Below are 141,405 nucleotides of genomic sequence, written 5' to 3' on the forward strand. Positions count from 1 at the left end.
CCTCTGCCTCTTCTCCTCCAGTTGTCAACCAAAACATCTGAGACCTCTGCCTCTTCTCCTCCAGTTGTCAACCAAAACAGCTGAGACCTCTGCCTCTTCTCCTCCAGTTGTCAACCAAAACAGCTGAGACCTCTGCCTCTTCTCCTCCAGTTGTCAACCAAAACAGCTGAGACCTCTGCCTCTTCTCCTCCAGTTGTCAACCAAAACAGCTGAGACCTCTACCTCTTCTCTTCCAGTTGTCAACCAAAACAGCTGAGATCTTTACCTGTGTAACACAATAATAACAACGCTACATTGGTAGTGGACCTTACATCTTCTATGATAAACAGGCAGCGATGGCATGCCATTATGCAGGGAATTGATAACATTGGTGGTAGATGAGCTGGTACCAACACAGAGAGATGTTGTAAGAAGTGGCGGTACATGAAAAACAGATATGAGGTCTTATTAGTGAATCTTAACATCTCAACGTGGGAATAATCCAATATTGTGGCATGACGTACCAGTTACATAATGTATTTCAGAACGGGCACACAAGTTCTCACAAGTTCTTACAAGTTCTTACAAGTTCTTACAAGTTCTCACAAGTTCTTACAAGTTCTCACAAGTTCTTACAAGTTCTCACAAGTTCTCACAAGTTCTCACAAGTTCTCACAAGTTCTTACAAGTTCTCACAAGTTCTTACAAGTTCTCACAAGTTCTTACAAGTTCTCACAAGTTCTCACAAGCATGCACGAGTGCACTCCTTCACACAATCACACACACACAATACTTCATGGATGAGTTTTGGACCACCATCCACTGATCAACAAGAAGAACAGATCAATAAATGGTGCCTCAGCTCTAAAGCTGATCACGGTGCCCTCAGCTTTAAAGATGATCATGGTGCCCTCAGCTCTAAAGATGATCACGGTGCCCTCAGCTCTAAAGCTGATCACGGTGCCCTCAGCTTTAAAGATGATCACGGTGCCCTCAGCTCTAAAGATGATCACGGTGCCCTCAGCTCTAAAGATGATCACGGTGCCCTCAGCTCTAAAGATGATCACGGTGCCCTCAGCTCTAAAGATGATCACGGTGCCCTCAGCTCTAAAGATGATCATGGTGCCTCAGCTCTAAAGATGATCACGGTGCCCTCAGCTCTAAAGATGATCACGGTGCCCTCAGCTCTAAAGATGATCACGGTGCCCTCAGCTCTAAAGATGATCACGGTGCCCTCAGCTCTAAAGATGATCATGGTGCCCTCAGCTCTAAAGCTGATCACGGTGCCCTCAGCTCTAAAGATGATCACGGTGCCCTCAGCTCTAAAGCTGATCACGGTGCCCTCAGCTCTAAAGATGATCACGGTGCCCTCAGCTCTAAAGATGATCATGGTGCCCTCAGCTCTAAAGCTGATCACGGTGCCCTCAGCTCTAAAGATGATCACGGTGCCCTCAGCTCTAAAGCTGATCATGGTGCCCTCAGCTCTAAAGATGATCACGGTGCCCTCAGCTCTAAAGATGATCACGGTGCCCTCAGCTTTAAAGATGATCACGGTGCCCTCAGCTCTAAAGCTGATCACGGTGCCCTCAGCTCTAAAGATGATCACGGTGCCCTCAGCTCTAAAGATGATCACGGTGCCCTCAGCTCTAAAGATGATCACGGTGCCCTCAGCTCTAAAGATGATCACGGTGCCCTCAGCTCTAAAGATGATCACGGTGCCCTCAGCTCTAAAGATGATCACGGTGCCCTCAGCTCTAAAGATGATCACGGTGCCCTCAGCTCTAAAGATGATCACGGTGCCCTCAGCTCTAAAGATGATCACGGTGCCCTCAGCTCTAAAGATGATCACGGTGCCCTCAGCTCTAAAGATGATCACGGTGCCCTCAGCTCTAAAGATGATCACGGTGCCCTCAGCTCTAAAGATGATCACGGTGCCCTCAGCTCTAAAGATGATCACGGTGCCCTCAGCTCTAAAGATGATCACGGTGCCCTCAGCTCTAAAGATGATCACGGTGCCCTCAGCTCTAAAGATGATCACGGTGCCCTCAGCTCTAAAGCTGATCACGGTGCCCTCACCTCTAAAGATGATCACGGTGCCCTCAGCTCTAAAGATGATCACGGTGCCCTCAGCTCTAAAGATGATCACGGTGCCCTCAGCTCTAAAGATGATCACGGTGCCCTCAGCTCTAAAGATGAGCATGGTGCTCTCAGCTCTAAAGATGATCACGGTGCCCTCAGCTCTAAAGATGATCATGTGAGTAGACACCCTCAGAGTTGGGTGTGAACCTGCCATCCAGGGACCGATGAAGAGTAGCCTTATTGTGCTTCAGGGACCAATGAGGAGTAGCCTTATTGTTATTCAATAGCCAATGGACCAACGACAAGAACCCGTATTGTGCCGAGGGCCACTGGAGAGACGCCGCATTGAGCCGCATTGTGATTCCTGGCCATACTGGGACGACCTGCTTTCTGAACACAATGTTCCAACCGCTTGTCCCCTGGCCTGCCAAAGATCTCCTGACTCACAAGGTACAGTCAGTTATGTAACAGAAGAGAGGGGAGGGGTGAGAGAGGGGAGGGGTGAGAGAGAGGAGGGGTGAGAGAGAGGAGGGGTGCGGGTGGAGAGGGGTGAGAGAGGTAAGGGGGAGGGGCGAGGGGGAGTAAAGGGAGAGGGGGCGAGAGAGGGGAGGCGGCAGGGGGGAGAGAATGGATAGAGGAAGGAGTGAGAGAGGGGAGGGGTGAGAGACTGGAGGGGTGAGAGAACGGGGGAGGCAGAAGGGTTGACGAGAGGTGATCCCTCTTTGATGGTGGATGTCTTGTGGGTGTCTAGCTGCGTGAGAATGTTTCTTTAAGCACAAGGTTGGCCAGGGGTCAACTATGTTGTAACAGGACCAAGCCACATGACTGACTGACATACAGAGAGGGGGGGGGGGGGCCTGGTGAAAGACGAGAAGGAGCCTCTCCATCGTGGAGGTGTCTGTGGAGATACCAGGTGACTATGAGAAGGAGCCTCTCCATTGTGGAGGTGTCTGTGGAGATACCAGGTGACTATGAGAAGGAGCCTCTCCATTGTGGAGGTGTCTGTGGAGATACCAGGTGACTATGAGAAGGAGCCTCTCCATTGTGGAGGTGTCTGTGGAGATACCAGGTGACTATGAGAAGGAGCCTGTCCATTGTGGAGGTGTCTGTGGAGATACCAGGTGACTATGAGAAGGAGCCTCTCCATTGTGGAGGTGTCTGTGGAGATACCAGGTGACTATGAGAAGGAGCCTCTCCATTGTGGAGGTGTCTGTGGAGATACCAGGTGACTATGAGAAGGAGCCTCTCCATTGTGGAGGTGTCTGTGGAGATACCAGGTGACTATGAGAAGGAGCCTTTCCATTGTGGAGGTGTCTGTGGAGATACCAGGTGACTATGAGAAGGAGCCTCTCCATTGTGGAGGTGTCTGTGGAGATACCAGGTGACTATGAGAAGGAGCCTGTCCATTGTGGAGGTGTCTGTGGAGATACCAGGTGACTATGAGAAGGAGCCTCTCCATTGTGGAGGTGTCTGTGGAGATACCAGGTGACTATGAGAAGGAGCCTCTACATTGTGGAGGTGTCTGTGGAGATACCAGGTGACTATGAGAGCAAAGCGTCATTAACAGGAAGATCGTTGTTTTCAGTTTCTGGAGTCATGAAGTTCAGGGAGTCAATTAAACTAGCAGAACAACTCCTCCTAGTAACGTACCGCCACACACACACACACACACACACACACACACACACACACACACACACACACACACACACACACACACACACACACACACACACACACACACACACGCCCAGTTAATGTTTTTGAGACCGACGGCCAACTAACGTCATTCAAATAGATTAGGGTAATTAACAGATTAATTGTAATAATAGTTACCTTAACATGTCTTAACATGTTTTTAGGGTTGAAAGTAGACATGTTCTAAGTTGTCACATTGGTTATGTCATAGACAAACAGAGAGAGGGGTGGTGACAGAGGGGAGAGGAGAGAGAAGGGAGAGGGAGAGAGGGGAGGACAGGGAGGAGAGGAGAGAGAAGAGAGAGGGGTGATGACAGAGAGGAGAGGAGAGAGAAGGGAGAGGGAGAGAGGGGAGGACAGGGAGGAGAGGAGAGAGAAGGGAGAGGGGTGATGACAGAGAGGAGAGGAGAGAGAAGAGAGAGGGGAGGACAGGGAGGAGAGGAGAGAGAAGAGAGAGGGGTGATAGAGAGGAGAGGAGAGAGAAGGGAGAGGGGTGATGACAGAGAGGAGAGGAGAGAGAAGGGAGAGGGGTGGTGACAGAGAGGAGAGGAGAGGAGAGGAGAGGAGAGGAGAGGAGAGAAGGAGAGTGAGAGGGGTGAGGACAGGGAGGAGAGGAGAGAGAGAGAGAGAGAGAGAGAGAGAGAGAGAGAGAGAGAGAGAGAGAGAGAGAGAGAGAGAGAGAGAGAGAGAGAGGTGATGACAGGGAGGAGAGGAGAGAGAAGAGACAGGGATGAGGACAGGGAGGAGAGAGAGGGAGAGAGAGGGGTGATGACAGGGAGGAGAGGAGAGAGAAGAGACAGGGATGAGGACAGGGAGGAGAGAGAGGGAGAGAGAGGGGTGAGGACAGGGAGGAGAGGAGAGAGAAGAGAGAGAGAGGGGTGAGGACAGGGAGGAGAGAGAGAAGAGAATGAGAGAGAGAGAAAGAAGAGAGTGGGATGAGGACAGGGGGAGGAGAGAGAGAGAGAGAGAGAGAGAGAGAGAGAGAGAGAGAGAGAGAGAGAGAGAGAGAGAGAGAGAGAGAGAGAGAGAGAGAAGGTGCACAACACACTAACAAGATGGCCTCTCTGATGGAGGCAATATACACTCCAAAATCATGGGTATTAATATGGAGTTGGTCCCCCCTTTGCTGCTATAACAGCCTCCACTCTTCTGGGAAGGCTTTCCACTAGATGTTGGAACATTGCTGCAGGGACTTGCTTCCATTCAGCCACAAAGCATTAGTGGGGTCGGGCACTAATTTTGAGCGATTAGGCTTGGCTCGCAGTCGGCATCCAAAAGGTGTTTGTTGGGGTTGAGGTAAGACCACTGTGCAGGCCAGTCGAGTTCTTCCACACCGATCTCGACAAAACATTTCTGTATGGGCACTTCACAATAACAGCACTTACAGTTGACCAGGGCAGCTCTAGCAGGACAGAAATGTGTCGAACTGACTTGTTGGAAAGGTGGCATACTATGTCAAAGCCACATTGAAAGTCACTGAGCTCTTCAGTACAGGCCATTCTACTGCCAGTGTTTGTCTATGGAGATTGCATGGCTGTGTGCTCAATTTTATACACCTGTCAGCAACAGGTGTCGCTGGGGCGGCAGCGTAGCCTAGTGGTTAGAGCGTTGGACTAATAACCGGAAGGTTGCGAGTTCAAACCCCCGAGCTGACAGGGTACAAATCTGTCGTTCTGCCCCTGAACAGGCAGTTCACTGTTCCCACTGTTCCCAGGCCGTCATTGAAAATAAGAATGTGTTCTTAACTGACTTGCCTGGTTAAATAAAGGTAAAATTAAAAAAATTAATATAGCCGACGCCACTAATTTGAAGGGGTGTCCACATACTTTTGTATATATAGTGTACTTCTATCATATCATATTTGCGACAGTTTTAGTTCAATAAAATTCAAGCCCAATCCATGAACTGAAGGACATTTAAGGATTTGTCTTTTCATTCACGCACGCACACACACACACAAACACACACTACACAGGGACCCCTCAGACAGCTTGGTCGGCCTGGGCCCCAGCTGCCCCCAGACAGCCCATCTCTGGGTTCACTTACCACTCGCTGCCACCCTCAGCTGGATCTAAATGAAATCTGGCAGAGCCATGATCAGTGGACTTCTCCCTCCAAGGAGACGTCAGAGAGACTTCATACGAGGGAGATTTTACTTCAAAGTCCCAAAGGAGGAGTCTCACATTAATCACTATTTAACCAATCACAGTAGGGCTACAATACCAGATGTGTTGTATTGGTGAAAACCATTGACATACACAGTGGTGGAAAAAAGTACAGGATTGTTATACTTGAGTAAAAGTAAAGATACCATAATAGAAAATGACTCAAGTAAAAGTGAAAGTCAACCAGTAAAATGCTCCTTGAGTAAAAGTCTAGTAGTATTTGTTTTAAGTATACATAAATATAAAAAGTTAATGTAATTGCTCAAATAAACTTAAGTATAAAAAGTAAAAGTATAAATAATTTCAAATTCCTTATATTAAGCTAAACAGATGGCAACATTTTCTTGTTTTTTAAAATGTATTTACGGATAGCCAGGGGTACACTCCAACACTCAGTTATCTTTACAAACAGCCAGGGGCAAACTCCAACACTCAGTTATCTTTACAAACAGCCAGGGGCAAACTCCAACACTCAGTTATCTTTACAAATAAAGCATTTGTGTTTAGTCTCTGTCTCTCTCTGTGTGTCTCTCTCTCTCTCTCTGTATCAGTCTCTCTCTCTCTGTCTCTCTCTCTCTCTCTCTCTCTCTGTATCTCTCTCTCTCTCTCTCTCTCTCTCTCTCTCTCTGTGTCTCTCTCTCTCTCTCTCTCTCTGTCTCAGTCTCGGTCTCTCTCTCTGTCTTTCTCTGTATCGGTCTCTCTCTCTCTCTCTCAATTCAATTCAATTCAAGGGCTTTATTGGCATGGGAAACATGTGTTAACATTGCCAAAGCAAGTGAGGTAGATAATATATAAAGTGAAATAAACAATAAAAATTAACAGTAAACATTACACATACAGAAGTTTCAAAACAATAAAGACATTACAAATGTCAAATTATATACATACAGTGTTTTAACAATGTACAAATGGTAAAGGACACAAGATAAAATAAATAAGCATAAATATGGGTTGTATTTACAATGGTGTGTGTTCTTCACTGGTTGCCCTTTTCTCGTGGCAACAGGTCACAAATCTTGCTGCTGTGATGGCACACTGTGGAATTTCACCCAGTAAATATGGGAGTTTATCAAAATTGGATTTGTTTTCGGTCGCTCTCTCTCTGTCTCTCTCTGTCTATATCTGTCTTTCTCTGTATCGGTCTCTCTCTCTCTCTCTCTCTGTCTCTCTCTGTCTCGGTCTCTCTCTCGGTCTCTCTTTCTTCTCTCTCTCTCTCTCTCTCTCTCTCTCTCTCTCTCTCTCTCTCTCTCTCTCTCTCTCTCTCTCTCTCTCTCTCTCTGTCTCTCTCTGTCTCTGTCTCTCTCTCTCTCTCTCTCTCTCTCTCTCTCTCTCTCTCTCTCTCTCTCTCTCTCTCTCTCTCTCTGTCTCGGTCTCTGTCTCTGTCTCTCTCTCTGTCTCCCTCTCTCTCTCTCTCTCTCTCTCTCTCTCTCTCTCTCTCTCTGTCTCTTCTCTCTCTCTCTGTCTTTCTCTGTCTTTCTCTGTCTCTCTCTGGCTGTCTCTGTCTCTCTCTCTCTGTCTCTCTGTCTCTCTGTCTGTCTCTGTCTCTCTGTCTCTCTGTCTCTGTGTCTGTCTCTGTGTCTGTCTCTGTGTCTGTCTTTGTCTCGGTCTCTCTGTCTCTGTCTCTCTCTCTCTGTCCCTCTATCTGTCTCTCTCTGTCTCTCTCTCTCTGTCTCTCTCTCTCTGTCTCTCTCTGTCTCTGTCTCTCTGTCTCTGTCTCTCTGTCTCTCTGTCTCTCTGTCTCTCTCTCTCATTCACGCTCATTCATTGACACCCTCTGTAATTTAGAGGCAGCAGGAGCTGGTTACAACAACATGTAATAAAACTGTGAACGGCACCAAAGGGACCATTCTTCTGCTTGCTCACCAAAGCCATTGCTCATTGGATAGTTATTAGAGTTGAGATGAGTTACTGCTCACTGAGGAGAGTAAGGCGGAGATAGATATCCCAGATCAATGACCAGAAATGCAGTTACGTAATAGACGGTGTTGGATGATCTTCAATTAACACAGTGTTTTTGCTTGTTGCACAGAACAACCTACACCCACATATAGCTGCAGGGCCAATCAGGAGGTGAAGATTAAACGACTTCAAACAGAAACAAGACAGCTTTAAAAGGGTGGATTTTTCTGCCTGCTTGTTTTGTTCAGGGAAACAACCCTGACCACAAAATGTGCAGCTATAAAACACGTGAATCAGTCCACACCTGACAAACGCCTTAAATAAAGACCAGGGCCATGAATTAAACACCCAGCACCTGATATTTAAGAACTAGCAGGAGGTAGCTGGCAGGAGACCCGACATTAACTCTGATGTATTCTCTTTCTCTGGCTAACTGTTTTCCACACAGCATGGTTAGTATGTACCAGACCTGGGATCAAATACCATTAGCTTTCCCTTCAAATACTTTTGTTGCCTGTAATTGAGCTTGGCTGTCACAATGGCGCTAACAGAATAGTCCCAAAGTGCCAACCCGGCCTATCTGATCTGGCACGCTAGGCAGGCTCAAATCAAATCAAAGTTTATTTGTCACGTGCGCCGAACACAGTGAAATGCTAGCTTGCTCTAACCAATAGTGTGTGTGTAGGTAAGTAAAGAAATAAAACAAGGCTATATACAGACACCTTTTAGTCAGGCTTATTGAGGTAGTATGTACATGTAGATATGGTTAAAGTGACTATGCATATATGATGAACAGAGAGTAGCAGTAGCGTAAAAGAGGGGTTGGTGGGTGGTGGGACACAATACAGACAGCCCGGGTAGCCAATGTGCGGGAGCACTGATTGGTCGGGCCAACTGAGGTAGTATGTACATGAATGTATAGTTAAAGTGACTATGCATATATGATAAACAGAGAGTAGCAGCAGCATAAAAAGAGGTGTTGAGGGGGGGGAGGGGGGGACACAATGCAAATAGTCCGGGTAGCCATTAGATTACCTGTTCAGGAGTCTTATGGCTTGGGGTTAAAAACTGTTGAAAATCCTTTTTGTCCTAGACTTGGCACTCCGGTACCACTTGCCATGCGGTAGTAAAGAGAACAGTCTATGATTTTCAGGGCCTTCCTCTGACACCGCCTGGTGTAGAGGTCCTGGATGGCAGGCAGCTTTGCCCCAGTGATGTACTGGGCCATGTGCACTACCCTCTGAAGTGCCTTGCGGTCGGAGGCCGAGCAATTGCCGTACCAGGCAGTGATGCAACCGGTCAGGATGCTCTTGATGTTGCAGCTGTATAACCTTTTGAGGATCTCAGAACCCATGCCAAATCTTTTTCGTTTCCTGAGGGGGAATAGGCTTTGTCGTGCCCTGTTCATGACTGTCTTGGTGTGTTTGGACCGTTCTAGTTTGTTGTTGATGTGGACACCATGGAATTTGAAGCTCTCAACCTGCTCCCCTACAGCCCCGTCGATGAGAATGGGGACGTGCTCCGTGCTCCTTTTCCTGTAGTTATGTAATAATCTCAATCAGATGCTCAAAGTATTTGAAATGAAAATGAATACTAGTTGAACCCAGATGTGTAGGTTACACGTCCAGGCTTGTAACTGAGGCGACAGGAACCCTTAGCCTTATCATTTATCCTGGCTGAATAACTATTGTAACACGACTGAGTGAATGTCATGTATAATCACCTGGATCCGATAGATGTTGACTGAAAGGATTCCCACAAGTTACCACAACACTGGACCGTCTCAGTGTGCTAGTGTGTCAACAACAACAGTGTGCTAGTGTGTCAACAACAACAGTGTGATAGTGTGTCAACAACAACAGTGTGCTAGTGTGTCAACAACAACAGTGTGCTAGTGTGTCAACAACAACAGTGTGATAGTGTGTCAACAACAACAGTGTGATAGTGTGTCAACAACAACAGTGTGCTAGTGTGTCAACAACAGCAGTGTGATAGTGTGTCAACAACAGCAGTGTGATAGTGTGTCAACAACAACAGTGTGATAGTGTGTCAACAACAACAGTGTGATAGTGTGTCAACAACAACAGTGTGCTAGTGTGTCAACAACAACAGTGTGATAGTGTGTCAACAACAACAGTGTGATAGTGTGTCAACAACAACAGTGTGATAGTGTGTCAACAACAACAGTGTGCTAGTGTGTCAACAACAACAGTGTGCTAGTGTGTCAACAACAACAGTGTGATTCTGTGTCAACAACAACAGTGTGCTAGTGTGTCAACAACATCAGCGTGATAGTGTGTCAACAATAACAGCGTGATTCTGTGTCAACAACAACAGTGTGCTAGTGTGTCAACAACAGCAGTGTGATAGTGTGTCAACAACACCAGTGTGATAGTGTGTCAACAACAACAGTGTGATAGTGTGTCAACAACAGCAGTGTGATAGTGTGTCAACAACAACAGTGTGCTAGTGTGTCAACAACAACAGTGTGCTAGTGTGTCAACAACAACAGTGTGATAGTGTGTCAACAACAACTCAGAGACGTATGAGTAACGGGGAAGACCCCAACCTAACCCCACTATATTAAACAGAGACGTATGAGTAACGGGGAAGACCCCAACCTACCCCCACTATATTAAACAGAGATGTATGAGTAACAGGGAAGACCCCAACCTACCCCCACTATATTAAACAGAGACGTATGAGTAACGGGGAAGACCCCAACCTACCCCACTATATTAAACAGAGATGTATGAGTAACGGGGAAGACCCCAACCTAACCCCACTATATTAAACAGAGACGTATGAGTAACGGGGAAGACCCCAACCTAACCCCACTATATTAAACAGAGACGTATGAGTAACGGGGGAGACCCCAACCTACCCCCACTATATTAAACAGAGATGTATGAGTAACGGGGAAGACCCCAACCTACCCCCACTATATTAAACAGAGACGTATGAGTAACGGGGGAAGACCCCAACCTACCCCCACTATATTAAACAGAGATGTATGAGTAACGGGGAAGACCCCGTTCTAAGCCATTGCATCTTAGTGCTAGAGGCGTCACTACAGACCCTGGTTCGATTTCAGGCTGTATCACAACTGGATGTGATTGGGAGTCCCATAGAGCGGTGCACAATTAGCCCAGTGTCGTCTGGATTAGGATTTGGCTGGGGTAGGCCGTCATTGTAAATAAGAATTTGTACTTAACTGACTTGCCTAGATAAATAAAATAATATATTAAATGGGGATGTATGAGTAATGGGGAAGATCCCAATGTAACCCCACTATATTAAACAGAGATGTATGAGTAATGGGGAAGATCCCAATGTAACCCAAATACATTGAACATCATGAGCTGTGCAGATATGTGTGCCAGTATCTGAAACTGGACCATCTAAAACAATTGTGCTGAGACTCTGGTCACCCATGAGATAAGATGGCAGAACACTGTTGTCCAATAGGCCTAACTATAAAGCACAACCACATCCCCAAACAGGAAACACCTCTATCGTTACAGAACAAAACATTATTGAGCTCGGGATTGTATGGCTGCATTTACACAGGCAGCCCAATTCTGATCTTTAGCCCATTTATAGGCAAAAGATCTGATCTGGTAAAAGACCAATAATTGGGCAAAAGATCAGAATTGGCCTGTCTGTTTAAATGTAGCCTATTAGGGACACAACCCAGCCTGAGAGAGTTTAGTGAATGGGTGATAGTTCTGGTAACCCATGAGATGAGCTGTCAGAACACCGTGGTGTGGTCCAGTAATGATGGCTCAAGAACATGGCTGAGACATCACCACTCTTTCCGAGGGTCACCGAGCAGATTATGGGATTATTGAGCGGGTGACCCTCGTCTTTTTACTATTTGTATAGAACATTATTGGGGACACAGCCCAGACTGAGTGAATCGGTAGGTGATAGTTTTGGTCACACATGAGATGGCAGAACTAAATGCTGTGGCCTAGTAATTAAAAAACACAACACCCCAAATATAATCACTACGGGCACAGGACTATGGGTCCTTTATTGAGGACAGTCCAGATTGAGTAAACCTAATGTGAATGGGTGATATTTCTGTTCACTCATGAGATAGCAAAACAATCTGGCCTAGTAATTAAAAAATACCCCAAACCTCATACATCACCACTGGGTAGTGTTCCTTAGGCACCAAATGTAAGAATGGACTGAAACAGGGAGGGATGATCTGAACATGTCCGTTAAGAAGTGCTTGTTTACCTTTGCAACATGTTTTGCTACAGTGTGCCCTGATAAATACAACCCTGTTCTAATGGGTACAAGATTGTGTATGCTTCCCAAATGTCACCCTATTCCCTGTATAGTGCACTGCTTTTCACCACAGCTCTATGGGGTCCTGGTCAGAAGTAGTGCACTATATAGGGAACAGGGTGTCATTTGGGCCTCTATCAGGGTCCCAGCACAGATAGTTAGTGTTTGAGTGGGTGACCCTCTTTTTAATCACATTTCCTAAAATAGCCTGGCCTGCTGTGTCTATTCTCTGTGGGAAACTGAGCCATTGAGATGGGCGAAAGAATGAAAGCAGAGCTTGTTTTGGTGAATCTGCCCAGCAGTGAACCTTGGGGTTGAGGAGATGTGGAGGTGTGTGTGTGTGTGTGTGTGTGTGTGTGTGTGTGTGTGTGTGTGTGTGCGTGCGTGTGTGTGTGTGTGTGTGTGTGTGTGTGTGTGCGTGCGTGCGTGCGTGCGTGCGTGCGTGCGTGCGTGCGTGCGTGTGTGTGTGTGTCCACCCTGATGGGCCTGAACAAAGATAAAAACATGTCAGATAGAATTGCTGCAGACACTGCCCATTACCCATGACATCATTCCCCGGCCCTAGCTGCGTTAGGTGATGACTAACCAGCACAACAGAGCCGAGGGGAAAAAGAGGGATGGAGGGAGGGGTGTGGAATTTAAAAAAGGGGGGACAAACACACAAACTGGATGCGGCTATGCATGCTCTGAGAACACAGAGAGGACTAGAGAGGACCAGACATGACCAATGGTGTCGGCCCTGTTTCCATAGAGCAGCTCTGAGAACACAGAGAGGACTAGAGAGGACCAGACATGACCAATGGTGTCGGCCCTGTTCCCATAGAGCAGCTCTGAGAACACAGAGAGGACTAGAGAGGACCAGACATGACCAATGGTGTCGGCCCAGTTCCCATAGAGCAGCTCTGAGAACACAGAGAGGACTAGAGAGGACCAGACATGACCAATGGTGTCGGCCCTGTTCCCATAGAGCAGCTCTGAGAACACAGAGAGGACTAGAGAGGACCAGACATGACCAATGGTGTCGGCCCTGTTCCCATAGAGCAGCTCTGAGAACACAGAGAGGACTAGAGAGGACCAGACATGACCAATGGTGTCGGCCCTGTTCCCATAGAGCAGCTCTGAGAACACAGAGAGGACTAGAGAGGACCAGACATGACCAATGGTGTCGGCCCTGTTCCCATAGAGCAGCTCTGAGAACACAGAGAGGACTAGAGAGGACCAGACATGACCAATGGTGTCGGCCCTGTTCCCATAGAGCAGCTCTGGGAAGAAAGGGCGGTGCAGAGTCCCCCTTTCCAACGTCTTCAAGCAGGGAAGAATGTAGAATGGGAAGTCAATCTCTCAAATCAGGTCTCAACGTCCTTCAGGATCTCTCTAGACATGTCAGTCAGCTGGAGAGGCTAGAGGAAAGGGGAGGGGCTTTTCATCTCCATGGTAAAGAGGATGATGGAGAGTGGGGATACAGGAAAGGGCTATTCATCTCCATGGTAAAGAGAATGATGGAGAGTGGGGATACAGGAAAGGGCTTTTCATCTCCATGGTAAAGAGAATGATGGAGAGTGGGGATACAGGAAAGGGCTTTTCATCTCCATGGTAAAGAGAATGATGGAGAGTGGGGATACAGGAAAGGGCTTTTCATCTCCATGGTAAAGAGAATGATGGAGAGTGGGGATACAGGAAAGGGCTTTTCATCTCCATGGTAAAGAGAATGATGGAGAGTGGGGATACAGGAAAGGGCTTTTCATCTCCATGGTAAAGAAAATGATGGAGAGTGGGGATACAGGAAAGGGCTTTTCATCTCCATGGTAAAGAGAATGATGGAGAGTGGGGATACAGGAAAGGGCTTTTCATCTCCATGGTAAAGAGAATGATGGAGAGTGGGGATACAGGAAAGGGCTTTTCATCTCCATGGTAAAGAGAATGATGGAGAGTGGGGATACAGGAAAGGGCTTTTCATCTCCATGGTAAAGAGAATGATGGAGAGTGGGGATACAGGAAAGGGCTTTTCATCTCCATGGTAAAGAGAATGATGGAGAGTGGGGATACAGGAAAGGGCTTTTCATCTCCATGGTAAAGAGGATGATGGAGAGTGGGGATACAGGAAAGGGCTTTTCATCTCCATGGTAAAGAGGATGATGGAGAGTGGGGATACAGGAAAGGGCTTTTCATCTCCATGGTAAAGAGGATGATGGAGAGTGGGGATACAGGAAAGGGCTTTTCATCTCCATGGTAAAGAGGATGATGGAGAGTGGGGATACAGGAAAGGGCTTTTCATCTCCATGGTAAAGAGGATGATGGAGGGTGGGGATACAGGAAAGGGCACAGGTTTAAGACAGAGAAATAGAAAGGAAGAGAGGGAGTGAGATGACATGTTACAGGCCCTCTCGTACAAAAAATTAAGTATTTACAAAAGTTATAGCCTTGTTAAACTGGTTATTTTTGTCAGTAACTTAATCACATGTCACTTTCCCCAAATATATTTGACTCTGTACAAATGTTTTATTTTAAAAAAATCTTTAATTAACTAGGCAAGTCAGTTAAGAACAAATTCTTATTTACAATGACGGCCTACACCGCCCAAACCCTAACCCGCCCAAACCCTAACCCGGACGACGCCTGAGTGGTGCAGCGGTCTTTTTATTTATTACAGAATAGAACGTTTGAAAAACAAAGATGACATGGTTATGCATGTCTGGTTATACATAGCTGTGTGTGATTGGATAATAATAAACATCTAAGGTATAATAATAATAATAAAAGTAATAATAATAACAGGCTGTGCATTACAATCTTGCAGAGTTTACATCAGAGGTGTCAATCTCATTCCATGGAGGGCCTGCAGGTTTTTGTTTTTTCTTTTCAATTAAGACCTAGACAACCATGTGTGGGGAGTTCCTTATTATTAGTGACCTTCATTCATCAATTAAGTAAAACGGAGGAGTAAACGCCTGCACACTCGGCCTTCCGTGAAATGAGTTTGACACCTGTCCTTTACCTTCTCCAAATGTCTGTACAACGAATCAAAGATATGTGGCGACTGCCCCCTGTTGGTCGTGGTTCAAAAATGAAAGGTGCCTAAAAGTCGGCGGTTCTAGTTTTACCAAGGTGTGCACTGTCACTGCACATTACGTACTATTTAGTTAGTTGTACATGGACACAACAATTATCAAACAGGGGGTATAGGAAAATAATGGATATGCATCCATTGTTTAATCATTGTGCAACGAGAAAGATGTTGACCACAGGTGTGAATGGCCGTGCCCCGCCTTCCTACCCAGACAAGTGTAAATGATTTCTAAGTTAGCCATCAAACACTCTTGTCATATGTATTTTTCTGTCTTTCAATCAATGTCATAACAACTCAGCCTTTCCATCGGCTAACTGCTTCGGTTTATCTTCACTACCCTCTATTTTCAACCTTCAGAACATTCGTGTCACTCTTCGACTTGCCGCAGTGCACATGTGGGGAATGATGCACCACCAAAACTCTGTATCTATCCGCGCAAAAATAATTATTTACAAAATGTTTGCATATACTCGATTTTAAAACGTTGGGTGTGTTCCCTTTGAATAATTAATTAATATGAATTACGCTCATTGGACCACACACCACCACGCTCATTTTCCGTACAGTTTGTGGATTTATTATTTTTCGTTGGATCTATATTCTGGCAACAAACAAAAAAATCCCTGGCTGAGGCTCATTCGCCATTTTATGATTTGGGAGTCGCTTTGTTGAATTCGAACCAGCGCTTCATGATTGTGAATTTGAAGTAAAGTTAGAGCTAGGCTGATTGCGAGAAGTTATATCGGCAAGGACGGCAAATAGCATAGGAACTTGCCATCTGAAAATAGTGACATTCTTCTTGACTAGCTAGCGTTGACTCTGTGGTTAGCATAGCTAGGCTAACAGCTTTAGCAAGCAACGGCTCAAGAAACTTCGATCAATCGACGAAATAAAATTCTCTTTAATTTGATATTATCAAACTACAACACTGACGACCACCGTGCAAGACTCGAAGACCGAGGAGATGGCGAGCTCCGTGGGAAATGTGGCTGACAGCACAGGTAAAGCTCGCCCCAGTTAGCATTAGCTCTCTAGTTAGCTTCCTCGCTAGCATGACACGAGCCTATGCTAACATCTTGCAGAACCATTTTTTTGTGCCAGCGTGTAACTAATCCAAATGTTGCGCCATCTTCAATTATAGCGTCAACTCAAATTGTATTGGTCACATACACATATTTATCAGATGGTATTGCGGGTGTAGTGAAGTGCTTGTGTTCCTAGCTCCAACAGTGCAGTAAGTTATCTAACAAGTCACAACAAGGCACACATCTAAAATAATGGAATTAAGAAATGTATAAATATTAGGACGAGCAATGTCGGATTGGCTACAGTAGAATATAATACAGTATAAATGAGAGGAGTAAAGCTATTTGTAAACATTATTAAAGTGACTAGTGTTCCATTATTAAAGTGGCCAGTGATTCCATGTCTATAGGGGAACAGCCTCTTAAGGTGCAGGGTTGAGTAGCCGGCTAGTGATGACTATTTAAGTCTGATGGCCTTGAGGTAGAAGCTGTTTTTCAGTCCCAGCTTTGACGCACCTATACTGGCCTCTCCTTCTGGATGATAGCGGGGAGAACAGGCAGTGGCTCGGGTGGTTTTTGGCCTTAGCGTGACATCGGGTGCTGTAGGTGTCCAGGGGGCAGGCAGTGTGCCCCCGATGATTCGTTGGGCAGACCGTACCACCCTCTGGAGAGCCCTGCTGTTGCGCGCGGCGATACAGCCCGAAAGGGTACCCTCAATTTTGCATCTGTAAACGTTTGGGGGTCTTAGGGACCAAGTTGAATTTCTTCAGCCTCTTGGTGTTGAATAGATGCTTTTGCGCCTATTTCACCTCACTGTCTGTGGGTGGACAATTTCTGATTGTCAGTGACCCAGAGGAACTTAAAGCTTAACATCTCCACTGTGGTCCGGTAGATGTGGATAGGGGTGTGCTCCCTCTGCGGTTTCCTGGTGTCAGCCAGGTGTGGCTATGTAGCGATCTGTTGTGTAAACACACTAAATGGATCAGCTATGTAAACCCGCCAGACATGAAGACGGAAGGAAGTATGTTATTTTATTGGCCAACTTGAACATAGTCCCGCAAGACAACATTCGTTTTATTTTCTTGATGTCTTCCCTAACGTTTGATACAATACAATTTAGCTAGCTTGTTGATCCTGTGTGTATTGACTGTGATCGTGCTGGGTCTGTTTTCCTTTTAGGCATGCATCAAACGTTAGTTACCCAGATGTTGATGGGGTTGTATTTGTCCGCCATCTAGCGTCCATTTGTAAACCGTCACCTTACGTTTCATCCAGCTATGTACTTTGGTCCGTTTTCATTTCATCGCACAACATTGCGTTTTCATACCATTTCATGTCAGCCAGTTCTAACTAGCCAGTGTTAATACTTATCTCTTCATGATAAGGGCGCTGATGACTAGCTAACGTTAGTTAAAATCTTAATAATTCACTTACTATGTTTCTTCAGCTCCTGTTATGCAGCTAACAGCAGCTAATCATCTAGCTGGTTGTCTTTCAAAGGAAGAATGACAGTTGAATTCTTGAGCTCATAAAACAGAGAATAACAGTAGAAACCTGGCCTATAGTCACACATTTTGTCTCTAAAACGTGACTCATACCCTGTGATTGACAGTTAATCCCTACACAACTTTTTTTTAATTCAACTATTGATTAATATACTTTAGTGCAATTATGTATCAACCAAAGGCATTTATCAATTTCTAAATAGTCTGATTTTTGAATTCTCCAGTACTTTTATCTGGTTTATTATTTTGTCTCTGTCCTCGTGTTCCATCTCTTCTAACGTGTTGTTTCCCCCCTCCTCGGGTTGTTGGGTGTTGGTGATACAGAACCGACAAAACAACGTATGCTTTCCTTCCAAGGGTTGGCCGAGCTGGCGCACAGGGAGTACCAGTCGGGTGACTTTGAGGCTGCCGAGCGCCACTGTATGCAGCTGTGGAGGCAGGAGCCCGACAACACGGGCGTGCTACTGCTGCTCTCCTCCATCCACTTCCAGTGTCGCAGGCTCGACAGGTGAGGTGGGGGGAGAGTGAAAGACCTGGAGGTCAGGGGTCGGCTCACTGAAGTCAGTCTACATGGTCTGGAGAGAATACTGGGCCCGCTGGGACTGTAATACACTGGCTGCCGACAGTTCATACTACTACGACACATCTGTGGTGGTGTTGGGGAGTAACGAATGGCTTGTCTGTCAGTGATCTCCCTACGTGTTCTATTGACCTCTATTCCCACTCTGACACAACTCTTTTTACAGTGGTGGTGGTGGTGGCTGTTTTCTCTTACAGGTGTTAGGTTTGATCTGTCTGTTTTTCCCAGGTGTCTTGGGTTGTTCCTCTGTCACCATGTATAATAAGCACAAGGAAGTTATTTGTTGTGAAATTTGAATTAAATTTAAGTTGACGTTTAAAGTTGAACCCCCCACACACACACACAACTATTCTAGTTGTCCCACTATCTCACAGAACACAACACACTAGCTAGTGTGCTAAATGAGATCTCCCATTGACTGACTTAAGTACCACTATTGGACCACACAGCACCACATCTCTCCAACCCAGTACTACCACACACCCTACCAGCCTCGTGACCCTCTCCTCTGTCCCTCCAGGTCTGCCCACTTTAGCACCTTGGCCATCAAGCAGAACCCTATGCTTGCTGAGGCCTACTCCAACCTGGGCAACGTGTACAAGGAGCGCGGCCAGTTGCAGGAGGCTATAGAGCACTACCGCCACGCCCTGCGGCTGAAACCAGACTTCATCGACGGGTACATCAACCTGGCAGCAGCCCTGGTGGCAGCGGGGGACATGGAGGGAGCCGTCCAGGCCTACGTCTCAGCCCTACAGTACAACCCTGTGAGTAGACCTCGGGCCCAATTCATGTACCCCATCATAAGCCAGCAGCCCAGCACAATCTGATATCTATTCTAGTATCCTACCCAGACATTTGATGATCACTTGTAGATCTCAGACTGTAACATGTTAGTCAGTCTAGTAGTCCATTTCTGGTTTGGAGCTCTAATCTCTTGTTTGTTTCCTGTCCCTCAGGATCTGTACTGTGTCCGTAGCGACCTGGGGAACTTGCTCAAAGCCCTCGGGCGTTTGGAAGAGGCTAAGGTATGTTCGAGGGGCTTGACACCAGCACAGCTTTTTGCTTATCTTTTTGTTTGTTTAAAAATTTACTTTGTACTTTGATTTCTTTGTAAGATGTTTTGTTTGTCGGTGATATCCCCCCGCCCCCCTTTGAGCCCGATGGCCAAAGTTGTCCCTGTCTCTTCCCCCTCACTCAGACTTTTCACTCAATCACTTGAGTGTGATTTTTCTCTATCCCTGATGCCATATCCCTGATGCCATATAAGGCCCTTCTCTACCCCCCACTGGCTCTGGGCGGGCCCCCTTACTGGCTCTGGGCAGCCCCCCCCACTATGCCCTGGCTCTGGGCAGCCCCCCCCCACTGGTTCTGGGAAGGCCCCACGCTCTGGCAAGCCCCCCGCTAAACTACACCCGGTCTCTGGGCAGGCCCCATACCCCCGTTACACCCTGTCTCTGTGCAGGCCCCGTTACACCCTGGCTCTGTGCAGGCCCCATACCCCCGTTACACCCTGGCTCTGTGCAGGCCCCATACCCCTGTTACACCCTGTCTCTGTGCAGGCCCCATACCCCTGTTACACCCTGTCTCTGTGCAGGTCCCATACCCCCACTACACCCTGTCTCTGGGCAGACCCCATACCCCCGTTACACCCTGTCTCTGTGCAGGCCCCTTACACCCGGTCTCTGTGCAGGCCCCATACCCCCGTTACACCCGGTCTCTGTGCAGGCCCCATACCCCCGTTACACCCTGGCTCTGGGCAGGCCCCATACCCCCGTTACACCCTGGCTCTGGGCAGGCCCCATACCCCCGTTACACCCTGGCTCTGGGCAGGCCCCATACCCCCGTTACACCCTGGCTCTGGGCAGGCCCCATACCCCTGTTACACCCTGTCTCTGTGCAGTCCCTATACCCCCGTTACACCCTGGCTCTGTGCAGGCCCCATACCCCTGTTACACCCTGTCTCTGTGCAGGCCCCATACCCCTGTTACACCCTGTCTCTGTGCAGGCCCCATACCCCTGTTACACCCTGTCTCTGTGCAGGCCCTATACCCCCGTTACACCCTGGCTCTGTGCAGGCCCCATACCCCCGTTACACCCTGGCTCTGTGCAGGCCCCATACCCCCGTTACACCCGGTCTCTGTGCAGGCCCCATACCCCCGTTACACCCTGGCTTTGTGCAGGCCCCATACCCCCGTTACACCCTGGCTCTGTGCAGGCCCCATACCCCCGTTACACCCTGGCTCTGTGCAGGCCCCATACCCCGTTACACCCTGGCTCTGTGCAGGCCCCATACCCCGTTACACCCTGGCTCTGGGCAGGCCCCATACCCCGTTACACCCTGGCTCTGGGCAGGCCCCATACCCCCTTACACCCGGTCTCTGTGCAGGCCTCATACCCCCGTTACACCCTGGCTCTGTGCAGGCCCCATACCCCCGTTACACCCTGGCTCTGGGCAGGCCCCATACCCCCTTACACCCGGTCTCTGTGCAGGCCTCATACCCCCGTTACACCCTGGCTCTGGGCAGGCCCCATACCCCCCTTACACCCGGTCTCTGTGCAGGCCTCATACCCCCGTTACACCCTGGCTCTGTGCAGGCCCCATACCCCCGTTACACCCTGGCTCTGGGCAGGCCCCATACCCCCCTTACGCCCGGTCTCTGTGCAGGCCCCATACCCCCACGTTACACCCTGGCTCTGGGCAGGCCCCATTCCCCCTCCCTCTTATGAGGCTAATAATGTTGCTTTATTTTGAAGGGAGAGGGGGTATTTTCTACACCCCCAACCCATTAAACCCTTTTCTTTCTATTACTGATTTGAGACGGCTTTATACTTTTTTCTTTGAGCCCAGGTAGAATAGTCATCTTCATTCTCACTCCACCTGCACACAATCCCCCTGCTCTCTCTCTTTAGTCCCGCAATGCTCTTCTCGCTGACCTCTCTACCTCCGGTCAGCCCCCCCTCCCCTCACAGGAAGAAAGGCTGGGCTTTACAAATTGGTAGCAGTAATTATGGTTCTGATATGGATATTTTATAAATACATAGAAGGATAAAAAAGTAAACAAAGGTGGTTTTGGAGGGATAATGCTGGCTCGGTCTTGGAAGGATAAATGAACTGATTAAGTTAGTTAATCTCTTTGCAATGCAAAAGATAAGATGGCCTCTAACCAAACCACATCACTCCAGTTATTTAACAAAAATGGACCACCCCACCACCCAATCCAGTTGTACCACTACCCCCTACCCATGCAGATTTGCTAGTCTTCTTGTATCTTATGGCGTGCCCTCTGACCCATTTATCTACTCTTAAGCCATTTTATGTCTGTCCCATCTCCCTGATATGATATCTGTACCTTCCCTGGGTTGGGTGAAAGCTGGAGTTGACATCTTGCTAGGTGACCTGGTGCCAGGCCATCTTATTTTGTGCCAGAAGGGGGAGGAGCTCCAGGGAGCTGCCAGCTCATCGCCGGGCCAGCCCCCCTGCACTGTTGCTCCTTCCCCCCACGCGCTCGCTAGGGCCGGTGGAGTGTGCGCGCTAAGAGCTGCCTTCCTGACGCCCCCAAGCTGACAGCTCCCTGCTGTCTTAGAGTGGGTAAATAGAAGAGTCAGGACTGTACCACGTTTTCATACTGTCACACACACCCCTCCTTACAAGAGCCTAGTACGTTCCGATGCTGCGTCAGGCAGACAGCTCACAAACTGCACTCCGCCGCCCGCGTTCAGTCGGCTTGGGTAGAGAGAAACACGCATGCGCAGCAGCCAGCGCTGACCTCTTTATTTCAGAGCTACCTATGGAGGCTTCTAGATGCCCAAACATTACACACTGAGGCTTTTCTTCTCACTCCCCATTGGCCAGGATTCAAGCACAACAGGACAAAGAAAAAGCCAACCATTCAAACAAAACAACCTTTTTGAAGAAGAGGTTGAAGGAAAAGCGTATGCTATGACATATTATTCCCAAAGAAATGTCATCAGCTCATTTGATGAAGATCAAGCTAGTTATCCTCCCTCCTTTCTCCTAGCTTGGCCAAACTATTAATATTATGAAACACATTATCAAAGCCTTTCTTCCCTCCTGCCCCCCCCCCCCCCCCACCCCCCCTCCTGAAACATCCATTATCTTTCTTAGAAAATACAGTAAACGTTGCATGAGTGTAAACAGCAGGTTGTCTTTTGTAGTGCTTTTTTTTAAGGACGTTTGAATTACTTTCCATATGAGAATTAAAATAATTGTGTATTGTTTTGCGGAACTTTTACTAACGCTCTTGTTTTATTTTGTCTCTTGGTTTTTTTTTTTCCACGACTGATGATGTTATTTAGAAGGTTGTTTCAGGTGGGTGATGACATTACTCCTGCTACCGTACCCTAGGTGCCCTGGCTGAAACATGGATCACTAGGGCAGCATCAGTCCTCAACCACCAGCTGCTGAGGTTGCCGCCCGCCCCTCTGACAAACAATATGGTAACGGGTTTGTAACTGCCAGCGAGAGAGAAACCATGAACTACTACGTTATGCCTGAGCAAGAAGCTCCTCTGTCTTGTGGCAGAGACTCTGAAGAGCAGAGAAACAAAACAAGAAAAGTTAAACAAACAAAAACACACAAAAAAAGAAGTACAGTAAGCATTCCTTTTTTAAATGTCTTAAATTACCATAACGGCCAAAACGTATATATCAGTAAATAAAATAAAAACATGGCAAAAATGGAAGCAATTAGCGGGGAAAAGATAAAATCCTGAGTAAGAACCTCTAACTTGTTGTCCTGTTGATGTAGTTTTTTTCCTTCTTGGTTTTGGAGCTGCAGCGTTCTGCAGATGATGCAGACTGCGCTGTGAGTGTGCAGTAACGCAGGGGCTGCGCAGCGAACAAGGCAACCAAGGCCAAGAAAGCAACAGGCACAAAGCTCCCCTCCCCTCCTCCCCCCCCGGCCTGCTGGGTACAGACCCCCCCTCCCCCCGATGCCCTCTGTCAGCCTGGCACCCAGCGTACCCCCAGCCTCCCAAGAGGACACCATTGGCTTGCTTATACAACACCTCTTATTTCCCCATTGCCCTGCAGAACAGCCCCTGGGCTCTGGTGGTAGATCAGCTCTCCTATCCTTCTCTTAGGGCATCAGACAATTGGCCGTCTTGATGCCCCATAACTTCCAAAACTCCCCTTCTCTATATTCCCCCTCTTATCTAACCATCCAACCAGCCGCTTGGCTGTGGTCTCCAGGTCCTCTAACCCCAACCCCGTCCCCTGCCACTCGTTGGTCCTGAAAGGCATTGTGGGTACAGAGAGTGTGGCAGTCTAGGTAAGCAGGGCGTCTCCCGGGGCTCCGGGTCTGCAGCCAGTCCGCAACGCGGCCGGGTTCAGCGAGCGCAGCGGCGGCAAACATCGACCTCTTGTTGCTAAGCAGCAGCAAGGTCGGCAGTGGCGGTGTGCGTGGTGATGTGATTGTAGCCAAACACACACCTAGGACATGCCCCACCCACGTAGCTTTTTGTGCGCAAGCATTACAGGGACCTCCACCTGCACGCAGCGCCCGCCATTCAAGGTTGTGAGATACCACTAGTTACTATAGTCAGCTGTCAAATAGACTGCAACCAACAGAAGTTACTGGTTGTGTTATGAATTTGAATATCATTTAGGTATTTCCCTTCACATTAGCATCTTACTATCGGCTGTACATTACATAGTAAAGCAGAGACGGCTCGTCAACGTTTCTGTTTCTCGTCTTGTGAGAAAGAGGCCATGATAACTGCAGAATGTCGGTCTGCGTGTGGGTGCTGGTTGGATCTGCGCAGCGTAGGAATAAGCAAGGCAGCTTAGCGCCGCAGATTTCAGCGCAGGCGAGTCCATGCTGCACACTCACTTTTTGCTTTAGTTGAGAACGGTCACTAATTCTGTTTCCTCTACCCCTTTTTGTTTTTCTTCCTGTTATTCTCTTCGTATCTTTATTTGACAACCTTTCCCTCCTACCTCTACCACTGCTCCCGCTCTTCTTTTCCTCTACCACTGCTCTTCCTCTCCTCCTCTTCCTCTGGTTTTGATTGTTAACCCATTTTGAAGGCGTGTTACCTGAAGGCTATTGAGACTCAGCCCAACTTTGCGGTGGCGTGGAGCAACCTGGGCTGTGTGTTCAACGCCCAGGGAGAGATATGGTTGGCCATACACCACTTTGAGAAGGTGAGACTTTTCTACACAGCCGATGATGTAAAAACAAGACAGACCAGGATCGTCTGACTACGGGTTCATGTCTGGGTTGAAACATTTGATAATTCACAAACAGTCATATTCATGTCTGCACTTTTTAAGTACAGTCCTAGTAGAGGGTATACCAGTGAACAGGGAAACAACAGTACACAGTAAAGGGGATTTCTTTTGGCTGAACAAAATTAAAGACCAATGCTGGATCTATTCAATCGCAAATCTGGTTTAATACAAGTTACAACAGGAGCAGAGGAAATGTCTAACTCGGCCTTCGACCAGAGATGCCCCTTATGACGTTGTTTTGCCCATTTAAGCCAAAACAACGTCAGCTGTTAGCTACACAATCAGTGTTCCACAGAATATAACAACAATCAGTGTCCTTGGACCTGCAGTCTGGCGTCAGGCCCTATCAACAGGTATGAGTAACACCCAGAATCGCATCTAGTGACCGACCCGTGACCTCAATGGAACGCTTAAAATCATGTCGATTACATAATGAAAACATATATAAATATGCAAAGCATTGTGTTAATTACACTTAACTTGAGTATTAACTTAAATAGTCCACATTACAACTGGTGTTTGGAAGAAATGTTTAACACACTTCTACTACAGTATATCCTGTTCGTTGTGTATGATGTATGGATTTATGGGTATTTGTCAGGCTGTGACTCTGGATCCCAACTTCCTGGATGCCTACATCAACTTGGGCAACGTTCTGAAAGAGGCTCGCATCTTTGACAGGTCAGTGACTGTTTCCGTGGTATAACCAGTTAAACCTGAAGACACTCCCTTGTTCATGTCATTTTATCATTCTAATGATCTAATCATTCCAAACACCACCCTATTCCCTGTGTAGTGCACTACTCTTGACCAGGGCCCATAGGGCTCCAGTCAAAAATGGCACTATATAAGTAATAGGGTGGTGTTTTGGCCGTAGCCTAGGTATGACGCTTTGACACCTTGTAATTACATTTGAAGAAAGTCAAACACAGAGAATCATGCACATGAAAGTAGTAGTAGCTGCAGTACGCAAACCCAATGTTTTTGCTGCGAGTAGAGCGTATGTCGAGCCTTGGTGCTGGTTTGTATGGGAAGTTTAGTATCTTGTCGGTAAGTAAAATTAAATAAAAAAATGTTTTTATGTAGATTGATGGGTAGTATAAATTGTACATAATCTGACGTTGTGTGGTATTTATTTAACCTTTTTATTGAAAGCTGCGATATGTAACTCTGGGCGACCTGACCATGTTCACACAGAAATGTGAGTTATAGATCTGTCGTTCTCATTGAAAGCAAGTCTAAGAAGCAGTAGATCTACATTTTGTGAAAGTATTTATTCCCACTGTGGCATTTTTCCTATTTTGTTGCCTTACAACTTGGAATTAAAAACAGGGGTGGTTTGTATCATTTTATTTACTCAACATGCCTACCACTTTGAAAATGCAATACATTTTTTATTGTAAAACAAAGAAGACAAAACAGAACTTGACCTTGCATAACTACCCCCCCCAAAGTCACTCTTCCGTAAAGCCCAGCTCGTGTAGTGTGTGGCTTAAAGTGGTCCTATGGACAGATACTCCAATCTCCGCTGTAGAGCTTTGCAGCTCCTTCAGGGTTATCTTTGGTCTCTTTGTTGCCTCTGATTAATGCCCTCCTTGCCTGATCTGTGAGTTTGTGGGCGGCCCTCTTTTGGCAGGTTTGTGGTGCCGTATTCTTTCCATTTTTAAATAATGGATTTAATGGTGCTTGTGAGATGTTCAGTTTCTGATTTTTAAATTTTTTTTATAACCCAACATGATCTGTACTTCTCCACAACTTTGTCCCTGACCTGTTTGGAGAGCTCCTTGATCTTTATGGTGCTGCTTGCTTGGTTGTGCTCCTTGCTGAGTCGTGTTGCAGACTCTGGGGCCTTTCAGAACAGGTGTATAAACTTAGCAAAACAAAAATGAACGTCCCTTTTTCAGGACCCTGTCTTTCAAAGATCATTTGTAAAAATCCAAATAACTTCACAGATCTTTATTGTAAAGGGTTTGAACACTGTTTCCAATGCTTGTTCAATGAACCATAAACAATTATGAACATGCACCTGTGGAACGGTCGTTAAGACACTAACAGCTTATAGACGGTAGGCAATTAAGGTCACAGTTATGAAAACTTAGGACACTGAAGAGGCCTTTCTACTGACTCTGGAAAAAGACCAAAAGAAAGATGTCCCGGGTCCCTGCACATCTGCGTGAACGTGCCTTAGGCATGCTGCAAGGAGGCATGGGGACTGCAGATGTGGCCAGGGCAATTTATTGCAATGTCCGTACTGTGAGACGCCTAAGACAGCGCTGCAGGGAGACAGGACGTACAGCTGATTGTCCTCGCAGGTACAGACCACGTGTAACAACACCTGCACATGATCGATACATCCGAACATCACACCTGCGGTAAGGTACAGGATGGCAACAACTGCCTGAGTCAGTGCTCAGACTGTCAGCAACAGGCTGAGAGAGGCTGGACTGAGGGATTGTAGGCCTGTTGTATAAGGCAGGTCCTCACCAGAGGACCGGCAACAACGTCACCTATGGGCACAAACCCACCATCGCTGGACCAGACAGAACTGGTACGTCTGGGACCTGTTGGATCGGAGGGTGAGGGCTAGGGCCATTCCCCACAGAAATGTTTGGGAACTTGCAGGTGCCTTGGTGGAAGAGTGGGGTAACATCTCACAATAAGAACTGGCAAATCTGGTGCAGTCTGAGGAGATGTGCTGTAGTACTTAATGCAGCTGGTGGCCACACCATATACTGACTGTTGCTTTTGATTTTTTTCACTTCACCAATTTGAACAATAGAGTCTCTGTCCATTTACATGAAATCCAAATAAAAATCAATTTCAATTACAGGTTGTAATGCAACAAAATAGGAAGGCGCTGTATGTGTGCTATTTTTATACTTCTCGTGCTTATGGTTTTGTACACCAGCTGAAAATAGTATTTTTGGTTATGGAAAATACATTTCACAGCGGTTTAGATGGTGTACTGATTCTCTGGCTTGTTTTGTCACAAACTGAAATTAGGGGTGCTATTATCATTTCAGCAACCAGGACATGGCAGAGTGATATCTGCATATTGTACCTTTATCTTCTGAACTCAATGGGACTTTTTGGTTACGTTTTTAATGTCACATGCATAAGTACAGTGAAAGGCATTTCTTGCAAGCTCTAACCCCAACTATGCCGTAATCAATAGCAATGTCATACTAAAAATACCAAGGTAGAACAGAACAAAAACCCACAAGATGTAAAATAAGAATTAACATGATGAAGTACGCATACTATACACAAGGTCCGTTCCAGTACCATATTTACAATGTGCAGGGATACTGGATCGATACTATATGTACAGTGGGGAGAACAAGTATTTGATACACTGCTGATTTGGCAGGGTCTGTTATTTTTATCATAGGTACACTTACACTGTGAGAGATTGCATCTAAAACAAAAATCAGAAAATCACATTGTATGATTTTTAAGTAATTAATTAGCATTTTATTGTATTTTGTTTGTCTTAATCTTAAGGCTACAACATCCGCTGAAATGGCAGAGCAAAATTAAAAAATATTTTTTAGAAACATTTACCTTTCATACAATCACAAGTGCAATACACCAAAAGCAACACACCAAAACATACAGCCATTTTCCAGCCAAAGAGAGGAGTCACAAAAAGCACAAATAGAGAGAAAATTAATCACTAACCTTTGATCTTCATCAGATGACACTCATAGGACTTCATGGTACACAATACATGTATGTTTTGTTCAGTAAAGTTCATATTTATATCCAAAAATCTGTTTACATTGGCGCATTAGGTTTAGTAATGATTTGCAGAGAGCCACATGAATTTACAGAAATACTCATCTCCTCTACACATCACCAGTACCACTCTCTACTCTCCTCTACACATCACTAGTACCACTCTACTCTCCTCTACACATCACTAGTACCACTCTCTACTCTCCTCTACACATCACCAGTACCACTCTCTACTCTCCTCTACACATCACTAGTACCACTCTACTCTCCTCTACACATCACCAGTACCACTCTCTACTCTCCTCTACACATCACTAGTACCACTCTACTCTCCTCTACACATCACCAGTACCACTCTACTCTCCTCTACACATCACCAGTACCACTCTCTACTCTCCTCTACACATCACCAGTACCACTCTCTACTCTCCTCTACACATCACTAGTACCACTCTACTCTCCTCTACACATCACTAGTACCACTCTCTACTCTCCTCTACACATCACCAGTACCACTCTCTACTCTCCTCTACACATCACCAGTACCACTCTCTACTCTCCTCTACACATCACCAGTACCACACTCTACTCTCCTCTACACATCACCAGTACCACTCTACTCTCCTCTACACATCACCAGTACCACACTACTCTCCTCTACACATCACCAGTACCACACTACTCTCCTCTACACATCACTAGTACCACTCTCCTCTCCTCTACACATCACTAGTACCACTCTCTACTCTCCTACACATCACCAGTACCTCTCTACTCTCCTCTACACATCACCAGTACCACACTACTCTCCTCTACACATCACCAGTACCACTACACATCACCAGTACTACTCTCCTCTACACATCACCAGTACCACTCTACATCACCTCCTCTACACATCACCAGTACCACTACACTACTCTCCTCTACACATCACCAGTACCACTCTCCTCTACTCACCTCTCCTCTACACATCACCAGTACCACTCTCTACTCTCCTCTACACATCACCAGTACCACTCTCTACTCTCCTCTACACATCACCAGTACCACACTCTACTCTCCTCTACCCATCACTAGTACCACTCTCTACTCTCCTCTACACATCACTAGTACCACTCTCTACTCTCCTCTACACATCACTTGTACCACTCTCTACTCTCCTCTACACATCACTAGTACCACTCTCTACTCTCCTCTACACATCACTAGTACCACTCTCTACTCTCCTCTACACATCACCAGTACCACTCTCTACACATCACCAGTACCACTCTCTACTCTCCTCTACACATCACCAGTACCACTCTCTACTCTCCTCTACACATCACCAGTACCACTCTCTACTCTCCTCTACACATCACCAGTACCACTCTCTACTCTCCTCTACACATCACCAGTACCACACTCTACTCTCCTCTACACATCACCAGTACCACTCTCTACTCTCCTCTACACATCACCAGTACCACTCTCTACTCTCCTCTACACATCACTAGTACCACTCTCTACTCTCCTCTACACATCACTAGTACCACTACTCTCCTCTACACATCACCAGTACCACTCTCCTCTACACATCACCAGTACTACTCTCCTCTACACATCACCAGTACTACTCTCCTCTACACATCACCAGTACCACTCTACACTCACCTCTCCTCTACACATCACTAGTACCACTCTCTACTCTCCTCTACACATCACTAGTACCACTCTCTACTCTCCTCTACACATCACCAGTACCACTCTCTACTCTCCTCTACACATCACCAGTACCACACTCTACTCTCTCCTCTGTATCCATGCATGGCTAGCTACCTGAGTCCTCAGCCTTTAGTACCTACTATTACTACTAGCGTTTACCCACCCTTCTCTCTTTTTCCAACCATTCAGAGCGGTGGCTGGCTACCTGCGTGCCCTCAGCCTGAGCCCCAACCACGCCGTCGTCCATGGCAACCTGGCGTGCGTCTACTACGAGCAGGGTCTTATCGACCTGGCTATCGACACGTACCGCCGCGCCATCGAGCTACAGCCCCATTTCCCTGACGCCTACTGTAACCTGGCCAACGCCCTCAAGGAGAAGGGCAATGTAAGGAAGAACACGGTGTGTGTGTCCAAGCAGTGAGAGACTGCTCCGTTATTCTGCATCCCAACTGCCAGTGTGAGAGGCATGACGGTCCCACCAGGCTGTGCCCAGTGCATGCCATGTCTGTCGTGCCTTCCTTGACCTAATTTAGGAGATAAGGGGGGTGTTTTCTCCACATATACAGAGAGATCAGATCAGACTGGGTGTGGTTAGATAGATATGCATGACATCCTGGTCTTCCAGCTGGTCTGTTTCATGATTGTTGATCGGTCATCCCTTTCAACACTGTTCCAGACAAAGATTATTTTGGGAAGTGCAAGCATCCCCTGTTCAGCTACAAACAGGGTTGCAGCTTTCAGTTAGCCGTGTTTGTGTAGCTGTTGTCTCTGTTGGGGTCTCCCTTTTCTATTGGCCCTGTCTGGGCCTTGGTGTATGTCTGTACGAAAATGTATGTTTTTCTGTGAGAGGGGGGTGTCTGTCTGTATCTGAGTGTTTTGTCTTTAACTGTGAATGTGTGTGTGTGGTTTAACCCTGTGTGGTGTAACCCCGTCTCTCCCAGGTATCCGAGGCTGAGGAGTGTTACAACACGGCCCTGCGTCTGTGTCCCACCCACGCAGACTCTCTCAACAACCTGGCCAACATCAAGAGGGAGCAGGGCAACATCGAGGACGCCGTCCAGCTCTACAGGAAGGCCCTGGAGGTGAGATGGATAACCATAACTATGGCAGAATGCTCATAAAAAGCTTTGAAAAGTATCTCTTCCTCCCCTTCTCTTACCTGGCATAATGGGTTTAAGGAATGCTGATTTACGGGCCCTTGTTTTTTTCCCCACCACAATCTTAATCACGTCACCTCAGTGTTCTCTTTAAGTGTAATTTCATGATTTGGTGGTGACTGAACAATTGTTTGTTTTTGTAGGTGTTTACAGCGGCCCACTCTAACCTGGCCAGTGTCCTGTTATATGTATTCTAACCTGTAGGGGGTCCACTCACTGCCCAGAGTGGGTGAAAAACGTGCTTTCGTGATGAAATGTCACTTCCTTATGTTATAAAATACATTTTACCAAGACAAATGATTATTAGTGTTCTGGATCGTTCAGCGAGGTCTTTCTCGAACATAGTGCCTTCGGAAAGTATTCAGACCCCTTTTTCCACATGTTGTTACGTTACAGCCTTATTCTAAAATGTTTCCTCAACCATCTATACATAATATCCCATAATGATAAAGCAAAAACAGGTTTTTAGACATTTTTGCACATTTGTTACAAATATAAAACGCGTACCTTATTTACAGGCTCCCGAGTGGTGCAGCGGTCTAAGGCACTGCGTCTCAGTGCTAGAGGTGTCACTACAGACACCCTGGTTCGATTCCAGACTGCATCACAACCAGACGTGATTGGGAGTCCCATTGGGCGGCGCACAATTGGCCCAGCGTCGTCCGCGTTTTAGCGGGTGTAGGCCGTCATTGTAAATAAGAATTTGTTCTTAACTGACTTACCTAGTTAAAGGTTAAATAGTTTACTTTAAAAAATAAAAATAAATGTACATAAGTATTCAGATCCTTTGCTATGAAACTCTAAATAGAGCTCAGGTGCATCCTGTTTCCATTGATCATCCTTGATGTTTCTACAACTTGATTGGAGTCCAACCTGTGGTAAATTCAATTGATTTGGACAGTTATTTGGAAAGGCACACACCTGCCAATATCAGGTCCAACAGTTGACAGTCAGAGAAAAAACCAAGCCACGAGATCAAAGGAATTGTCCATAGAGCTCCGAGACAGGATTGTGTCAAGGCACAGATCTGGGGAAGGGTACCAACAAATTTCTGCAGCATTGATGGTCCCCAAGAACAGTGGACTGTGAAGCCACTCTTCAGTAAAATGCACATGACAGCCCGCTTGGAGTTTGCCAAAAGGCACCTAAAGACTCGGACCATGAGAAACAAGGTTCTCTGGTCTGATGAAACCAAGATTGAACTCTTTGGCCTGAATGTCAAGCGTCACCTCTGGAGGCAACCTGGCACCATCCTTATGGTGAAGCAGGGTGGTGGCGGCATCATGCTTGGAGATGTTTTCCAGTGGCAGGGACTGGGAGACTAGTCAGGATCGAGGCAAAGATGAGAGGAGTGAAGTACAGAGAGATCCTTGATGAAAACCTGCTCCAGAGCACTCAGGACCTCAGACTGGGGTGAAGGTTCACCTTCCAACAGGACAAAGACCCTAAGCACACAGCTAAGACAACACAGGCGTGGCTTCGGGACAATTCTCATGTCCTTAATTGGCCCAGCCAGAGCCCGGACTTGACCCCGATCGAACATCTCTGGAGAGACCTGAAAATAGCTGTGCAGCAACGCTCCCCATCCAATCTGACAGAACTTGAGTCTGCAGAGAAGAATGGGAGAAACTCCTCAAATACAGGTGTGCCAATCTTGTAGCGCTCGTACCCAAGAAGATTCAAGGCTGTAATCGCTGCCAAATGTGCTTCAACCAAGTACTGAGTAAAGGGTCTGAATACTTATGTTAATGTGATATTTATGTTTTTTATTTTGAATGAATTTGCTAAAATAAGTTTTCTTTGTCATTATGGGTTGTAGATTGATGAGGGGGGCGGGGACCATTTTAATCTAATTTGGCTTGTTTTACACCCTGTGAGAATGTGCCTGAGGTTGGCTGGCATGGAACAGAGGGCATGACAGGCGCAGGTTTCTCACCGCAACTTTTGAGAATTTTACATTTTCTGGTCGTCTTCAGTTGTTTCCGCAGGTCACAAAAAAGCTACATTTATGACACGGGCCGAGTTGAATTTGAAAGCCTTTTGTTAATCCAAATATCGGTTTATGCTCAGGGCTCCATTCACATCTCACATCCTCAGATGCTTGTTTATGTGAGAAATCTACTGAAAATAACAGGAATTTCACATCACTATGAAAACATATACTAAAATATGGAAATACCTGTCTCAATATGGACCGTCTTGCCTCATTTTATGTCCTGCAGATTTGATTAAAAAGGATGACCAGTTCAACAGTGAGCTGGCAGGTAGCCTTTATTCCGGACAGAATCCAGACTAGCTGATGCCCTTTCCCAGATAAAATGATAGAGACATGACGTTTCGACCATAAGCTTTCATTGAGAAATATCTACACAATTAACATATTGGTCAAATTGTGTATTTGATTGGGCACCCTATAACCTGTGTGGTTGGTGTCTTCAGGTGTTTCCAGAGTTTGCTGCGGCCCACTCTAACCTGGCCAGCGTTCTGCAGCAGCAGGGGAAACTCCAGGAGGCCCTCATGCACTACAAAGAGGCCATCAGGTCAGCAGACACACACCCTCTCTCTGTCTCGCTCTCTCTTTCATCTCCTTGGTTTGACAGTCCATAGATGCACTTTTAGGGGCGGTGTTTCAAGGTACTGAATGGAGTTGATTGGCGTCCTACTGAATTGTTTGTGTGTCTGTAGAATCAGCCCTACGTTTGCTGATGCCTACTCCAACATGGGCAACACTCTGAAGGAGATGCAGGATATCCAGGGAGCTCTACAGTGTTACACCAGAGCCATCCAGATCAACCCTGCCTTCGCTGACGCTCACTCTAACCTGGCCTCCATACACAAGGTGACTTTCATCTGCCATGTTTGTTATAACCCACAATCCTAAATCAACTCCTATCAGACCTACAAAGTGCAGTGAAGTTGATTTGGGATTGGTATTACTCTTTTTTCTGTCACTAATATTCCGCAGGGCCAAATTCACCTATGCTCTGCAATTTAGTTATTTAATTCATGAAAATATTGAAATACTTGTATTTATAAAGCAAATTGTCTTATGATTCCATTATTATAATATGTTAATCTCCCTCCCCCCCAGGACTCTGGTAACATCCCAGAAGCCATTGCGTCTTACCGTACTGCCCTGAAACTGAAGCCTGACTTCCCTGATGCCTATTGCAACCTGGCACACTGCCTGCAGGTACACACACACACACACACACACACACGCACATACACACTCACACTCACACGTCTCCTATGCCAAGTTACTGCAGATGCACTTGAAGCCAAATCCTGATTTGAGACTCAACTGTAACTTGAGTATAATGAATGTATTGATGTGAGACATTACCAGAGAGTAGCCAAGTGAGTCCCAAGAGTTACTGCTCCTGTATTACGTTTCTCTGATTTACATTTCAAACTGCCTCACAAACATCTCTCTCACAAACACACTCAACACAACTGTCTCCTCTCTCACAAACACACTCGACACAACTGTCTCCTCTCTCACAAACACACTCGACACAACTGTCTCCTCTCTCACAAACACCTTCGACACAACTGTCTCCTCTCTCACAAACACCTTCGACACAACTGTCTCCTCTCTCACAAACACCTTCGACACAACTGTCTCCTCTCTCACAAACACCTTCGACACAACTGTCTCCTCTCTCACAAACACACTCGACACAACTGTCTCCTCTCTCACAAACACACTCGACACAACTGTCTCCTCTCTCACAAACACACTCGACACAACTGTCTCCTCTCTCACAAACACACTCGACACAACTGTCTCCTCTCTCACAAACACACTCGACACAACTGTCTCCTCTCTCACAAACACACTCGACACAACTGTCTCCTCTCTCACAAACACACTCGACACAACTGTCTCCTCTCTCACAAACACACTCGACACAACTGTCTCCTCTCTCACAAACACACTCGACACAACTGTCTCCTCTCTCACAAACACACTCGACACAACTGTCTCCTCTCTCACAAACACACTCGACACAACTGTCTCCTCTCTCACAAACACACTCGACACAACTGTCTCCTCTCTCACAAACACACTCGACACAACTGTCTCCTCTCTCTCAAACACACTCGACACAACTGTCTCCCTCTCTCAAACACACTCGACACAACTGTCTCCTCTCTCACAAACACACTCGACACAACTGTCTCCTCTCTCACAAACACACTCGACACAACTGTCTCCTCTCTCACAAACACACTCGACACAACTGTCTCCTCTCTCACAAACACACTCGACACAACTGTCTCCTCTCTCACAAACACACTCGACACAACTGTCTCCTCTCTCACAAACACACTCGACACAACTGTCTCCTCTCTCACAAACACACTCGACACAACTGTCTCCTCTCTCACCAGATTGTGTGTGACTGGACAGACTATGACGATCGTATGAAGAAGCTGGTGAGCATCGTGGCTGACCAGTTGGATAAGAACCGTCTGCCCTCGGTGCACCCCCACCACAGCATGCTGTACCCCCTCTCTCACGGCTTCCGCAAGGCCATTGCTGAGAGGCATGGCAACCTCTGTCTGGACAAGGTACAGGCCCTCATCAAAGCAAGTACAGTATTGACCTTCTATTCAGGTGAAAGTTGGGCTGGGGTGCTTGCATGGTAACGGGGTAAACGGTAAGACGGGATGGCTTGGAAGTTACTCGTCTGGTACATTTGAAGGAAACTTATTAGGCTCGTAGTCTTTTGTTTGGTTAAACATTAACAGTAAACAGCAGCCTTGGGTTGCAGAAGGTTGGGTTGCTTACAGGGTAAAGAGGTTGGTTCAGTCATAGATGGGTTAAGAGGAGTTAGGTTTGTGTGGTTAGTTGGCTGTTAGTTAGGACAGGTTCAGGCTAGTTGTAACTGTCTTATGGACGAGTGATCTGGTTTCGATCTCTTGTCTAGTTGGACCACCTGAAAGTAGCTAGGTGAAAGATTAGTGGAATCTGTCAGGGTAGCTGGACAGGTAGGATGACTGACAGTGAAGGTGAACAGGTGGTCACGTGTCAGGTGACAGAGGAATGGATGAGACTGAGGCAGGAATTCCTTTAACCATAAAGTGGTATATTTACTGAGTAGTCTGTGCTGCATCACAAAGGAAACAGAATAACATGTATCCAATCAAATTCATAATCAAAGATCAAATCATATCATTCATTATTAACATAATTTAGGGAGTTCAACAGTCCAGTTCATTAAGAAGTCAATAGTAATCATCCGCGAGTAATTTAGGCTCGTAACTATTTATCATAAATCATGAAAGAAAACACAGTGAATGTTTATACAATCTATAATCCCCATTATCAAAGTCGATCAGTTAGCAAACAATGACGTTTCTCATTTCACTCTTTCAATTGTCTTCATGTGTACATATAATTCATTTCAATACATATTAACCATGTCGATTGCATAATTGGCCTATGAGGATCCGTAGGGCCGTGATCATTGACAATTCACATTACACAATATGTTTGAAGCGTGCGCTCCAAGCCGTGCTCCACGGTAATAACTATAAACAATAACTGATGGCCCATCTCCGGATCGCAACAGATAGTTCAGATGAAAGGTAACTGAGTCGGTGGACTTACGTGGATTCATGGATGCACAGAACTTCTGGATCAGATGGAGTTAAGGAAGAGAAAGCAGAGAGATCAGGCGATGGCAATTTCCTCCTTTTATGGAGTTGAGATCTGTCGGACATTTCCACCTGACCTAATTAAAGCGCCCCTGGCCCAGCTGAGTAAATGGCAATGAATTAAAGGATTATTCCACCAACTCCATGGGCCTTTTCTACACTAGGTTTCAGGTCATCATCTGACAGGCCATGATGTTCCCATGTCCATACTAGCAATCATTCAAAGTAGGATGCTAGTGTAGATTTCTTTGGAAGAGAGCCTTGGGTTATGTCTCAGATGGCACCCTTGTCATTACATTACATAGTGCACTACATTTGGTTAAAAGTAGTGCACTATATAGGGAATAGGGTGCAATTTTTGGGACACAGATAGTTTATCAGCTGTGGTATAGTCTAACGCCCCCCTCTCCTGTACCACCACAGATCAATGCGCTCCACAAGCCGGCCTTTGAGTACCCCAAGGACCTGAAGGCCAGTGCAGGGCGTCTGAGGGTAGGATATGTCAGCTCTGACTTCGGGAACCACCCCACCTCCCACCTCATGCAGTCCATCCCCGGCATGCACAGCTCAGAGAAGTTTGAGGTGAGCGGTTTCTTATTGTTGTCTCATTACCACTAGAGATGTTGTCAGGCAGATTGGCAACAACCAGTGATTTCACACCCGGATTTGATGTTTTATTCTCAATGAGACTTAACTGAATAAATAATGGATTAACAAATTAATTTTAGTGGCCAAACGGTACATTTGAATTGTTTTATTTTTTTAATCTTAAATTGAGATATAACAGCCATACTATACTGGCCGTGCATCTGTTCTAACAGTTGGTCGTAACATGGTTATAACATGTCTGGTTGTTTCCCTCCCCAGGTGTTCTGCTATGCACTGAGCCCAGATGACAACACCAACTTTAGGGTTAAAGTGGTGGCCGAGGCCAATCACTTTACTGATCTGTCACAGGTGAGTTAGATTCAGTTCTCCCATCTGCTTTAAGTACTTTAGAAGCAGCTTCATTTTCTCTTAAACCTTTCCTCTATACTGTAGAACATAGAGCCACTCTGAGGCCACATTCAACATCTGAGAGAGTACTGATTTTTAAATCCTGTCCCTCTACGTCCACTCCTCCTGTCTGTCCTCTCAGCTCCCGTGTAACGGTAAGGCAGCAGACAGGATCCATCAGGATGGACTCCACATCCTGGTCAATATGAACGGCTATACCAAAGGAGCCCGCAACGAGCTGTTTGCCCTGCGCCCCGCTCCCATCCAGGTGAGATACAGGCTTTATTCGGTCATGTTAGTTTCTTATACATTTTACCCCCCCTAGAATATTGGAGGAGGCATCCAGAGGTTTGTATCCAGAGGCACAGGACTGATGGTGACTGGCCACTGGTTTGTCATAAAGTCAGTGCTAAGTGATACTCCTGTGTCCCCTGTTTAGTGGCTGGGCTACCAGACAGGGATGTAGTGCTGCAGAGTGGGGGAGTGACGCTCCCTCATCTTTTTTCTTTTTCAATTTGAGAATGCTTGGTGCTGTTAAAATATTTCAGAAAAAGTATATTTAATTACCAGCAAAATTTCATGAGAATTTATGAAATGACCATTGCAATACATATGTAGGCTATAACGGCTTATAGGTAGTAAAATGGTGGTTTCTTCTGTCTGGCGGTGGTGCGAGTGATGTGTGTGCAGAGGCACGTCAGTCACAGGCTTGACCTCTTTGAGTGGCCCATATCTGACAAGACCAGCCATAGACAGAACTCTGCCAGAGGTTGCTAAAACGTCTGTCCTCGGTGTCATGGACTTGGGGCTCGTGTCCAACGCACTTTAACTCGCCATACTGTCCCGAGTCCTTAGCTTACAAAAAACACACAACTTCTATTGCGTATGCAGGTAAACTGATCCACTGCATGAATCTTGTCATCCCACCAACGTGATATAGGATCCGAATTGACTGCGCGTCTGCGTTGCTGTTCATACGCCAGGGATCCCCTTCTCTACTGTGGAACCCTTTCAATCCTTTCAGCACCTGACTCGAAGGCTCAAATCGCTTACTAGTCCTGTTATCACTTATTATTATTTTAGCCTAACCGATATGGGTGTTATGGGTTTGATACAGATTTCAATTTTTTTTTTGTGGGGGGGGGGGGCAACTTACCAAAAGGATAGTGCCTTCGGAAAGTATTCAGACCCCTTAACTTTTTCCACATTTTGTTACATTACAGCCTTATTCTACAATGGATAGTTTTTTTTCTGCTATCTACACACAATAACCCATAATGACAGTGAAAATAGGTTTTTAGACATTTTAGCAAATGTATTAATGTAAAACAGATGCCTTATTTCCATAAGTATTTACACCCTTTGCCATTAGACTTTAAATTGTTCTCTGATGCATCCTGTTTCCATTGATCATCCTTGATCTTTCCAGAAATTGGAGTCCACCTGTGGTAAATTCAATTGATTGGTCATGATTTGGAAAGGCACACGCCTGTCTAAATAACGTCCCACAGTTGACAGTGCATGTCAGAGCAGATGAGGTCTAATTGTCCACAGAGCTCCGAGACAGGATTGTGTCAAGGCACAGATCTGGGGAAGGGTACCAACAAATTTCTGCAGCCCTCCACCAATCAGACCTTTATGGTAGATGGGCCAGACGGAAGCCACTCTTCAGTAAAAGGCACATGACAGCCCACTTGGAGTTGGCCAAAAGGCACCTAAAGACTCAGACCATGAGAAACAAGATTCTCTGGTCTGATGAAACCAAGATTGAACTCTTTGGCCTGAATGCGTCACGTCTGGAGGCAACCTGGCACCATCCCTACGGTGAAGCATGGTGGTGGCAGCATCATGCTGTGGGGATGTTTTTCAGCGGCGGGGACTGGGAGACTAGTCAGGATCGAGGGAAAGATGAACGTAGCAAAGTACAGAGAGATCCTTGATTAAAAACCTGCGCAGGACCTCAAACTGGGGCAAAGGTTCACCTTCAAAAAGGACCACTCCCATACGCACACACCCAAGACAACGCAGAAGTGGCTCCGGGACAAATCTCTGAATGTCCTTGAGTGGCCCAGCCAGAGCCCAGACTTGAATCTGATCGAACATCTCTGGAGAGACCTGAAAATAGCTGTGCAGTGACGCTCCCCATCCAACCTGACAGAACTTGAGAGGATCTGCAGAGAGGAATCGGGAGAAACTCCCCAAATACAGGTGTGCCAAGCTTGTAGCGGCATACCCAAGAAGACTCAAGGCTGAAATCCCTGCCAAAGGTGCTTCAACAAAGTACTAGGGTCTGAATAATCATTTGAAATTTTTATCTAAAAAAAAAAAAATCTCAACCTGTTTTTGCTTTGTCTATTATGGGTTATTGTTTGTAGATTGAAGGGGGAGAAACAATTTAATACATTTTTACTGTAACCAAATGTGGAAAAGGTCAAGCAGTCTGAATATTTTCTGAAGGCACTTTACAGCGTGGAAATGAAAGTGATATTTTTCCACATCGTTCTCATAAATTACCATCCAATTGTCAAAAACACGCTTCAAATAGTGAATTCTTACAATGTGACAATTTATTTAATATCTGTTATCTGTTGAATTATCAGCCGATGTCGGGAAAAGGCCAATGTCTTCCGCCGACAATATCGGTGGAACTATCTACCAGTCAGGCTCTGCTTTGTTATGATGATTACAAATAGAAAATGATCACTTCTCACGATGGTGCTCGTTTAGTAGGCCTAACGTCACATCAAAGCTGAATCGATGTCTCTCAAAGATCACCGAATGATTAGTTTGTATGTTACGTAGCCTAACAGAACAGAATATAATGGCATACGCTGTTATGTCATAAACACCACTGTCATTTCTTATCCGAAGCTGAAGAGTCAAACAATCCTCACGCAGCCAAAACTCAACAGTGTGCCCCACAGAACAGTGAGCTAGATGTTTCGCTGGATGTTTACGTCTGAAGCAACCGGTTGGCATTTCCACTCACCACCAAACAAACACGGCAATGAGGAAGCCCAGTGGCCGGCAGTGGGAGGAGATGATTTTTGGCCTACATTCTGCAAATGTCCCATTTTAATTACATTTGTTTTTCTGTTTTTCTGCTTCCAAATCTAGAATCTTTAAGAGTGGAGTAAGTTTTGTAGACTGCCAAACTCCACTCTTAAAGATTCAGCTGCCAAACTTTGGCAGTCTACAAAACTTACTCCACTCTTAAAGATTCAAGATTTGGAAGCAGAAAAACAGAGACAAACAAATGTAATTAAAATGGGACATTTGCAGAATGTAGGCCAAAAATCATCTCCTCCCACTCCTCTCTATGTTTAGGAGTGTCAGGGCAAATTGAGATATTGCACATGCACACTTCACAGATTAGGTGTTCCTTAACAGCAATATGCTACAACGCGCCAATAGGATCTTGCTAACGCGTGCTTGATTCTGCCCACCTCGTTGCTTGTTCTGCCCACTGATTCATTTGCTCCTGTTGGAAATGTCAGGCCACAACCTCTCTCTTGGGTTAGTTATAAACAAATCTTTCATGTTCCTGTAGGCAGGATATACTGAGCGTACAAAACATTTAGAACGCCTTAATATTGAGTTACACCCCCTTTTGCCCTCATAACTGCCTCAGTTTGTCAGGGCATGGACTCTACAAGGTGTCTAGCATCCACAGGTATACTGGTCCATGTTGATTCTGCAAGGGGTCAAGCATCCACAGGTATACTGGTCCATGTTGATTCTGCAAGGGGTCAAGCATCCACAGGTATACTGGTCCATGTTGACTCTGCAAGGTGTCAAGCATCCACAGGTATACTGGTCCATGTTGATCAAGCATCCACAGGTATACTGGTCCATGTTGATTCTGCAAGGGGTCAAGCATCCACAGGTATACTGGTCCATGTTGATTCTGCAAGGGGTCAAGCATCCACAGGTATACTGGTCCATGTTGATTCTGCAAGGGGTCAAGCATCCACAGGTATACTGGTCCATGTTGATTCTGCAAGGTGTCAAGCATCCACAGGTATACTGGTCCATGTTGATTCTGCAAGGTGTCAAGCATCCACAGGTATACTGGTCCATGTTGACTCCAATGCTTCCCACAGTTGTCAAGTTGGCTGGATGTACTTTGGGGCTTGGACCACTCTTGACACACACAGGAAACTGTTGAGCGTGGAATACCCAGCAGCGTTGCAGTTCTTGACACAAACCGGTACGTCTGGCACTACCATACCCCGTTCAAAGGAACTTAAATCTTTTGTCTTGCCCCTTCACCCGCTGAATGTCACACACACACAATTAAGGTCTCAATTGTCTCAAGGCTTAAAAATCCTTCTTTAACATGTCTCCCTGCCTTAAACTACACCCAAGTAAATTTAACAAGTGACATCAAGGGATCATAGCTTTCACCTGGTCAGTCTCATGGAGGCGTTCGTAATGTTTTGTACACTGTATGCTTTGAAACAAAATAGGCCTATAAGTGTAATAGTTAACACCATCTGCTTTAATTTGCTCATGAAACAGTAATTCAACAACATCTAACTGCATATCCCCATGAAAGTGATTGAGATCAAATGATTGGCAGATATGCAGTTAGAATGTGATGAAGGATCATTCCTGTTAGAATGTGATGAAGGATCATTCCTGTTAGAATGTGATGAAGGATCATTCCTGTTAGAATGTGATGAAGGATCATTCCTGTTAGAATGTGATGAAGGATCATTCCTGTTAGAATGTGATGAAGGATCATTCCTGTTAGAATGTGATGAAGGATCATTCCTGTTAGAATGTGATGAAGGATCATTCCTGTTAGAATGTGATGAAGGATCATTCCTGTTAGAATGTGATGAAGGATCATTCCTGTTAGAATGTGATGAAGGATCCGTAGCACGCGCTCCAGCAGGTGTATCTCACTGATCATCCCTAAAGCCAACACCTCATTTGGCCGCCTTTCGTTCCAGTACTCTGCTGCCTGTGACTGGAACGAATTGCAAAAATCGCTGAAGTTGGAGACTTTTATCTCCCTCACCAACTTCAAACATCAGCTATCCGAGCAGCTAACCGATCGCTGCAGCTGTACATAGTCTATTGGTAAATAGCCCACCCATTTCCACCTACCTCATTCCCATACTATTTTTATACTGTTTTTATTTATTTACTTCTCTGCTCTTTTGCACACCAATATCTCTACCTGTACATGACCATCTGATCATTTATCACTCCAGTGTTAATCTTTATGACATGGTATTGGTCACATACCAGGCGGGGATACAGTCCCGACAGGATGCTCTCAATTGTGCATCTGAATGTTTGTGAGGCGTCTTAGGGACCAAGTCAGATTTCTTCGGCCTCCTGAGGTTGAAGAGGTGCTGTTATGCCTTCAACACACTGTCTGTCTGGATGGTTCAGATCGTCAGTGATGTGAATGTTTGGTCAGAGGTCTATTCTACAGGGATGTGAATGTTTGGTCAGAGGTCTATTCTACAGGGATGTCAATGTTTGGTCAGAGGTCTATTCTACAGGGATGTGAATGTTTGGTCAGAGGTCTATTCTACAGGGATGTGAATGTTTGGTCAGAGGTCTATTCTACAGGGATGTGAATGTTTGGTCAGAGGTCTATTCTACAGGGATGTGAATGTTTGGTCAGAGGTCTATTCTACAGGGATGTGAATGTTTGGTCAGAGGTCTATTCTACAGGGATGTGAATGTTTGGTCAGAGGTCTATTCTACAGGGATGTGAATGTTTGGTCAGAGGTCTATTCTACAGGGATGTCAATGTTTGGTCAGAGGTCTATTCTACAGGGATGTCAATGTTTGGTCAGAGGTCTATTCTACAGGGATGTCAATGTTTGGTCAGAGGTCTATTCTACAGGGATGTCAATGTTTGGTCAGAGGTCTATTCTACAGGGATGTCAATGTTTGGTCAGAGGTCTATTCTACAGGGATGTCAATGTTTGGTCAGAGGTCTATTCTACAGGGATGTCAATGTTTGGTCAGAGGTCTATTCTCAGGGATGTGAATGTTTGGTCAGAGGTATTTTCTACAGGGATGTGAATGTTTGGTCAGAGGTCTATTCTCATGGATGTGAATGTTTGGTCAGGGTCTATTCTACAGGGATGTGAATGTTTGGTCAGAGGTCTATTCTACAGGGATGTCAATGTTTGGTCAGAGGTCTATTCTACAGGGATGTCAATGTTTGGTCAGAGGTCTATTCTACAGGGATGTCAATGTTTGGTCAGAGGTCTATTCTACAGGGATGTCAATGTTTGGTCAGAGGTCTATTCTACAGGGATGTCAATGTTTGGTCAGAGGTCTATTCTACAGGGATGTCAATGTTTGGTCAGAGGTCTATTCTACAGTGATATTCAATAGGCTACATCTGTCGGTACAGTCTTTGATTGAGAAATGATGACCTCATAAATAGTGTACGCTCCTCACCCCCCACACAGAAAATGTGCAGTACACCAGTGCCCAGGGTAAATAAATGTCCAAATAAAGCTCACACTGCCAACTGCTCTCTCCCCTTCTCAGTGTATGTGGCTGGGCTACCCGGGAACCAGCGGAGCTCCCTTCATGGACTACATTGTGTCAGACAAGGAGACGTCCCCCTTCGAGGTGGCAGAGCAGTACTCTGAGAAACTAGCCTACATGCCACACACCTTCTTCATCGGAGACCACGCTAACATGTTCCCCCACCTCAAGGTGAGATTCCTGTTTATCCAGTAACCGAAGGTTTGTTGACGTGTGGCTTGATTGAACCATATTGTGCGGCTAATGTACAGTGATTGGTTGAAATTGCAAGCCCGCTTCTTGTTCTGCTGTAATGGATCAGTTTTATGTGTTTAATTTTGCGTTTTGAATGTTTTGTTCGGAAATCTTTTTCGCGTAATATAACATCCCAAAAAGCGTCCAAATGTTTACCTTTATTTAACTAGGCAGGTCAGTTCAGAACAAATTCTTATTTTCAATGACAGCCTAGGAACAGTGGGTTAACTGCCTTGTTCAGGGGCAGAACGACAGATTTGTACCTTGTCAGCTCAGGGGTTTGAACTTGAACCTTCCGGTTACTAGTCCAACGCTCTAACCACTAGGCTACCCTGCCGCCCCAATAGTTTGGGCTACACACTCTGTGGTGACACTCATGATTCTAACTTACACAGATTCTAACTCGATGTTGAACTGAAAAACAACTATTTCCATTGATCGTTAATTCCCTAATTAACCTCAATACTCAACGCAGAGGACTAATCTTAAAATATTCTTACTCTCAAGACTTGCTGGTTCTAGAGGTTCCTCTGGTCTCAAGAGTCTGGGAAGATTGTTTCGTTATTGTGACCCTAGCGCATGGAATGACCTGCAGGCCACTGGGTCTTGACTGTCTGGTCTCGAAAGAGTCAGTTCGGTACTTTAATGAGGAATGTGGTGGAGAATTGCACTAGTTTTGATTGATGTGAAATGTTATGCCTCTTTTGAATTAGATTTTTTGAGGTGTGAAAAAGTAAATTGATGGTGTTTTGATACCGATCCTGTTGATTAATTGTTCCCAGGGCACTCTTGAAAATGAGACCCTGGAGTATGTATGTATGTATGTATGTATGTATGTATGTATGTATGTATGTATGTATGTATGTATGTATGTATGTATTTTTTTAAATGCCTTGATCTGAAAGAAAAAAGACCAGCTTTGATGAATGAAAATGTCTGCTTTTTAGATCTGTAATGACACTTGACAAGGCAGTTCACCTCTTCACCTCCAGTAATCTTGTGGTGTTTTCTTCAACAGAAAAAGGCGGTGATTGACTTCAAGTCAAACGGCCACATCTTTGACAACCGCATCGTTCTGAATGGCATCGACCTCAAGGCCTTCCTGGACAGCCTGCCTGACGTCAAGGTGGTCAAGGTGAGATGGTGAATAGCCCTAACCCTTCCTGGACAGCCTGCCTGACGTCAAGGTGAGATGGTGAATAGCCCTAACCCTTCCTGGACAGCCTGCCTGACGTCAAGGTGGTCAAGGTGAGATGGTGAATAGCCCTAACCCTTCCTGGACAGCCTGTCTGACGTCAAGGTGAGATGGTGAATAGCCCTAACCCTTCCTGGACAGCCTGCCTGACGTCAAGGTGGTCAAGGTGAGATGGTGAATAGCCCTAACCCTTCCTGGACAGCCTGTCTGACGTCAAGGTGAGATGGTGAATAGCCCTAACCCTTCCTGGACAGCCTGCCTGACGTCAAGGTGAGATGGTGAATAGCCCTAACCCTTCCTGGACAGCCTGTCTGACGTCAAGGTGAGATGGTGAATAGCCCTAACCCTTCCTGGACAGCCTGCCTGACGTCAAGGTGGTCAAGGTGAGATGGTGAATAGCCCTAACCCTTCCTGGACAGCCTGCCTGACGTCAAGGTGGTCAAGGTGAGATGGTGAATAGCCCTAACCCTTCCTGGACAGCCTGTCTGACGTCAAGATGGGACTGTGGGAATGTTCTTTGACCATATTTCCATTTGACCCACCAACTATTGGAGAGCCCCATGGTCTGTTCCTGTTCTTCAATTTGAACTGTGAAGAGTTTTTTCAAAATTGTTATTTATTTTTTTTGCCCCCTTTTATCCTCCTGAAAATGCTTTGTAAATCCTTCCTTCCTTCCTTCCTTCCTTCCTTCCTTCCTGTGGTCTCCTCTCCAGATGAGGTGTGCCAGTGGGGACAGTGGAGTAGCAGAAACCAACGGGGCTCTGTCCATGCCTGTCATCCCCATGAACACAGCAGCTGAGGCCATCATCAACATGATCAATCAGGGACAGATACAGGTCACCATCAACGGATTCACTGTCTAACCCTTCCTGGACAGCCTGAGGTGAGATGGTGAATAGCCCTAACCCTTCCTGGAGCAGGTGAGATGGGACTGGCCACCACACAGGTACTGGAGGGACGGGGGGCCTGGGCTTCCTGGACAGCCTGCCACAGGTACAAGGTGAGATGGGGCCCTAACCCTTCCTGGGCCCACCAGATGGGACTGGAGGAATGGGACTGGCCATTTGACACACAGGTACTGGAGGGATGGTCTGTTCCACTTCACACAGGAACTGGAAGAGTTTTTTAAAAATTGTTATTTATTTTTTGGCCACCTTTTTATCCACAGGAAAATACTTTGTAAAGGGGGGCTTGGCCTTCCACACTTCCTTCCTTCCTTCCTTGGCCACCACACAGGTACTTCCTTCCTGGGGACTGGCCACCACATGAGGTGTGCCAGTGGGGGGGACTGCAGAAACCACACAGGTCTGGGGGGACTGGTCACCCCAGGTACAGCAGGGGAGGCCATCATCAACATGGTCAATCAGGGACAGGGACAGGTCACCATCACAGGATTCACTGTCAGGGGACTGGCCACCACACAGGTACTGGGGGGGACTGGCCACCACACAGGTACTGGGGGACTGGCCACCACACAGGTACTGGGGGGGGGACTGGCCACCACACAGGTACTGGGGGGACTGGCCACCACACAGGTACTGGGGGACTGGCCACCACACAGGTACTGGGGGGGGGACTGGCCACCACACAGGTACTGGGGGGGACTGGCCACCACACAGGTACTGGGGGACTGGCCACTACACAGGTACTGGGTGGGGGGCACTGACACCACCACACAGGTACTGGGGGGGGTGGGGACACACACTGATACCACTACACACAGGAAATGGATAAGAATGAATATCAGCTTATTTTGTTGGTTGGATGAAGCACCTTTGTGGTTGACCTTTGATCCCAGCCATATGACATGACGAGAGTCTAGTGTTACATCTCCTGTATACTGTGTGTTTTCAGATACTTCCATTGGAGGTGGTTGTAGTATCAGGGTCTGTCTCCCTCCAGGTATGACACACACACGGTAGTACTGGAGAAGGACATTGGGTCACTTGCATGTCTACTTTTGGGTTAGGACACCTGGGGAAATGGTTCCATTACTGTTGTCTGTTTTCTCAGCTCTGAGACCGAACAGGGGTGTAAGGGAAACACTGTCACTACGCACTGGCCTCTCCTCATCCCCCTCTCTTCCTTTCTCTGCCCCCCTCCTCGTTTCTCTCTGGTCATAAATCTCTCCATCGTAACCACCGCCTTGTCCTCCATCTCAGATCAACAACAAGGCGGCTACAGGAGAAGAGGTGCCTCGTACCATCGTGGTGACAACCCGCTCCCAGTACGGCCTGCCTGAAGACTCCATCGTCTACTGCAACTTCAACCAGCTCTACAAGATCGACCCTCCCACCCTGCAGATGTGGGCCAATGTAAGCATCAAGCTAGAAAACAGTGTTCCAATCATCCTGTTGTCTGAGGTCTTCATGTTTCTTCAGGAATTCCTCTTGTCCCGGACTCTCTGGGTGAAATGGGAGTCCCTATGTGATAGTCTATTAGCTTTGACCAGGCCCTATGCTCTGGTCAACAGTAGTACACTATATAGGGGCTCTGGTCAACAGTAGTACACTATATAGGGGCTCTGGTCAACAGTAGTACACTATATAGGGGCTCTGGTCAACAGTAGTACACTATATAGGGGCTCTGGTCAACAGTAGTACACTATATAGGGGCTCTGGTCAACAGTAGTACACTATATAGGGGCTCTGGTCAACAGTAGTACACTATATAGGGGCTCTGGTCAACAGTAGTACACTATATAGGGGGACTCTGGTCAACAGTAGTACACTATATAGGGGCTCTGGTCAACAGTAGTACACTATATAGGGGCTCTGGTCAACAGTAGTACACTATATAGGGGCTCTGGTCAACAGTAGTACACTATATAGTAGTACACTATATAGGGGGGCTACACTGGTCAACAGTAGTACACTATATAGGGGCTCTGGTCAACAGTAGTACACTATATAGGGGCTCTGGTCAACAGTAGTGCCATTTCAGACACACAGCAACTTACTCACCATCTCTCCTGTAGATCCTGAAGCGTGTTCCCAACAGTGTTCTGTGGTTGCTGCGTTTCCCTGCGGTGGGCGAGCCCAACATCCAGCAGTACGCCCAGAACTTCGGCCTGCCCGGCTCCCGCATCATCTTCTCTCCTGTGGCGCCCAAGGAGGAGCACGTGAGACGGGGCCAGCTGGCCGACGTGTGTCTGGACACGCCCCTCTGTAACGGACACACCACCGGCATGGACGTCCTCTGGGCCGGGACACCCATGGTTACCATGCCAGGTGAGACTGAGCTTTGCACTCGTTCACTAGCCTCCACAAATCAAAGCGTTGGATTGGTGTTGACATGAGCTGGAGGGAGTTTCTGCGTCCCAGTCATTTCCTTTCTAATCTGTGATGGGAACAAATACACACTACAGAGAAAGGAGAGATAATTGGGGTGAACGGTTCTGTGTGCTGTTGTAACGGTGGTGGGTGAATGGTTCTCTGTGCTGTTGTAATGGTGGTGGGTGAATGGTTCTGTGTGCTGTTGTAATGGTGGTGGGTGAATGGTACTGTGTGCTGTTGTAATGGTGGTGGGTGAATGGTTCTGTGTGCTGTTGTAATGGTGGTGGGTGAATGGTTCTGTGTGCTGTTGTAACGGTGGTGGGTGAATGGTTCTGTGTGCTTTTGTAACGGTGGTGGGTGAATGGTTCTGTGTGCTGTTGTAACTGGTGGGTGAAGGGTTCTGTGTGCAGTACTGGTATCATTTTAATCTTTTAGTGGGTGAATGGTTCTTGCTACGTGGTGGGTGAACTTTCTGAACATTCGTAACGGTGGTGGGTGAAGGGTTCTGTGTGCTTGTCATTCCAATTTGGGTGCATTCTGCGTGCTGTTTCTGTAGCCTGTCAACTGGTTCTGTCTGCTGTTCTCGGTGGTGGGTGAAGACCTGTGTGCTGCTCCACACGGTGGTGGGACCACCCTAACCTGGTGGTCCCAGTGCTGTTGTACCCACGTGGAGTTCCAGGTTCTGTGTAGCCTCTGGAACTGGTCTGCGGCCAACAAGGCAGAGTTCATCTCAGCGGTGCCTCCCTCCAGTCCCTGTGACTGTTGTGGCACGGTGGTGGGAAACATGGATCTGTGTGCAGATAACACTGGTGGGTGAATGGTTCTGTGTGCTGTCCGCCCACGTGGTGGGTGCACAAGAGCTTGCTGGTCAGCGGTGGTGGTGGCACCGGGATCCTCATCTCTCCCAAGTGGTCTGGTTCTGTCTGCTGTTGTAACCCTGGTACCCATCTGTCTATTGCTCCTTTGAATTCCATGGTGGGTGAAGGGTTCAGCCCTTTGTAACGGTGGTGGGTATCATTTATCTGCCCTGCTGTTCCTCGGTGGTGGGTCAATGAGCTTGTGCTGTTGTAAGCTGGTGGGTGAATGGACTGTGCTCTGTTCTCACAGTTCTGGGTGAATGGTTAACCTGTCTACCTTTGACTCATTGGTCTCTGAATGGTTCTTTGCTGTTGTCGGTTTGGGTGAATGGTTCTGTGTCCCCCCTTGTCACGGTGGTGGGTGAATACTGTTGCTGGGTGACCTCATCTTTACGGTGGTGGGTGGTGGATGCTGTTCTTCCACTAACCTGGTTGCAACTCCCCTCCAAGTGCTCCGACCACTGGTTGTATCCTTTTCCCTCTCGTGCTCATCCAACACTTCCCGGTGGTGGGTGAATGGTTCTGTGTGCTGTTGTAACGGTGGTGGGTGAATGGTTCTGTGTGCTGTTCCCCGTACGGTCTCCTCTTCCATGGTTCTTCTCTTCCCTCTGCTCAAACTTTGCTCCAACCTATCTCCTGATTCTGCCTCCTCAACCCTCCTCTGGTCCCTTAATGGTCCTTTGACTCCCTATGTCCCCTATCCTCCAGGGTTCGGTCCTCCCCTTGCTCGGTGGTGGCTGAATGGTTCTGTGTGCTCACAGAACAGGTGGTGGGTGCAGCCGGTTCGGAAATGGAGGAAAACGGTGGTGGGGACCTGGCATCCTTTGTAACGGTCCCTGGGTGACATTTTCTCCTCTGTCTCTGCTGGTAATGGCCACTTTGTACCATTCTGAATGGTTCTGCATCTGCCTGTAACGGTGGTGAATGGTTCTGTTGCCACCTTCTCCTCCCTGGGTGAATGGTTCTGTGTGCCCTCCTAACGGTGGTCTGAGATGACTGTGTCAACCATTTTGAAAAGGTGGTGGGTGACATCTGTGTGCTGTTGTAACGGTGGTGGGTGAATGGTTCTGCTGCTGTTGTACCCGGTGGTGGGTGACCTGGTTCTGTGTGCTGTCGGTCCAGATGAAATCTGCGTCTTGTGACGGCTGGTGCCCAACAACCTGGTGGGTGAATGGTTCTCCTGTGCTTCTCCAGACCATGGTGGGTGAATGGTTCTGTGTGCTGTTGTACGGTGGTGGGTCAACTGGTCCCTGTGTGCTGTTGTAACGGTGGTGGGTGAATCTTCTGTGTGCTGTTGCACGGTTCTGAAAAATGGTTCTGTGTGCTGATGTCAACAACGGTACAGGTGGGTGAATGGTTCTCTGCTTTCTCTGGTGGGTGAATGGTTCTTGTGCTGTTGCCGGTCCTTGGTGAATGGCTCTACCGCTATCTCGGTGGTCAGAATGGTTCTGTGATCCAAATCAGTAACGGTTTGAAGACTAGTCATTCAACTGTGAATGGTTCTTCTGCTGTGTCACGGTGGTGGCTCCGAACTGCTAAAGCTAACTCTCTCTCCTCTGCTCTCATCCTTCTAGACCTGGTGGCTGAATGGTTCTGATGCTGTGAACCATCAGGTCCTCCTCTCCACCCTCTCCGGTGGTGGGTGAATGGTTCTGGTGCTGTTGCCCACGGTGGTGGGTGAATGGTTCTACCTGACAGGTGGTCCTGACCAGGTGGCGTGGCTGTTGTAATCTGTGGGTGAATGGCTCTGTGCTGGTGTAACGGTGGTGGGTGAATGGTTCTGGCCCTCTCTTAACGGTGGTACACCAAGTCACTTGGCTCTGTCATAACCTGACATGGTCTCTGTGCTCATTGTAACGGTGGTGGGTGAATGGTTCTGTGCTGTTTCCCCTTCTGATGACCAGGTGGTTGTAATCGGTGGTCTGAATGTCTGGCAGACATATCAGTGTGGTGAACGGATCACCACCTCTGCTGAACCTCAGCAATGGACGGTGCTCCTCTTGTCCCGGGGTGGGTGACTGGTTCCATGATCTGCCATCACGGTGGTGGGTGAATGGTTCTTGTGCTGTCCTCCCAGTGGTGGCTGAAGTTCTGTGTGCTGTTGACGGTGGTGGGTGAATGGTTCTGTGTGCTGTTCTCAACTAACATGAATGGTTCTGTGTCCTGTTTCCTGGTGGGTGAATGGTTCTACAACATGTGCTGTTCACACAGGAAGCGGTGAAGGTTCTAATCCAGGCACGGTGGTGTCATGGTTCTGTCTTGATTACTGTAACGGTGGTGGGTGGGTTCTGTGTGCTGTTGTAACGGTGGTACAATGGTTCTGTGTGCCAGAACGTGGCAGTGAATGGTTCTGTGCTGTTCAACGGTGGTTGAATGGTTCTGCTCACGTAACGGTGGTCCTGAATGGTTCTCCACTGGCTTCCAGTGGTGGGTGAATCCGGTTCAAGACCATGGTGTGCTGTTGTAACGGTGGTGGGTGAATGGTTCTGTCAATGCTGTTGTAACCTCCAGGCTGAATGGTTCAGGTGCTACACCCAAACGGTGGTGGGTGAATGTTCTGTTCATCCACGGTCTGGCCTGAATGGTTCTCCCTACCACTGAGGAAGTACAGTGCTGTTGTCAGGTGGTCAAAATGGTTCTGTGTGCTGTTGTAACGGTGGTGGGTGAATGGTTCTGTGTGCTGTTGCCAGGTGGTGGGTGAATGGTTCTGTGTGCTTCCGGAGGTGGTGGGTGAAACCTGTGCTCTTCAAGGAATGGTTCTAGGCTGTTGTAACGGTGGTGGGTGAATGGTTCTGTGTGCACCCCCCCCAACAAGATTTAGATGCAAGTGGCTGTTCCACTGGTTGTGTGGTGTATGTAATTTGTGGGTGAATGGTTCTCTGGCTAAGAGGTCTGGGTAAATGACTTAAATGTAAATGTAAATGTAAATGTAACGGTGGTGGGTGAATGGTTCTGTGTGCTGTTGTAACGGTGGTGGGTGAATGGTTCTGTGTGCTGTTGTAACGGTGGTGGGTGAATGGTTCTGTGTGCTGTTGTAATGGTGGTGGGTGAATGGTTCTGTGTGCTGTTGTAACGGTGGTGGGTGAATGGTTCTGTGTGCTGTTGTAACGGTGGTGGGTGAATGGTTCTGTGTGCTGTTGTAACGGTGGTGGGTGAATGGTTCTGTGTGCTGTTGTAACGGTGGTGGGTGAATGGTTCTGTGTGCTGTTGTAATGGTGGTGGGTGAATGGTTCTGTGTGCTGTTGTAACGGTGGTGGGTGAATGGTTCTGTGTGCTGTTGTAACGGTGGTGGGTGAATGGTTCTGTGTGCTGTTGTAACGGTGGTGGGTGAATGGTTCTGTGTGCTGTTGTAACGGTGGTGGGTGAATGGTTCTGTGTGCTGTTGTAATGGTGGTGGGTGAATGGTTCTGTGTGCTGTTGTAATGGTGGTGGGTGAATGGTTCTGTGTGCTGTTGTAACGGTGGTGGGTGAATGGTTCTGTGTGCTGTTGTAACGGTGGTGGGTGAATGGTTCTGTGTGCTGTTGTAATGGTGGTGGGTGAATGGTTCTGTGTGCTGTTGTAATGGTGGTGGGTGAATGGTTCTGTGTGCTGTTGTAATGGTGGTGGGTGAATGGTTCTGTGTGCTGTTGTAACGGTGGTGGGTGAATGGTTCTGTGTGCTGTTGTAACGGTGGTGGGTGAATGGTTCTGTGTGCTGTTGTAACGGTGGTGGGTGAATGGTTCTGTGTGCTGTTGTAACGGTGGTGGGTGAATGGTTCTGTGCTGTTGTAACGGTGGTGGGTGAATGGTTCTGTGTGCTGTTGTAACGGTGGTGGGTGAATGGTTCTGTGTGCTGTTGTAACGGTGGTGGGTGAATGGTTCTGTGTGCTGTTGTAATGGTGGTGGGTGAATGGTTCTGTGTGCTGTTGTAACGGTGGTGGGTGAATGGTTCTGTGTGCTGTTGTAATGGTGGTGGGTGAATGGTTCTGTGTGCTGTTGTAACGGTGGTGGGTGAATGGTTCTGTGTGCTGTTGTAATGGTGGTGGGTGAATGGTTCTGTGTGCTGTTGTAATGGTGGTGGGTGAATGGTTCTGTGTGCTGTTGTAACGGTGGTGGGTGAATGGTTCTGTGTGCTGTTGTAATGGTGGTGGGTGAATGGTTCTGTGTGCTGTTGTAACGGTGGTGGGTGAATGGTTCTGTGTGCTGTTGTAACGGTGGTGGGTGAATGGTTCTGTGTGCTGTTGTAACGGTGGTGGGTGAATGGTTCTGTGCTGTTGTAATGGTGGTGGGTGAATGGTACTGTGTGCTGTTGTAACGGTGGTGGGTGAATGGTTCTGTGTGCTGTTGTAATGGTGGTGGGTGAATGGTTCTGTGTGCTGTTGTAATGGTGGTGGGTGAATGGTTCTGTGTGCTGTTGTAATGGTGGTGGGTGAATGGTTCTGTGTGCTGTTGTAATGGTGGTGGGTGAATGGTTCTGTGTGCTGTTGTAATGGTGGTGGGTGAATGGTTCTGTGTGCTGTTGTAATGGTGGTGGGTGAATGGTACTGTGTGCTGTTGTAATGGTGGTGGGTGAATGGTTCTGTGTGCTGTTGTAATGGTTCTGTGTGCTGGTGGTGGGTGAATGGTTCTGTGTGCTGTTGTAATGGTGGTGGGTGAATGGTTCTGTGTGCTGTTGTAACGGTGGTGGGTGAATGGTTCTGTGTGCTGTTGTAATGGTGGTGGGTGAATGGTTCTGTGTGCTGTTGTAATGGTGGTGGGTGAATGGTACTGTGTGCTGTTGTAATGGTGGTGGGTGAATGGTTCTGTGTGCTGTTGTAATGGTGGTGGGTGAATGGTTCTGTGTGCTGTTGTAACGGTGGTGGGTGAATGGTTCTGTGTGCTGTTGTAACGGTGGTGGGTGAATGGTTCTGTGTGCTGTTGTAACGGTGGTGGGTGAATGGTTCTGTGTGCTGTTGTAACGGTGGTGGGTGAATGGTTCTGTGTGCTGTTGTAACGGTGGTGGGTGAATGGTTCTGTGTGCTGTTGTAACGGTGGTGGGTGAATGGTACTGTGTGCTGTTGTAACGGTGGTGGGTGAATGGTTCTGTGTGCTGTTGTAACGGTGGTGGGTGAATGGTTCTGTGTGCTGTTGTAACGGTGGTGGGTGAATGGTTCTGTGTGCTGTTGTAACGGTGGTGGGTGAATGGTTCTGTGTGCTGTTGTAACGGTGGTGGGTGAATGGTTCTGTGTGCTGTTGTAACGGTGGTGGGTGAATGGTTCTGTGTGCTGTTGTAACGGTGGTGGGTGAATGGTTCTGTGTGCTGTTGTAACGGTGGTGGGTGAATGGTTCTGCTGTGCTGTTGTAACGGTGGTGGGTGAATGGTTCTGTGTGCTGTTGTAACGGTGGTGGGTGAATGGTTCTGTGTGCTGTTGTAACGGTGGTGGGTGAATGGTTCTGTGCTGTTGTAACGGTGGTGGGTGAATGGTTCTGTGTGGTTCTGTGTGCTGTTGTAACGGTGGTGGGTGAATGGTTCTGTGTGCTGTTGTAACGGTGGTGGGTGAATGGTTCTGTGTGCTGTTGTAACGGTGGTGGGTGAATGGTTCTGTGTGCTGTTGTAACGGTGGTGGGTGAATGGTTCTGTGTGCTGTTGTAACGGTGGTGGGTGAATGGTTCTGTGTGCTGTTGTAACGGTGGTGGGTGAATGGTTCTGTGTGCTGTTGTAATGGTGGTGGGTGAATGGTTCTGTGTGCTGTTGTAATGGTGGTGGGTGAATGGTTCTGTGTGCTGTTGTAATGGTGGTGGGTGAATGGTTCTGTGTGCTGTTGTAATGGTGGTGGGTGAATGGTTCTGTGTGCTGTTGTAATGGTGGTGGGTGAATGGTTCTGTGTGCTGTTGTAACGGTGGTGGGTGAATGGTTCTGTGTGCTGTTGTAATGGTGGTGGGTGAATGGTTCTGTGTGCTGTTGTAACGGTGGTGGGTGAATGGTTCTGTGTGCTGTTGTAATGGTGGTGGGTGAATGGTTCTGTGTGCTGTTGTAACGGTGGTGGGTGAATGGTTCTGTGTGCTGTTGTAACGGTGGTGGGTGAATGGTTCTGTGTGCTGTTGTAATGGTGGTGGGTGAATGGTACTGTGTGCTGTTGTAACGGTGGTGGGTGTGTGCTGTTGTGGTTCTGTGTGCTGTTGTAACGGTGGTGGGTGAATGGTTCTGTGTGCTGTTGTAACGGTGGTGGGTGAATGGTTCTGTGTGCTGTTGTAACGGTGGTGGGTGAATGGTTCTGTGTGCTGTTGTAACGGTGGTGGGTGAATGGTTCTGTGTGCTGTACTGTGTGCTGTTGTAACGGTGGTGGGTGAATGGTTCTGTGTGCTGTTGTAACGGTGGTGGGTGAATGGTTCTGTGTGCTGTTGTAACGGTGGTGGGTGAATGGTTCTGTGTGCTGTTAACTGGTGGGTGAATGTTCTGTGTGCTGTTGTAACGGTGGTGGGTGAATGGTTCTGTGTGCTGTTGTAACGGTGGTGGGTGAACGGTTCTGTGTGCTGTTGTAACGGTGGTGGGTGAATGGTTCTGTGTGCTGTTGTAACGGTGGTGGGTGAATGGTTCTGTGTGCTGTTGTAACGGTGGTGGGTGAATGGTTCTGTGTGCTGTTGTAATGGTGGTGGGTGAATGGTTCTGTGTGCTGTTGTAACGGTGGTGGGTGAATGGTTCTGTGTGCTGTTGTAACGGTGGTGGGTGAATGGTTCTGTGTGCTGTTGTAACGGTGGTGGGTGAATGGTTCTGTGTGCTGTTGTAATGGTGGTGGGTGAATGGTACTGTGTGCTGTTGTAATGGTGGTGGGTGAATGGTTCTGTGTGCTGTTGTAATGGTGGTGGGTGAATGGTTCTGTGTGCTGTTGTAACGGTGGTGGGTGAATGGTTCTGTGTGCTGTTGTAATGGTGGTGGGTGAACGACAGGTTGGTGTTTAAATGTGCCGTGTGCCCGTACAGGTGAGACCCTGGCGTCGCGCGTGGCAGCCTCTCAGCTACAGTGTCTGGGCTGTCCTGAGCTCATCGCCCACACCAGACAGGAATATGAGGACGTGGCTGTCAAACTGGGCTGTGACATGGAATAGTAAGGACCTCTGACCAACACACACACTCCAGCTCGTTCTGTCTCTCAATCCTCCTCCGTCTCTTCTCACACTCAATCTGCCTCCGTCTCTTCTCTCTCTCAATCTGCCTCCCTCTCTTCTCTCTCTCAATCTGCCTCCCTCTCTTCTCTCTCTCAATCTGCCTCCCTCTCTTCTCACTCTCAATCCTCCTCCCTCTCTTCTGACTCTCAATCTGCCTCCCTCTCTTCTCACACTCAATCTGCCTCAATCTCTCTCTCTCTCAATCTGCCTCCCTCTTCTCTCTCTCAATCTGCCTCCCTCTCTCTCTCCCTCTTCGCTCTCTCTCAATCTGCCTCCCTCTCTTCTCCCTCTCAATCTGCCTCCTCTCTCTCTCTCTCAATCTGCCTCCCTCCCTCTCTTCTCTCTTCTCTCTCAATCTGCCTCTCTTCTCTCTCCCTCTCTCTCTCTCAATCTGCCTCCCTCTCTTCTCTCTCAATCTGCCTCCTCTCTTCTCTCTCTCAATCTGCCTCCCTCTCCTCTCTCTCAATCTGCCTCTCTCTCTCTCTCAATCTGCCTCCCTCTCTTCTCTCTCTCAATCTGCCTCCCTCTCTTCTCTCTCTCAATCCTCCTCCCTCTCTTCTTTCTCTCAATCTGCCTCCCTCTCTTCTCTCCCTCTCAATGTGCCTCCCTCTCTTCCCTCTCTCTCTCTCAATCTGCCTCTCTCTCTTCTCTCTCTCTCTCAATCTGCCTCTTCTCTCTCTCAATCTCTCTCTCTCTCAATGTGCCTCTGCCTCACTCTCTCAATGTGCCTCCCTCTCTTCTCTCCCTCTCAATCTGCCTCCCTCTCTTCTCTCTCTCTCTCAATCTGCCTCACTCTCTTCTCTCTCTCTCTCAATCTGCCTCTCTCTCTCTCTCAATCTGCCTCACTCTCTTCTCTCTCTCTCTCAATCTGCCTCACTCTCTTCTCTCTCTCTCTCAATCTGCCTCCTCTCTTCTCTCTCTCTCAATCTGCCTCACACTCAATCTGCCTCACTCTCTTCTCACCATTGCTGTAACTGACCCACTCTCTTCTCACCATTGCTGTAACTGACCCGGTTCTCACCATTGCTGTAACTGACCCGGTTCTCCCCCCCAGTCTGAAGATGATCCGGTCCCGTGTGTGGAAACAGCGTATCTGCAGCCCTCTGTTCAACACCAAGCAGTACACTATGGATCTGGAGAAGCTCTACCTGCAGATGTGGGAGCGTCACGCCAGCGGCAGCAAGCCAGACCACCTGGTCAAACTGCAGCCCGTCGAGAGCAGTGAGAGCGCCTGAAGTCCCAGACCCAGGGTGTGTCCCAAATGGCACCCTATTCTCTATATAGTACACTGCCTATGACCGAGGCCCGAGACATAGGTAGTGCACTACAAAAAGGAACATGGTGCTTTATGGGACGCGACCCCCCGAACCTGACGTCCCATCAATCGATGCACGTCACCCCCACCCTGACCTCTAACCCCCAGACCTCTTAACTCCAGTCCCTCCAGAGCAGCAGAAGCATCTGGGCTTGAACTCTGACCCCCAATCGCCCCCAACCCACCACTCTGCCCCTCCTGCCCAAAGCCTAGCGCCTATCTGCTCCCCTTTAGCCCCCTTCATCCCTGCCTCCCTCCCCTGTGACTTGGACTCTTGTCTGTTGTAGAGCCTGCAGGTGTCTCCCTCTACCCCCTCCCTGCCATTCACCTCCCTCGTCATCATATCCCATCCATGTTGGTTTCCCTGAGCCAGACTGAGCCAGAACCACTCTGCCCTTCACCTGAGACTCTTCCCCCAAACCACAGCATCCATACTGGGTACGAGAGGAGGAACACCCCTTCTCCATCCCTCCCTCCCTCCATACAGCGCCTAGAAGAGACCCCCCTTGGCTTTTTCACTTCCCTTCTGTGTGTGTATATGGGACCCGTTAGGGCCTTGAGGTTTGAGAGCCAGTCCCAAGCCTCCATGTAATAATTGAATATGTAATAAGAGGTTGATGTTATAAGAGTACAAAGGGACTGTGTTGAAGATCTAGTCACTCGTCTTGAACTGAAAACATTGAATCGGCTTAAACATGTTAAAACATTGTCTTTAGTTTGCAGCTGCTCTTGGTAACTCTGCCAGGATTTGAGTAAGATAGTTTCATTATCAGATTTCAGAGAGAAAGATCATAACCACTTCCTTCCCCCACCACCCAAATGCCAACTTTGAAGGATTGTGTCATGTGTCAATGTAAGAAAACAAAAAATATTCTCGATGGCTTTGTCCTCTTGTTCGATGTCACGCACTATGCTTGTTAAGACCAAACCTTGTGGATAAAGAGAGGAGTTTCAGTACTACCCCATTGGAATGGCCCTGTTTTTCTTTCACCCTTCGTTATGCTGCTCCTCTCCCCATGCAATGATTGATTTATCACTCAAACCAGGAATGGCCTAGGTAAGTATTTTCTGAGCAGTTTTAGTTTTGTACTCTTGCCTTTGTTTTATTGAAGCTCTGTCTGGTATGCTGCAAGGCTCTGACTCTATGTCTGTTGAAATAAAGAAATAAGGCCAACCTCCGGGATGGGTGGATCATTTTACTACCTTAAATCAGGGTCGTGTTGGAGCACATTCACCCATATTGCTTCCACCTTACAGACCTGTTTTTGTTTTACTCAATTTGGTATAAAAACTATTTAGAATTTTCTGTGGAACTGTGGCGTTTTTCAAAGCTGTAAATAGATTTTCTAAATGTAACATCCTATAGTAGTGTAATAGTTACGAAACAGCAAATGCATTCATCAAAATAAAACTGCCTGCTAAACAAATAAAATAAATAAATATGCGGGACTCCCCTTCAAATTAGTGGATTTTAATTTTTCAGCAACACCTGTTGCTGATGTGTACAATCAAGTACACAGCCATGCAGTCTCCATAGACAAACATTGCCAGTAGAAAGGCCTTAATAAAGAGCTCGGTGACTTTCAACGTGGCACTGTCATAGGATTCCACCTTTCCAACGAGTCCGTTCATATTGTTTATGGCCTGCTGAAACAGCCCCGGTCAACTGCAAGTGCTGTTATTGTGAAGTGGAAACGTCTAGGAGCAACAACGGCTCAGCCGTGAAGTGGTAGGCCACACAAGCACACAGATCGGGACTGCCGAGTGCTATAGCGTGTAAAAATCGTGCCAACTAAGTTTGGAGGAGAAACAATGTTCTGGGGCTGTTTTTCATGGTTCGGGCTAGGCCTCTTAGTACCAGTGAAGGGAAATCTTAATGCTACAACATACAATGACATTCTAGATGATTCTGTGCTTCCAACTTCGGCAACAGTTTGGAGAAGGCCCTTTCCTGTTTCGGCATGACAATTAGTGGAAAACCTTGGAAGAGTGGAGGCTGTTACAGCAGCAACAGGGGGGAACCAACTCTATATTAATACCCAGGATTTTGGAATGAGATGTTCAATGATCAGGTGTCCACATACTTTTGGTAATGTAGTGTATGTTTTACTTATTCAAGTGAGCTAGTGTATTTGGATCCGCATTATGTTGAATATGTTTTTAGGCCTGAGAAACAAGACTCCCTGGTCTGATGAAACCAAGATTAAACTCTTTGACCCAAATGCCAAGCATCACATCTTGAGGAAACCTGGCACCATCCCTACGGCTTAGCATGGTGGCAGCATCATACTGTGGGGATGTTTTATAGCGGCAGGGACTGGGAGACTAAACGGGATCGAGGGAAAGATAAACGGAGAAAAGTACAGAGATCCTTGATGACAACCTGCTCCAGAGGGCTCAGGACCTCAGACTGGGAAGAAGGTTCACGATCCTAAGCACACACCCAAGACAACGCAGAAGTGGCTCCGGGACAAATCTCTGAATGTCCTTGATTGGCCCAGCCAGAGCCCGGAATTGAAGCCGATCGAACATCTCTGGAGAGACCTGAAAATAGCTGTGCAGCAACGCTCCCCATCCAACCTGACAGAGAAGAATGGGAGAAACTCCCCAAATACAGGTGTGCCAAGCTTATAGCGTCATACCCAAGAAGACTCGAGGCTGAAATCGCTGCCAAAGGTGCTTATAAACAAAGTACTGAGTAAAGGGTCTGAATACTTACGTAAATGGGATATTTCTGTTTTTTTATTTGTAATACATTTGCAAAAATTTCTGCAATCCTGTTTTTGCTTTGTCATGTGTTATTGTATTTTCCTCAATCTACACACATCTAATCCATTTTAGAATAAGGCTGTAACAAAATTTGGAAAAAGTGAATGAATGCACTAATTTCAGCCAATAGTTTAAGTTGGTACCCATTTTTTGTGTACTACATCATCCAATTGTGTACTATTTCACAAATCCAATTTTGCAATATGTTATGCTTAAGGTCCTGAAGGGCATCTTTAAGTTAAAGTACATTATGTGTACTACTTTATCACGCACTGATTTTTTTAAAAATCTGCAACAAGTCTTGTTTGGTGGAACCACGGCACGGGTGGGTAAATGCACGTTTTGTTTATGCAAACTAGAATATTTGCATGGAAATCTGTCGCCATGGAAACCTACCTCATGTAATTTACATGTGGTGTAATGTGTTGCTGCTTGTGGGATGACCATCCATAACATCCACATTAGTTTCAGTTCATGACTGAAGCATTTCTAAGCTATATTCTACAAGAGTATAGGTACATCATTCATTTTAAAATTCCAAATAAATATATAGCAATAGAAGATTGCGGCATTAACAGCGATTTTTGCACCACAAACAATGCCGACCTTCATGTTATGGAGAAGGTTGTACTTTCTCCTTGTCACGTCTCTCAGCTCTTGATGTTTGACCTTGATGGCTGTTTGATGCTGCACAGGGTCAAAGGAACCCTTGATCACTGTGCCACGGCCGCAAATACATACCACAGGAGATCGTTAAATCAAATGGCAGTAATACAGTGGGGTAAAAAAGTATTTAGTCAGCCACCAATTGTGCAAGTTCTCCCACTTAAAAAGATGAGGCCTGTAATTTTCATCATAGGTACACTTCAACTATGACAGACAAAATGAGAAAAACAATCCAGAAAATCACATTGTAGGATTTTAATGAATTTATTTGCTGTGTTGCACCTACACCATGCTTGAAACTCTGCATTTGTTTAACGATGCCACACGCAATTGAAGGAGTCGAGAAATAAACGTGGCAGCAATGTAAAACTGGGTTCCCCCTAATTTTTTTAAGGGACAAAACTGCTTTTAAAAGTGTTTTTGCGAGATAACATTAAGACTTGCTGTGCATTGACTGCTTGTCAGAGAACTTGTTTCCCTCCTATGGCTCCCACAACTTGAATGCACCTCGAGAGGAATATTTATCTCACATAGAACACACAACAAGCAGACTAGATAAATAGATCAACTATTCTACTATATGGTTGTCTGATTTTGTTTTCATAAAAATATTACATGGCAAAAACAGTAGCACTGGAAAGTTCCATCCTGAGTTAAGTTTAGGCTTTGAAATGCTTTTCCAGCAGCTACAAACAGCTGTCTGAGTTAAAGCGCTGTATTATAGAGAGCATTATAGAGACTATTTCATTCTGTTCATCTAAACATCAGAGTGTCATCAACAACCATGCATGTTGGTTCAGTGCATTTTTATAATGACGGGCGTGCAGCTTCATCACATTCCATCTCATTCTCACTGTAGTCATCAGACCGATGTCCTCCTCTCCTCAGGCTCCCCCTGCTCCCCAAGCCAGACAGGTCAACCTCCTCATCCTTCACACGCAGCATTTCTACACATACAGAGACAGAGAGAGAACATGATGCATCAAATATACTGATGTGAATTCAGGGGGAAGCCACATCCAAGACTCGAACCTGGATCCTGCGACTGTCAACCCAACATCTTAGCAATTACGTAAAGAGCTCCAAACCTCTTGACGAGGTCACTAGGTGTTATGGTTAAGGTCACTACAATACTGTCAGATGCTTCAATATTGTAAATGAATAAAAGGCACCCCCTCCTTTTGGTGAGGTTTGGTGGTTGCTTAGTTTTAGCATGGGCAGCACCTAACTATGGTCCAAATGCACCCTTTCTCTATGGACTCAGGTAGCCAAGCGGTTCAGAGCATTGGGCCAGTAACCGAAAGATGGCTAGTTTGTTCACCTAGTCGGCTCTGGGATTCAATCTGTCGATGTGCCCTTGAGCAATGCATTTCACCCTAATCGCCCTGTAAACCACTCTGGATAAAATGTAAATGGACTCACCCGGAGCGCGGACGTCACACTGCCTGAGTCTGCACTTCTGTCTTTTCTTATTGGATCCTCCAAACTTCTTCATGTCTTTACAGAAATCACACTGAGCACAGTCCTCAGTCCTCCTGCATGGCTCACACTCCCCACACATACGGATGGAACGCTTCTGCACACATGGGAATCACACTACAGGGTGTTCTCTGTATATAAAAGGCTTGGGCAGGTCATATCTATATATAAATAAGTGATGGAGTAACACCGTAAATTTATCCCTGGCAAATTGCATAGAATTACAGGACATTTGCTTTAAAACTGCAGCATTTTCTCTCAGCTCCATGTCAGAACGTATAGGATTGCAGGAAATTTGCTTTAAAAACACAAGATCTCAAAAGTGTTCTTGCGCAGAGCCTGGAAAGAATTCAGCCGTGTCGACCCGTCCATTGACCACCTAAACCCCTTTTAAATCCAGGATCTGCCCCTGGGTCACTTCTGGTGACTCTTTAAAAAAGGACATTCTACTTCAAAATGAATTCAGACTAAATTGTGAACACCATATTAAAATGTTTTCCCTGTCAAAGACTTATAACATGTAGACCAACAGATGCAGCATAGCTGCTTTTAATAAATAGGCTGAAGCATGGGGTTGGCATCTGCATTTACCCCCAAAAAAACTAAATTCAGCAAATATACATAGTAACTTCAAAAGAGCGTCTCACGACGCCAGGGCAGAACTAAGATATGCCACAGAACTAATATATACCGCCACTCCCCCTCCCACAATTAAAAAAATGAATAAATAAATATATATAAATAAATAAAACCATGTAAAATCATAATAAAACATAAGTGGCGGCTACTCTGCTAAATGAATATAGGGGAAACCCTGTACACTGAGGAATTTAAGTATTTTCCACACAGGCATTCTTTATCCCTTTATGTTTTTCATCCATATGATAAAGAAAATGTTAGAGACAAAAGTCTTCCTACACACCTTACAATTAGGAGCAGCATAAGTTTGACTAGATGTCAAATGGGGCAACATAGTGGCCGTCCTGCCTCCAGTATTGGTATGAGAGCTTTCTCCATTCTCAATCTGTTTTCTCTTTGATTCGAGTGTCTTAGATCCTGATTGCTGTCCTCTACTCTCCACCTTATCATCACTTTCCATGTTTTCACACTGAGCTGCAGAACAGTCTGGAGTTACTGGAGAGAGGGGCTGAGAATCACTGGCTGGTTCTGATACTCTGTAGTCCTCTACATCAGGTTCTAGTTTGATCTCTATAGATGTGTCGGTGAGTAGAGGGTCCCTCTCTCTGTCCTCCACAGTTTGGGTTTGGTGTAGATGTGAGGGCTGAGATGGGTTCTCCTGATCACAGTCACTTTCCACAAAGGGAGAAGTGAATATGGAGTCTTTGGTATGAAAGGGCCCTAGAAGCTGATCTTCCTCTTGACTGGTCTGTAGTTCCTCCTGTTCCTCTTTAATCTGTGTGGGCACTGGGTCCTCCTGAATCAGACTGGTGCTCCACTCCTGCTCACAGTGCTGCTGTTCAGGGGGAACCTCTTCAGATATGGGGAGAGTGAGCTGCTGGAAATCTGATAGAGGAAAAATAGGAAATATAGTTGCAAATTATTCAATAATTAGAAAAATGTCCATCTAAAACAGAATCCAAAGTTCAATGATCTGGGCCCTGAAACATGCAATTATGAAATGTTGAATAATCTACCTAGTTATTTTATCATTTGATTTAGAACAGCTAGCTCTTTGATTCAACAATAGAGTTGCAGCTACAGTGCACTCTGGGGATCCGTATTTTACTACAGTGCATTCGGAAAGTATTCAGACCCCTTGACCTTTTCCACATTGTTACATTACAGCTTTATTGTAAAATGGATTCAATTGTTTTTCCCATTAATCCACACACACACTACCCCATGACAGAGCAAAAACGTGTATTAAAAATAAAAAAAACAGAAATACACATTCACATAATTATTCAGACCATTTACTCGGTACTTTGTTGAAGCACCTTTGGCAGCGACTACAGCCTCAAGTCTTCTTGGGATTCTTTATTTAACTAGGCAAGTCAGTTAAGAACAAATTCTTATTTACAATAACGGCCTAGGAACAGTGGGTTAACTGCCTTGTTCAGGGGCAGAACAACAGATTTTTATCTTGTCAGCTCGGGGATTCGATCAAGCAAACTTTCAGTTACTAGTCCAACGTTCTAACCTCTAGGCTACCTGCCACCCCATAATGAATGGGCTGCACATGCCGAGAGAGTAGTTTCGAATTGGTCTGCAGTGTAGCATCAGTCTATAAAATGAGCTGCTTGTTATGTGTAGATAATCCTTTCTACTGATGTTTTCTCTAAAGATATAACGTCAGCCATGTTCAACTGCTCTCAACCAGAGTGCCTTGACAACGGGTCAAGCACGCTGCACAAACTGAACGCAAACGACACAGGACGTCTTGTTTAAAACCTGTTGAATCTAGGGGGCACCATTTATTTTTGGAAAAATAACGTTCCCAAAGTAAATGGGATATTCTGTCAGGACAAGACGCTAGAATATGAATATAATTGACAGCTTAGGATAGAAAACACTCTAAAGTTTCCAAAACTGTAAAAATATTGTCTGAGTGTAAAAAAAGGAACATTTGCTATCTAACTGGGAGTCTCGTGAGTGAAAACATCCGAAGCTCAAAGGTAAGCGATTTGATTGCTTTTCTGATTTGTGACCAGGTTGCCTGCTGCTAGCTAGGCATAATGCTGTGCTAGGCAATCGATAAACTTACACAAATGCTTGTCTTGCTTTGGCTGTAAAGCATAATTTCAAAATCGGATGACAGGGTGATTAACAAAAGGCTAAGCTGTGTTTCACTATATTTCATGAATATTAATATTTTCTAGAAAATATTTTTGTCCGGTTTTTGTCTGTTGTGTTATGCTAATTACTGTAGTTGATGACAACGCTCCCGGATCCGGGATGGGTAGTTACAAGAAGTTAATGAAAAGGGGTTGCAGTCTACTGTCATGACGTTGGCCTGGGGGGGGGTGTTTATGACAGTCATAAATACCTCTTGCCCCCTTTTTCCTCGCTCTACCCGACTGATGTTACATTTACAAAACCCTTGTTTAACAGAGATTCTGTTATCTCTAGTTGGTGACTTGCAGCGCGATCTGCGTCAGAAATAGAACTGATTTCTATTTTAGCCCTTGGCAACGCAGACGCTTGTTGGCAAGCACGAGCAGTTCTCTAAATGTATTTTGCAACACTCCGTGCACGAGCGGGGTGGTCAGTCTGTTAGACTAGAGGGTGTGGACAATGATTAATGGGTGTAGGCAGAGCAGCTCTCCAGTAGGTGTACCAAAACATTCAAGGACGGGTGGGTATAATGTGTTACATTCCAACAGGAATCTGTCCAAAAAACGTTGTAAATAACACGGTTGGCAACAAACAACGCACACAAAGTTGTATAGCAGCAGAATAAGATACCGGGTAGGGAGTGGGCTATTTAATTACGTTTTACTCACTACGTTAATTCTGTAAAATGCATGTCCTCACTCTGGTAGCCTAATGACAAACATTAAGAATAAGCTAGTGGTGAGCTGATGCCTATTCGGCAGCATGTTCTTTGTATGCGTGGTTTGTTGGCAACCTTGTTCTTTCCGAAGTTTTTGGAACAGATTCCTGTTGGAACGTTCCACAAATTATACCCACACTTCCAAGGGCCATTTTCTCAAAAGTGTATTAACTTTCAAAGCATAATTACTTTCCCATTGTTCATGATATACCATTGTGTAGCTCTGTGTCTCTGCTTGTATGTATGGGGAGAAAAAAAAGTTAAATATTGCTATATAAGATCAAATCAAGGCGGTCGGTCACATCTTGCCCACTCACAAACTATTGCAACAAAGACATATTTCTCACCTGGCGCTCTAAACTAGCCCCCATAGTCTTCGCAGACTGAATGTTTTTGACGTCCGTAGTTTAAGAACTTACATTTTGACATGTCGACTGCACAGAGACTCCAGTTCGAGGTTTATTCATTTTTCTTAACCTGCGCTCAACTCCGTGGAGGCGTTCAGATACTTGGCTAATGTTGGTGTTCACATACTGGAGAGGGAGTGCAAAACAACGACGCTGGACAGAGTGGAATCAAGTGTAGCAAAAAGGCAGTTTATTTAAAGTCAGAGATATCTTGTCCTGCAGTTAAGCGTGCACGGACCTAAACATATGACTCTGTGAGGAGTCAGCTAATTAGGCTGCTTTGACAGAGTTTGCAGCAGAATGTATACACAGAATAATGTAGGTGGAGTCTCGTCGTGTTGGTCTTCTGACTGGTCCTGAAGAGTTGGAGGCGGGCCTGCTCTAGCCAGAGCTGGAGCCCCATTGGTGCACAGTAGAGTCCTTTGCTCTTGGCACCCGACCAGTAGAGGGGTGTGGAGTGTGAGTACGTGCTTATGAAATGTCTGTGTGTCAAGGAAGCGTGAGATAAGGGGAACTGGCAGTTTCTGCGTTAGGCTCAGGTGTTTCCTGTTTATGCAGGGGTGCATGCAAGGATCAATGTCAGTGAGATAGTTTGGCACTCTAAGCTCGTTAGTGTTGCAGGGGAGTATATTTGAGTGATAACATAATTATCCAAAAGACACATGGCTGCTATTGCACGTAGGCTCTAAACTTGACTGAGGACACTGGGCCCAGAGTTATCTGAGGACATCCGGTTTAACCAGAGCGTTGGCCAGCTAGTAATGCTTGATATATGAATAGTTATATAACACTAGCTAATATAGTAACTAGGCAATACAAACCTGCTCTGCGTAACTTTAACTCTGGCTTGAAAACCAAATCCAACAGTCTTCGTAGACGGCCATTCAAACGGTAGACTTCTTCATGCAGCTCTGGTATGGTTGTCTCTTTGGCTACGGATATCTCTAGAGCAGCAGGCGCTGTTGGTCGGTCAGTAAGATACACGTTCAGCAACTGTAGTTTAGACATTATGAGCGGAATGAAAGTCGGCGTGTTCGTATTATTCTACTCTGCCTGTAACATTATATCGACAAAAAAAAACTACAACTGCGATAGCCTATATAAATAGCGTGAAAAACAAAAACCTACAACTGCGATAGCCTATATAAATAGCGTGAAAAACAAAAACCTACAACTGCGATAGCCTATATAGATAGCGTGAAAAACAAAAACCTACAACTGCGATAGCCTATATAAATAGCGTGAAAAACAAAAACCTACAACTGCGATAGCCTATATAAATAGCGTGAAAAACAAAAGACACCACTTTCACAACATGGCTGACAAAAATACTAGGATGATCAACCAGCTGGCTTACGATAGTACACTTTTTCTGAAAACGAAATTCCTTTATCGATCAATGTGATTACAATCATTTTCCAAAGCGTCTGGTCTTCTTAACATTAATAAATGTGAACTCATAGCTGTCAAAGATTGTGTGACACCTTCATATTATGGTATTCCAGTAAAAGAAGAAGTTAATGGTTATCTGTAGGAAGAAGGTATATAGTGTGGTGAATTAAGCTTGGAATGTGCTGAGTGCAGGGAAAGCGATCACACGTGGCAGGCATTGCAGTAAAGATGCAATGTTTGTTCAGATGTGTAGAAGGAGACTCAGCCCAGGAGAAAGGGTTAAATATCAGTGCTTGTGTGAACAATGTCTTTGTCTAATGCAGCTGTATTGACCTCTCTGGGAAGAATAAACTCGGTTTAAGCTTTCATAGTGTCTGAGTTTTTACTCTGAGAATTAGAACCTAACAGTTCATCACAATTACAGAAGTGTCTCTAGTGGTGTCTCCTAACCAGCCTTGGGCTCCCAGTCAGCTCAAAGGTTATATTAAGAAGGGAAGGGAAAGGGGGACACCTGGTCAGTTGTAGAACTGAATGCATTTAACTGAAATGTGTCTTCCGCATTTAACCCAACCCCTCTAAGTCAGAGAGGTGTGGGGGGGCCTGCCTTAATCGACATCCACGTCTTCGGTGCCCAGGGAACAGTGCTTTGCTCGGGCAGAACGACAGATGTTTACCTTGTCAGCTCGGGGATTCGATCCAGCAACCTTTCAGTTACTGGCCCATCACTCTAACCACTAGAGCGGGTGAGGTGGCGATGATGGGACTGGGGGTTGGCATCCTCTCTCACATCAAAACATACCTGCAGACAGATGGAGAAAGAGAGAGCATGTTTAAGCCTTGTGTTTTGTCTTTATTCTAACACTGTCAGGGCATCATAATCATCAGGAGGTGAAATGCAAAACTGACCTTGGATCATTAACTCTGGGACGACTGCATCTCTATCTGTATTTCAATGTAAAGCATCTCTTTAATAATACTTCCTGTTGACCCGACCAAGTGACCTCTCACCTCTGATCATGCTGTGCCCTCTATGTAGTCAGTTCAGATGTGGGAGGGGTTCACCAACACAGCTGATATAACCCTAGAGGATTTAGGGAGAAGGGGGGAGAGGGATGAAGTCAAGGAGAGAGACTGTTATTGAGAAAATAAGGTAGTTAAAGTGACAGTGTCCAACAGGAATCTGTATGTGGCCTCACCTGGTGGCCTCACCTGGTGTCCACACTAAGTGGCTGCAGAGGACTTTATACTGAAAAACATGCACAGACACACGAGGACAAACAATATAATGTAGTTATATAAATAATGAAGTGTCTTACTATTCTCCATAGTTGGTCCTCTTGCCTTTTCTCTGACGGTGGAAGGAGCCACAGTTATACACCTGAGCCTGCTTACTGCACAACACAATGCATCAATCAGATTGATACAATAGCATATAGGTGTGGGTTATAGGCTGTCTAATTGTTTTACTTTTTTTCAACATGGGTGATTTAAAATAGCCTGTTTTGGTTTTGTACAGACATCACACCCTTACCTAAACAGCACCCTCACCTGAGAAGTAGAAATCAAAGGGAGAGAAACTAGGAATTGAATAACTGTAGTTGGCATAGCTACGTAAATGGAAGAATACTGTTATTGCAATGTGGATGTCTCTTAAAATAGCCTTTGGTTGTGCATAGTGTAGTCTATGGTGTTGCCAGGGAACAGCACCCTCTTCGAAGAAGTAGGAGGTGAAGAGCTCCCAGACGGGTTGCCTCCCGTTCTGCGTTGTTGGTCCCCATGCTTGAAACATCCTGCAGACTTCTCCTCTGGGACACGGCGGCAAGCTGCAGATCCCCTCCTGGTCCTCATGTCCATCATCATGAAGTTATGCAGGACAAAGGTAGCCTTCACACACCTGAATTCCTCCAGGAGACAGTCCCAGATGGCCCTGGTCACCCAACTGTGCAGTGCCCTACATGGTAACTTTAGGAAATCGTTTTGAAGGAATCTTCAGTTACAAGGTATCTAGGAATATGGAAGACAATGTAATTATTAGACTTTTACATCACCAGGTCATTGTGGATTACTAAAGTATAATATCTCATATCAAATCATGATAACATTGGATAGATAGATGGGTGCGCACACACATGTGCATGTTTAGCATGTGACAACAGCAGGATCATATCAAGGATAGCATCACAAATTAATACATAAATACCACTTGAAGATTGATGATGCGTTGATCATTTGAATCAGCTGTGCAGTACTAAGGCAAAAACAACAATGTGCCCCTCTTTGAGTCGCCAGGACTGAGAACCACTGCTCCTCATTGGGACCTCTTCATCTGCAGACAGGCTTTCACAGCTCTCTGTATCTGAGGACAGAAAACCTCACAAGAAACACTCTCACTAAAGCAGCAGTCCACTCTGATAATAACATTTAACAAATGCAGCTCTGGTCGGTTAGCTCACAGTGGTAAGGTGCCAAGTTCCTGACGTCTATTGCGGTCTAAATTTAAATCATCCATTACCTTGAAAATTAAGATTAGAGTGGCCTTCACTGTCCATAGCACAAGGTGCACCTGTGTAATGATCATGCTGTTTAATCAGCTTATTGATATGCCACACCTGTCAGGTGGATGGATTATCTTGGCAAAGGAGAAATGCTCACTAACAGGGATCTTAACAAATTTGAGCACAACATTTGAGAGAAATAAGCTTTTTGTGCTTCTGGAACATTTCTGGGATCTTTTATTCCAGCTCATGAAACATGGAACCAACACTTTACATGTTGCATTAATATTTTCGTTCAGTATATATCCCTGAGCATTAATATTTTCGTTCAGTATATATCCCTGAGCATTAATATTTTCGTTCAGTATATATCCCTGAGCATTAATATTTTCGTTCAGTATATATCCCTGAGCATTAATATTTTCGTTCAGTATATACCTTCGCTTAGGCAGTGTCAGAGGAAAGCCCATAAATTGTCATAGACTCCAGTCATCCAAGCTATAGACTGTTTTCTCTGCTACCGCACGGCAAGCGGTACGGGAGCGCCAAGTCTAGGACCAAAAGGCTCCTCAACAGCTTCTACCCCCAAGCCATAAGACTGCTGAACAATTAAATCGCTACGTGACAATTTACCCCCCTCCCCCTTTTGTACACTGCTGCTACTCGCTGTTTATTATCTTTGCATAGTCACTTCACCCCCACCTACATGTACAGATTACCTCAACTAGCCTGTACCCCTGCACACTGACTCAGTACCGGTGCCCCTGTATATATCCTCCACACTGACTCAGTAGTACCCCTGTACCCCTGATAGGGGTCCTCCACACTGACTCACCGGTACCCCTGTATATATCCTCCACACTGACTCAGTACCGGTGTCCCCTGTATATATCCTCCACACTGACTCAGTACCGGTGCCCCCTGTATATATCCTCCACACTGACTCAGTACCGGTACCCCCTGTATATATCCTCCACACTGACTCAGTACCGGTGCCCCCTGTATATATCCTCCACACTGACCCGGTACCGGTGCCCCCTGTATATATCCTCCACACTGACTCGGTACCAGTACCCCCTGTATATATCCTCCACACTGACTCAGTACCGGTACCCCCTGTATATATCCTCCACACTGACTCAGTACCGGTGTCCCCTGTATATATCCTCCACACTGACCCGGTACCGGTGTCCCCTGTATATATCCTCCACACTGACTCTGTACCAGTACCCCCTGTATATATCCTCCACACTGACTGTACCGGTACCCCTGTATATATCCTCCACACTGACTTGTACGGTTTCCCCTGTATATATCCTCCACACTGACTCTGTACCGGTGTCCCCTGTATATATCCTCCACACTGACTCTGTACCAGCACCCCTGTATATATCCTCCACACTAACTCGGTACCGGTGCCCCTGTATATATCCTCCACACTAACTCGGACCGGTACCCCTGTATATATCCTCCACACTGACTCGGTACCGGTGTCCCCTGTATATATCCTCCACACTGACTCGGTGCCGGTGTCCCCTGTATATATCCTCCACACTGACTCTTGAAGGTGTCCCCTGTATATATCCTCCACACTAACTCGGTACCGGTACCCCCTGTATATATCCTCCACACTGACTCGGTACCGGTGTCCCCTGTATATATCCTCCACACTGACTCGGTACCGGTGTCCCCTGTATATATCCTCCACACTGACTCGGTACCGGTGTCCCCTGTATATATCCTCCACACTGACTCGGTACCGGTGTCCCCTGTATATATCCTCCACACTAACTCAGTACCGGTGCCCCCTGTATATATCCTCCACACTGACTCGGTACCGGTGTCCCCTGTATATATCCTCCACACTGACTCTGTACCGGTGTCCCCTGTATATATCCTCCACACTGACTCGGTACCGGTGCCCCCTGTATATATCCTCCACACTGACTCGGTACCGGTGTCCCCTGTATATATCCTCCACACTGACTCGGTACCGGTGTCCCCTGTATATATCCTCCACACTGACTGTACGGTGCCCCTGTATATATCCTCCACACTGACTCATACCGGTGTCCCCTGTATATATCCTCCACACTGACTCGGTACCGGTGTCCCTGTATATATCCTCCACACTGACTCGGTACCGGTGTCCCCTGTATATATCCTCCACACTGACTCAGTACCGGTGCCCCTGTATATATCCTCCACACTGACTCAGTACCGGTGCTCCCCTGTATATATCCTCCACACTGATCTGTACCGGTGTCCCCTGTATATATCCTCCACACTGAGGACACCGGTGTCCCCTGTATATATCCTCCACACTGACTCGGTACCGGTGTCCCTGTATATATCCTCCACACTGACTCTGGTACCGGTGTCCCCTGTATATATCCTCCACACTGACTCAGTACCGGTGTCCCCTGTATATATCCTCCACACTAACTCGGTACCAGTGTCCCCTGTATATATCCTCCACACTAACTCGGACCGGTGTCCCCTGTATATATCCTCCACACTGACACGGTCCCCTGTATATATCCTCCACACTAACTCAGTACCGGTGCCCCCTGTATATATCCTCCACACTGACTCTGGTCCCCGGTATCCTCCCCCTATATATCCTCCACACTGACTCGGTACCGGTGTCCCTGTATATATCCTCCACACTGACTCGGTACCAGTGTCCCCTGTATATATCCTCCACACTGACTCGGTACCGGTGTCCCTGTATATATCCTCCACACTGACTCGGTACCGGTGCCCCCTGTATATATCCTCCACACTGACTCGGTACCGGTGTCCCCTGTATATATCCTCCACACTGACTCTGTACCGGTGTCCCCTGTATATATCCTCCACACTGACTCTGTACATGGTATCCCTGTATATATCCTCCACACTGACTCGGTACAGGTGCCCCCTGTATATATCCTCCACACTGACTCGGTACCAGTGTCCCCTGTATATATCCTCCACACTGACTCGGTACCGGTGTCCCCTGTATATATCCTCCACACTGACTCTGTATCCCCTGTATATATCCTCCACACTGACTCGGTACCGGTGTCCCCTGTATATATCCTCCACACTAACTCAGTACCGGTGCCCCCTGTATATATCCTCCACACTGACTCGGTACCGGTGTCCCCTGTATATATCCTCCACACTGACTCTGTACCGGTGTCCCCTGTATATATCCTCCACACTGACTCAGTACCGGTGCCCCCTGTATATATCCTCCACACTGACTCGGTACCGGTGTCCCCTGTATATATCCTCCACACTGACAGTGTACCGGTGTCCCCTGTATATATCCTCCACACTAACTCAGTACCGGTGCCCCCTGTATATATCCTCCACACTGACTCGGTACCGGTGTCCCCTGTATATATCCTCCACACTGACTCGGTACCGGTGTCCCCTGTATATATCCTCCACACTGACTCGGTACCGGTGTCCCCTGTATATATCCTCCACACTGACTCAGTACCGGTGCCCCCTGTATATATCCTCCACACTGACTCGGTACCGGTGCCCCCTGTATATATCCTCCACACTGACTCGGTACCGGTGTCCCCTGTATATATCCTCCACACTGACTCGGTACCGGTGTCCCCTGTATATATCCTCCACACTGACTCGGTACCGGTGTCCCCTGTATATATCCTCCACACTGACTCAGTACCGGTGTCCCCTGTATATATCCTCCACACTGACTCGGTACCAGTGTCCCCTGTATATATCCTCCACACTAACTCGGTACCGGTGTCCCCTGTATATATCCTCCACACTGACTCGGTACCGGTGCCCCCTGTATATATCCTCCACACTAACTCGGTACCGGTGTCCCCTGTATATATCCTCCACACTGACTCTGTATCCCCTGTATATATCCTCCACACTGACTCGGTACCGGTGTCCCCTGTATATATCCTCCACACTGACTCGGTACCGGTGTCCCCTGTATATATCCTCCACACTGACTCGGTACCAGTGTCCCCTGTATATATCCTCCACACTAACTCGGTACCGGTGTCCCCTGTATATATCCTCCACACTGACTCGGTACCGGTGCCCCCTGTATATATCCTCCACACTAACTCGGTACCGGTGTCCCCTGTATATATCCTCCACACTGACTCGGTACCGGTGTCCCCTGTATATATCCTCCACACTGACTCTGTATCCCCTGTATATATCCTCCACACTGACTCGGTACAGGTGCCCCCTGTATATATCCTCCACACTGACTCGGTACCAGTGTCCCCTGTATATATCCTCCACACTGACTCGGTACCGGTGTCCCCTGTATATATCCTCCACACTGACTCTGTATCCCCTGTATATATCCTCCACACTGACTCGGTACAGGTGCCCCCTGTATATATCCTCCACACTGACTCGGTACCGGTGTCCCCTGTATATATCCTCCACACTGACTCTGTATCCCCTGTATATATCCTCCACACTGACTCGGTACCGGTGTCCCCTGTATATATCCTCCACACTGACTCGGTACCAGTGTCCCCTGTATATATCCTCCACACTAACTCGGTACCGGTGTCCCCTGTATATATCCTCCACACTGACTCGGTACCGGTGTCCCCTGTATATATCCTCCACACTGACTCTGTATCCCCTGTATATATCCTCCACACTGACTCTGTACCCCCTGTATATATCCTCCACACTGACTCTGTACCCCCTGTATATATCCTCCACACTGACTCTGTACCCCCTGTATATATCCTCCACACTGACCCGGTACCGGTGTCCCCTGTATATATCCTCCACACTGACCCGGTACCGGTGCCCCCTGTATATATCCTCCACACTGACTCGGTACCGGTGTCCCCTGTATATATCCTCCACACTGACTCAGTACCAGTGTCCCCTGTATATATCCTCCACACTGACTCGGTACCGGTGCCCCCTGTATATATCCTCCACACTGACTCTGTACCCCCTGTATATATCCTCCACACTGACTCTGTACCCCCTGTATATATCCTCCACACTGACTCAGTACCGGTGTCCCCTGTATATATCCTCCACACTGACCCGGTACCGGTGCCCCCTGTATATATCCTCCACACTAACTCGGTACCGGTGCCCCCTGTATATATCCTCCACACTGACTCAGTACCGGTGCCCCCTGTATATATCCTCCACACTGACTCGGTACCGGTGCCCCCTGTATATATCCTCCACACTGACTCGGTACCGGTGTCCCCTGTATATATCCTCCACACTGACTCGGTACCGGTGCCCCCTGTATATATCCTCCACACTGATTCAGTACCGGTGTCCCCTGTATATATCCTCCACACTAACTCGGTACCGGTGCCCCCTGTATATATCCTCCACACTGACTCTGTACCCCCTGTATATATCCTCCACACTGACTCTGTACCCCCTGTATATATCCTCCACACTGACTCAGTACCGGTGTCCCCTGTATATATCCTCCACACTGACCCGGTACCGGTGCCCCCTGTATATATCCTCCACACTAACTCGGTACCGGTGCCCCCTGTATATATCCTCCACACTGACTCAGTACCGGTGCCCCCTGTATATATCCTCCACACTGACTCGGTACCGGTGCCCCCTGTATATATCCTCCACACTGACTCGGTACCGGTGTCCCCTGTATATATCCTCCACACTGACTCGGTACCGGTGCCCCCTGTATATATCCTCCACACTGACTCAGTACCGGTGTCCCCTGTATATATCCTCCACACTGACTCAGTACCGGTGTCCCCTGTATATATCCTCCACACTGACTCAGTACCGGTGCCCCCTGTATATATCCTCCACACTGACTCGGTACCGGTGTCCCCTGTATATATCCTCCACACTGACTCGGTACCGGTGTCCCCTGTATATATCCTCCACACTGACTCGGTACCGGTGCCCCCTGTATATATCCTCCACACTGACTCAGTACCGGTGTCCCCTGTATATATCCTCCACACTGACTCAGTACCGGTGTCCCCTGTATATATCCTCCACACTGACTCAGTACCGGTGTCCCCTGTATATATCCTCCACACTGACTCAGTACCGGTGCCCCCTGTATATATCCTCCACACTGACTCGGTACCGGTGTCCCCTGTATATATCCTCCACACTGACTCGGTACCGGTGTCCCCTGTATATATCCTCCACACTGACTCGGTACCGGTGTCCCCTGTATATATCTTCCACACTGACTCGGTACCGGTGTCCCCTGTATATATCCTCCACACTGACTCAGTACCGGTGTCCCCTGTATATATCCTCCACACTGACTCGGTACCGGTGTCCCCTGTATATATCCTCCACACTGACTCGGTACCGGTGCCCCCTGTATATATCCTCCACACTAACTCAGTACCGGTGTCCCCTGTATGGAGCCTCGTTATTGTTATTCTTATTGTGTTACTTTTATTATTACATTTGACTTTTGTCTACTTGGCAAATATGATCATAACTCTTATTGAACTGCACTGTTGGTTAAGGGCTTGTAAATAAGAATGTCACAGTAAAGTCTACACTTGTTGTATTCGGCGCATGTGACAAAAAGTTTGATTTGATTTTCCACATTGTTGACACCTAAATTATTTCTCCCTTGAATGAGTTCTCATATGACATTTAACCCTTAGATACCCAGACCCAGTTGTCCTTGCATGAACATGAAGCTGTGATTAGGAGACACAAATAACATATTACATATACTGTAACATGTCTCTTTTAAATACAAAACACAGAAACCACTCAGTTTATCAAATCTTACAGCTCTATTTCAATGTGAACCAAGTATAACCCTGAGTTAAGTCTGGAATTGCAAAAGAAATGGCAAAATCTTCATAAATACACAGAATCTCAATAATAATTCATAACATATTCAACTCTGATAAAGACAGGAGAGAGTGTGTGTATCAATGTGTAACATTGTGTTTAAATACAACAATATCAATACAATGGCATAAAACCACCAAAATATAAGCTCTCATCATGAAGCCTGACTCATCACTTCTGAAATCCACGTTCCTAAAGAAGCATCATATATATTGAACAAGTTGTTCATCGTGTCAGTGCGTCATTATGTCTGCATCGTAAACATCTTGCACTAAGGCATGTGGTACAACTTGTAGCAATTCCTCTCAAAAGTGAAACACAGTCTTACGTCACATTTCTGACAGAGGGTATTCGTTCCATTTTTCTGGCAGACTTTGCAGCGACCCCGCGTCTCACACTTCACTGGCCAGTGTTCAATTTGATCCGTGCGGACATCATCAGTAACTCCAGTACGGACCACTTTGGGTGGCTTTGGAGGGTGTATGGTGTCAGTAGCTGGACGTCCTCTTGTATTAGCTTGGTTCAGGCCTGTGGCAACCTAACCAAATAATCATACAATATCATCATTATTATCATTATCATAATGAGTTACTATTATTATTATTATCCGTTAATCACTGTCGTCATAGTGATGAATGCAAAAGCATCTTAAACAGTTGAACGTTGCTTGGGTGAGATGCTGAAAAAAAGATGAACACGTATGAAATACAGCCAGCCAGAGTGCACACGCACGCACACACACACGCACGCACGCACACCACACACACACACATACACTACTTTTGAGATGGTTATTGTTCAACCAGTCTGAAAATGCATTGCGTGACAAATTATTGGGATTCATCAAACTGTTGCATGCAACATATATGCATGTTGTCATTGATAAATCAGAGCCAAACTAATTTGCTGTATGATATAGAGATGTTGGAACTGGGCCATGACAATTTCTAAAAGAAAGCACAATGGCAAATTTGATCACATTTTTGTAGCGTTTTTTAAATCTAAAAATGCATGCTGCCTATAGACGTAGTCAATCACTGGCCGTGCATTCTGCAAGATTGATTGTCTATTCAAACCATTTCAAAATAAATGCTACAGCCCACACTTTTATGAAAAAGACTAATTGTTGTTCAATATTTAACTTAACTGATATGAGTCGACCAACAAATAGGTCACTGCCTGTGTAATATATATAGCCAGACAACCAATAAGCAGCAGCACTGGAGACATTTGATTTCTTTAAAGGCTCTTGTTAAAAAAGAGAAGTCTACGTTTGTAACAGTGAAACAGTTGTCCATCAACTGTAAAATGTGAGCGCAGAGCCACTTACAACTGAAGTATCTGATCATGTCCTCCAATATGATTATGATTTAGTCCTATATAATAACAGACATGTCCTGTAATGTGATTATGATTTAGTCCTATATAATAACAGACATGTAATGTGATTATGATTTAGTCCTATATAATAACAGACATGTCCTGTAATGTGATTATGATTTAGTCCTATATAATAACAGACATGTCCTGTAATGTGATTATGATTTAGTCCTATATAATAATAGACATGTACTGTAATGTGATTATGAATTAGTCCTATATAATAACAGACATGTACTGTAATGTTTTATCATTAGGATTACATTGTCTTTATATTAGCCATTAATATCATTTCCATCAAACCAATTCCACCAAAATGACATTTGCCTGCAATACAGTTGATCAACCACTAGGAATTGTGTATATGAATGGGAGGAGATACGCACACTTTCCTATCAGGTTCAAAACTGATGAATGCCAACCTTTGTGGGAAAACTGGCACATGCTAGGTTTAGAGAATGTTTTGTGCGTACACACTGATAAATGAGGCCCCAGGTGTTTAAAGACACCGTGACATGCTAGGTTTAGAGAATGTTTTGTGCGTACACACTGATAAATGAGGCCCCAGGTGTTTAAAGACACCGTGACATGCTAGGTTTAGAGAATGTTTTGTGCGTACACACTGATAAATGAGGCCCCAGGTGTTTAAAGACACCGTGACATGCTAGGTTTAGAGAATGTTTTGTGCGTACACACTGATAAATGAGGCCCCAGGTGTTTAAAGACACCGTGACATGCTAGGTTTAGAGAATGTTTTGTGCGTACACACTGATAAATGAGGCCCCAGGTGTTTAAAGACACCGTGACATGCTAGGTTTAGAGAATGTTTTGTGCGTACACACTGATAAATGAGGCCCCAGGTGTTTAAAGACACCGTGACATGCTAGGTTTAGAGAATGTTTTGTGCGTACACACTGATAAATGAGGCCCCAGGTGTCTAAAGACACCGTGACATGTCACAATAGGCGTTAACAGGTTAAGATGTACGTTCTGTGTGTAGTATGTCCTACATTGATTACACCCATATGGTTTGTCTCCTGTGTGACTCCTATGTATTGTGTGATCCCTATTCTTTAGAGAAACATTTGCCACAATCATGACAAGAAATGTTTTCTTCCGTATGAGTTTGTAGGAGACCTGTCATACTTTCTGTAGAATATATAGTTTTTTTTCCACACACACCACACTGGCATTCTTTATGCTCTGTGTGTGTTTTTCGCAAATTAAAGAAATATTTCACACACCTTACAACAATAAGGAGCAGAATAAGTTTGACTAGATGTCAAACGGGGCAACATAGTGGCCGTCCTGCCTCCAGTATTGGTATGAGAGCTTTCTCCATTCTCTATCTGTTTTCTCTTTGATTCGAGTGTCTTAGACCCTGATTGTTGTCCTCTACTCTCCACCTCATCATCACTTTCCATGTTTTCACACTGAGCTGCAGAACAGTCTGGAGTTACTGCTGAGAGGGGCTGAGAATCACTGGCTGGTTCTGATACTCTGTAGTCCTCTACATCAGGTTCTAGTTTGATCTCTATAGATGTGTTAGTGAGTAGAGAGTCCCTCTCTCTGTCCTCAACAGTTTGGGTTTGGTGTAGATGTGAGGGCTGAGATGGGTTCTCCCGATCACAGTCACTTTCCACACAGGGAGAAGTGAATATGGAGTCTTTGGTATCAAAGAGCCCTTGAAGCTGATCTTCCTCTTGACTGGTCTGTAGTTCCTCCTGTTCCTCTTTAATCTGTGTGGGCACTGGGTCCTCCTGAATCAGACTGGGGCTCCACTCCTGCTCACAGTGCTGCTGCTCAGGGGGAACCTCCTCTTCGGATATGGGGAGAGTGAGCTGCTGGGCATCTGATGGAGAAGTATAAAGCTACTTAGAATTCAATGTTAAAAATGCTACTGAGCTATTTGACCACTTCCATGTTATTGATTAAAACATCTTTATAGAGTCAATATTACAATTGAAGCTCAATTCTTGTATTAACTTGATATCAGTTTGATTCATGTAAGTTAATACAGAGGTAGCCTGAATAGGTTCCTACACGTGCTATACAGCTGCACCGGGGTCTGACCGGGGTCTGACCGGGGTCTAGACCGGGGTCTGACCGGGGGTCAGACCGGGGTCTGACCGGGGTCTGACCGGCTTCCTGAGGGACAAGAGGGAGAAAACACGCTTTGATCAGTCATGGAAATAATTGTGCTGAAAACGAATTGGCTCCCCTTTTAAAAAGAACATAATATATTATAATAATAATAATATGAGAAAAGGATATAGAGAAAAAGGATATAGGAGTTATATAGGATATATAGGATATAGAGTTTTGGTGAATGAGCAAAAAAATATATATACATTGCTATATTTTCAAAACGATGGAATATATAATCAAAAAAATATCCTTATATGTAACTAACTATCTCCCTTTTCCCCATCACTAACGAATGACCAAGTAAGTTGGATCCTTCATTCGAAACATATGCTTATAACCGTGATCTGCAATATATAATCTCTCAAATAAATAATAATAGACTTACTGCACAGATCTATATGCTGTGTGTGCCCCCAGTTGTCGAACTACACTTCCTCCCCAGTTATGGATACACACTAGAGGTCGACCTCTAATACACACAGGCGTTCGGCCCACGCTAGATAGCTAATTAGCACAGGTGACCGACTGTCTTCCATTTGTCTTCTGTAAAAAATATATATTTTTAAAAGAGCTGTAAACATGGAGATATGGCCGTGGGAACACTAACCCCAATCCTACTGTGTACAGTCATTTTGGAAATTTAAAGTCTATTGTTGAGATGAAGGATACGTTCCTTATGTTTCCAAAACAGTACCCCAAGCGATGCGTTTTAATGTTAAGAACGAGAGTCGGGGCTCTTATTATTAACAGAAGTCCCCTGACCAGAAGATACTATCATCAATTGGGCTGCAGCAGCAGTTAGCATCCATGACTATGAATGGGGTCCGACCCCAATGTAGCTGTAAACGAAGTGTAGCTAGGCAATACAAACCTGCTTTGTGTAACTTTATCTCAGGGTTGAAAACCAAATCCAACAGCCTTCGCAGACGGTTATTCTCCTCCTTGGAACGGGAGATTTCTTCATACAACTCTACTACTGTCCTGTCGACCGCCACGGATATCTCTGCAACAGCCGCTGTTAGTCGTTCAGTAACATACACGTTCAGCAACTGTAGTTTAGACATTTTGACCGGAATGAAAGTCGACAAGTTTGTATTATTCTGTTCCGCCTATAACGTTACATTTCACGTAGTCAAAATGTAGCAAGTGGGCTTCTTATTCTATGGTAAAATGGTTATGTACCAGTAATAGATATAGAGATACATATTATATCAAAGAGAGTACAGTAATGAAGAGTTGTAGGCGACGTTGGATAGCTATGCTCATGCGCAGAAACACATCATTGTGTCAAACTAACCCAAGATAGACCACAACATGTCGTTTCCAATGGGAGCTAGATGAAAACGCGTCAGTTTGTCACTTTCACGAGTTTGGAGTAATAACATGTTCAACTACTTGTCTCGAATATAGGTTATGCCTTTGGATTTCGAGAAAATGAACAACTAAGGAATAACTTTTTACTTCTCTCATTGACTTCTCAAACCCCGGTCTGGTCTGCTTGCGATGTTGCGCGTCTGGGTTTAGAAACTCTTTGATTATATCCTACAAAACACGTTAAAAAAAACTATTATCCGGAAGAGAGATCAAATCTCTCACGTTTCCTTTTTGCAAATGACAGCTTCCGCCTCACCGAATGGCTTTGGCCGTGGGCGCCATCGTGTGGCTTACACAAAAGTAGTCTCTCTATTGTAAAAGTCTCAACAACTAAAAATGATGACGTGTCTAATGCTATATACGTTGTATCCAACATTTCATGTTTTTGAAAAGGTAATAAGCAATGTAGCCTAACCAACATCTATCTTCCCAAGATGAAACAAGTGTAAGCAGAACTTGGTTGAGACTGTTAAGTGACTGAAATGTAATTTGCGTCAATCTGCAATACATATTATTTTATTTTAACTTTATTTAACTGGGCATGTCAGTTAAGAACAAATTCTTATTTACAACGAAGGTCGACCAAAAGGCCTCCTGCGGGGACGGGAGCTGGGATTAAAAATAAAATAAATAAAATATAAATATAGAACAAAACACACATCACGACAAGAGAGACACTACACAGGGACCTAAGACAACAACATAGCAGGCAGCAACACATGACAACACAGCATGGTAGCAACATAACATGGTAGCAGCACAAAACATGGTACAAGCATCTTTGGGCACAGACAACAGCACAAAGGGCAAGAATGTAGATACAACAATACATCACGCAAAGCAGCCACAACTGCCAGTAAGAGTGTCCATGATTGAGTCTGTGAATGAAAAGATTGAGATAAAACTGTCCAGTTTGAGTGTTTATTGCAGCTCGTTCCAGTAGCTAGCTGCAGCGAACTGAAACGAGGAGCGACCCCGGTATGTGTGTGCTTTGGGGACCTTTAACAGAATGTGACTGGCAGAACGGGTGTTGTATGTGGAGGATGAGTACTGCAGTAGATTTCTCAGATAGGAGGGAGTGAGGCCTAAGAGGATTTTTATCAATAAATATCAACCAGTGGGTCTTGAAACAGATATACAGAGATGTATTATATGGTATGTATGTATATAATTTTGACATTTTCACTTAGGAGAGTACTCACTTTTGTTGCCAGCGGTTTAGACATTAATGGCTGTGTGAGTTATTTTGAGGGGACAGCAAATTTACACTGTTATACAAGCTGCACACTCACTACTTTACATTGTAGCAAAGTGTCATTTCTTCAGTGTTGTCACATGAAAAGATATACTCAAATATTCACTTTTGTGATATACTGTAAATGGATGAGAGAGCTTCCTACTGCCTGAGCTATGTTGGTGATGTAAGAAGAGTGTGGGGCCTAGGATCGAGCCTGGGGGTACTCCCTTGGTGACAGGCACTGGTTGAGACAGCAGATGTTCTGACTTTATACACTGCACTCTTTGAGAGAGGTAGTTAGCAAACCAGGCCAAAGACGCCTCAGAGACACCAATACTCCTTGGCCGGCCCACAAGAATGGATGGTCTACCGTATCAAAAGCTTTGGCAAAGTCAATAAAAATAGCACCACAACATTGCTTAGAATCAAGGGCAATGGTGACATCATTTAGGACCTTTAAGGTTGCAGTGACACATCCATAACCTGAGCGGAAACCAGATTGCATACCAGAGAGAATACTATTGACATCAAGAAAGCCAGTCAATTGATTATTGGCAAGTTTTTTCAACACTTTTGATTAACAGGGCAAAATAGAAATAGGCCTATAACAGTTAGGATCAGTGTGACCTCCCCCTTTAAATAAAGGCAGAACCGTGGCTGCCTTTCAAGCAATGGGAACCTCTTCAGAGAGGAGAGACAGGTTAAAAAGGCTTGGCGATGATAGGGGCAACAATCTTAAAGAAGAAAGGGTCTAAACCATCTGACCCAGATGTATTTTGGGGGGTCAAGTTTAAGGAGCTCCTTTAACACCTCAGACTCAATGATCGCCTGCAGGGAGAAACTTTGTAGTGGGGCAGGGGAAAAGGAGGGAGAAGCATCGGGAATAGTCGCATTAGAAGGGGTGGGAGATTAGGAAATGTTGGAAGGGCAAGGAGGCATGGCTGAGTCAAATAGGAATCCTGACTTAATGAAGTGGTGATTTAAAGAGCTCAGCCATGTTCTTACATGAGCAAGAACTCTTGATTGCTTTTTTTCATTTAACCTTTATTTATACAGGTAATTCACATGGAAATACAATTAAGTTTGCCAGAAAATAAACAAAACATTTTAACAGAAATGCCCACATATCCATAGTAGGGTTGTAGAAGATGTGATGAAAATATGATTTGGAAAACTCCGACATGCTGAAGACATGTATGGAAAATACACGTTTATCCGTCACGTAGAGCAGGGCACGGGATTGTGTGAGTTCTATACATTAGATTTTCTATCTGAAGGTTTTACTCTACTCAGGATTAACTCCATTGTCATATGTTCTCATTGTTGTGAACGGTCCTCATGTGTCTTTTACAATTTGCTTCATCAGTAAAGCATCTGCTACAGTAGCTGCAACAATATGATTTCTCCCCTCTGTGGATCTTTATATGTTTAGTCAAGTTTCCACGCTCAGTGAAGCATTTCCCACATTCTTGGCACTGATGGGGTTTCTCCCCTGTGTGAACTCGCATATGCCTGCTCAGGGTTCCACTTTCAGTGAAGCTTTTTCCACATATTTTGCACTGATATGGTTTCTCCCCTCTGTGGATCATCATGTGATTGGACAGGGTATTCTTCTGTGTGAAGTATTTCCCACATTCTTTACACCTAAATGGTTTCTCCCCTGTATGAGTTCTCATATGATTTTTAAGGTGTACTTTCTGTGTGTAGCATTTACTACATTGAGTACACTGATATGGTTTCTCTCCTGTATGACTCCTAATATGTGTTTTGAGATCACCATTCTTAGAGAAACATTTGCCACAAACATGACAAGAAATGTTTTCTTCGGTATGAGTTTGTAGGTGACCTGTCATACTTTCTGTCGAACATAAGTATTTTCCACACACACCACACTGGCATTCTTTATGCTCTGTGTGTGTTTTTCGCACATGATAGATTAAAAAACCGTTTGACAGAAAAGTCTTCCTACACACCTTGCAATAATGAGTAGTAACACTAGAAGATGTCAAACGGGGCAACATTGTGGCCGTCCCCTTTTCTCCTTTCTTTGTCTGTTTTCTTTTTGATTCGAGTGTCTTAGACCCTAATAGCTGTCCTCCACTCTCCACCTCATCATCACTTTTCATGTTTTCACATGGAGCTGCAGAACAGTCTGGATTTACTGCTGAGAGGGGCTGAGAGTCACTGGCTGGTTCTGATACTCTGTAGTCCTCTACATCAGGTTCTAGTTTGATCTCATCAGTTGTGTAGGTGAGTAGAGAGTCCCTCTCTCTGTCCTCCACAGTTTGGGTTTGGTGTAGATGTGAGGGCCGAGATGGGTTCTCCTGATCATAGTCACTTTCCACACAGGGAGAAGTGAATATGAACTTTATGAGATCAGCCTCCCCCAGTCCTTGAAGCTGATCTTCCTCCTGATTGGTCCTGAGTTCCACCTGCTCCTCTTTAATCTGTGTGGACACTGGGTCCTCCTGAATCAGACTGGGGCCCCACTCCTGCTCACAGTGCTGCTGCTCAGGGGGAACCTCCTCTTCAGATATGGGGAGTGTGAGCTGGTGGGTATCTGATAAATGAAAAATAAGAAATATAAAGTTGCTGATAATTCAATAAGTGTTTTGTCTAACTCTAAATGCATAGTTTTCTTCGGCAACTACAAAATGTTAAAAAGCTAGCTAACATGTTTATTGGTACGCAGAGAATACTGCTGTGGGATTCAAAATTACAATTGCATCGTTGCTTTAGTACTTGTATATTTGCAATCGTGTATCTTAAGCTTCTATCTTTCCAAGTTGCCATATGATTGACGTGTGTTAATACAGTTGCAAGTCGTCAATGCAAACCTCTGTGTGACTTTATCTGTCGGTTGAAAACCAAATCCAACAGTCTTCGTAGGCGATCATTCTCCTCCGTCGAACGGGAGATTTCTTGATGCAACTCTACTACTGTTGTCTCTATGGCTACGGATATCTCTAGAGCAGCAGCCGTTAGTCGTTCAGTAACATACGCGTTCAGAAACTGTAGTTTAGACATTTTGAGCGGAATAAAAGTATACAAATTCGTATTATTATTGTGAACAAAGCAACCATTTGTTGACGTAGGCCGAGTTCCGCAACCGTCGGTTAACGTCATTACCACTCGTTTTCGCTTTGCCAATGACAACTTCCGGTTTAAACAAGAAGGGAAAAAACACTTCCGGTGTGAAGTTTTGAATTTTCGTTGGTTGCTTTCAGTAGCTGTCCGAAACGTGGGCACAAAGCAAAAGCTCTTATAATCATCTTCAAAGGTAACGTTATGTCACGATTCGCGAACATCAAAAAATATGTCTTGTTTGTATGCATTTCCCAGAGGGCTATCCAGTGGCAGAGCTACAGTAGCTATCTGGGAATGTTGTTAGCAGATAATACTTATATTGTCCCCCTTACAGAGAAGATCGACAGAGAAAAGTACAATGGATGACGACAATCACAGATTATTTCAAAGAGTTTCACAGAAACTGGGCTGGTCAGAGAAGGGAGGGTTGAAAACAGCAGAAGAACAGGTATGTTGTTATCTTACTTAACTTGGTCACATTAATCAGAACTACCAATGATTTTGTTATCAATTGCACCAACTACATTTGACCTGGGTGCCATTTGAAAGACATCCCATGTCTTCTTTACAGCTGATTAAAAGCATCAGTAAGACTCGGCGTCCGGCCACAGCCAATCACTCCTCCAGGGGTGTTCAAGACCTTCCTCCCAGAGTCCGGCAACATCTGCCAGACAGTGAGGAAGAGGATGACGGAGGCTCAGGGAAAGAGAACCAGGTCTCCAAGGGCAACAGTTACAGGACCAAGGTGTTGATAGAGTCCAGTGATGATGATTTCGACCAGTGTAAGTGAGGGTCAGTGGGTTGTGCTGCTATTAGAATATAAAGGGCCTGTTTGACATGTTCTCTGCTTCTGTGCAGAGTGGCTCCTTGTTGCAATTTATATTAAACCTGGTTTGATTGATGATGTTTGATTGACTTGACCTACGACTGCTTTCTTTTTGTTCACCTGGAAGATTCCTTTACACCTGGTCCAGAGCTGTATGAGCATTGGCCAACTCTTGATTATGGTTGCCGTGGTGCCAAACATGTAGGTCTATGACATGATAGCCATGCATTGAAATACTGTAGTTGAATGAATTCATCTCTATGTTCTTCTTGTCTGTAGTTCTTGTGGAGCAGGCTACACCCAAAGCTGCTTCTCGGAAACATTGCAGTGCTGCTAACAAAGTCAGGTAAAGTAATGATTCGCGCAGCTAGTGCTGGCACAAATACTGTGTAACCAACGGTTATGGATGAAGACTGTCGCGAAAATAAAATAACCTTCAAAAAAATGTGTTTGCCGTGGAATAATCAGCTCACTGAAGATGGGACGGCATTTGTGCGGTTTAGTACGTTTCAAAGATGGTGGATAAAAGAAAATAGTTCACTCAGGCCGTTTACCATTGAAAAAAAGTGGTCACTTCCGGTCTGCTTAATGGGGTGGTTATCCCATAGACACCAATGAAATAGCAGTTGGGTCTGATCTGCTTAGTTCATTGACTGTAATGTAACCATAAAAAATGAGGGAGTGGGGTGTCTCGCTTTCTCTTCCATCTCTGTCCGTTTCTGCTGTAACAACGTGATGAAGCTTGTTTGCTCCTTGCTGGAACAAGCAAACAAGTCTTCGATTGCCTAGGCTTATACCTCCCACAATGCAGCAGCAGCACACATAGAAATAGAATGAAAAGAACAGACTTGGAACCTCTAACCCTGGCAATTTGACTGGTAAACTCATGGGTACACTTGAAATGGCTGCCTGGTATTGTGATGCAATTTCCATGGTAATGTAGAATGTTCATTCAATTGATGTAAACTGATGTGGCTCAGGCAATGGAATGTTATTATTGTAATGTCACGTGACTTGAATCAACAAATTACAGCACATATTTTAGCATATAATTTGCTTTGTTGATATTGCTACACTCGCAATGGCTGCCAGTCCACCCATTATGTCGTCATTGACTTGAATGGGGACACCTGTTCTATTAATTGCCATTTCTATGGCAGCAGAGAAGAGTAGAAAATGTCATAAAAAAATAATGTTTACGCTATTATGGTGAACGCTGTCATTTGGCTGGCTAATTACAGTCACCCAAAATACCATGATCGTCACAACCCTACTTCCAGCCTATAGCCTTGTAGACTTATAGGTCTCTATTCAATCTGGATAACTGAAGCCTTACAGATTAGCCAATAGAAATCTAAATGTAATGTCTGATTGAGGAGACATATGCAGCGTTTACCGTGAACGTAATACCCACTTACCTGGGAACGTTGCGTTTAAATTTCAATCACGCTGTAACGTTGAACGTCCACAATACGGATTGAATAGAGCCCTTAATTCCATTTCATCTATCTGGTCATTCAATTGGACTAAATGTGTTTATTTTCTGATTCTCTCCCCTCTAGTGAACCAGTCCTTGTATTAAGCTCAGACAGTGATGGCGGCTTTGAAAACTGTAAGTACCATACTGGTGCCTTGACTTCTGCATTAGTGAAGTCATGTTTTGTGTTGGGGTGAGGCTTCTTTATTGAAACAATGTTCTATGTCACTGAATGGGTGTTTTGTCATGTCTAATTTGGTGTATGTAATAAAGTCAAACAACAGTATTGTTCATGACTGTCCAGGGCCCCGGTTTCCTAAATGCATCTTAAGGCTAAGTTCGTTGTTAGAACCTTTTGTAGGAGCATCATTAAATCTCACAGATGTTTCCCAAAACCATCGTTACTAAAGTCGTACTTCAAAAGGCAAATTATTTACCAGCTGCCCCAAACCACTCGTAGAACAGCAAAGTGTGTCGTTAGATTCATCACTTTATACATCGACGATCTCTGGTACAAATAGAATCAAGATGTGTATCATTCACTCTGTGACCGCCAATAACTTCACAACGAAGTTTCCAATGTCCTTGCAATTGTTACAAACAAGCAAAGGATAAAAAGATTTGAAAACAAATCTTATAATAAAAACAGAGATGACTGCATTAAAAGATAAATAGCCTACCTACAGTATAGACTATAGGCTTGTATATTTAAATGATATTGAAACCAATGTGCATTCAATTGTTTTATTTTGCTATTTGGATACTGTCTGTCATTTGTGCCTCTATATTTCATAATGTGTAGCCTAACAAGCCAAATCTGTGAGTTCGTGTATTATTATTATAGCGTAATCGTTAGAATAAGCCGCCTCAATATTTGCAGCCATAGATGATTATATCTCTTCAGGAGCTGATCTGGCATCAGTATTGCGAAATCATTCTCATGTTTAAGGTACAATTTGAATGGAGAAAGCTGTTCCGAGAGCAGCCCTGCTTTTATTTTGATCCTATCAGTATTGACACTTCTCAACGATCAACTTGTGAACGTTCTCTCTGCGTGGTGTTCTGGGAAACATGTTACTTCTTTGTCCGTTGTAGTAAAGATGCATCATTAAAACACTCGTAAGTTCCATCGCTACCGGGAAACGGGCCCAGGTCTCTTCGATGTCTCCTTACTCATGTCATTGTTCTCCATGATGAAATCGGGGAGGGGACTGTGGCTCGTTCTCCGTCCGTTCATGTATGAGTCACACGCGATATCTCAAGACAGCACTGGCCTGCTTTTGCAGAAACTCTGGTGAATGATGGGTGTTGTCATAGAGATCCCGCATTTACAAAATTACACTGATTGGCCCAAAACGGGAGCTTCAGTAATAAACAGAAATTAGTGAGTCACAGCAGAAGAGGAAGATGCGAAGCGAGAGGTATAACTGGCGCTGCTGCATCATGGGGGATGACATGTTTACTGTTCCCTTGTGTCTCGTCTGGTGCCCCTGAAGTCCTGAGCCGTGTGAAAACTCCCAAGCCGAAGCCCAAGGAAGCAGAACGTGACAGTGTAGACAGGTACAGTGGTTTCAACCTCTTACCGTGACTATGGTCCCTATCGTGTGTTAATACTCAGGTTTATCTCCTGTTTTGTCCTCAGCCTCAGAAACTTTATTGTCGACAGCTCTTCCTCCGACGATGACTTCGTCCTCAAGAAGAAAAAAACACCTACCGCCAAAGGTAATATTGCTGTGTCCCTAATGGCAACCTATTCCCTATATAGGGCACTACTCTATTCAAAAGTAGTGGACTATATAGGGAATAGGGGACTATTTGATACGCTAACATTAACCGTCAACATACATGCTTGTAATGAACTGAAATCTGTTTCGAAGAAGTTCTTTCTGCTCAATTTCAGTTCAGCACTGTGGTGACTTTTCTTCTCATAGCCAGAACTGATGTAATACCCAGGAAGCCTTGGTTATTTTGATATATTGTCACGGCTAGAGGGGGAGTTGTTAGGCCGACAGCGTTACCTACTCAACAGTCACTGTCTGTTTTGTTTAACTCATGGAGATATTATGATTCAGTCCCAACAACAGGTCACTGTGTCTGTCTTCTACAGGTACCTCTAACACCCCTAAGCTGTCATCCTCCCAGCTCCCAGTCAGAAGACCCCTGTCCCAGTGTGACTCCCCGGTTTTCCTCAGCGACAGTGACGATGATGGTATCTTGATCAAGAGCACGTGGAGGACGCGCCACCCTGTGCGCCATCCGCCCACGTCTCGGACACACAAGGTCAAAGTTCCACAAAGTAACCAGGAGGACATCTTCTTTCCCTCGCCCTCCCCTCTCCCCTCTTCCACCCCGGCCCCCCTTCCACAGCGGACTCACTCAGCCCCGTCGAAGCTGGAGGACTCAGCCAGCTCAGAGGAGGAGTTCCTCAGCTTACTGGACAGAATTAAGAAGAACCACAAGACAGGTAACACCCCAACACCTAAACATGACACAGGTAACCCCAACACCTAAACATGACACAGGTAACACCCCAACACCTAAACATGACACAGGTAACACCCCAACACCTAAACATGACACAGGTAACACCCCAACACCTAAACATGACACAGGTAACACCCCAACACCTAAACATGACACAGGTAACTCCAACACCTAAACATGACACAGGTAACTCCAACACCTAAACATGACACAGGTAACTCCAACACCTAAACATGACACAGGTAACACCCCAACACCTAAACATGACACAGGTAACACCCCAACACCTAAACATGACACAGGTAACACCCCAACACCTAAACATGACACAGGTAACACCCCAACACCTAAACATGACACAGGTAACACCTAAACATGACACCGGTAATACCTAAACATGACACAGGTAACACCTAAACATGACACAGGTAACACCCCAACACCTAAACATGACACAGGTAACTCCCCAACACCTAAACATGACACAGGTAACTCCCCAACTCCTAAACATGACACAGGTAACACCCCAACTCCTAAACATGACACAGGTAACACCTAAACATGACACAGGTAACTCCCCAACACCTAAACATGACACAGGTAACACCCCAACACCTAAACATGACACAGGTAACACCTAAACATGACACAGGTAACACCCCAACACCTAAACATGACACAGGTAACTCCCCAACACCTAAACATGACACAGGTAACTCCCCAACTCCTAAACATGACACAGGTAACTCCTAAACATGACACAGGTAACACCTAAACATGACACAGGTAACACCTAAACATGACACAGGTAACACCTAAACATGACACAGGTAACTCCCCAACACCTAAACATGACACAGGTAACTCCTCAACACCTAAACATGACACAGGTAACACCCCAACACCTAAACAGTAAGTGGGGTGGCACATACCTAAAAAATATTTTAAAAACTTGTCCCAGGAGTTGGATCAGAGAGGGTAACGTAAACAAAGTAAATATGCACGATGGTATAATGCTCCCAAAGGGTTTAAATATAACTCCTATATTTCTGTTCAGACCGTGTCCACCCACAAGGCTTCTTTCTGCCAGCTGTGGTTTTTAATTGGTACATTTCCTTTTTTGTTTCTGTATCACTTCCTCTCATTGGCTGCATCCTCGTGTGTGAATCCAGGGCCCAATCAGAAGCCCCCCCTGTCAGCTCCACGGCCCAAAGCCTCGAAAGAGGCCGGCCCTCGGCCGGTAGGGAGAACTCCATTGGTTCTGAAGACTCCAGCAAGGCTGCTTGTCTCTAAACCCACAGAGACCAGACTTCAGACCAGCAGCCTTTCCTTCTCCAGGTAATATTAAGCAGGCCCTAGGACTGTACCTCAATACTCTACTGAACAGGGCCTAGGACGGGGTGTACCTCACTCTACTGAACAGGGCCTAGGATGGGCTGTACCTCAATACTCTACTGAACAGGGCCTAGGACGGGGTGTACCTCACTCTACTGAACAGGGCCTAGGATGGGCTGTACCTCAATACTCTACTGAACAGGGCCTAGGACGGGGTGTACCTCACTCTACTGAACAGGGCCTAGGATGGGCTGTACCTCAATACTCTACTGAACAGGGCCTAGGGCAGGGTGTACCTCACTCTACTGAACAGGGCCTAGGATGGGCTGTACCTCAATACTCTACTGAACAGGGCCTAGGACTGGGTGTAGGGCCTCACTCTACTGAACAGGGCCTAGGATGGGGCTGAACAGGGCCTAGGGTGTTCCTCAATACTCTACTGAACAACAGGGCCTCAGTACTCTACTGAACAGGGCCTAGGACGGGGTGTACCTCAATACTCTACTGAACAGGGCCTAGGATGGGCTGTACCTCAATACTCTACTGAACAGGGCCTAGGACGGGGTGTACCTCTACTGAACAGGGCCTAGGATGGGCTGTACCTCAATACTCTACTGAACAGGGCCTAGGGCAGGGTGTTCCTCAATACTCTACTGAACAGGGCCTAGGGCAGAGTGTACCTCAGTACTCTACTGAACAGGGCCTAGGACGGGGTGTACCTCAATACTCTACTGAACAGGGCCTAGGATGGGCTGTACCTCAATACTCTACTGAACAGGGCCTAGGACGGGGTGTACCTCAATACTCTACTGAACAGGGCCTAGGATGGGCTGTACCTCAATACTCTACTGAACAGGGCCTAGGACGGGGTGTACCTCTACTGAACAGGGCCTAGGATGGGCTGTACCTCAATACTCTACTGAACAGGGCCTAGGGCAGGGTGTTCCTCAATACTCTACTGAACAGGGCCTAGGGCAGAGTGTACCTCAGTACTCTACTGAACAGGGCCTAGGGCAGGTGTACCTCAATACTCTACTGAACAGGGCCTAGGGCAGGTTGTTCCTCAATACTCTACTGAACAGGGCCGAGGGCAGGGTGTTCCTCAATACTCTACTGAACAGGGCCGAGGGCAGGGTGTTCCTCAATACTCTACTGAACAGGGCCTAGGGCCAGGTGTTCCTGTACTCCTGAACAGGGCCTAGGGCAGTACTCTACTGAACAGGGCCTAGGGCAGGGTGTTCCTCAATACTCTACTGAACAGGGCCTAGGGCAGGGTGACTGAACAGGGCTAGGGCCTCAATACTCTACTGAACAGGGCCTAGGCACGGGGTGTTCCTCAATACTCTACTGAACAGGGCCTAGGGGATGGGCTGTACCTCAATACTCTACTGAACAGGGCCTAGGACAGGGTGTACCTCTACTCTACTGAACAGGGCCTAGGACTGGGCTGTGTTCCTCAATACTCTACTGAACAGGGCCTAGGGCAGGGTGTTCCTCAATACTCTACTGAACAGGGCCTACTGAACAGGGCAGGGAGTGTACCTCAATACTCTACTGAACAGGGCCTAGGGCAGGTGTACCTCAATACTCTACTGAACAGGGCCTAGGGCTGTACCTCAATACTGAACAGGGCCTAGGGCAGGTTGTTCCTCAATACTCTACTGAACAGGGCCGAGGGCAGGGTGTTCCTCAATACTCTACTGAACAGGGCCGAGGGCAGGGTGTTCCTCAATACTCTACTGAACAGGGCCTAGGGCAGGGTGTTCGTCAATACTCTACTGAACAGGGACTAGGGCAGGGTGTACCTCAGTACTCTACTGAACAGGGCCGAGGGCAGGCTGTTCCTCAATACTCTACTGAACAGGGCCTAGGGCAGGTGTACCTCAATACTCTACTGAACAGGGCCTAGGGCAGTGTGTTCCTCAATACTCTACTGAACAGGGCCGAGGGCAGGGTGTTCCTCAATACTCTACTGAACAGGGCCTAGGGCAGGTGTACCTCAATACTCTACTGAACAGGGCCTAGGGCAGGGTGTTCCTCAATACTCTACTGAACAGGGCCTAGGGCAGGTGTACCTCAATACTCTACTGAACAGGGCCTAGGGCAGGGTGTACCTCAATACTCTACTGAACAGGGCCTAGGGCAGTGTGTTCCTCAATACTCTACTGAACGGGGCCTAGGGCAGGGTGTTCCTCAATACTCTACTGAACAGGGCCTAGGGCAGTGTGTTCCTCAATACTCTACTGAACAGGGCCGAGGGCAGGGTGTTCCTCAATACTCTACTGAACAGGGCCTAGGGCAGTGTGTTCCTCAATACTCTACTGAACAGGGCCTAGGGCAGGGTGTTCCTCAATACTCTACTGAACGGGGCCTAGGGCAGGTTGTTCCTCAATACTCTACTGAACAGGGCCTAGGGCAGGTTGTTCCTCAATACTCTACTGAACAGGGCCTAGGGCAGGGTGTTCCTCAATACTCTACTGAACAGGGACTAGGGCAGGGTGTTCGTCAATACTCTACTGAACAGAGCCTAGGGCAGGGTGTTCCTCAATACTCTACTGAACAGGGCCTAGGGCAGGTGTACCTCAATACCCTACTGAACAGGGCCTAGGGCAGGTGTACCTCAATACTCTACTGAACAGGGCCTAGGGCAGAGTGTACCTCAATACTCTACTGAACAGGGCCTAGTGCAGAGTGTACCTCAATACTCTACTGAACAGGCCAGAGGGCCGTGTGTTCCTCAATACTCTACTGAACAGGGCCTAGGGCAGGTGTACCTCAATACTCTACTGAACAGGGCCTAGGGCAGAGTGTACCTCAATACTCTACTGAACAGGGCCTAGGGCAGGTGTACCTCAATACTCTACTGAACAGGGCCTAGGGCAGGTGTACCTCAATACTCTACTGAACAGGGCCTAGGGCTGTACCTCATTACTCTACTGAACAGGCCCTAGGACAGGGTGTTGATCAATGTTTCTCTCCTCAGTGTGTCAGACTCCAGGCTGTGTTTCTCTCCTGGGTGTTTCTCTCCTCAGTGTATCAGCAGGGTGTATGACTCCTGGGTGTTTCTCTCCTCAGTGTATCAGCAGGGTGTATGACTCCTGGGTGTTTTTCTCCTCAGTGTATCAGCAGGGTGTCTGACTCCTGGGTGTTTCTCTCCTCAGTGTATCAGCAGGGTGTCTGACTCCTGGGTGTTTCTCTCCTCAGTGTATCAGCAGGGTGTCTGACTCCTGGGTGTTTCTCTCCTCAGTGTATCAGCAGGGTGTCTGACTCCTGGGTGTTTCTCTCCTCAGTGTATCAGCAGGGTGTCTGACTCCTGGGTGTTTCTCTCCTCAGTGTATCAGCAGGGTGTCTGACTCCTGGGTGTTTCTCTCCTCAGTGTATCAGCAGGGTGTCAGACTCCTGGGTGTTTCTCTCCTCAGTGTATCAGCAGGGTGTCTGACTCCTGGGTGTTTCTCTCCTCAGTGTATCAGCAGGGTGTCAGACTCCTGGGTGTTTCTCTCCTCAGTGTATCAGCAGGGTGTATGACTCCTGGGTGTTTCTCTCCTCAGTGTATCAGCAGGGTGTCTGACTCCTGGGTGTTTCTCTCCTCAGTGTATCAGCAGGGTGTATGACTCCTGGGTGTTTCTCTCCTCAGTGTATCAGCAGGGTGTATGACTCCTGGGTGTTTCTCTCCTCAGTGTATCAGCAGGGTGTCTGACTCCTGGGTGTTTTCTCAGCAGGGTGTATGACTCCTGGGTGTTTCTCCTCAGTGTATCAGCAGGGTGTCTGACTCCTGGGTGTTTCTCTCCTCAGTGTATCAGCAGGGTGTCTGACTCCTGGGTGTTTCTCTCCTCAGTGTATCAGCAGGGTGTCTGACTCCTGGGTGTTTCTCTCCTCAGTGTATCAGCAGGGTGTCAGACTCCTGGGTGTTTCCTCCAGTCTCTGTCTGGACCAGGCTCCAGCTACAGCCACAACTTCAAACAGACCAAGGAGGAGCTCACCAGCAAACTGTATCGCCTGTACAACACCAGCGTGTTCGACAACAAGGTATGCACACACACACTTTAAGCATACATAGGCTATACAGGTTTAAACATACAGGTTATAAGCATACATAGGCTATACAGGTTTAAACATACAGGTTATAAGCATACATAGGCTATAGTGTTAAACACACACACTTTAAGCATACATAGGCTATAGTGTTAAACACACACACTTTAAGCATACATAGGCTATACAGGTTTAAACATACAGGTTATAAGCATACATAGGCTATACAGGTTTAAACATACAGGTTATAAGCATACATAGGCTATAGTGTTAAACACACACACTTTAAGCATACATAGGCTATAGTCTTAAACACACACACTTTAAGCATACATAGGCTATACAGTTTAAACATACAGGTTATAAGCATACATAGGCTATACAGGTTTAAACATACAGGTTATAAGCATACATAGGCTATAGTGTTAAACACACACACTTTAAGCATACATAGGCTATAGTGTTAAACACACACACTTTAAGCATACATAGGCTATAGTGTTAAACACACACACTTTAAGCATACATAGGCTATAGTGTTAAACACACACACTTTAAGCATACATAGGCTATAGTGTTAAACACACACACTTTAAGCATACATAGGCTATAGTGTTAAACACACACACTTTAAGCATACATAGGCTATAGTGTTAAACACACACACTTTAAGCATACATATACCGCCATATCGCTTGGAGAGTGATGAAGATGCCATCTTATTCAGTGTTTTGCTTTGACCTACACCATAACATCATGTGACCTGGGATTATCTTGCATGTTTTACCTCTTCTTTCCTTTGTAACGTCTTTGTTCCCCAGCTGCCCAGTAACATGTCAGTGAGCTGGAATAACAAGATGAGAAAGACTGCTGGCTACTGCGTCACAGGGCAGGAGAGAAGTGGAGGGAACCGATACGCCCGTATCCAACTCTCGGAGAAAGTCTGTGACTCTGCAGGTAAGGCTTCACTGGTTGAAGAACTAATGACATGAGATTAAATCTATCTGGTTATAATGTTGAAATTAGGTTCTGGTGAAAGTCATTTAAAGTCAAACTTGAATTTGAACAGCCCGTGTCTGTATTATTAAACCTGTGTAAAAAGTATCCTGCTTTCTCTCCCACCTTGCCTCGTTCTCACCCATCCTTCCTCTCTCTCCCACTCCCTCTCTCCCACTCCCTCTCTCCCACTCCCTCTCTCCCACTCCCTTTCTCCTCCCACTCCCTTTCTCCTCCCACTCCCTTTCTCCTCCCACTCCCTTTCTCCTCCCACTCCTTCTCTCCTCCCACTCCCTCTCTCCCATTCCCTTTCTCCTCCCACTTCCTTTCTCTCTCTCTCTCTCCCACTGCCCCTCTCTCTCCCACTCTCTCTCTCCCATCCTTCCTCTCTCTCTCTCCCATCCTTCCTCTCTCTCCCATTCCCCCCTTGTCTCTTCTTTTCTCTCCCGCGTTACTTTCCATCCTCCCCCTTGCCAGACCGCCTGCGGGACACATTGGTTCATGAGATGTGCCACGCTGCCACCTGGTTGATCAACAGTGTGAGGGATGGGCACGGCCCCTTCTGGAAGCTGTACGCCCGCAAGGCCACGCTGGCACACCCCGAGCTGCCTGTGGTCACCCGCTGCCACAGCTACGACATTAACTACAAGTACCAGTACCAGTGCAGCTGCTGCAAAAACACGTACAGTACCAGTACCAGTCAAAAGTTTAATTCCAGGGTTCTTCTTTATTGGACTATTTTCTACATTGTAGAATAATAGTGAAGACATCAGAACTGTGAAATAACACATATGGAATTATGTTGTAACCAAAAAAGTGTTAAACAAAACAAAATATTGGATTTTTTTAGATTCTTGAAAGTAGCCAACCTTTGCCTTGATGACAGCTTTGCACACTCTTGGCATTCTCTCAACCACCTGGAATGCATTTAAATTCATTTCAATTAACAGATGTTCCATGTTCCAAGTTCATTTGTGGAATTTCTTTCTTTCCTTAATTAATGTGTTTGAGCCAATCAGTTGTGTTGTGACAAGGTAGGGGTGGTATACAGAATATAGCCCTATTTGGTAAAAGACCAAGTCTATATTATGGCAAGAACAGCTCAAATTATTAAAGAGAAACGACAGTCCATCATTACTTTAAGACATGAAGGTCAGTCAATCCGGAAAATTTCAAGAACTTTTAAAGTTTCTTCAAGTGCAGTCGCAAAAACCATCAAGTGCTATCATGAAACTGGCTCTCACGAGGACTGCCATAGGAAAGGAAGACCCAGAGTTACATCTGCTGCAGAGGATAAATTCATTAGAGCTAACTGCACCTCAGATTGCAGCCAAAATAAATGCTTCAGAGTTCAAGTAACATCTCAACATCAACTGTTCAGAGGAGACTGTGTGAATCAGGACTTCATGGTTGAATTGCTGCAAAGAAACCACGACTAAAGGACACCAATAAGAAGAGACTTGCTTGATGGCTAAACTGTTAAACCACTTGATGGCTAAACTGTTAAACCACTTGATGGCTAAAATCCCTGTCCATCCTATTGATGGCTAAACTCCATCCTATTGATGGCTAAACTGCTAAACCACTTGATGGCTAAAATCCATCCTATTGATGGCTAAACTCCATCCTATTGATGGCTAAACTCCATCCTATTGATGGCTAAACTCCATCCTATTGATGGCTAAACTCTTAAACCTATTGATGGCTAAACTCTTAAACCTATTGATGGCTAAACTCTTAAACCTATTGATGGCTAAACTCTTAAACCTATTGATGGCTAAAATCCATCCTATTGATGGCTAAAATCCATCCTATTGATGGCTAAAATCCATCCTATTGATGGCTAAACTCCATCCTATTGATGGCTAAACTCCATCCTATTGATGGCTAAACTGTTAAACCACTTGATGGCTAAACTGTTAAACCACTTGATGGCTAAACTGTTAAACCTATTGATGGCTAAACTCTTAAACCTATTGATGGCTAAACTCTTAAACCTATTGATGGCTAAACTCTTAAACCTATTGATGGCTAAAATCCATCCTATTGATGGCTAAAATCCATCCTATTGATGGCTAAACTCCACTATTGATGGCTAAACTCCATCCTATTGATGGCTAAACTCTTAAACCTATTGATGGCTAAACTCTTAAACCTATTGATGGCTAAACTCTTAAACCTATTGATGGCTAAACTCTTAAACCTATTGATGGCTAAAATCCATCCTATTGATGGCTAAAATCCATCCTATTGATGGCTAAACTCCATCCTATTGATGGCTAAACTCCATCCTATTGATGGCTAAACTGTTAAACCTATTGATGGCTAAACTCTTAAACCTATTGATGGCTAAACTCCATCCTATTGATGGCTAAACTCTTAAACCTATTGATGGCTAAACTCTTAAACCTATTGATGGCTAAAGTCTTAAACCTATTGATGGCTAAACTGTTCTCTTCTTCCTGCCCTCTGTAGACTCGGTCGCCACTCTAAGTCTCTGGACACCGAGAGGTTTGTGTGTGCCCTCTGTACGGGTCAGCTGGTCCTGCTCAACCCCTCCAAGCCCCGGGCACCCACGCCCTTCGCCAACTTCGTCAAGGAGAACTATGGTAGTGTTCGCCAAAACCTGGTGGGTCAGAGCCACGGTGAGGTAATGAGGAAACTCAGTGTTGACTTTGCCACCAAGACCAAGCTCAGCCAGAACTGAGAGGGAGAAGCTGTCCCTATATTTCACTAACTGTATCCTTGGCTTGAAGAATTTCACTGGTCTCACATTATTTGATAGGTGTGAAAGAGATGAGGTGGATTCATTCTGAGGCAGTTGGAGGGCGTGGTTGCATGGACCTGGACTAGCCCTACACTGCTCTTGTCTCAGACTATAAAGCCCTCAGGATCTTAATAATGAGACATGTTTTTTTTGTTCAGGAGTAGCCGTAAAAACCCTCGCTGAACATGCATTCTCCTGTCAATTCCTTGACGGTTTCCACTGCTCTGATTTGAAGTCATGATGGGATCCTTCTCTTTCAACCATCCTAATGTGTAAGATTAGTGGGATCTTCAAGTTGATAGGTCTTAAATACCTCTGTGGTTATATCAGGTTTTCAGAGGCAGCTATGGTGAGTCTGTCATTCCTTACCTCTAACTGGAGTCTCACCATTACAGTGAAGTGTTGCTAAGAGACACACTGCACAGTGACTAAAGGAAACGTGAATCAGTCATACATTGTTGTGTCAAGCCTGCCTGTGCCATGGTTTCATACCATTCAAATATCATTTTGGGGGGGCTTTAGTGATGTTAACATATGGTGACAAACTGTTTTGAATGACTTGAGATTTGAATCAGTGAAAATAATTTTTGTAGTATATTTTCAGGTATAGTTTTGTTCCATTAAATTTGATTGAGTGTGTAACAGGCAGATGTGGCAACTTCTCATTCATGCGAGGGGAAATATATGTTAAAAAATTAACGTTTGTCTTAATGTGTTTTTTTTCTTCATGTTTTGTTGTTGATAACGTTACAATGTTTTAATAAAAGATTTGATGTTGTACACGTCAGTGTCACCTCTGCAATATAAACATATCTGTTGATTTGCTGGTAGACTAACATGACTAAGGTGAGGAATGTTATCCCACTCCTGTATCCCACTCATTACAACCATTCTGCTTGTTTTGTACATGTATTGTCTCTGCAAACTATTCTTCTCCACTGGTCTGACTCAGCCATCCAGGTCGACCGTTTCAGGGAACGATATCAGCCTAGTGGTTCAGAAACTACAGAAAATATAGTGTTATCAAAATTCACAAGCTACTTCGGGACAAACACAGGTGATTGAGGTATACTTGGTGTCCAAAACATTAAAGAACACCTGCTCTTTCCATGACACTGACCAGGTGTAAGCTATGATCCCTTATTGGTGTCACTTCAATCAGTGTAGATGATGAAGAGGACAGGTTAAAGAAGGATTTTTAAGCCTTGAGACAATATAGACGGATTGTGTATCAGAGGGTGAATGGGCAAGACAACAGATTTAAGTGCCGTAGAATAGGGTATGGTAGTAGGTGCCAGGTGTAACCGGTGTGAAATGGCTAGCTAGTTAGCGAGGTGTGCGCTAACATCACTCGCTCTGAGACCTTGAAGTACTTGTTTCTCTTGCGCTGCAAGGCCCGCTGCTTTTGTGGGGCAATGGGTAACGATGCTTCGTGGGAGGCAGTTGTTGATGTTTGCAGAGGGTCCCTGGTTCGAAGCCCATGTAGGGGCGAGGAGAGGGATGGAAGCAAGACTTACACAGGGGCAACGGTTTGTGTCAAGAACTGCAACGTTGCTGGGTTTTTCGCGCTCAACAGATTCCTGTGTGAATCAAGAATGATCCACCACCTAAAAGGACATCCAGCCAACTTGACACAACTGTGGGAAGCATCCCTGTGGAACGCTTTCAACGCTGTGTAGAGTCCATGCCCCACAAATTGAGACTGTCCTGAGGGCAAAGGGGGGGTGCATTATGGCTGAAATTGTAACTGACTGACCGATCTATGAATAATATTGAGTAGTTATTTATGATGTAAGGTGATTTGTAGTCGCCTGTCATGTCAAATAAGGCAGCCATGAAGGTTTTAAATGATATCACTGAAGCCCTTGACAAAAAAGAGCACTGTCTCACTTTTTATTGATCTCTAAGGCTTTTGATACAGTTGATCATGCTATACTAAGGCAGAGATTGTCAATTGTCAAGGTCTTTCAGAGCATGCAGTTGCATGGTTTGCTAACTATCTGATAGTGCACTCAATTTGATGAGCTTATGTCTGTTAAATTGTTTGCCTTTAAGGGTGTGCCCCAAGGCTCTGTACTTGTTCCTCTCTTATTCATTATTTATATAAATGATTTAGACAAAAATGTCCAAAATGCGCAACTTCATTTTTATGCTGATGATACTGTTATTTATTGTTGTGCCTCGTCTCTTACAAAAGCTTTCCAGAAGTTGCAAACTGCTTTTGATACTGTTCAACATACCTTGTGTCAATTGAAGCTTATCCTCAATACTGACTAAACTAAACTAATGGTGTTTTCTAAAGCAAGAAATAGACCTCTGAACCTTTCACCTATTACTACCTGTCAGGGCAAGGAGATTGAGGTTGTAACCTCATAAATATCTTGGAATTTTAATTGATGACGGCCTCTTAAATTGCATATTCAACAACTTACAAAAAAATTTAAGCTGAAATTGGGATATTATTTGAGGAATATGGCCTGTTTTTCTTTTGAAGCCAGAAGGAGGCTAGTATCAGCTACAGTTATGCCTTTACTTGACTATGGGGATATTTTATATATGAACGCTTCCACTCAGTGTTTGAGATCAATGGACACCCTTTACTATGGCACTTTGAGATTTATTTTAAACTGAAAACCCCTTATGCACCAATGCACTTTGTATACCAGGGTTGGCTGTCTTCTCTAGTCACTCGTAGGCTCAGGCACTGGTATACTTTTATTTACAAAGCCTTTACACACCACTGCACGTTGTATACCAGGGTTGGCTGGTCTTCTCTGGTCACTCGTAGGCTCAGTCACTGGTATACTTTTATTTACAAAGTCATTTTTGGGTTTACTACCTTTTTATTTGGCCATTTTTATTGTTCAGAGATGTGGTGGGTCGTCTCTTCGTTCGCTGGACTTTATCCTGCTAACTGTTCCAAATGTCCAAACTGAATTTGGTAAAAGGGCTTTTATGTACTCTGCGCCATCGTCTTGGAGCGCCTTACAAAATACTTTTAAACTGGAGGAACTTGTCCCGATTGGTATTTTTAAATCACTGATGAATGATCTTGATACTGATTCCCTGACCTGTCAATGTTTTTAATTAGCCGTTTTTGATGTTGTTATACTCTTGTGAATTCTATGGTTTTTATTAGATTACTTGTAGTTTTTCATGTTGTTTGTCTGTAATTTTTGTAATGACTTGGTGCTGCCTATCTTGGCCAGGACGTTCTTGAAAAAAGATTTTAAATCTCTCCTGAAGTGTACACTCATTCACTAGATTCCCACAAATGTAAAGTCATATTGGTGGAGGCATGGACAAGACTATATTTCTTATCAGTCATTTTTTACCCCCTTTACTCCCCAATTTTGTGATATTCAATTGCAATCTTGTTTCAATTGGCTCAGGAGAGGTGGAGGTCGAGTCATGCGTCCTCCGAAACATGACCCACCAAACCGCACTTCTTAACAGCCGCTTAACCCGGGCGCCAGCCACACCAACGTGTCAGAGGAAACACTGCTCAACTGATGACCGTAGTGAGCCTGCAGGGGCCCGGCCGGCCACAAGGAGTCGCTAGAGCACAATGATCCAAGTAAAAACACCCCCGGCCAAACCTTCTCCTCACCCGGATGACACTGGGCCAATTGTGAGTCGCCCTATGGGAATCCCGGTCACCGGCGGTTGTGACAGAGCCTGGGATCAAACCCGGGTCTGTCGTAATGCCTCAAGCACTGCGATGCAATGCCTTAGACCGCTGCACCACTCAGGAGGCCACTCATTTCCTTTTTCATCAATGAAGTTGAATTGTGGGGATTTTTACGCGACAAAGGAAAGTAAACTGGTGCAAAGGAGAGATTATTGGGAAAACAAATGTTTTTATGCCTCAACGTGGTGAACTAAAGTTGACCTGATCTCAGTTGAAATGTCATGGAGAATACTCCAGAACTCAGAAGTGAGAGAGTAGAATTGTATTCCTGGAACCCAAATAGGGGCAACATAGCCAAAGAGCACAGACTCATAATTGATTAATGGAATAATCCACAGTACCCTGCAATCAGCAACCGATAACTCCTGCAATACTCATACCCGAGTCGACCGCAGGTAGTTGAAATGACAGATTAGTTTGCAAATACATCCTCAGTACTAAAGCAACAATACCTATTTTGAAGGGCACAACACTTCCATTTTCATTGGCTTCTTTACTGACATGTTTTCTAGCATGTTCTCTCATACTAAAATTATGTTCATGTTAATCATGGTCCATGGAAATAATTACTTTCAAGCCAAAAGACATGCTGACTGCAGACCTGAGATCAAATACATGGGTATTTGAGTATTTGTTATTGAAATACTTATTATCTGAGTATTTTTAAATAATGTGGCCCAAATATATTACTTTAATTGTAAGTATTAACATATTTAAAAAAAATATTATATAAACAGTATTTAAAAATACTTAGAAAGGGTATTGTATTCAGTGTATTCAAATATAACAAAATAAAAACTTGAAGTGTCTTTGAAAGTAATTGAAATTTACTAAATAGTATTTGAACCCATGTCTGGCTGACTGTGGTCACTCACCTTCAGCTGTCTCACTGTGGTCACTCACCTTCAGCTGTCTCACTGTGGTCACTCACCTTCAGCTGTCTCACTGTGGTCACTCACCTTCAGCTGTCTCACTGTGGTCACTCACCTTCAGCTGTCTCACTGTGGTCACTCACCTTCAGCTGTCTCACTGTGGTCACTCACCTTCAGCTGTCTCACTGTGGTCACTCACCTTCAGCTGTCTCACTGTGGTCACTCACATTCAGCTGTCTCACTGTGGTCACTCACATTCAGCTGTCTCACTGTGGTCACTCACCTTCAGCTGTCTCACTGTGGTCACTCACCTTCAGCTGTCTCAGCTGTCTCACTGTGGTCACTCACCTTCAGCTGGTCTCACTGTGGTCACTCACCTTCAGCTGTCTCACTGTGGTCACTCACCTTCAGCTGTCTCACTGTGGTCACTCACCTTCAGCTGTCTCACTGTGGTCACTCACCTTCAGCTGTCTCACTGTGGTCACTCACCTTCAGCTGTCTCACTGTGGTCACTCACCTTCAGCTGTCTCACTGTGGTCACTCACCTTCAGCTGTCTCACTGTGGTCACTCACCTTCAGCTATCTTGACTGTTTTCGCTCTTCTTTAGGTCATCAGATTGTTAATGGCTTCCAAATCGACATGCCAATTCTGCAATCTTTTATCAACCTTATTTCAGGTTTCAGTCAAGTTCCTTAGGTTTCCAATGAGATGATATCTCATCATATGCTGGGCGCAACCGACTCATATCCCTCTCTTTCTCTCTCTCTCACAGCAAGTTAACGCTCACTGCAGTCCCCTGTCCCTGAAGCACATCACAAATACCACTGAGCCAGTAGTTTGTTGCTGCTATCAAATATTACATGATCATATTCACAGCTCTGCTGTCTCTCTGCAGGGGTGGAGTCTGGTGAAGAGTCCCAAAATGGCACCCTATTCCCTATATAGTGCACTACTTTGGACCAGGACCCATAGGGCTCTAGTCAAAAGATGTGCACTATATAGGGAATGGGATGCCATTTGGGACACAACCTGGCTGTCAATGTGTGTCTGATAGCACATAAAGGACTGGCGTTGGGGGAATAAAAGCATCTGATCTAGGATCAGTTGTCCCTTTTAGATGATAATGAATAAGATTATATGGTCAGTGAGGGCCTGATCTTAGACCAGCACTCTTACTTTGGGATGAGATGCTTTGTGAATACGGGCCCTGAATTCATCTTAGAATGAGTCTACTCTTAGTAATAATGTACTAACATTAGACTAGAGATTAAATATGGACATGTGTAACACTGGAATGGACACTGGCAACATGATTATAGGACAGCCATCTTGGTCAGGGAAATCTTTCTTTCTGGAGACTTCTCCAACATGGTGACACAGTACATGGATGCATATGGTCAGAACATGTTGTTACAGCACCATGAACTTGTCTTACGAATACACTGAAAAAAAACTGCTTAAAAAGGTATTTCATTAATGAATATCTTAAATATCAATATATATCTGCACATGCAGTTTATACGTACAAAACATACAGGAGATCATACTGTAGATAATTCAAAGAGACACAAATACAACAATACGAAGAAGAAAAATACAGTCACAACTTTCACTTTACATTAGAGTTATAAGGTTGATGTTGGAGGGAAGGGGGTGTTGGAGGGGAGGGGGTGCCAAGGGGTAGAGGATGGGGGTGTTGGAGGAGAAGGGGTGCCAAGGGGTAGAGGATGGGGGTGTTGGAGGAGAAGGGGTGCCAAGGGGTAGAGGATGGGGGTGTTGGAGGGGAGGGGGTGCCAAGGGGTAGAGGAGGGGGGTGTTGGAGGGGAGGGGTGCCAAGGGGTAGAGGAGGGGGTGTTGGAGGGAGGGGGTGCCAAGGGGAGAGGGGTGATGTTGGAGGGGAGGGGGTGCCAAGGGGTAGAGGAGGGGGATGTTGGAGGAGGGGGTGTTGGGAGGGGGTGCCAAGGGGTAGAGGAGGGGATGTTGGAGGGGGGAGGGGTGCCAAGGGGTAGAGGGGGTGTTGGAGGGAGGGGTGCCAAGGGGTAGAGGAGGGGGATGTTGGAGGAGAGGGGGTGCCAAGGGGTAGAGGATGGGGGTGTTGGAGGGGAGGGGTGCCAAGGGGTAGAGGAGGGGGTGTTGGAGGGGAGGGGGTGCCAAGGGGTAGAGGAGGGGATGTTGGAGGAGGGGGTGTTGGAGGGGAGGGTGTGCCAAGAGGAGGGGGTGTTGGAGAGGGGGTGCCAAGGGGTAGAGGAGGGGATGTTGGAGGAGGAGGGGGTGCCAAGGGGTAGAGGAGGGGATGTTGGAGGGGAGGGGGTGCCAAGGGGTAGAGGAGGGGGTGCCAAGGGGTGGAGGAGGGTTGTGTTGGAGGGAGGGGGTGCCAAGGGGTAGAGGAGGGGGGTTGGAGGGGAGGAGGGGTAGAGGAGGGGGTGTTGAAGGGGTAGAGGAGGGGGTGCCAAGGGGTAGAGGAGGGGGATGTTGGAGGGGAGGGGGTGCCAAGGGGAGAGGAGGGTGATGTTGGAGGGGAGGGGTGCCAAGGGGTAGAGGAGGGTGATGTTGGAGGGGGAGGATGGGGGTGCCTAGGGGGTAGAGGAGGGGGATGTTGGAGGGGATGGGGTGCCAAGGGGTAGAGGAGGGGGTGTTGGAGGAGAGGGGTGCCAAGGGGTAGAGGGGGTGTTGGAGGAGAGGGGTGCCAAGGGGTAGAGGAGGGGATGTTGGAGGGAGGGGTGCCAAGGGGTAGAGGAGGGTTGTGTTGGAGGAGAGGGGGTGCCAAGGGGTAGAGGGGGGTGTTGGAGGAGAGGGGGTGCCAAGGGGTAGAGGAGGGGGGTGTTGGAGGGGAGGGGTGCCAAGGGGTAGAGGAGGGTTGTGTTGGAGGGGAGGGGGTGCCAAGGGGTAGAGGAGGTGAGTGTTGGAGGGAATGTCTAGGGATAGACCCTAGGCGTCCTAAAGAGCTTCCTTCCCTTGTCCCATTAACCTTCACGATGACACATATGAAACGTGAAACAGGGCATAGATAGATGAAAGCACTGTTTTGGGACTTTACCAGCATTCTAACTAAAAGAAAGAGAAGAGCTATAAAGAATATCTAACTGATGAAAGGTCGTGACAGCAAGGAGATAAGGAAGGAGACAAGAAAAGGAAGTTGTCTAATTAAACTAGGACAGGCCTGGATAACTGAGTAATGACTTGACTAGTACATAACATGTAAAACCAAACCATAGTCTCCTCTGCCCCTATATGTCCCAAACATCACCCTCCACCCCACAACACCCTGGTCTAGTCTCAGTACAGGCTGGTCTTCTTCATGATGCGGAGGAACTCTCCCTGGTTCACCTCTCCGTCTCCATCCCTGTCTGCCTCCTCGATCATCTCCTGGAAGAGTGGAGGTAGGTAGGTATGAGGGGAAGAGAGATGGAAAGGTAGGAGAGGAAACGGGAAGGGAGGAGGGAAAATGGGACAGGGAGGAGAGGAAGCAGGGGACGGAAAGGGAGGAGGGGAAGCAGGGGACGGAAAGGGAGGAGAGGAAGCAGGGGACGGAAAGGGAGGAGAGGAAGCAGGGGACGGAAAGGGAGGAGGGGAAGCAGGGGACGGAAAGGGAGGAGGGGAAGCAGGGGACGGAAAGGGAGGAGAGGAAGCAGGGGACGGAAAGGGAGGAGAGGAAGCAGGGGACGGAAAGGGAGGAGAGGAAGTAGGAGACAGCAGATTCACAGTAAAACAATTAAACAGAAGCCTTAGCAGTAGACCAGTATATTTCTCTTTAAATTATTATTATTATTATTTTTTTAAAGCAATCTTGTATCCTAACCTAAATAATCCTGTATGTTCACATTGTGTGTACAGTACTCTCCAGGTTTGGGGAAAAGGTGCTGTCTGTGTGTGTGTGTGTGTGTGTGTGTATATACAGTGCTGTCCAGATGTATACCTCACCTGCAGTTCCTCGTCAGTCAGGCTCTCTCCCAGTTCCTTAGCGACCCTCTTCAGGTTCCTGAAGGAGATCTTCCCCGTCTCATCATCATCAAACAGACGGAATGCTTTCAGGATCTCCTCCTTAGAATCCTTCTCAGCCTGTGTTGGTAGACAGTTACAACACAATAATGCATGGTGATACACTATCAATAAAATACCCAGTAATACAACACTCATATACATACATACATACATACATACATACATACATACATACATACATACATACATACATACATACATACATACATACATACATACATACATACATACATACATGGAAAGCAATCAGACCTCTTGACTTTTTCCCACATTTTATTAAGTTAGCCTTATTCTAAAATGGATTCAATTGTTTTTTTCCCCCTCATCAAAAACAGGTTTCTAGAAATTTTTGCAAATGTATAAAAATAAAAAACAGAAATATCACATTTACATAAGTGTTCAGACCCTTTACTCAGTACTGTTGAAGCACCTTTGGCAGCAATTACAGCCTCAAACCTTCTTGGGTATGACGCTACAAGCTAGTTACATCTGTATTTGGGGAGTTTCTCCCATTCTTCTCTGCAGATCCTCTCAAGATCCTCTGTCAGGTTGGAGGGGGGAGTGTCGCTGCACAACTATTTTCAGGTCTCTCCAGAGATGTTCGACTGGGTTCAAGTCCAGGCTCTGGCTGGGCCACTCAAGGACATTCACAGACGTATCACGAAGCCACTCCTGCGTTGTCTTGGCTGTGTGCTTAGGGTTGTTGTTCTGTTGGAAGGTGAACCTTAGCCCCAGTCTGAGGTCCTGAGCACTTTGGAGCAGGTTTTCATCAAGGATCTCTCTGTACTTTGCTCTGTTCATCTTTCCCTCGATCCTGACTAGTCTCCCAGTCCCTGCCACTGAAAAACATCTCCACAGCATGATGCTGTCACCACCATGCTTCACCGTAGGGATGGTGCCAGGTTTCTTCCAGACGAGACGCTTGGCATTCAGGCCAAAGAGTTCAATCTTGGTTTCTTCAAACCAGAGAATCTTGTTTCTCATGGTCTGAGAGTCTTTAGGTGCCTTTTGGCAAACTCCAAGCGGGCTGTCATGTGCCTTTTACTGAGGATTGGCTTCCGTCTGGACACTCTACCATAAAGGCATTGTTGGACTGCTGCAGAGATGGTTGTCCTTCTGGAAGGTTTTCCCATCTCCACAGAGGAACTCTAGAGCTGTGTCGGAGTGACCATCAGGTTCTTGGTCACCTCCCTGACCAAGGCCATTTTCCCCTAATTCCTCAGTTTTGCCGGGCGGCCAGCTCTAGGAAGAGTCTTGGGGGTTCCAAACATCTTCCATTTAAAAATGATGGAGGCCACGGTGTTTTTGGGACCGTCAATGCTGCAGACATTGGTCCCCTTCCATAGAACTGTGCCTCGACACAATCCTGTCTCGGAGCTCTATGGACAATTCCTTTGACCTCGTGGCTTGGTTTTTTCTCTGACTGTCAACTGTTGGACCTGATATTGGCAGGTGTGTGCCTTTCCAAATAACTGTCCAAATCAATTGAATTTACCACAGGTTGGACTCCAATCAAGTTGTAGAAACATCAAGGATGATCAATGGAAACAGGATGCACCTGAGCTCTATTTCAAGTCTCATAGCAAAGGATCTGAATAATTATGTAAATAAGGTATTTCAGTTTATTTTATTCTAAAAACCTGTCAAGGGGTCTGAATACTTTCCAAATGCACTGTAGTTGGGAACTAAAATGTACAACTCCTGTCACATGTTTTTGTTGCTAAATTACAATGTTACAAGCACTAATAAAAAGCATGAGCTGGCGCACACACAGAGAAAATGATTTAGTGTCGAGGTGTTGACTAACGGTGAATAAACTGTAAGCTATAAAAAGTCACACTCTATATATAAACCCACAGAAATGTATTGGGTAAACCACCAACGATTTGCAATTTCTGTGCCTTCTTCAGGCTGATGTCATAAATACTTGAACCAGGTTATGTAGACAAACTGTGCAATTAGTTCAACCAATGACAATAGTGAGGTGTGTGTTATAATTATTAGGTTGATTAGAATTAATTGAGTGAAGCTTTTAAAAGACAATAGTTTACGGTATGTTGAATATATTAGGCTGTTATCATATGGCAACAAATAGATATTGTACATAATATTAGTATCAACATACCTCATTGTTTAATTTAATTTCACATATATATTTGTTTCCAATAAATATAATTTGTTACATGTAATCTTTTGGTTTAACCATAATGCACAATAAGCATCATCAACAGGGGACATATTGGGTGTACGCTGATCAGCTGGGGAAATAATATATTAATTTATAAGACTTTGTTCACTTGAGCACCCAATTTTCATACTTGAGTAAAAGTAAAGGTACCTTAAAAGAAAATGACTCATGTAAAAGTGAAAGTCACCCAGTAAAATACTACTTGAGTAAAAGTCTAAAAGTATTTGGTTTGAAATGTACTTAAGTATCAAAAGTAAAAGTATAAATCATTGTACATTTCTTATATTAAGCAAACCAGACGAGCCAGGGGCACAGTTCAACACTCAGACTTAATTAACAAATGAAGCATGTGTGTTTAGGGAGTCTGCCAGATCAGAGGCAGTAGGGATGACCAGGGATGTTCTCTTGATAAGTACGTGAATTAGACAAGTTTGTCCTGTCCTGCTAAGCATTCAAAATGTAACGAGTACTTTTGAGTGTCAGGGAAAATGAAAGGAGTAAAACGTACATTATTTTCTTTAGAAATGTAGTGGAGTAAAAGCTAAAATGGTCAAAAATGTAAATAGTAATGTACAGATACCCCCCAAAAAACGACTTAAGTAGTACTTTAAAGTATTTTTACTTAAGTATTTTACACCACTGTTCGTAAGAAGGACCTAGAGATCAAAGTCAATATTCAGACCACTAGGGGTCAATGTTTTAAGACAGTATATCCTGTAGGTCTCCCTCTGTATGAGTCAGATCTCCATGTTACCTCTCCAGCACAATATCACATCCACAGTGGAAAGCTGTTTTGAATAAGGACAAATGTGAATTTCTATGTGTGAAATTTCCTAAGCTACCAACTTTTTATACAGTCGCTAAATCACACAAATAAGTGTCTCCTCCTCCGGGTAGACCCTTTGTAGCAGCAATCGACTCTCTGACGTCTAACGTTTCTAAATGGCACTACAAAAACATCCTTCTTCAGACACCCACATACAGGTCGAAAACAATCCCTGTTAGGAGAATCATCTCATGCAAGACAAAGGGAGTCATGTATCTCATCACCTGTTCATGTGGACAAGCCTACGTAGGACAAACGAAAAAACAATTAAAACAACGCAGAGCTGAACACCGCAGCTCAATCAGGTGTAAGAACATTGACTATCCAGTAGCAGCTCACCTTGTTGAAGCTAACCATCCAATCTCCTCCCTCAAATACACTGGCATTGAGCATGTTGCTCTACCAAGGAGAGGAGGTAACATCAAGATCATACTACTACAGAAGAAGACCTACAGGATATCCTGTCTAAAAACATTGATCCCTAGTGGTCTAAATATTGACTTTGATCTCAGGCTCTTCTTATGAACAATTTAAAAAAAAATGTTTTTATGAATATATTATTTCCCCAGCTGATCAGCGTACACCCAATATGTCCCCTGTTTATGATGCTTATTGTGCATTATGGTTAAACCAAAAGATTACATGTAACAAAAATTATATTAAATTGAAGGCAAACATATGTGAAATTAAATTAAACAAAATGTTGATGCTAATATTATGTACAATATGTATTTATGTTGCCATGTGATAGTAGCCTAATATATTCAACATGCTGTAAACTATTGTCTTTTAAACTTTTTCACTCAATTTATTCCAATCACCCTAATAATTATGACGACACCCCTCACTATTGTCATTGGTTGAAGTAATTGCACAGTTTGCCTACATAACCTGGTTCAAGTATTTATGACATCACCCTGAAGAAGGCACAGTGATGCCGAAACGGTGGTTTACACAGAGTGTGCGACTCTTTTTATTTATTTTTTATAGCTTACAATGTTACAAACACTGACAGTGTTTGTTCTTGACAGTAAATCATATTATTATTTTTTTAAATTCACAATGTTGTTTTTCTTACCATCTTCTGAGTCATGACGGTGAGGAAATCAGAGAAGGAGATCTTTCCTGTTTCGTCCTTATCCACCTCTGTTATCATCCTCTTAATCTCCTCTTTCTTCGGCTCAAACCCCAGCGCCCTCATAGCAACCTAGAGAGAGACAGAAGAATAAACACCACTGTAAATACAACCCATATGTGTTGATTTATTTTAACTATTTGCACATCATTACAACACTGTATATAGACATAATATGACATTTGTAATGTCTTTATTCTTTTGGAACATCTGTATTGTAATGTTGACTGTTAATTTGTATTGTTTATTTCACTTTTGTTTATTATCTACTTCACGTGCTTTGGCAATGTTAACATATGTTTCCCACACCAATAAAGCCCCTTGAATTGAATTGAGAGAGATAGATAGATAAAAACAGATGAGTTGGTTAAAACCAGGTGTGTTAGTGTTGAGTTGGAACAAAAACACCCTGTAGCTCCCCAGGACGATCTTTGTTGACCGACACTGTACTATGGGTACTGTAGTACATCATTTTACACAAATATTGTCCCTGTGCATAACCCCTAACCCTGAACCTCTGACCCCTGACCTTTAGCTCCTTGACGTCGATGTATCCGGAGGCGTCGGTGTCGAACAGTTCAAAGGCCTCTCTGATCTCCTGTTTCAGCTCCTCAGTGAGCTCTGACTTGGGGTTGGACTTCTTCCTGGGGGGAGGGACCGGACCCAGGGACGGCCTCTTTACACTGGTTGCCTAGCGATGGCAACAAGGAAACACATTAAGGCTTGATGGGCGTATCTCAATGGTCTTAAGTAGATTCCTTGTCTAATCTCCTTCAGTCCAGCTAGGTTCAGTTATTGAGATGTAGCCAGGAGATAAAGAGAAATGGAAAGCCTTAGAAGGGTGTGATTTTAATTTATATCTTTAGACAAGTCATCTTGTATCTGCAAAAGGTCATTTAATTTTTTAAAAACCTCTATTTAACTAGGCAAGTCAGTTAAGAACAAATTATTCTTTTCAATGACGGCCTAGGACAATTGGTTAACTGCCTGTTCAGGGGAAGAACGACAGATTTGTACCTTGTCAGCGCAGGGATTTGAACTTGCATCCTTTCTTTGTTCTTACCACTAGGCTACCCTGCCGCCCCAATGTAAAGTCAGATAGCCTCGGGGAAACATACCATAAATAGGGCGATGATTTAAGTAATAATAAATAAAACATGACTGTCACTATAGCTGATTATTTACAGATAGCTGGCAACAGAAGGCTCGCGTAGACATGGGAAAATATGCACCAATACTTTTTTCTTTCAATTTATTCACACCCCATTATTAACCCTTTCAGATAATATGCACGTGCTTCCATTGATTGAGTAATAAGCAAGCCTGGTATTTCTATCGCACAGCCAGTTAGGGTTAATATAGGTTGTGGGAGCCTCAGTGTAGCGAGGCCTCTTGTCATTTTGTAGCAGAAGCACAAGGAGCGTCAAAACAGAACTGCAAAACCGTTAATTGCGCTCCAGCATTAGCCTACTCACCATTTCAGATGATCACTCGCGAAGACAGACACAAGAGAACCGTAGATTTACTGAAGAGTGCTCTGTGTAATATGTTTACGTCCCTCCTCTCTCTCCTTCTATCATCTAGGCGGGGATGAGATCATAGACAGAAGACCGGACCGTTTATTACAGGGGATGCAATAACAGATATGCAGTTATTATATCTCAATGTTACAATAGGCTTAATATAATTTTGGGATAAAAAATTAAGTTAATAAAATGAAGATTTCCAGTCAATGAGCGCAGTATTCTGTCTGTGCTATGATAATCCTTCTGCACGCTGGGTATACAAAATGCCACATTCAGAATGGAAACAATTCGTATGAACGTGCCGAGCAAGCTAAATCGAGTGCATAGAGTCGGGCGAGAAGATTATTGGTTGTTGATGACATGTGGTATAAAACGTTATATGACAATTGGCTGGATTAATGGTTGGAGCTCTGATCCAGAATCTGTTCTCCGTGCGCCAATTTATCTGTGGGAAATATAACAACGGATACAGGATCAGGTTTAGGGGCGTTTACACTTCTATAGCTACCCACTGTGGGTGTGGTCTCACTGTGGATATGTCCCGGTTGGTCAGAGCAGTGGCGTTCTTTGACGTAGGCTCCACTGCATTGGCTGTTCGATCCTGTCACCTTTTTACACCCAAACTCCCGTCTACCCAACGAGAGCGCCTCTCGGGCTCAGCTGATACAGGGTTTATTAATTGTGCGCGGGTCGATGTATATTGTTGTAAAACAGATTGAACAGGTGAATGGTTAAACATTTTCACTTATTTGATAGCATATTAAAGTGTCTTTATATTATAAACTTGTCTTGAAATAAGCCTACAGGTGTTTGCTTTTAGTCTTCATCATGATTCAATTGTCCGTGTGACATGATCTTGTCAAACTGTTTTCGAACGAGGGAACTTTAAACAAATACTCAAATTTCTCTGTCAGTTTGTTTCCCAACACGGACGACGCTCCTGCAGTTTGTCATGGCCACGCGCATACGACCGGTGAGTGCGCGGTAGTTTGAAGAATATATCAAGTTCTTCTGAGCTATATGCCACATGTTCAGGCTATTTTTTTGGTTCATCTCCTATGTCTCATGCATGTCCGTTTCATTGTATCATAGTCTGTCTTTAATGAATGTTGTCGCTCTATCTGCTACAGAGCAGTAAGAGGTGTGCAGTGATCGGAGGCTCAGGATTCCTGGGTAGACACCTGGTAGAGAAGCTGTTGGGTAAAGGCTACACTGTGTCGGTGTTTGACATCAGACAGAGCTACGAACTACCAGGAGTCACCTTCCACCAGGGAGACCTCTGTGACAAACAGGTGAGTGTCTCTCTCTGTCTGTCTGTGAAGGGTCTGTGCACTGAGCTGGTTGGGGCCAGCTATATGACCTTGTTATGGCCTTTGTGCCTCATGTGTACATGTTAGGTCTGTGTTTGTCTGTGTGCGTCCTATGTGTGTCTGCATCTGGGCATCACTGTGTATGTGGCCCTATCCCAGGCTCTCCTAACAGCCCTCCAAGGTGTCTCCCTGGTGTTTCACTGTGCCTCTCCAGCCCCAGCCAGTGATGACAAGGCTCTGTTCCAGAGAGTCAACATCCAGGGGACACAGACTGTCCTACAGGCCTGCACTGAGGCTGGAGTACAGGTAGGGGGCAGTATAGGGTTACTATTAAACACATAGGCCTGTCATACAATATGTTACAAAGACAAACTAAATTCAATGAAAGAAATGCTCTGTTAAAATACTTGTACATTCTCCATAATTTAATGTATTTACTGATCAAGTGGATAGATAGTCCCCGATACTGACTAAAAGTTTAGGTGTGTTTCTGCCTGTCTGCCATAGAAAGTGGTACTGACCAGCAGTGCCAGTGTGGTGTTTGAAGGAACAGACATTAAGGATGGGAGAGAAGACCTTCCCTACGCCAAGAAGCCCATCGACTACTACACAGAGACCAAGATAGAACAGGAGAAGGTGAGGACACTACTACACACAGAGACCAAGATAGAACAGGAGAAGGTGAGGACACTACTACACACAGAGACCAAGATAGAACAGGAGAAGGTGAGGACACTACTACTACACACAGAGACCAAGATAGAACAGGAGAAGGTGAGGACACTACTACTACACAGAGACCAAGATAGAACAGGAGAAGGTGAGGACACTACTACTACACAGAGACCAAGATAGAACAGGAGAAGGTGAGGACACTACTACTACACAGAGACCAAGATAGAACAGGAGAAGGTGAGGACACTACTACACAGAGACCAAGATAGAACAGGAGAAGGTGAGGACACTACTACACACAGAGACCAAGATAGAACAGGAGAAGGTGAGGACACTACTACTACACACAGAGACCAAGATAGAACAGGAGAAGGTGAGGACACTACTACACACAGAGACCAAGATAGAACAGGAGAAGGTGAGGACACTACTACTACACACAGAGACCAAGATAGAACAGGAGAAGGTGAGGACACTACTACTACACAGAGACCAAGATAGAACAGGAGAAGGTGAGGACACTACTACTACTACACAGAGACCAAGATAGAACAGGAGAAGGTGAGGACACTACTACTACACACAGAGACCAAGATAGAACAGGAGAAGGTGAGGACACTACTACTACACACAGAGACCAAGATAGAACAGGAGAAGGTGAGGACACTACTACTACACAGAACAGGAGAAGGTGAGGACACTACTACTACACAGAACAGGAGAAGGTGAGGACACTACTACACACAGAGACAGAACAGGAGAAGGTGAGGACACTACTACTACACAGAGACCAAGATAGAACAGGAGAAGGTGAGGACACTACTACTACACAGAGACCAAGATAGAACAGGAGAAGGTGAGGACACTACTACTACACAGAGACCAAGATAGAACAGGAGATACACACAGGAGAGGAGGTGAGGACACTACTACTACACAGAGACCAAGATAGAACAGGAGAAGGTGAGGACACTACTACTACACACAGAGACCAAGATAGAACAGGAGAAGGTGAGGACACTACTACTACACACAGAGACCAAGATAGAACAGGAGAAGGTGAGGACACTACTACTACACACAGAGACCAAGATAGAACAGGAGAAGGTGAGGACACTACTACTACACACAGAGACCAAGATAGAACAGGAGAAGGTGAGGACACTACTACTACTACACAGAGACCAAGATAGAACAGGAGAAGGTGAGGACACTACTACTACACAGAGACCAAGATAGAACAGGAGAAGGTGAGGACACTACTACTACACAGAGACCAAGATAGAACAGGAGAAGGTGAGGACACTACTACTACACAGAGACCAAGATAGAACAGGAGAAGGTGAGGACACTACTACTACACAGGACAAGAGAACAGGAGAAGGTGAGGACACTACTACTACACAGAGAGAACAGGAGAAGGTGAGGACAGAGACAAGATACTACTACTACTACACAGAGACCAAGATAGAACAGGAGAAGGTGAGGACACTACTACTACACAGAACAGGAGAAGGTGAGGACACTACTACTACACAGAGACCAAGATAGAACAGGAGAAGGTGAGGACACTACTACTACACAGAGACCAAGATAGAACAGGAGAAGGTGAGGACACTACTACACACAGAGACCAAGATAGAACAGGAGAAGGTGAGGACACTACTACTACACAGAGACCAAGATAGAACAGGAGAAGGTGAGGACACTACTACTACACACAGAGACCAAGATAGAACAGGAGAAGGTGAGGACACTACTACTACACACAGAGACCAAGATAGAACAGGAGAAGGTGAGGACACTACTACTACACACAGAGACAGGAGAAGGAGAACAGGAGAAGGTGAGGACACTACTACTACACACAGAGACAAGATAGAGAACAGGAGAAGGTGAGGACACACTACTACACAGAACAGGAGAACAGGAGAAGGTGAGGACACTACTACTACACAGAGACCAAGATAGAACAGGAGAAGGTGAGGACACTACTACTACACAGAGACAAGATAGAACTACTACACACAGAGACCAAGATAGAACAGGAGAAGGTGAGGACACTACTACTACTACACAGAGACAGGAGAACAGGAGAAGGTGAGGACACTACTACTACACACAGAGACCAAGATAGAACAGGAGAAGGTGAGAACACTACTACACACAGAACAGGAGAAGGTGAGGACACTACTACTACACAGAGACCAAGATAGAACAGGAGAAGGTGAGGACACTACTACACACACAGAGAACAGGAGAAGGTGAGGAGAGACAGATAGAACAGGAGAAGGTGAGGACACTACTACACTACACAGAGACCACTACTACTACAGAGACCAAGATAGAACAGGAGAAGGTGAGGACACTACTACTACACAGAGACAGAACAGGAGAAGGTGAGGACACTACTACTACACAGAGACAGGAGAAGGCGAGGACACTACTACACACACAGAACAGGAGAACAGGAGAAGGTGAGGACACTACTACTACACACAAGATAGAACAGGACACTACTAAGGTGAGGACACTACTACTACACAGAACAGGAGAAGGTGAGGACACTACTACACACACAGACCAAGATAGAACAGGAGAAGGTGAGGACACTACTACACACACACAGAACAGGAGAGGTGAGGACACTACTACACACAGAGACCAAGAACAGGAGAAGGTGAGGACACTACTACACACAGAGACCAAGATAGAACAGGAGAAGGTGAGGACACTAATACACACACAGACCAAGACAGAACAGGAGAAGGTGAGGACACTACTACACACAGAACAGGAGAAGGTGAGGACACTACTACACACAGAACAGGAGAAGGTGAGGACACTACTACACACAGAACAGGAGAAGGTGAGGACACTACTACACACAGAACAGGAGAAGGTGAGGACACTACTACACACAGAACAGGAGAAGGTGAGGACACTACACACAGAACAGGAGAAGGTGAGGACACTAATACACACAGAGACTAAGATGGAACAGGAGAAGGGAGCTTGTTTATTTTGTAGAATAGGCGTAACATAGTTATGTTAATGGTACCAGAGCATTGTTGGGGGGGAGAACTTGTAGAACATTTAGACATTGATGCTGTCCAGACATGTAACAGGCCTCACATTAAAACAATAATGTTCTCTTCTATCTCCATCTTGTATGCCTGGTGTCTCAGCTGGTTCTGAAGGCCTGTGACAAGGAGAAGGGCCTCCTGACAGTGGCCATCCGACCTCACGGTATCTTTGGCCCCCGGGACCCCCAGCTGGTGCCCATCCTGGTCGACACGGCACGCAGGGGCAATATGAAGTTCATTATCGGGTCAGTCTTGAATGTAACATGGACTCTCTACTAGACCTAGTGGGATTGACCAAAGTTAATGTTTTATAGATTTTTTTTATTAAACTAGGCAAGTCTGTGAAGAACAAATTGTTATTTACAATGACGGCCTAGGAACAACAACTGCCTTGTTCAGGGGAAGAACGACAGATTTTTACCTTGTCAGCTCGGGGATTCGATCTAGAAACCTTTGGGTTACTGTCCCAATGCTCTAACCACTAGGCTACCTGCAGCCCCACATGGCGCTGCCCTTGTTGATGATGTTTCTCTCTCTGCCAACTATGTCTTCTGTCTCTGTAGTGATGGTTCTAACCTGGTGGATTTCACCTTCGTGGACAATGTGGTTCATGGACTCATCCTGTCTGCTGAGAGTCTGAGGCCAGAGTCTCCTATCTGTGGCAAGGTAGGAACCATCTCATACAGTAGACCTGCCTGCACTGTACAACTGTGTGATGATGACCAATGGGGTCAACTGTAGTGTGTTTGAAGAAAGATGCCTTTCTCACTCGCAAAATATTTGTTGGGTTCCAACCAATGTTCTCTATAAACTGGGCGCGCAGCTCTCAGCTGTCAATCGGACTGCTGCACAGAAGAAACAGCCGTCCTTGCAGGGAAGCACGAGATTGTACTTCACCCACCTTTCTTGCGTTTTCTCCTTTAGTTAACACGGTCAATGTTTCTCTTTACTGTGGGAATTGTTATCGAATAAACACAATATTAGCCGCTTTCAATGCAACATACTATGCAAGACTTTAGTATGCAAGACTAACTGTGCAAGAGATTTTCTTGTAGGCAGAGTGCATTGGAGTAGGATTCTATTGCATTGACAGGCACGCGTCAGGGCCGTACTCGACACAGAACGGCGCGCCATAACCAATCAGCACTGCAGTAGGCCTATATGCAAATAGCCATTGCAATATGGATCTGTGCTCTTCACTTTTAACTGGACTGTGTTTACAGGATGAGCGCTCATGAGTAGATGCGCTTGTTTTGAGATCAAAGCGAGAGTTGCGTGTAGCCACGTGTGCTATTTGTTAATATCCTTTGCTAGTAAGTTCATACCCTGTTCTCAACGGGGTCTGACTAGTTCATTTCTAGTCAGCGATGGGGCAGTGGGGCAGTGGTTGCGTCCTACAAGAGCACAAATGTACATTTCTAGACAGCTTTGAAAAGCGAGTCGGGTAAAGAGCTGTTTTATGTCTTAAAGGGGCAGTGTTGTATTTTGAGACTGTCTTGAATAATTTAAGTAGCCAATAGGCAGAGGGTAGCATAATTTGTCTGATTCTCTGTAGTAATGCAATGGGATTTATGTTTTTTTTTTATTTTGAAGTGTTTTCTTGCATCAAGCAACACATTTTCCGTCACCTCAATGTCTTAAGGACAAGTGGATAAACAGGTTCATGTCAAGCCCTGCATGATTTTTTCAAAGTACTCATGGAATGTAGGCCTACATTGAACACCACACATTGGCTGCTACTGTATGCTGAATGATAGGACAGTTATTTCCATGTTAAAATGTTATGGGATGCATTTTCTCCATTGTTTGTGATGGTAGTCCACTCTGGTAGGTCTACATTATGATCAAGTAGCCACAGTAGCCTACATGGCCACTGTTAACTGTAACTTAAAACAAGTACAGCCTCTGTGTTCACAGTAAACGTGTGTCGGAAGTTGCACAGAATTTCACAACCTTCAGGTTTGCTCTCAGCAGACATTAAATTTGCTCGGTGGTGACATTTTGTTTTTGAGGGAACATTGGTTGTAACAAACGTTGTTCAGAGGTCGGGGACTATTAATGTTCTATCTGCTAAAAGATGCTTCTGAGATAATTGGCTTTAAAGTTCCAACCCTCATTGGAAATTTGATCTTCTATTCTTTTGAACTGAACAACACAAATTGGGGTATTTAGAGTAATATGTATTTAGAGTAATATGTATTTAGAGTAATATGTATGTGTGTAGAGAACATTAACCAGAACAAGCCATGTCAATTACTCAATTTCACCAAAAATGCAGATTGAGCCTTTTTATAGTCCCAAATACTGTGCAACAAAGCGGTACTTGAAAGGGGCGTGGGTTAACATGGAAGCGGGAGAGAGCCTGCTACAGCTGACTTAAATGGGACTTAAAAAAGACAAATCGTCAGTTCAAATGAATGTTCCATCTCAGCGGCCATCTTGTTTTGGGGTCAGTGTTATTTTTGGGAAGCCCAATTGATCCTAAGTTTGGGCATATAAAGTTTATATGTGAGAACTCGTTTTTTTATTTAGCTAGGCAAGTCATTTAAGAACAAGTTCTTATTTACAATGACGGCCTACACCGGCCAAACCCGGACGACGCTGGGCCAGTTGTGTGCCGCCCTATGGGACTCCAGATCACGGCCGGTTGTGTCTGGATTCGAACCAGGGTGTCTGTAGTGACGCCTCTAGCACTGAGATACTGTTCCTTAGACCGCTGAACCAGGGTCTGTAGTGACACCTCTAGCACTGAGATGCAGTGCCTAAGACCGCTGAACCAGGGTCTGTAGTGACACCTCTAGCACTGAGATGCAGAGCATTAGACCGCTGATCCAGGGTCAGTAGTGACGCCTCTAGCACTGAGATGCAGAGCATTAGACCGCTGATCCAGGGTCAGTAGTGACGCCTCTAGCACTGAGATGCAGAGCATTAGACCGCTGATCCAGGGTCAGTAGTGACGCCTCTAGCACTGAGATGCAGAGCATTAGACCGCTGATCCAGGGTCAGTAGTGACGCCTCTAGCACTGAGATGCAGAGCATTAGACCGCTGATCCAGGGTCTGTAGTGACACCTCTAGCACTGAGATGCAGAGCATTAGACCGCTGATCCAGGGTCAGTAGTGACGCCTCTAGCACTGAGATGCAGAGCATTAGACCGCTGATCCAGGGTCAGTAGTGACGCCTCTAGCACTGAGATGCAGAGCATTAGACCGCTGATCCAGGGTCAGTAGTGACGCCTCTAGCACTGAGATGCAGAGCATTAGACTGCTGATCCAGGGTCAGTAGTGACGCCTCTAGCACTGAGATGCAGAGCATTAGACTGCTGATCCAGGGTCAGTAGTGACGCCTCTAGCACTGAGATGCAGAGCATTAGACTGCTGTGCCACTCAGGAGATGCATACTTTCCAATTTCCCCAACTCACTTCCTTGTTTAGCCTACATTAAATCAGTTGCGCTGCTTGGACTCTGATATTCACAAATTGGAGGTTCTAAGGGTTATGCTATATCAGGGATGGGCAAGTTTTTGGGTGAACTCAGTCGGGGTCTCAATTTACTGTTGCGAGTTAGAATTTGGAAATTTGGTTCTACTGCTGTTATGTCAGCTAACATTTTTTTTATTTTTTTTTTACTTTGCTAAGTTAGTTTAGCGACCAGCTATCTAAACTTTTCATCGTGTTTGAATTACCGACTGGGTTAGTCCCCCGTTTGATTAGTCAGTCTGACTCCGATATCATAATACGCAGGCCCACGAGCAACGGCAGGCCCCTCATGAGTCCTGATTTGTCATGGCCCTACACCTATCAAAGTTGCCCATTCCTGTGCTAATGTTGATGGACAGCCAATAAACTCCCGCTGGATTTTCTTCCCTCTCCATTCAAGTCCCTTTCTGAGGCGCTGTGATACCAGACGGTTCCAAAAGTGAAAAGAGCCAACTGGTGGACACTATTGGGTTCTAACCAGTGAAATGTCTTTCTCTAACTCTGTCAACATTTTTATTTTTTAAACATTCTTTTTACCCCTTTTTCTCCCCAATTTCGTGGTATCCAATTGTTTTAGTAGCTACTATCTTGTCTCATCGCTACAACTCCCGTACGGCCTCGGGAGAGACGAAGGTTGAAAGTCATGCGTCCTCCGATACACAACCCAACCAAGCCGCACTGCTTCTTAACACAGCACGCATCCAACCTGGAAGCCAGCCGCACCAATGTGTCAGAGGAAACACTGTGCACCTGGCAACCTTGGTTAGCGTGCACTGCGCCCGGCCTGCCACAGGAGTCGCTGGTGCGCGATGAGACAAGGACATCCCTACCGACCAAACCCTCCCTAACCCGGACGACGCTAGGCCAATTGTGCGTCGCCCCACGGACCTCCCGGTTGCGGCCGGTTACGACAGAGCCTGGACGCGAACACAGAGTCTCTGGTGGCACAGCTGGCGCTGCAGTACAGCGCCCTTAACCACTGCGCCACCCGGGAGGCCAACTCTGTCAACATTTAACATTTTTCTCAATCTGTATTGACTGCTCTTTCTCATCTCCCCCTTCCTCCCTCCAGGCGTACCACATCACTAATGACGAGCCTGTCCGGTTCTGGGACTTCATGTCAGATATTCTAGTAGGTCTGGGCTCCGCTGCTCCGCGCTACAACCTTCCCTACACACTAGTCTACGGGATGGCTCTGCTGCTGTGGCTGCTGTCGGTGTTACTATGCCCCCTAGTGACCTTCAAACCCACCTTCACCCCCATGAGGGTGGCCCTGGCAGGTAAACACCACTTCTACAGCTGCTCCAGAGCCAAGCAGGACATGGGGTACAAGCCTGTGGTCGGTCTAAAGGATGGAATCAGACGCACGGTGGAGAGCTATCCTCATCTACGACATGGAGCCTGATGACTACCTGCAATATGGTAGCCTGGAAACCAAACTGATATGCTCCGTGTAACAATGGTGAAATGGATCGTATCAGTTTCGATTTCAGGCTAGTGGTACAGAACCTCACTTGAGTCCTAACTTGACGTCTATGCACATTAATCACTGCTGTCAATGGGAGAAAAACATTTGAAGCTGTGAGTTGTGTACAGTTATCAAGTTAAGATTCAACCTGAAGGGTCCGGACTGTTTCATACTCTCACCAGTGTCTCGAGTCTTGTTCTTTAGGTAACAAATGTTTTATTTTCAAACAATATATTTGTGGGCCTATAATACTAACTGGGGGTATAAGCCTGTGAAATGAGTGCTCTCTCTCTCATGTCTATGGACCTATGAGGATCTGTGAACTCTCACCTTTCCTAGGACAGTCAGTAACACATTTTTGCCTGGCTTCAGTACCTCTCTTCACCAATAGAGCAGCACCATCTTGTTTCTAGTCTCTTATACAAATCACAAGCAGTCATGCAGTTTGTTAATTTCAAATAAAATATCTTATGTCTTACATTCCCTTAATCTAAACATTGTACAGTTTATTAAAACGCGAACATAGAATGTGTTTGTATAGGAATTAACATATAATAAAGCTTGTTCACCCTCATTAGAATAGAGTTGGCTGTTTGTTTGCATCTATCCACCAAAACTCAGGCACCCACCACCCTTTGTTTGTCCAAAGCCGATGTGACAGGATTAATGTCACTACGACGTATATTTTAAGACCAGGACAAACTCTATTGCAATGCATGTCACTGTCACAGTACAATAGTTGACAACAGAGAAAGTGTTGGGCCACTTCTCTCTGTCATCCTCCCGTTTTCTACATTCCAGCTGTCTTACAGTCTCAGTGACGTGACTTCCTCTCATTAACACATCTTCACATGTGTCACTTATTAAAGCTGATCAGTGTGGTGTGGGGGAGAGGGAGGGCGGGCGGGGGAGAGAGGGTGGGGTTCAGGTTGAAATGCCTGACATTCCTTCTAGTATAATGAGCCATGGTGAGACTCACTGCTGCTAGGCTGAGCTGTTTAACTGGTTTAGCCCTCTGGGGGATGGGGAGGGGGAGAGAGGGGGATGAGGAGAGGGGGGGTTGAGGAAAGAGCAAGCAGGTACAATAGACTTCAGTTTACACTGACGATGAGCTGAAGTGAACCATTGGCACTAAAACCAAGCAGTTTCCTCATCCTTACACTCTCTACTACAGTGACCCTGTATGACTGAGTAAATAGACGATGTGTAAATTAACATCCCTCCCATGTCTCCACCCTATATCTATTTGAATAAGACTAAATAAGGGCAGGGTTGTGTACTGTAAACACTATCTGGTGTGGATGTTCATTTTGAGAGTTAATCTATTATGTTGCTATTGACAACTGTGCTTTTGAGCAGATGGTAGATGTTGGGATGTTGGCGGACGCAGGTGTTCTGAGAAAGTGTGTCTCACACACACACACACATCTGTGACCTAACACCCTGTTCTGCCTACATCTACACCTCATGGTTTAACTATTCATAGGTCAGCCGACTGACAGTGTTACCCAGGTCTGTCTTACAAGAGACTGCTATTAACTTAATCACACCGTATCAAGATGAGGCATGTTTTAATGGGGCTACATCATAATTGCCTCTAGTTTGGAAGAGAAATAGAGAGGCTTATTGAACTTGTAACATTACAAAGCAAATATCAGTCCTGGTGTTTATTTAACACACAGGCTTTAAAGTGTGACCCAGTTGTTAGAGAATATCTACAGTCACTGTTCTCAGATGTGTTGATGTCTCTGTCTCTTTCTGATGTCTCCCTGTCCAGTAAGCATGAGAGAAACAGTTTTATAGGAGCCTGTGTGTGTGTCGTCTGTGTGTGTGTGTGTGTGTGTGTGTGTGTTTGGGTCATGCTCTACACTCTTACTGACTATGCCAAGTATGTTCCTGCTCACCTGGCTCTCAGGTATGTGTTAAAAGAGAGGTGAATAAGCAGTAAACAATGCTCACTAATTACCAATCTCACCCCTACACAAACACACACACCCCCTGGGTGGTGGCGTAGCCTCTAGGACTGTCTGAGCTCGTATCTGTTCAAACACCTGTCAGCTTGTCACACAGCTAGTCACACGCCCTCTCTCTCCGTTCACACACAGACCTAGCAATCTTTTACCTATACTTTTGTCCCTCACCTGCTCTCACTCTACCTGTGTAGGATTCTCTACAGTTTGGGAGATCGTCTGTCCCTCACCTGCTCTCACTCTACCTGTGTGGGATTCTCTACAGTTTGGGAGACCGTCTGTCCCTCACCTGCTCTCGCTCTACCTGTGTGGGATTCTCTACAGTTTGGGAGACTGTGGATACAGTATCCAGTGAAAGTAGGTACTTATTACTCCTGTTGCTTATTAGGTTATTTTGTGCCATGTTTGTCAGGGCTTAGAATGTGGATTCTCTCTTTCTTGACCCTCTCTTTTTCAATCAGTATAGATCAGGAATATAATCAATCATATCCTTTGCTAATGGTTTAATGTTGTGCTAAATCCTCAGACCCTGACAGACACCTACGATGGTTGTCAGGCAGTCTGTTTGTCCTCCCAGAACCATTATTCTCTGTGCCTTGTTTGCCATAATTGCCTGTCATATGAGCCTTTCCATCCTTTTGCTCCCTTACCGTACCTTATCATTTAACGTGTGTGTGTGTGTGTGTGTGTGTGTGTCTGTGTGTGTGTGTCTGTATGTGCGTGTGTGTGTGTGTGTGTGTGTGTGCTGGTGGTGTGTATCTTGTAAAATGTATCATGTGTGTAGACTGGTGTGTATCATGTATGATCAATACAGTATCTAAGCCTTCAGTCTATTTGATCTGTCCTCACTGGCAGAAGACATTCAGAAAGAGACATTCCACTGCCTCAGGATGTGAATTTACCACTGGGACGTCATTTACATAGTGAAATTGACAGCACTCCATTTTATTAGGCAAAGAGGTCAACTTTGCCTGTCGTTTGATTAGGAAAAATCATAACAGTGTTTTATTACAATTTCCACTTGCTTTCAGTTTCCTGAGGACAAATGAGCCGTTTGTGTTTGATTAGGGATAAGAGAAAGACACCTGTGAATTGTGTAATATATTTGTAGTTCATTTCTATCAAACCAATCTATCAAGCCACTTCATTGAATATTTAAATAGAATATTTGTGAGAAAAAGCAAGCAGGTTTTAATTAACATCTCAGACCCTACTTCTAAAACCATACATTGAGGAATTATGTTTGCTCCAGTTTGTGTGTGCATGCGTGTGTATGTGTGTGTGCATCTGTGTGTGTATGTGTGTGTGCATGCGTGTGTATGTGTCTGCGTGTGTGTGTATGTGTGTGTGTCCATCTATCTTTGGCTGACAGAGGGTATGTTTGGTCCAGTTTATGTGTGCGTGCGTGTGTATGTGTGCGTGCGTGTGTATGTGTGTGTGTCCATCTATCTTTGGCTGACAGAGGGTATGTTTGGTCGTTTGGCAGAAAGTGGTAGGACAGGCTCACCAGTTAAAGGAATGTCTATCACATGTTCCTGTTCCTTACAGGAGGAGAGGGAAACTGCCAACCCTGCTTTTGACAGAGACTGAACAGTTGTAGAACAAACTAGAGGGGTAGCCCGAATGGCCTGCAACCCTGAGTGTGTCAGTCCAACACCGATACCAATACTGTACACCAAGAGGTCCAATCTTATCAAATATACACAAGGACCAAGTGGGACAGAGACTAGGGCTTGTTTCTGGACCCAACCTCTCTTAATCAAATCCAATTTATTTATATAGCCCTTCTTACATTAGCTGATATCTCAAAGTGCTGTACAGAAACCCAGTCTAAAACCCCAAACAGTAAGCAATGCAGGTGTAGAAGCACGGTGGCTAGGAAAAACTCCCTAGAAAGGCCAGAACCTAGGAAGAAACCTAGAGAGGAACCAGGCTATGTGGGGTGGCCAGTCCTCTTCTGGCTGTGCCGGATGGAGATTATAACAGAACATGGCCAAGATGTTCAAATGTTCATACATGACCAGCATGGTCAAATAATAATAATCACAGTAGTTGTTGAGGGTGCAACAGGTCAGCACCTCAGGAGTAAATGTCAGTTGGCTTTTCATAGCCGTTCATTGAGAGTATCTCTACCGCTCCTGCTGTCTCTAGAGAGTTGAAAACAGCAGTTCTGGGACAGGTAGCACGTCCGGTGAACAGGTCAGGGTTCCATAGCCACAGGCAGAATAGTTGAAACTGGAGCAGCAGCACGGCCAGGTGGACTGGGGACAACAAGGAGTCATCATGCCAAGTAGTCCTGATGCATGATCCTATGGCTCAGGTCCTCCTCCGAGAGAGAAAGAGAGAATTAGAGAGAGAGAAAGAGAGAATTAGAGAGAGAGAAAGAGAGAATTAGAGAGAGAGAAAGAGAGAATTAGAGAGAGAGAAAGACAGAATTAGAGAGAGCATACTTAAATTCACACAGGACACCGGATAATACAGAAGAAATACTCCAGATATAACAGACTGACCCTAGCCCCCCGACACATAAACTAACCTGTGTCTGTACTGCTGTCTGTGGTACTCAGGGAGCCCGCGGAGGAATCATAGGAACCAGATTGGGAGCCAGCAGAGGAATCATAGGAACCAGATTGGGAGCCAGCAGAGGAATCATAGGAACCAGATTGGGAGCCAGCAGAGGAATCATAGGAACAAGATTGGGAGCCAGCAGAGGAATCATAGGAACCAGATTGGGAGCCAGCAGAGGAATCATAGGAACCAGATTGGGAGCCAGCAGAGGAATCATAGGAACCAGATTGGGAGCCAGCAGAGGAATCATAGGAACCAGATTGGGAGCCAGCAGAGGAATCATAGGAACCAGATTGGGAGCCAGCAGAGGAATCATAGGAACCAGATTGGGAGCCAGCAGAGGAATCATAGGAACCAGATTGGGAGCCAGCAGAGGAATCATAGGAACCAGATAACAAACGACCCAACTATGTCAAAAGGTGAGTTGACAGGTTTACTGACTGACTGAGCTGATTTCAGTAGGATGAGCATGTGATAGTGTGTTTCCTACCATTGTAAGATGTGGTAGTAGGTCCATACCAAGGGGACGAGGTGATGGATACCATGTTTATTGCACTATAGTTCCATCCATTCCTGCGGTGTGATCAGTGTGAAGTATGTATCATAATGCTGTTTTCTCTTATTCAGATGGTATGTGTGTATGTGGGGGATTTTTTCATTACGTACATGTGCATTTGTGCACGTGTGTGTGTTTCTGTCTAATGTGTGTGTGTGTGTTTCTGTTTCTGTCTAATGTGTGTGTGTGTGTGTGTTTCAGAGGGGGACAGAGCATCAGTGTTGAAGACCTCTAAGGTTCGGACCAAGCTGAAGGGAGATGCCAGCTGGATGCAGAGACTCAGTGAACCTCAGTCTGAAACAGAGGAGGAGAAACCATGGTAACGCAGACAGACAGACAGACAGACAGACAGACAGACAGACAGACAGACAGACAGACAGACAGACAGACAGACAGACAGACAGACAGACAGACAGACAGACGGACAGACAGACAGACAGACAGACAGACAGACAGACAGACAGACAGACAGACAGACAGACGGAGAGACAGACAGAGAGACGGACAGACAGACAGACAGACAGACAGACAGACAGACAGGCAGACAGACAGACAGACAGACAGAGAGAGAAACAAAGTCATTAGAATGAAGTTCCAGATCTCTCTACGTGGTATCAGTTAACACTGGGGATGAGGTTCCAGTCATATGGACCCTATTCAATGTCTCTCCCCACTATAATGCCCTCTCTCTCTCTCCTATCCTCTCTCTCTCTCCTATCCTCTCTCTCTCTCCTATCCTCTCTCTCTCTCCTATCCTCTCTCTCTCTCTCTCTCTCTCTCTCTCTCTCTCTCTCTCTCTCTCTCCTATCCTATCCCTCTCTCCTATCCCTCTCTCTCCCTCTCTCTCTCTCTCTCTCTCTCTCTCTCTCTCTCTCTCTCTCTCTCTCTCTCCTCTCTCTACCACTCTCTCTCTCTCTCTCTCTCTCTCTCCTACCACCTCCTACCACCTCTCCTCTCTCTCTCTCTCTCCTACCCTCTCTCTTTCTCTTTCTCTTTCTCTCTCCATCTCCCTCTCTCTCTCTCCTACCCTCTCTCTTTCTCTTTCGCTCTCTCTCCTATCCCCTCTCTCATACCCTCTCTCCCTCTCTCTCTCTCTCTCTCTCTCTCTCTCTCTCTCTCTCTCTCTCTCTCTCTCTCTCTCTCTCTCTCTCTCTCTCTCTCTCTCTCTCTCCTACCACCTCTCGCTCTCTCTCTCTCTCTCTCTCTCTCCTACCACCTCTCGCTCTCCCTCTCTCTCTCTCCTACCCTCTCTCTTTCTCTTTCGCTCTCTCTCCATCTCCCTCTCGCTCTCCCTATCTCCTCCTCCCTCTCTCCCCCTCTCTCTCTCTCCCTCCCTGAACAGGATGGCAGAAGTTAAAGTGAATCGACTGAATGGAGCCCCTATAGACACCAGCCCAATAGCCTCTCCAACATCCAAGACCCCTCCCTCCCCCACCAGACCTGCAGAAAATGGGTAAACACTGACACCCACCTCAACACTACACACCCACCTCAACAATACACACTGACACCCACCTCAACACTACACACTGACTCCCACCTCAACACTACACACTGACACCCACCTCAACACTACACACTGACTCCCACCTCAACACTACATACTGATACCCACCTCAACACTACACACTGACACCCACCTCAACACTACACACTGACACCCACCTCAACACTACACACCCACCTCAACAATACACACTGACACCCACCTCAACAATACACACTGACACCCACCTCAACACTACATACTGACACCCACCTCAACACTGACACCCACCTCAACACTACATACTGACACCCACCTCAACACTACACACTGTCTCCCACCTCAACACTTCACACTGTCTCCCACCTCAACACTACACACTGTCTCCCACTCCCACCTCACTTTCTTTCTTTCTCTCTTTCTCTCTTTCACTCTTTCTTTCTTTCACTCTTTCTTTCTTTTTTTCTCTTTCTCTCTTTCACTCTTTCTTTCTTTCTTTCTTTCTCTTTCTCCCTTTCACTCTTTCACTCTCTCCATCTCTTTCTCTCTCTCCATCTCTTTCACTCTCTCCATCTCTTTCTCTCTCTCCATCTCTTTCTCTCTCCATCTCTTTCACTCTCTCCATCTCTTTTCTCTCTCTCCATCTCTTTTCTCTCTCCATCTCTTTCTCTCTCTCCATCTCTTTCACTCTCTCCATCTCTTTTCTCTCTCTCCATCTCTTTCACTCTCTCCATCTCTTTCTCTCTCTCCATCTCTTTCACTCTCTCCATCTCTTTCTCTCTCTCCATCTCTTTCACTCTCTCCATCTCTTTCTCTCTCTCCATCTCTTTCTCTCTCTCCATCTCTTTCTCTCTCCATCTCTTTCTCTCTCTCCATCTCTTTCTCTCTCTCTCCATCTCTTTCTCTCTCTCCATCTCTTTCTCTCTCTCCATCTCTTTCTCTCTCTCCATCTCTTTCTCTCTCTCCATCTCTTTCTCTCTCTCCATCTCTTTCTCTCTCTCCATCTCTTTCTCTCTCTCCATCTCTTTCTCTCTCTCCATCTCTTTCTCTCTCTCCATCTCTTTCACTCTCTCCATCTCTTTCTCTCTCTCCATCTCTTTCTCTCTCTCCATCTCTTTCACTCTCTCCATCTCTTTTTCTCCATCTCTTTCTCTCTCTCCATCTCTTTCTCTCTCTCCATCTCTTTCACTCTCTCCATCTCTTTCTCTCTCTCCATCTCTTTCACTCTCTCCATCTCTTTCTCTCTCTCCATCTCTTTCTCTCTCCATCTCTTTTCTCTCTCTCCATCTCTTTCTCTCTCTCCATCTCTTTCACTCTCTCCATCTCTTTCTCTCTCTCCATCTCTTTCTCTCTCTCCATCTCTTTCTCTCTCTCCATCTCTTTCTCTCTCTCCATCTCTTTCTCTCTCCATCTCTTTCTCTCTCTCCATCTCTTTCACTCTCTCCATCTCTCTCTTCCATCTCTCTCTCCATCTCTTTCTCTCTCTCCATCTCTTTTCTCTCTCCATCTCTTTCACTCTCTCCATCTCTTTCTCTCTCTCCATCTCTTTCTCTCTCCATCTCTTTCTCTCTCTCCATCTCTTTCTCTCTCTCCATCTCTTTCTCTCTCTCCATCTCTTTCTCTCTCTCCATCTCTTTTCTCTCTCCATCTCTTTTCTCTCCATCTCTTTCTCTCTCTCCATCTCTTTCACTCTCTCCATCTCTTTCTCTCTCTCCATCTCTTTCACTCTCTCCATCTCTTTCACTCTCTCCATCTCTTTCCTCTCTCCATCTCTTTCACTCTCTCCATCTCTTTCTCTCTCTCCATCTTTCTTCTCCATCTCTTTCTCTCTCTCCATCTCTTTCTCTCTCTCCATCTCTCTTTCTCTCTCCATCTCTTTCACTCTCTCCATCTCTTTCACTCTCTCCATCTCTTTTCTCTCCATCTTTCTCTCTCTCCATCTCTTTCCTCTCTCCATCTCTTTCTCTTCTCCATCTCTTTCCTCTCTCCATCTCTTTCTCTCTCTCCATCTCTTTCTCTCTCTCCATCTCTTTCTCTCTCTCCATCTCTTTCTCTCTCTCCATCTCTTTCTCTCTCTCCATCTCTTTCTCTCTCTCCATCTCTTTCTCCATCTCTTTCCATCTCTCCATTCTTTCTCTCCATCTCTTTCTCTCTCTCCATCTCTTTCTCTCTCTCCATCTCTTTCTCTCTCTCCATCTCTTTCTCTCTCTCCATCTCTTTCTCTCTCTCCATCTCTTTCACTCTCTCCATCTCTTTCTCTCTCTCCATCTCTTTCACTCTCTCCATCTCTTTCTCTCTCTCCATCTCTTTCTCTCTCTCCATCTCTTTCTCTCTCTCCATCTCTTTCTCTCTCTCCATCTCTTTCTCTCTCTCCATCTCTTTCACTCTCTCCATCTCTTTCTCTCTCTCCATCTCTTTCTCTCTCTCCATCTCTTTCTCTCTCTCCATCTCTTTCTCTCTCTCCATCTCTTTCACTCTCTCCATCTCTTTCTCTCTCTCCATCTCTTTTCTCCTCTCTCCATCTCTTTCCTCTCTTCCATCTCTTTTCTCTCTCCATCTCTTTCACTCTCTCCATCTCTTTCTCTCTCTCCATCTCTTTCACTCTCTCCATCTCTTTCTCTCTCTCCATCTCTTTCACTCTCTCCATCTCTTTCTCTCTCTCCATCTCTTTCTCTCTCTCCATCTCTTTCTCTCTCCATCTCTTTCTCTCCATCTCTTTCACTCTCTCCATCTCTTTCTCTCTCTCCATCTCTTTCTCTCTCTCCATCTCTTTTCTCTCCATCTCTCTCATCTCTCTTTCTCTCTCTCCATCTCTTTCTCTCTCCATCTCTTTCTCTCTCTCCATCTCTTTCTCTCTCTCCATCTCTTTCTCTCTCTCCATCTCTTTCTCTCTCCATCTCTTTCTCTCTCCATCTCTTTCTTCTCCATCTCTCTCCATCTCTTTCACTCTCTCCATCTCTTTCTCTCTCTCCATCTCTTTCACTCTCTCCATCTCTTTCACTCTCTCCATCTCTTTCTCTCTCTCCATCTCTTTTCTTCTCCATCTCTTTCACTCTCTCCATCTCTTTCTCTCTCTCCATCTCTTTCTCTCTCTCCATCTCTTTCACTCTCTCCATCTCTTTCTTCTCCATCTCTCTTTCTCCTCTCCATCTCTCTCTCCATCTCTTTCTCTCTCTCCATCTCTTTCTCTCTCTCCACTCTCTCCATCTCTTTCTCTCTCTCCATCTCTTTCACTCTCTCCATCTCTTTCTCTCTCCATCTCTTTCACTCTCTCCATCTCTTTCTCTCTCTCCATCTCTTTCTCTCTCTCCATCTCTTTCTCTCTCTCCATCTCTTTCTCTCTCTCCATCTCTTTCTCTCTCCATCTCTTTCTCTCTCTCCATCTCTTTCACTCTCTCCATCTCTTTCTCTCTCTCCATCTCTTTCTCTCTCTCCATCTCTTTCTCTCTCTCCATCTCTTTCTCTCCATCTCTTTCTCTCTCTCCATCTCTTTCACTCTCTCCATCTCTTTCTCTCTCTCCATCTCTTTCCTCTCTCCATCTCTTCTCATCTCTCTCCATCTCTTTCTCTTTCTCTCCATCTCTTTCACTCTCTCCATCTCTTTTCTCTCCATCTCTCCATCTCTTTCTCTCTCTCCATCTCTTTCTCTCTCTCCATCTCTTTCTCTCTCCATCTCTTTTCTCTCTCCATCTCTTTCACTCTCTCCATCTCTTTCTCTCTCTCCATCTCTCTCTCCATTCTTTCTCTCTCCATCTCTTTCTCTCTCTCCATCTCTTTCTCTCTCCATCTCTTTCTTTCTCTCTCCATCTCTTTTCTCTCTCTCCATCTCTTCCACTCTCTCCATCTCTTTCTCTCTCTCCATCTCTTTCTCTCTCTCCATCTCTTTCACTCTCTCCATCTCTTTCTCTCTCTCCATCTCTTTCTCTCTCTCCATCTCTTTCTCTCTCTCCATCTCTTTCACTCTCTCCATCTCTTTCTCTCTCTCCATCTCTTTCACTCTCTCCATCTCTTTCTCTCTCTCCATCTCTTTCTCTCTCTCCATCTCTTTCTCTCTCTCCATCTCTTTCTCTCTCTCCATCTCTTTCTCTCTCTCCATCTCTTTCTCTCTCTCCATCTCTTTCTCTCTCTCCATCTCTTTCTCTCTCTCCATCTCTTTCTCTCTCTCCATCTCTTTCTCTCTCTCCATCTCTTTCTCTCTCTCCATCTCTTTCTCTCTCTCCATCTCTTTCTCTCTCCATCTCTTTCTCTCTCTCCATCTCTTTTCTCTCTCCATCTCTTTTCTCTCTCCATCTCTTTCTCTCTCTCCATCTTTCTCTCTCCATCTCTTTCACTCTCTCCATCTCTTTCTCTCTCTCCATCTCTTTCACTCTCTCCATCTCTTTCTCTCTCTCCATCTCTTTCTCTCTCTCCATCTCTTTCTCTCTCTCCATCTCTTTCTCTCTCTCCATCTCTTTTCTCTCCATCTCTTTCCATCTCTCCATCTCTTTCTCTCTCTCCATCTCTTTTCTCTCTCCATCTCTTTCACTCTCTCCATCTCTTTCTCTCTCTCCATCTCTTTCACTCTCTCCATCTCTTTCTCTCTCTCCATCTCTTTCTCTCTCCATCTCTTTCACTCTCTCCATCTCTTTCTCTCTCTCCATCTCTTTCTCTCTCTCTCCATCTCTTTCTCTCTCTCCATCTCTTTCACTCTCTCCATCTCTTTCTCTCTCTCCATCTCTTTCTCTCTCTCCATCTCTTTCTCTCTCTCCATCTCTTTCTCTCTCTCCATCTCTTTCTCTCTCTCCATCTCTTTCACTCTCTCCATCTCTTTCTCTCTCTCCATCTCTTTCTCTCTCTCCATCTCTTTCATCTCTTCTCTTTCTCTCTCTCCATCTCTTTCTCTCTCTCCATCTCTTTCTCTCTCCATCTCTTTCTCTCTCTCCATCTCTTTCACTCTCTCCATCTCTTTCACTCTCTCCATCTCTTTCTCTCTCTCCATCTCTTTCATCTCTCCATCTCTTTCTCTCTCTCCATCTCTTTCTCTCTCCATCTCTTTCTTCTCTCCATCTCTTTCTCTCTCTCCATCTCTCTCTCTCCATCTCTTTCTCTCTCCATCTCTTTCTCTCTCTCCATCTCTTTCTCTCTCTCCATCTCTTTCTCTCTCTCCATCTCTTTCTCTCCATCTCTTTCTCTCTCTCCTCTCTTCTCTCTCTCCATCTCTTTCACTCTCTCCATCTCTTTCTCTCTCTCCATCTCTTTCACTCTCTCCATCTCTTTCTCTCTCTCCATCTCTTTCTCTCTCTCCATCTCTTTCACTCTCTCCATCTCTTTTCTCTCTCTCCATCTCTTTCACTCTCTCCATCTCTTTCTCTCTCTCCATCTCTTTCTCCATCTCTTTCTCTCCATCTCTTTCTCTCTCTCCATCTCTTTCACTCTCTCCATCTCTTTCACTCTCTCCATCTCTTTCACTCTCTCCATCTCTTTCTCTCTCTCCATCTCTTTTCTCTCCATCTCTTTCACTCTCTCCATCTCTTTCTCTCTCTCCATCTCTTTCACTCTCTCCATCTCTTTTCTCTCTCTCCATCTCTTTCACTCTCTCCATCTCTTTCTCTCTCTCTCCATCTCTTTCACTCTCTCCATCTCTTTCACTCTCTCCATCTCTTTCTCTTCTCCATCTCTTTCTCTCTCTCCATCTCTTTCTCTCTCTCCATCTCTTTCTCTCTCTCCATCTCTTTCTCTCTCTCCATCTCTTTCCTCTCTCCATCTCTTTTCTCTCTCCATCTCTTTCTCTCTCTCCATCTCTTTCTCTCTCTCCATCTCTTTCTCTCTCTCCATCTCTTTCACTCTCTCCATCTCTTTCTCTCTCTCCATCTCTTTCTCTCTCTCCATCTCTTTCTCTCTCTCCATCTCTTTCTCTCTCTCCATCTCTTTCTCTCTCCATCTCTTTTCTCTCTCCATCTCTTTCTCTCTCTCCATCTCTTTCTCTCTCCATCTCTTTCTCTCTCTCCATCTCTTTCTCTCTCCATCTCTTTCTCTCTCTCCATCTCTTTCTCTCTCTCCATCTCTTTCTCTCTCCATCTCTTTCTCTCTCTCCATCTCTTTCACTCTCTCCATCTCTTTCACTCTCTCCATCTCTTTCTCTCCATCTCCATCTCCATTCTTTCTCTCCATCCATCTTTCTCTCTCTCCATCTCTTTCTCTCTCTCCATCTCTTTCTCTCTCTCCATCTCTTTCACTCTCTCCATCTCTTTCTCTCTCTCCATCTCTTTCTCTCTCCATCTCTTTCACTCTCTCCATCTCTTTCACTCTCTCCATCTCTTTCTCTCTCTCCATCTCTTTCTCTCTCTCCATCTCTTTCTCTCTCTCCATCTCTTTCACTCTCTCCATCTCTTTCTCTCTCTCCATCTCTTTCACTCTCTCCATCTCTTTCTCTCTCTCCATCTCTTTCACTCTCTCCATCTCTTTCTCTCTCTCCATCTCTTTCACTCTCTCCATCTCTTTCTCTCTCTCCATCTCTTTCTCTCTCTCCATCTCTTTCTCTCTCTCCATCTCTTTCTCTCTCTCCATCTCTTTCTCTCTCTCCATCTCTTTCTCTCTCTCCATCTCTTTCTCTCTCTCCATCTCTTTCTCTCTCTCTCCATCTCTTTCTCTCTCTCTCTCCATCTCTTTCTCTCTCTCCATCTCTTTCTCTCTCTCCATCTCTTTCTCACTCTCTCCATCTCTTTCTCTCTCTCCATCTCTTTCTCTCTCTCCATCTCTTTCACTCTCTCCATCTCTTTCTCTCTCTCCATCTCTTTTCACTCTCTCCATCTCTTTCTCTCTCTCCATCTCTTTTCTCTCTCCATCTCTTTTCTCTCTCCATCTCTTTCACTCTCTCCATCTCTTTCATCTCTCTCTCCATCTCTTTCTCTCTCTCCATCTCTTTCTCTCTCCATCTCTTTCTCTCTCTCCATCTCTTTCACTCTCTCCATCTCTTTCTCTCTCTCCATCTCTTTCACTCTCCATCTCCATCTCTCCATCTCTTTCTCTCTCCATCTCTTTCTCTCCATCTCCATCTCTTTCCATCTCTTTCTCTCTCCATCTCTTTCTCTCTCTCCATCTCTTTCTCTCTCTCCATCTCTTTTCTCTCTCTCCATCTCTTTCACTCTCTCCATCTCTTTTCTCTCTCCATCTCTTTTCTCTCTCTCCATCTCTTTCTCTCTCTCCATCTCTTTCTCTCTCTCCATCTCTTTCTCTCTCTCCATCTCTTTCTCTCTCTCCATCTCTTTCCTCTCTCCATCTCTTTCTCTCTCTCCATCTCTTTCACTCTCTCCATCTCTTTCTCTCTCTCCATCTCTTTCACTCTCTCCATCTCTTTTCTCTCTCCATCTCTTTCCTCTCTCCATCTCTTTCTCTCCATCTCTTTCTCCATCTCTTTCTCTCTCTCCATCTCTTTCACTCTCTCCATCTCTTTCTCTCTCTCCATCTCACTCTCTCCATCTCTTTCTCTCTCTCCATCTCTTTCTCTCTCTCCATCTCTTTCTCTCTCTCCATCTCTTTCACTCTCTCCATCTCTTTCTCTCTCTCCATCTCTTTCTCTCTCTCCATCTCTTTCTTTCTCTCTCTCCATCTTTTTCTTTCACTCTCCATCTCTTTCTCTCTCTCCATCTCTTTCACTCTCTCCATCTCTTTCTCTCTCTCCATCTCTTTCTCTCTCTCCATCTCTTTCTCTCTCCATCTCTTTCACTCTCTCCATCTCTTTCTCTCTCTCTCCATCTCTTTCTCTCTCTCCATCTCTTTCTCTCTCTCCATCTCTTTCTCTCTCTCCATCTCTTTTTCTCTCTCCATCTCTTTCTCTCTCCATCTCTTTCACTCTCTCCATCTCTTTCCTCTCTCTCCATCTCTTTCTCTCTCTCCATCTCTTTCTTTCTCTCCATCTCTTTCTCTTCCATCTCTTTCTCTCTCTCTCCATCTCTTTCTCTCTCTCCATCTCTTTCTCTCTCTCCATCTCTTTCACTCTCTCCATCTCTTTCTCTCTCTCTCCATCTCTTTCTCTCTCTCCATCTCTTTCTCTCTCTCCATCTCTTTCTCTCTCTCCATCTCTTTCTCTCTCTCCATCTCTTTCACTCTCTCCATCTCTTTCACTCTCTCCATCTCTTTCACTCTCTCCATCTCTTTCTCTCTCTCCATCTCTTTCTCTCTCTCCATCTCTTTCACTCTCTCCATCTCTTTCACTCTCTCCATCTCTTTCACTCTCTCCATCTCTTTCACTCTCTCCATCTCTTTCACTCTCTCCATCTCTTTCTCTCTCTCCATCTCTTTCACTCTCTCCATCTCTTTCTCTCTCTCCATCTCTTTCACTCTCTCCATCTCTTTCACTCTCTCCATCTCTTTCTCTCTCTCCATCTCTTTCTCTCTCTCCATCTCTCTATTCCTCTGTTTGTGTCTTATCACCTGTTCTCCTGTTCACCTGACAGTTGTACTGACAAACCACCAGAAACCTCCCTGACCACAGATGTTACATCTTTTGTGGCTAAAAGGTAATTGATGTCTGTCAAAGAACCGTCCTGACTTGTTTTGTCCCGTATGGAAAATGATGATGTTGTCTGAAAGGAAAGGCTCGACGGGAGATGTTTTTCTGACATGTTGTTTTTCTTGTGTGTCTAAAGGGTGGTGATCACAGACAATGATGACTCTGTCTTCACCAAGACTCCCTCTGTCCCCAAAGAACCAGCTGCACTATCTGTGAAAGGTGTCCCTCCTGTTTCTGTGAAAGACATCTCTCCTGTATGTGTGAAAGATGTCTCTCCTGTATCTGTGAAAGACGTCTCTCCTGTATCTGTGAAAGATGTCTCTCCTGTTTCTGTGAAAGACGTCTCTCCTGTATCTGTGAAAGACGTCTCTCCTGTATCTATGAAAGACGTCTCTCCTGTATCTGTGAAAGATGTCTCTCCTGTATCTGTGAAAGACGTCTCTCCTGTATCTGTGAAAGATGTCCATTCTGTATCTGTGGAGGACATCCATGTATCTGTGAAAGACGTCCTCCTTTCAAGCCCTGTCATAGTTGACACCCCAGCAGTGATTGACCCTTATGAGGGCATGAAGCCAGGGCGTACCAAAGTGGCCACTGAGCTGTCCCCAGAGAGTAGTGTCCCGTTGAAAGTAGTCTCCCCAGTGTCCCCTGTCCCATACAAACCAGTGAAGACAGATCCTGCCCCAGTGGACACTCTGACAGCCCTGTCTGACACACTCATCTCCTTCGACACAGGTTCATCCAGGTACAGTATTGATTCATTACTGTATATATTCATTTGAATAAGTATAGATAGAAACATTTGGACGTATTGACCAAACAATGATCAGGTATATTACACCACAGTGTGTGTAGTGTTGAGACCAGACCATTTTATTTACATTATGGGTAGGGCTCTGGCTGAGACTATTAAAGTTGGTCCAACCCATTGTCTTTAGAAAACCTCCATTAGTCAGTTGTACAGTTTGAACCGGGGCGGCAGGGTAGCCTAGTGGTTAGAGCGTTGGACTAGTAACCGGAA

General features: G+C 45.6%; 8 protein-coding genes and 1 long non-coding RNA gene across 20 annotated transcripts in view; 4 read left to right on the forward strand and 5 right to left on the reverse strand.

Moving 5' to 3' along the window:
* The first annotated feature begins 15,692 nt into the window (after positions 1-15,692).
* On the forward strand, positions 15,693-59,519 carry LOC118384069 (UDP-N-acetylglucosamine--peptide N-acetylglucosaminyltransferase 110 kDa subunit). Of its 2 annotated transcripts, none has more exons than XM_052515895.1 (23): positions 15,693-16,187; positions 18,041-18,224; positions 18,817-19,060; positions 19,253-19,321; positions 24,345-24,461; positions 25,150-25,229; positions 30,183-30,378; positions 30,935-31,075; positions 33,590-33,690; positions 33,836-33,989; positions 34,242-34,343; positions 35,549-35,728; positions 37,241-37,399; positions 37,685-37,774; positions 37,956-38,081; positions 44,342-44,512; positions 45,594-45,710; positions 46,484-46,627; positions 47,279-47,305; positions 47,933-48,085; positions 48,748-49,000; positions 56,842-56,965; positions 58,081-59,519. In XM_052515895.1, the coding sequence occupies exons 1-23, from the start codon at positions 16,151-16,153 to the stop codon at positions 58,259-58,261; spliced, it is 3,150 nt and encodes a 1,049-aa protein (XP_052371855.1). In that variant the 5' UTR covers positions 15,693-16,150; the 3' UTR covers positions 58,262-59,519. The 2 variants fall into 2 exon arrangements, with proteins under 2 accessions (XP_052371855.1, XP_052371856.1); XM_052515896.1 differs by having other exon boundaries at positions 15,699-16,187; positions 18,074-18,224.
* A 1,792-nt stretch (positions 59,520-61,311) lies between these two features.
* Positions 61,312-68,840, reverse strand: LOC118381565 (uncharacterized). 5 transcript variants are annotated; one of them, XM_052515878.1, is made up of 6 exons: positions 68,389-68,584; positions 67,998-68,344; positions 67,189-67,658; positions 64,178-64,779; positions 63,199-63,352; positions 61,386-62,723 (listed from the first exon to the last, which is right to left on the reverse strand). In XM_052515878.1, exons 3-6 carry the CDS (start codon positions 67,196-67,198, stop codon positions 62,584-62,586), a joined length of 906 nt encoding a protein of 301 aa, XP_052371838.1. In that variant the 5' UTR covers positions 67,199-67,658; positions 67,998-68,344; positions 68,389-68,584; the 3' UTR covers positions 61,386-62,583. The 5 variants fall into 5 exon arrangements, 4 of the variants coding, with proteins under 4 accessions (XP_035624388.1, XP_052371835.1, XP_052371838.1 ...); XM_052515877.1 differs by having other exon boundaries at positions 67,189-67,722; XR_008131833.1 differs by having other exon boundaries at positions 61,312-62,723; positions 67,117-68,344; positions 68,389-68,840.
* An 8,990-nt stretch (positions 68,841-77,830) lies between these two features.
* On the reverse strand, positions 77,831-83,032 carry LOC118375071 (uncharacterized). Its single transcript, XM_035761560.2, has 3 exons — positions 82,312-83,032; positions 80,537-81,144; positions 77,831-78,450 (listed from the first exon to the last, which is right to left on the reverse strand). Exons 1-3 carry the CDS (start codon positions 82,502-82,504, stop codon positions 78,184-78,186), a joined length of 1,068 nt encoding a protein of 355 aa, XP_035617453.1. The 5' UTR covers positions 82,505-83,032; the 3' UTR covers positions 77,831-78,183.
* Positions 83,033-85,082: 2,050 nt separating this feature from the next.
* LOC118375070 (zinc finger and SCAN domain-containing protein 12-like) lies at positions 85,083-87,180 on the reverse strand. Its single transcript, XM_035761559.1, has 2 exons — positions 86,889-87,180; positions 85,083-86,611 (listed from the first exon to the last, which is right to left on the reverse strand). Exons 1-2 carry the CDS (start codon positions 87,175-87,177, stop codon positions 85,359-85,361), a joined length of 1,542 nt encoding a protein of 513 aa, XP_035617452.1. The 5' UTR covers positions 87,178-87,180; the 3' UTR covers positions 85,083-85,358.
* Positions 86,479-101,835, forward strand: LOC118375073 (germ cell nuclear acidic protein-like). 2 transcript variants are annotated; one of them, XM_052515907.1, is made up of 13 exons: positions 86,479-86,603; positions 87,473-87,586; positions 87,710-87,920; positions 88,244-88,310; positions 89,527-89,576; positions 90,938-91,001; positions 91,084-91,163; positions 91,549-91,905; positions 93,098-93,263; positions 97,139-97,286; positions 98,114-98,249; positions 98,766-98,970; positions 100,764-101,835. In XM_052515907.1, exons 2-13 carry the CDS (start codon positions 87,497-87,499, stop codon positions 100,993-100,995), a joined length of 1,806 nt encoding a protein of 601 aa, XP_052371867.1. In that variant the 5' UTR covers positions 86,479-86,603; positions 87,473-87,496; the 3' UTR covers positions 100,996-101,835. The 2 variants fall into 2 exon arrangements, with proteins under 2 accessions (XP_052371867.1, XP_052371860.1); XM_052515900.1 differs by lacking the exon at positions 86,479-86,603 and adding an exon at positions 87,221-87,331.
* On the reverse strand, positions 98,977-100,767 carry LOC127928698 (uncharacterized). 4 transcript variants are annotated; one of them, XR_008131920.1, is made up of 4 exons: positions 100,420-100,767; positions 100,238-100,309; positions 99,984-100,055; positions 98,977-99,937 (listed from the first exon to the last, which is right to left on the reverse strand). It is a non-coding gene; the product is annotated as an uncharacterized LOC127928698 (long non-coding RNA). The 4 variants fall into 4 exon arrangements; XR_008131919.1 differs by having other exon boundaries at positions 98,977-100,055; positions 100,238-100,285; XR_008131914.1 differs by having other exon boundaries at positions 98,977-100,031.
* Positions 101,836-108,343: 6,508 nt separating the features above from the next.
* On the reverse strand, positions 108,344-115,604 carry LOC118375069 (uncharacterized). 2 transcript variants are annotated; one of them, XM_052515958.1, is made up of 5 exons: positions 115,246-115,604; positions 114,300-114,461; positions 113,714-113,842; positions 109,536-109,678; positions 108,344-108,985 (listed from the first exon to the last, which is right to left on the reverse strand). In XM_052515958.1, the coding sequence occupies exons 1-5, from the start codon at positions 115,246-115,248 to the stop codon at positions 108,979-108,981; spliced, it is 444 nt and encodes a 147-aa protein (XP_052371918.1). In that variant the 5' UTR covers positions 115,249-115,604; the 3' UTR covers positions 108,344-108,978. The 2 variants fall into 2 exon arrangements, with proteins under 2 accessions (XP_052371918.1, XP_035617451.2); XM_035761558.2 differs by having other exon boundaries at positions 108,461-108,985; positions 109,541-109,678; positions 115,246-115,601.
* A 421-nt stretch (positions 115,605-116,025) lies between these two features.
* On the forward strand, positions 116,026-125,887 carry LOC118375067 (sterol-4-alpha-carboxylate 3-dehydrogenase, decarboxylating). 2 transcript variants are annotated; one of them, XM_052515939.1, is made up of 11 exons: positions 116,026-116,269; positions 116,427-116,588; positions 116,766-116,912; positions 117,114-117,332; positions 117,562-117,654; positions 117,700-117,747; positions 117,843-117,938; positions 118,245-118,292; positions 120,470-120,612; positions 120,931-121,033; positions 124,918-125,887. In XM_052515939.1, the coding sequence occupies exons 1-11, from the start codon at positions 116,249-116,251 to the stop codon at positions 125,248-125,250; spliced, it is 1,413 nt and encodes a 470-aa protein (XP_052371899.1). In that variant the 5' UTR covers positions 116,026-116,248; the 3' UTR covers positions 125,251-125,887. The 2 variants fall into 2 exon arrangements, with proteins under 2 accessions (XP_052371899.1, XP_052371909.1); XM_052515949.1 differs by lacking the exons at positions 117,700-117,747; positions 117,843-117,938; positions 118,245-118,292 and having other exon boundaries at positions 116,694-116,912; positions 117,562-117,606.
* A 1,537-nt stretch (positions 125,888-127,424) lies between these two features.
* The window catches only part of LOC118375072 (mucin-2-like), a 59,604-nt gene continuing 45,623 nt past the window's right edge, over positions 127,425-141,405 (forward strand). The window contains exons 1-6 of the mRNA XM_052515964.1: positions 127,425-127,644; positions 129,851-130,270; positions 130,609-130,726; positions 131,750-131,860; positions 140,329-140,391; positions 140,521-141,129. Of these exons, the coding sequence (XP_052371924.1) occupies positions 130,261-130,270; positions 130,609-130,726; positions 131,750-131,860; positions 140,329-140,391; positions 140,521-141,129 (911 nt within the window). The 5' untranslated portion in view covers positions 127,425-127,644; positions 129,851-130,260. The remainder of the gene's footprint in view (positions 127,645-129,850; positions 130,271-130,608; positions 130,727-131,749; positions 131,861-140,328; positions 140,392-140,520; positions 141,130-141,405) is intronic.

This window comes from Oncorhynchus keta, chromosome 4 (genome assembly GCF_023373465.1).
Source record: "Oncorhynchus keta strain PuntledgeMale-10-30-2019 chromosome 4, Oket_V2, whole genome shotgun sequence".
Lineage (NCBI taxonomy): Eukaryota > Metazoa > Chordata > Actinopteri > Salmoniformes > Salmonidae > Oncorhynchus > Oncorhynchus keta.

Bases quoted from the DNA above. Each gene is read 5' to 3' on its own strand.
- LOC118384069 (XM_052515895.1), top strand. From the start codon at position 16,151: ATGGCGAGCTCCGTGGGAAATGTGGCTGACAGCACAG. The intron at 16,188-18,040 runs GTAAAGCTCGCC...TTGGTGATACAG, and splicing joins AAATGTGGCTGACAGCACAG to AACCGACAAAACAACGTATG. The intron at 19,061-19,252 runs GTGAGTAGACCT...CCTGTCCCTCAG, and splicing joins CAGCCCTACAGTACAACCCT to GATCTGTACTGTGTCCGTAG.
- LOC118381565 (XM_035768495.2), bottom strand. From the start codon at position 68,184: ATGTCTAAACTACAGTTGCTGAACGTGTATCTTACTGACCGACCAACA. The intron at 63,353-64,177 runs GTGTGTAGGAAG...CCATGTGTGCAG, and splicing joins ATGCTGCTCCTAATTGTAAG to AAGCGTTCCATCCGTATGTG. The intron at 62,724-63,198 runs GTGAGTCCATTT...CTGTATGTGTAG, and splicing joins GTGTGACGTCCGCGCTCCGG to AAATGCTGCGTGTGAAGGAT.
- LOC118375071 (XM_035761560.2), bottom strand. From the start codon at position 82,504: ATGTCTAAACTACAGTTGCTGAACGTGTATGTTACTGAACGACTAACA. The intron at 81,145-82,311 runs GTTTGTATTGCC...CTTCTCCATCAG, and splicing joins GATAAAGTTACACAAAGCAG to ATGCCCAGCAGCTCACTCTC. The intron at 78,451-80,536 runs GTGTGTGAAATA...TTATTTGGTTAG, and splicing joins CTGCTCCTTATTGTTGTAAG to GTTGCCACAGGCCTGAACCA.
- LOC118375070 (XM_035761559.1), bottom strand. From the start codon at position 87,177: ATGACGTTAACCGACGGTTGCGGAACTCGGCCTACGTCAACAAATGGT. The intron at 86,612-86,888 runs GTTTGCATTGAC...TTCATTTATCAG, and splicing joins ACAGATAAAGTCACACAGAG to ATACCCACCAGCTCACACTC.
- LOC118375073 (XM_052515907.1), top strand. From the start codon at position 87,497: ATGGATGACGACAATCACAGATTATTTCAAAGAGTTTCACAGAAACTG. The intron at 89,577-90,937 runs GTAAGTACCATA...GTGCCCCTGAAG, and splicing joins TGATGGCGGCTTTGAAAACT to TCCTGAGCCGTGTGAAAACT. The intron at 93,264-97,138 runs GTAATATTAAGC...TTCTCTCCTCAG, and splicing joins AGCAGCCTTTCCTTCTCCAG to TGTATCAGCAGGGTGTCAGA.
- LOC118375069 (XM_035761558.2), bottom strand. The intron at 109,679-113,713 runs GTAAGAAAAACA...CTACCAACACAG, and splicing joins CCGTCATGACTCAGAAGATG to GCTGAGAAGGATTCTAAGGA. The intron at 108,986-109,540 runs GTGAGGTATACA...CCACTCTTCCAG, and splicing joins TGACTGACGAGGAACTGCAG to GAGATGATCGAGGAGGCAGA.
- LOC118375067 (XM_052515939.1), top strand. From the start codon at position 116,249: ATGGCCACGCGCATACGACCG. The intron at 120,613-120,930 runs GTCAGTCTTGAA...CTGTCTCTGTAG, and splicing joins AATATGAAGTTCATTATCGG to TGATGGTTCTAACCTGGTGG. The intron at 121,034-124,917 runs GTAGGAACCATC...TCCTCCCTCCAG, and splicing joins AGTCTCCTATCTGTGGCAAG to GCGTACCACATCACTAATGA.